Raw genomic sequence first — 144179 nt, forward strand, 5'->3', positions numbered from 1 at the left:
AAGACAGAGAGAAACATCGATGTGAGAGAAACACATCGATTGGTTGCCTCCTGTACTTGTCCTGACCAGGGCCAGAGCTGGGGAGGAGCCTGCAACTGAGGTACGTGTCCTTGACCCAAATCAAACCTGGGACCCTTTGGTCCCAGGCCGATGCTCTATCCACTGAGCCAAACCAGCTAGGGCACTAATTCTTGGGAGACTGAGAACATTGTAGGAAGGAGGTGAATACGAGCTCAGAGTTAAAAACTGCAGAGGAGAGAGCTAGGCAGATAGGGGGTGGGGGTGAGGTGGGGCGGCTGGTTCACCAGGAGGGTCAATAGGCCAGGTATATAGCAAGTAGGCCAGTGTGGCTAGACCTGAAGGACGGAGAAGATTACCTGGAAATGAGGCTGGCCAGGTAGCTGGTGTCATTTGTAAAGGCATAATATCATGGCACAAGATTAGGCTTTCACCTGTACGGAATGGGGACTTTTAAGCAAGGGAGTGGTATGATCATGTCTGCATTTTAGAAATATCACTTCTGTATTATAGAAAAGACAGCCAGTTAAACCTGTGGAAAGTGGAGTAGAAACAGGATAAGCTAGTGGAAGAGGTGTCTATGAGGGGCATTTAGAATAGTTCAGTTAAGAATGCTGTGGTCTTGGTCCTGATGAAGTAGTGACATGAGGAAGAAACAAAGGAGATGGAGGCGAGGAGGAAGGGGGTCATGAATGACTCCAGCGTTCCGCACTTGGACAGTCTGGAAGATGATGAGGAAGCATCCACCAGAATTACACTAAATAACACAAGCAACCAGTTGGTACCAAACAGTATGTGATTTTGTGGGTTGTGTTTTCTTTTAGGAGTGGGGTGCTTGTTTTCCTTTTAAGTAGAAGGAAATAAATAATGGAACTGCAACATTGATTAACTTGCATAGTTTCCTTATCCTGATTCTCTCTAGAGAAAGCACAGTTGTTCCCAAATAACTTTTCAATGCTAATTCAGTAATTAGAGATGAAGAGAGACATTATCTTTAGAAGAAGATAGGATATAAAAAAGAACTAATGAAGAATTAAACCATTTTCTAATTTGAAGGGTTTTATAATGTTTCATTTTCATTTTGCTAAATTTATATACTTAAGTTATACTCCCAGAGTCCTATGCATTTGATGTCCCTTTTATTCATAAGGAAAATGTCGGCAATTTGCGACTATGTAATTGCTTTAAAAAGTAATCTAGATTTACATTTGCACTTCAGATGTTTTTGTGTGTCTAATTTTTTGTGTCTGATTTTTTCTTTGATCATCTTTAAAGCTAAACACTCCCTGCTTTAGGGGCAGGCATCCCTTTCTTTTCTTCCCAGTAACCATCTTCCTTCTCATCAATAATCTGTCCCAGACAGTTGGTTCTGTTTCAGTTTATAACTACATTCTAGTCCTGCTTTCTTGAGATTATTTCAAAGTTACCTTGGTTAGACTTGGGTGTGAAATAGTGAATCACACCATAATTTTGATACTTAGCTTAGTTCTCAAGGGACAATTTCTTTTCCCTCATTTGTAAGTTCTTGAAGGTCATCTCTCACTGTTGTCTCTCTGAAACATCTCTCGATTCATGAAGATTCCTTGTGTTGGCCAACTGTAGTTCATGCACAGATTATAGCATATAGAGTTGAATCATTTTCACTTAGTATAAAAAGGAATGTTCCAGCAGTTAGAAAATATAAAAAGAGGGCGGGGGGGGGGGCAGCAAGAACTAAATGTAATTAATGCATGCCTAAGAGTGTTTGAATTATAGTTCCAGTTTGGTAAAATCACATGGTTTATTGCTATTAGATTTGTTGTTTCAGACTGCGTATGTATGTGTTGTATTTTCAGGAAGTTGCAGCTGATCCTACTGCCACACTCACAGCAGCAGAAGAGCGAAAGGAGAAGGTCCCAAGCCCACACCTAAGTCACCTAGTGGTTTTGACCTCCGGGGATACATTATATGGATTGGCTGAAAGAGTGGTAGCCACAGAATCCTTGTAAGTTGTTAAAAACAGTTACTTTGCCATTGAATATTTAAGAAAGGTTATTAAAGTAAGCCTTGTATAATTAGACTTCTAGCTGTATATATCTTCCACTTCAAAATATCAATGTGTATTTTTGAGAAGTATACCCTAAAATAGATTACCAATGGATTTTTAAAACTGCATGTTTGGTTTTCGGTTACATAAATGGGAGGAGGGAAATCTTTTAAGTTTCAATCTTTAGCAACATGATCCTTGCTTTAAGTAAAACTTTAAAAAATGTTCTCATGTACTTTCTATTTCCTATTGAATCATGGTTCTGGAGAAACCAGTTACATTGTCAGTTCAGTGTTAAATGTAGTCGACCCTTGACATCAACAAGAGTGCATCCTGACCTTTATAAATCCCCCAGGTTTTAACACAACTGAAGCATATAACTTCTCCCATGAAATGTAGTCAATTCCAACTGAAGGATTTTTGTGTACATAACAAAAAATAGAGAAAAACGGTGAGGCTGCCAGCTGTCTTCCAGCCGGGTGTCTCCAACTCCTACACCCCAGCCTCCGGACCTGAAGCTCACATGTGTGTCTCAGTCGAGTTCGTTTGTTACATGTTGTGAATGTTGGGTAACTTCTGATAAGTGTCAGATGTTAAATCTGTGAATTCAGAGGTCTGTTGTATGTAATTAAATGGGATCTTTAAAAGAAATCCTTTCAAATCTTTCTCCAATGTTTTGTGTTATCTGTGCTCATATCTTAACATGCAAAGCAGCATAACTACACCTTTGTGTCCAAATCAGCTCCCTTGAAGTCACTGTTCTTCCACCTCAATTCACATTCAGTGATAAGTTGAGCTTTCATTTTTATGTAGAATGTAAATGAGCATGTCAAGAGGTAGTTCACTAAAGTGGAAAATAATTTTAATTGTTAAAGTTTTGCTTAGAGATCTTGAAGACTACTTTTTACAAAAACACTGGCAGTTCTCTCACTCCTGTGCTGTGTTCACAAGGCGGGTTATTTGTTCCCTTTAGGGTGTTCTTGGCTGAACAATTTGAGTTCCTTCAGCCGCATCTGGATGCTGTGATGCCTGCAGTCAAAAAACCCTTCCTTCAGCAATTTTATTCTCAGGTCAGAGATGGGCTGTCTCGTGTGTCATTTCAACTGGGAGCCAGAGAGGACTGTCACACATTAGTTAGGAGTTTGGTTTTGTTTCCTTTTTTACTAGTGATCAATCTCCAAATCCCAGGAAAGCTGGATTAGAATATTAGTTTATTCACCCCTGAATCACTGTATTAAATATTTATTGGGCAACTCATATAACTTTTAGTCCAGTGAGAAAGAAAGCCAGTTATTTAAAATATAAAAGAGGAAAAGAATCAGCGGCAGGGTACTTAACCTTGACTGCGGGAGGAAAGGGGTGTGGTTGGAAGCAGGTTGTCTGGAAAGGCTGTTTGGAGGAAGTGATGTTTAAACCTGACCAGCTAGGCGAGTGGGGAGTATATTCCCAATTAAGGGATGGCTTAACCAAGGGCAGCAGGGGAGGGAGAGCATGATGCACGTGAGCAGCTGAGACACTCCAGCTGCCAGGGCAGGGAAGCGGGCTTGTGACAAGAAAGATGGCGCAGTGATAAGCAGGAGCCACAGGAGGTACAGGGCTCTCAGCCAGAAGTGGGACTTTATTCCAAGGGTACTGGGAAGCTACGGGAGGATTTGACCCAGGTGAGTGGCATGGTCAGAGGTGTGTTTTAGAAAGTGTACTTGGGAGACAATGTGAAGAATGGACGTGAGATGACAAGCCTAGAGGCATGGAGACCGGCTGGAGGGCAGTTACAGCAATGCAGTCAGATGGAATTGTGAGGTGGGAAGAGTGGGAGTCGAGATGGGAAGAAGTGAAAGAACTTGAGAAGTATTTGCTATCTCCAAGAAAATCTGTAGCTCTTTTAGAAACTACTGTCTATAGCCTCAGGTTTACTTAATGTCTCAAAATTATGTTTTGAGTGAGACCTTTGCCCTGGAATTAAATTATTTTCATAATATAAAACTCCAAATGAATAATGACTTATTTTCAGATATGATGTGTCCTATAAATAGGAGCAAAATGTCCTTTATACATTTGATACTTTAGAAAACATTTGTTTTCATTTCTGTGTAATTTATTTCAGACAGTCTCAACTGCCAGTGAACTACGCAAACCAATTTACTGGATCGTAGCTGGTAAAGCCATTGATTATGAACAGATGCTGCTCCTGATGGCTAATGTGAAATGGGATGTAAAGGAAATTATGTCACAGCACAACATATATGTAGATGCACTGTTAAAGGCAAGTACTCTGGGAAACATCTTTGTTAAAGATGATTCTGCTAAGAGAACTGTTCTTACAATTGCAATCGCTCTAAAATAGTGAGTTATAGTTACAGTATTACCACATTTCTAGCATCGTGATATTAAAGTCCCTGAATTAGATTAGGCTTATTTTCTGAATTTTGTGTTCTTTTAGACCCAAGAATACTTTGTAGATCTTTTGTTTTGCTCACTAATTTTCCACTGGACTTAGAGTTTGATTGGCATGACTTGGCTGATTCTCATGTTATGAAACCTCAATAGCCATGGCTGTGGAGACAAAAAGGTATTTCTACAGTTGTATGTATATTAGCAAGAGGCCATACACCTGATTATTCTAAGTTGTGTTTTACAGAAATCACATTACCTTTGCAATGTGTCTTGCAAATACCTTTGCATTTAATGATTTATGTTTATAAGTTTTCTGGAAAGAATTGTAGTCGTTTTTAAAAAAATTATGCATCATGAGATATTTATAGATCACCTGACATGTGGCAAGCACTGCTCTAGATGCTGGCAATGTAGTTGTGAATTAAGGAATTTACATTGCCAGTGAGGGACGGTAGAAAAGAGATAAATTAAAATATGATGTGTCAGGTGAGGAACAGTCCTGTGAAAAAATAAATGGTCAGCAGAAGAGGGATAGAGAGGGGCAGAGGGTGGGTGGGGAGGAATACCATTTACTTGTGGTTAGAGGGCTCCAATAATGGTGAGAATTGAGGAGGCACCTGAAGGAAGTGAGAACATGAGCCATGTGGATGTCTGAGGTGAGGAAAGAGCATCCTGGAAAATGAAAACAAGCTTTCAGAAAAATTTTGTTTTTCCTGGTTGTCTGTGAAAAGAAAATTGGTCCTTAAGCTCCTGACTTTTATCTCATTTACTTACACAAACATTTTTATCTGCTTCCAAGGCAATACATAATAGCCTGGGACAGGGGTCCTCAAACTACGGCCCTCATGAGCCATGTGGATGTCTGAGATGAGGAAAGAGCATCCTGGAAAATGAAAACAAGCTTTCAGAAAAATTTTGTTTTTCGGAATTTGTTCGTAGTTTTTTTTTAAACTATAGTCCGGCCCTCCAACGGTCTGAGGGACAGTGAACTGACCCCCTGTTTAAAAAGTTTGAGGACCCCTGGCCTGGGACATTGAGAACCAGTCAGCAAAGCCAATGATCAAAGCAGAGATAGCAGTGGACTACCTCTAGTGCTCCAGTGCCCAGCAGGGTATGGTCCCTTCTCCAGGGCTGGGGCATCAGTACTATATGTAAGAAAGAACCAGTGCTATTCACATTATTAACCTGAACCCAGTTTTTATCAGCTTAAAAGTTTTCATAAACTTTTATGATACATTTTGTTCTATTATTTTTTCCAAGTCTAAACTTTTAGAGGTAAAAAGCACTCTTCATTGTTGCTTCAAAAGAATCCTCAGTAAAAGAAATGGTTCTACTATTTATCAACAGCACTCTTGCACATGAATTTAGCAATGAATAGAATGACATTTATACAGTAAGCATATAATTTTAACTTTAAAGTATTAATGAAAACTCTTGAAATTCAAAGCACAGTTTACTGTAAAGAAGCATTAAACACAATAGCAAATACTACTGCTCTACTAGATTCATGAAATGAAAAATTGAAGAGCAATTACTTATTTAACTCTTATTTTCAAAAGTAAGCTTAGTAGGTTAAAGATGCACTTTTTTCATAAATAATTAAAAGCAGTTAACTGTCAAAATGAATCCTCAAAAAATTGTGATTTAGGAAGTAGCAAAGAATAACGTAATAGTAATGATGTGGTAGCTTGACTGGTGATGATCACATTAGATTTTTTTCTCCCTGTGTGTCATTAGAAAATTTGAACACATGTCCATCTTGACTTGTTAAGCATTGTGTAACTTCTCTATTGCAGAAAAATGCCATTTTAAGCCTCCTTAAATTTATTTGAAATATATTGTCAAGGAAGGGTCAACAGCATTTACTTTTGTAAATGAACATATTTAGGCAATAATAGTCCAAAGAAACCAGAAATACATTTATTAAAGGGTGAACCATCTGCTGCTTTCATGTAGCTGGAATTGTCTAAATTGGTTACACATATTTTTATTTTTAGTAGAGTGGTATTATAAAAGTTACTAATAAGTAACAAAAATTTTCAGTTTTCTATAACTAAAAATATTTTGTTTTATTTTGTCCATCTTACTAAAAACTTGCAGCTATTACATGACTTTCAAATCATTTGTTATATAATTATTTGCTTTAAAAATATTTAAGGAGAATAATTTATCAGATTGTTCTCTAAGGAATATAGATAGCCACAAATTACAAATAGTTTACTCTGAATTTAAAGCTTCTTAAAACATTTTTTAAAAACTGGGCCTTTTAAAGGATTTTAAAAACATAGATTATCAAACTCTTTTTATCCATACTGACAGTCATAAAAAAATTGAGATGTGAGAACATTTGAACATGGTTAGCATTGTTTAATCAGTTGATGACACTTATTTCCTTGGAGATGAAATGTATTGTACATACTCTGTATTACAACATAATTTAAACACTATTAAGGTTTTTTTCTAAGTGTAACAAATTGAATAAATTAGGCATTATCTCTTGGTTTTACTTGGTTTGATTCCAAGTCCTCCTAAATCTTTTTTGCCACTGAGATGGGAAAACAATGCAGCATTATAATTACATTCACATACAACTGGGATTTTTGTCTTCTTAGGAATTTGAACAGTTTAACAGGAGGTTAAATGAGGTTTCTAAGAGAGTTCGGATACCCTTGCCCGTGTCTAATATACTTTGGGAACATTGTATACGACTGGCTAACAGAACTATTGTGGAAGGGTAAGTTTTTCGTGAAAGCATTATCTGATTCCTCAATGATAAATCAATGTATATATAATGTTATAATTAACACTAATGGATGGAGAGATAGGTAGAGATAGTGATAAATAGCAGATAATCCCATAATAATTTAGGTTTGACTTTAGAATGTAATTAGAAGAAACTTTAAGCCTCACTGTACCACCTCTGTCTATGGATACTTTCCTGGCTGGTGACCTAGAACCAGCTCATAGAAGAGGGAGCAATGCAGCAGCTAATGGTTCTCTGAAAGTTAAACTAGAAGTCATTATTATTATTACCTAATAATATAATTATTGTGATGATGATTCATAACACTTATTGAGCACTTTGTCATTTATTGAACCAGGACTTCACAGGGTTATATCGTCAAATCCTAACCACTCTTAGATAGTACTGTTCTATGTCAGTGAGAAAACCCAGCTTCAAAATTGAGGCTTAAAGAGGTTCAATAACTTGTCCAAGTTCACAGTTTTTATTTTATTTATTTATTTATTTATTTATTTATTTATTTATTATTTTATTCCCTTTTTTTTCAGTGATAGTTGACAGTCAATATCATGTTAGTCTCAGGTATACAGAATAGTGGTTAGACTTTTATATAATTTACAAAGTGATCCCCCTGTCAAGTTCAGTTTTTAAACACAGAGAAGGCTATGCACGCCTGATTTTCTGATGGCAAGTCGGTCCCCATGGCCACACTATCACTGCTAATAAGATCATTATTATGTCACTGTAAACCGAATAATGCTTTCATGTGTTGACTTTAAAGATCTCTCAATAGTAATGTTCCCCTTGCTCAGAAACCACGCTCACAGTGCTCATAACACCCAGAACACAAATAAGAGTCGGTGGTACATTTAAAGTGTCCCTGAAAGCAAACTGCCGTTTCAGAGCGCGTGCAGTGATCTAGAATTGCACATCAATTCAATTTGCACACTGTCATTTATCTAATTTCTCTTCAGTTCTTATTAGTTCTAAGAAAGAATGTATCAGAAAGTGAGAAGGTGAGGATGACAAGCTGATGACATTCTTGGCACTCTGCTCTGAAGCCAGCCGTGCTATGCATCACACACTGGCTCCGTGTCCACTGAAACAATTTGAAATAAATTTTTTTAATAAAGTAGAAAATGGAATAATAAATGTTATAGTTCTGTGTAAACACTTTCAATTAAAAAGAAACAACGAAACACTTGGTCACTTTAAACAATGAAAGCTTTGATTTTCTTGCACATTTCCTTAGGGGAGGTACCTCATTCCCTAGGGTTGGAATCTCCACATTTTGTATGATTGAAAGAATGAGACACTGACTTATGAGTAATAAAATGTATGTGAGAATTAATCTATTAATCTTATTACTATTCAACCTTAAAACACACAGGTTTTCAGTAACGTGAGGTTTCAGAATAAGTCTATTAAGTGTTTTATTATCAAAAATATATACTTTCTGGGCTTATATGTGTGCACATTTTCAGGTTTGCTGAATGTCCATTGGAAACCTATTTCATTTGTTTTCCCTGTATCCAGTAGCTACAATATTGAAACTACTTTAATGAAACAAAGATCACTTTGGAGTATCCGTAGCTTTAGTTTAGAAATAATTATTGGGACAACCAACTTGGCGGCATAGGTAAACACCTGAACTTGCTGCCACGCACAACCACATTCAAACTACAACTAAAAGACAAAACGAATATCATCCAGAACCATGGGAAGGCTGGCTGAGTGGAAATTCTACAACTAGAAAGAAAGAGTCATGTAGGAGGTACAGAGGTGTGGAAGTGTAGAGGTACAGAGGTGTGCAAGAAAGGGGCTGGCAACTGGGTACATGTTGTCTTTTTCAATCGGGACGGAGATACAAGCTCCCGACTGCTCTGAATTCCAGTTCTGGGTGAGAATCTGGGAACCCAGACTCATAAGGAGAGAAACTAGACTGTCTGGCATCGGCCGGAACATGAGGGCGGCTTTCTCTCAGAGGTGCGCGCAGCGATCATTGTTCCTGCATGGGCCGCAGGACACAGACCCCAGGACCTCTCCAAGGCAAAGCAGACTGGCAGCCATTGTGGTTTGCTCTGCCCTGGTGATTCCCTGAGACCCCGCCCCACCCAAGCTGTGTGCAGAGGCTTTTGCATACGAATGGCCTAGCCTTTCTCCACCTAAAAACCTGTCAAACTGTAGCTGGGTCAGAGAACCCCAGAGCTTCCAAAAGAAGGCCTAAGGTCGTCAGCAGCCTGCATTGCTTCATAGCTGTGCCTCATCTGGGCATCTCCAAACCCCAAACAAAGAGGAGGAATCTGCAGACCTCTCTGTAGCTCCTGCTGGGTGGCCTCAGGCAGTGGCTGACTTTGCACCTCCTTGGAGATCCAAGAGCCAGTGTATCCAGTGGTCAGAGTAAGACCATACCAGATTCCAACTCTTCACATCCATAAGAGACACACTCAGGGGGCAGACTTAGTGAGTGCCAAAGCCCCACTGAAGCAAGTCCTGCCCCATAAGGATGTCTCCAGCACAGCCGTTCTCCCACTGTAGACACAACTGGTCCTCACAGCCAATTGGCCTGGAGGTCAATTCCTCCCAGTGATACCAACAGCAATCAAGGCTTAACTACAACAAGACTGTGCACACAGCCCACAAAGGGGTGCACCAAGAGTGTCCACCTCAGGTAATTAGGGAGGCTGAGCCACTAGGCCCTATAGGACACCTAGCACAGAAAGCCACTCTATCAACAGGGAAGCAGCCAAAATGTGGAGACAAAGAAACAGGTCACAAATGAAAAATGGAGGAAAGCAAACTACTGGATATAGAGTTCAAAACTATGGTTATAAGGTTACTCAAGAATCTTCTAGAAACCTCTGAGAAATATAGTGAGACCCTCAAGGATATGAAAAAGGACCAATTAGAAATTAAGCATACACTGACTGAAATAAAGAATAATATACAGAGATCCAACAGCAGACTAGAGAATCCCAAGAATCAAGTCAAAGATTTGAAATACAAAGAAGCAAAAAACACCCAACCGGAAAAGCAAAAGAAAAAAAGAATACAAAACTATGAATATAGTGCAAGGAGCCTCTGGGACAACTTCAAGTGTACCAACATTCGAATTATAGGGGTGCCAGAAGAAGAGAGAGAGCAAGATATTGAAAACCTATTTGAAGAAATAATGACAGAAAACTTCCCCTACCTGGTGAAAGAAATAGACTTACAAGTCCAGGAAGCGCAAAGAACCCCAAACAAAAGGAATCCAAAGAGGAACGCACCAAGACACATCATAATTAAAATGCCAAGGGTAAAAGACAAAGAGAAAATATTAAAAGCAGCAAGAGAAAAACAGTTAGTTACCTACAAGGGAGTACCCATACCATTGTCAGCTAATTTCTCAACAGAAACTCTGCAGGCCAGAAGGGAGTGGCAAGAAATATTTAAAGTGATAAATAGCAAGAACCTACAAGATTACTCTACCCAGCAAAGCTATCATTTAGAATTGAAGGTCAGATAAAGAGCTTCACAGACAAGAAAAAGCTAAAGGAGTTCATCACCACCAAACCAGTATTATATGAAATGTTGAAGGGTATTCTTTAAGAAGAAGAGGAAGAAGAAGAAAAAGATAAAGGTAAAAATTATGAACAACAAAGTGACAACAAATACATATCTATCAACAACTGAATCTAAAAATCAAGTGAATAAAAAATCCAACAAACAGAATAAACTGGTGAATAGAATAGAATCGGGGGCATAGAAAGGGAGTGGATTGACAATTCTCGGGGGGAAGGGAATGTGGGGGGTGCGGGAAGAAACTGGACAAAAATCGTAAACCTATGGACGTGGACAATGGAAGGGGGGGTAAGGGCAGGGGGTGGGGTGGGAACTGGGTGGAGGGGAGCTATGGGGGGGAAAAGAGGAACAACTGTAATAATCTGAACAATAAAGATTTATTAAAAAATAATTATTGGCAGCAAGATTAGCTGGAATACCAGTTTAACTTTCTTGTAGGTGATCATGTTAACTGAACATGGAGAACAGCTTGTAGAGCAGCAAAGAACCTTTGATGCTCTCAGGTCTCTGCTTTGCAAATTTGGACCCTGAGGCCCAGATAGGTACAAGGGCTGCTGAGTGACAGTGCTGGAACACAGTCCGGTCCTCCCGACTTCATGTTCCTGGGCTTTTCCCCCTGTAAATGGAGAATTTGTCCATTGTGGGATTAGAGAATAGTTTAAGTACCTAAAGGTTTCTTTTTCTAGTCATCCCATCATTTATGTGTTTTTATTATTGTGTATCTTAGATATGCCAATGTCAAGAAGTGTAGTAATGAGGGTCGTGCCTTGATGCAATTGGACTTTCAACAGTTTTTAATGAAGCTTGAAAAACTAACAGATATTAGACCCATTCCTGATAAAGAATTCGTGGAAACCTACATTAAAGCCTACTACCTGACTGAGAATGACATGGAGCGCTGGATCAAGGAGCACAGGGTGAGAGCTGGAAAATGGATAATTAAGTTTTTATTCCTTTCCCTTGCATCTGTTTTAGTCTGGTATATTATATAATTCAGTCATGAGAACGAAACATAAAGAGACATTTGCTTTTTTAGTGTGGACTACTTAGGCCATTTCTTTACCATGTTCACACAGTGTCTGTGCAATGCCCTTTGCCTAATCAAATCTTGAGACCTTTGTGCACTGTAACAGTAATTATCTAGAAAGAGAGCCACAGTCTGAACGTTAGCTATATTTATCCTCCCGCTGTTGTAGGAAAAGGCTGAAGTGGGTTAACATCAAGACAAATTGAATACAGCCACACTGAAATGAGTCACTAGCTCAAGTCTTAAACAACTCCTTGCAGCCCTCAACAATGAATGAATGAGTGACGTCCTCTGAACGCACTGACATGTAGTAGTGATGATTGAATGCGGTAATATTAAATGGCTAAGTGTAACTTCATCCTCCATTAGATTTTACCTTAAGTGTAGATGAGATTATTTTTCTTTTGTGTGGCTTCATAGATAAGTAGAGAAAAAAATACAATTTATGAAGTGTTATGTAGGATGCTGATTTTTTGACACAGTTCAAATCAAGATATCACTAGAGCATGCTTATTACGGGAGCTTTTCTGTGTGATTGTCGTAGCGTTTGTCTAGGTAGGCAGTATGTGAAGACAAATTTAATGAAAGTGTGGGAAGTGTTAAAATTGCACCGAATCTCATTTCTTCGATGATTCTAGCATTCGCATTTATTTGTGCTATAAACATCATCAGTAAAGACCAGGGAAACACCTCATTTGACTGGGTAAGGACACAGGAGTTACTTATATGTACTTTATGAGGCTCATCCTTTCTGGTTTCAGTATTCGAGATAAATGAAATGACCATTAGCCTGAGTTTTCTGTGCATGTGCCCATTTGTAGGTCAGTTTCACATCTCTGGGAGCAAAGCAGAAATGTACATGCTATTTTCAAAGATTTCAGAATTGAGAAAAATGCCACCATTTTTAGTCCCACTGTCCTCTGACATTTGTGAACCATAATGCTAACCCAGGTGCAGATGGATGCTGAGTGTTGCCAGGATCCATTTAGTAAAGTAAGCTGTAAACACTTGGGGACTGGTACTGAGGAGGAAGCTTGGGGAAAGGTTACAAGTAGCTGAGGACAGAAAGCATAGCTCTTAGATATCCATTCTTTGCTGCAAGAATGGTGCCCTTTTACATTTTCCTCTTTTAGTGTAGTGGACTGACATTTTTAGCTTAGTTTTTTGGAAGAACTCAGACTAACTGATATTTGTAATTTGGTGAAAATTTCCTAGCAACAGGGCCTGCCCTGTCTTAAGAGAACCCCAGTTCTGCGGTGTCTGGTCCAGTGCTTGATGACAGTTGTGTCCGCTAAGTATTGACTGATTACTTAAGAGAATTTGCCAGGTCTTTACAGATGCTCTGAGTAGTTTGCTGAGTTTTTAAAATGAACTCTTTCTCATATTTTGAAATTGCACTGTCTTCAGTGGTTACCTCCAGTGAAGACATGTTCCAGGTAGATGATAGACACAACCCTCTCTCCTGGCCTGAACTCTAGCTATTCAACCCCCAAGACCTGTCAGTATATAAAACTTTCTGATGAGGTCCATTCTTTCTCATTCTAGCAACTTGTAATCTCAAATTCAGAAACCAAATACTTGTACAACAGAAAATACTTAATGGTTTTACTTTTTTTTACCTAACTAGCTACCAGTTACAATATGAGGGTTTAAAAACCAGTAACTTTCTGATCTATGTTACCTTATCATTTATTCTATTTGGGAAAAGTTGTTCTGTGATTGGAGATCTTTGTTTTTTATATACAATGTTTACAAAATGTGGAGTGCTGGAAAATGCTTATTCAGTAGCATTTTAAAAATTTGAAATGTCAGGGTTATTTGATAACTTAATAACAAAGACTGTCACAGAAACAGGCATAAAGTGTGTGCTCTTAAAAATATTAAAAAGCATAGGCATGTCAGACTGTCTGCCATATTAAAGAGATCCTAGTCCTTCCTATTTCAAATGAATGCTGTGGTACCTTATTTCCGATTATCACAGCTTGTAAACGCTTTGTCTTTCATGTCTGAACTATACTTTCACTGCTTTCCTCTGGGTTGTAGTGCTCGGTAACTGTCTGCTGAGACCTGAGTGTCCGCCCGTCCTTCCATTGATCAATGTACTAAATTTGATCTTCTTTTTTTGAGCAGGAGTATTCAACGAAGCAGCTGACCAATCTGGTTAATGTTTGCCTGGGATCCCATATCAATAAAAAAGCAAGACAGAAACTTCTAGCAGCTATAGATGACATAGACAGACCCAAAAGATAATGAACACAATTCTCTTTCCTCAATGCCATTGATCTTCTCTCAACATCTATGGAATGGAAGCCAATTTTTCATGCCTCCTGACAGCAGGCTGCTAAGAATACTTCGTGCATGTTCTTTCCAACTGGAAAGTGGAAAACACTGAAGTCCGTGTGGTGTTCTGAAATGACCTTCATATGCTCTGATCTCTCCTCTTCAACTTTTAGTCTCATTTGTTGTATTCCTTTCCTGAAATACCGTTGCCTTGTCATAACTATTGTTATATGATTACCATTATGCATTTTACAGAAGAATGGACTGTAAGTATATAATTATAGGGAACTGTGATGATATGTCCATGGGCAGTTTTTGGAGAATGAATTTATGTTGATATTTTTCTACCCTCTGACTTGGTTCTTAATTAATTAGCATAATATTAGAGGGTTAATGTACAGTATCTCCTAATTATGAGCACTGCATGAGCGCTGAGAGTACATGTAAGCAAAATGGTTGAAAAATCAGTATGTTCTCTGTGTTTTCTAATGTGGAAAGTTGTCGGTTTTAAATTGGGTTATGATACAGTGATCATACATGATAAAATTTAATAAATGTTACACTCCAACATGACCAGCCTATATGAGACTGTGTTTTGATATCTTTTCCACAGCAGGTGGATTTCATAAAAGTACAATGGATTTTCTTTGCATGTTTTAATATTAGTCATCTTAAATCCTGAAACCAATGGTGAAAAGTAATTTCATTAGTTACACCTTTTCAGTACCTGAATGGCACACAGAATGGTGATTGTGGGATTTTAAAAAAGTGAGATTTTTGATATCAGCTTTGTTCTCTTTGAATTCAACTTTTGTCTTAGGACAGCACAACCTGGCTTAGCTGACTCATGGAAAGAACTCTCTGTTAGTCAGACATAAGTTTAGGGTCATGTGTTCACTTTCTTAAATATCTGCTCTGTAGGACAGATGTAAAATAATGTGAGTTTAGCCAATGATAAACTTTGGAACTCAGCAACTGTGTACTGTTCTTTTAAACTTTGCTTTGAAGTCAGGCATTTTCTACCAACATACAGAAAACCAACAGAGGCTTAATGGAGATATAACCCTACCATTTATCAATGTCTTAAGGTTGTCGGGAGAATAGTATCAGTTCTTTTCATAGAATTCTTTGTAGTTTATAAACTTATAAATACAAAGACCCAATATTTTCCTCTCCTGGCCCATATGTTTACACATCTCCTTGCACCCCCAGCTTCATTGACTAAACAAAAGCACTGCCTAGTATCTGTTTCTTTAGATAATGGGGTGGCTATTTTAAAATTTATTTGGGCTGAGGTCTATCAGTTACCTCTTCTGAGTCATTAATCTTTGAGACAGGACTTGTAGCAAGCAAACTAACTGCAGTTTTGTCCCTGAGATTTAAGTGTGTGTCAGTAATAAAATTCTAAATGAGATGATAATTAGCACACACGCAGGGACTGAGATTTGGCTGTACCTGATACACATTTTTCAGTAAGTATTTTGTCTTAATCTTTAGAAGCTCACTTGTTGGAAGCTGTCTTAAATGCTTTTCTAACCATCTTGTAGAGGAAAGGCAAGATGATCTTTACAATTTAAGTTCCATTGGTCTTGTTGAGTATAGTAGGGTAGTTTTCAACATTTTGGCAATTTGAAATGTTGTTTGACCTGGTGTTTGACCATTATCATAAGAACTTAGCTCTTGTTTCAGGCATCTTGGTTTTGTTGTTGTTACGTTTTTTTGTTGTTTTTCTAAGCCAAAATAGTTTTTTATCTTCTTGTTAAAGGTCAAACTCTTCCTCTTTTTCTTTTGGCTATTCTTTTTGCTCTCTCAGCTCTTAGATTTCATCTTCCGGAGAATATGAAGAGGTAATTTGGGAAGAGATGATGATTTAATAAAAATGATGATGGCATGGAGGACTGCCAGGGGTTGTGGTGGGCAGATATTGATCAGTTGATGCCATGAGCTGCTGTTTGCAAAGTTTCAGGGGCAGTATGTAAATAGCATAATTGTAGTATTTGAAATGGGAAGACAGCAATGACAGCCTCACACTAGAATTGCCCATCTGGCAAGGCAAAGTTGGAGGGTAAAAGTTTTAGTAAAAATGGGTAACAAAGAAGATGAGCATTTGTCTCTTCCCACAGTGACTCTCTGCTTGTAGGCAGGGGAGTGACAAGTAGGCAGGGAGTGTCAGGAGCCTTGTGAACCCAAAGTTCATCGGGATCAGTGAATCTGCTGGGGAGGAGCATATGGGCCCGGCAGCAGGGATCTCATAGTGTGGATGTAGCCTAGGGGACAACATGACAAGGTGCTAATAAGAAGCTTCCAGAGTAAAATCTAGTAGTTTTGAAGCTGGTAGGAAACTTAGAGGTCACCTAGTGCAAGCTTCCGGTAGGTAAGTTACGGATGCCTGTAATCTCTGGGCATCCACAAGGCAGGAGATCCTTTATAGCATTCCCACCTGGTCAGCTACTTCCTGAGAATTTCCAGCCACAGGAAACTCAACTTCCTCACAGGTTCTGATCATCAGAGATCTTCCTGGACCTGAAACTGCATTCCATAGGGCCTGCATTTCTTGCCCTGTTTTGCTCTCGGATCAGGGGAAATGCGGACACCTATCTTGACTCATTTTGAGCTTGTAGTCAAGTGAAGCTCTTAAGCTCATTCAGTGCTGTTAAAAATCTATCCTCTTCAGCATTGGTATAGTTTTGAGTGTCAAGTCAAGATCTTACATAATTTTCATCTAACTATTGTTTTACTTTGGGCCTTGTTGCAGCCTGTCTAGAATTTGTTGGTTCCAGATTCTGTCATTTAAGAATATGAAACCTGTGCTACTTTGCTCCCCTCATGATAAGGATGTGTGCCTTGTATATCCTCACTCATGGGTAAAAATGTAAGTGGCACAGAACCAAGGAAAGAGCTCGTGGGCCCAGCACCAGGCAACTCCAGTAATCAGAACTCTGAATAGGTGCATAAGAGCCGTGATGCACTACACTTTCTCACTTTCCCCATGTTTTTCTAATTTGACTATAAAGATAATATGAAATTTTGTGAAATTCTTTGGTGGGAATAAAATTCTAGTAACACCCTCAAAATGGAAAGTGGATACAATTTGGTTTTCTTTTCTGACTTGAATCTGTGCTGGCTTTTGATAATGACCATTTATTTTTATGTGTTCACCAGCTATTTTTTTAACATTTTATTCTTGAAATCTGCCGAGTCCATGGGTAGCTCACCCAGATGATTGTGCGGTAAGCCTAATTCCTCTCAAATTAATTCTAGCTTCAGACACCTCTCCTCCATTCATACCGTTGTACAGGGATTTCTGCTGTTCTTGCTTCCTTTATAACCACAGGAAGAAGATGTATACTCCTGTGAAGGTGTGTGTTTACTTTCTGGAGTGTTATCTCTCTCTCTGACTTTCATTTATCTTAATAGTGTTTGTTTTTCTAATTGTAATGAGCATTCTTTTCGGGAAACCTAATTACTATTACTCCACAAGCCTCAAGCAGTGAGTGATGTGTTTTCCTCCTTCCTTCTTGGAACACATATGTAAAAACCCTAGAGTTGTCCTGAGGCAATTTTTAAAATTTTATCTTTATTGTTGAAAGTATAGATGTTCTCCCCTCTCCTCTGCCCCATTGACCCCCTCTACCCTGCTCCTTCCCTCTCCCGAGGCCTTCACTGCACTATTGTCTGTTCATGGGTTATGCATGATGTATGCAAATAAGTTATTTGGTTAATCTCTTCTGCTTTTATGTCTCTGGATCTATTTTGTTCATCAGTTTATTTTGTTCATTAGATTATACATTTAAGTGAGATCATGTGATATTTGTCTTTCTCTGACTGGCTTATTTTGCTTAGCATATTCTGCAGGTCCCTCCATGCTGTCTCAAAGGGTAAGAGATCCTTCTTTTTTGCAGCTGGATAGTATTTCATTGGGCAAATATACCATATCTTTTTTTATCCACTCACCTACTGATAGGCACTTGGGCCTTTTCCAGATCTTAGCTATTGTAAATAACGCTGCTATGAACATAGGGGTGCATATATCCTTTCTGATTGGTTTTCAGGATTCTTAGGATATAGTCCTAGAAGTAGGATCACTGCATCAAATGGAAGTTTCATGACCAAGTGGGGTTTTTCCCAGGAATGCAAGGCTGATACAATATTTACAAATCGATAAATGTGATACATCACATAAGCAAAATCATATGATCATATCAATAGGTGCAGAAAAAGCATTTGACAAAATCCAGCACCCATCTATAATAATAAAAGGATAATATGCTAATTAGACCGGACAGCCGAACAACCTTCTGGACAACCTTCCGGATGGACAAAGCCAGGGCTGCGAGGGCCAAGGCAAGCAACTGCAGCTGCAAGAGCCGAGGCAAGCCTCCGCGGCTGGGAGGGCCAAGCCCCTTGCATGAATTTCGTGTATCAGGCCTCTAGTTTTTTATAAAAACCTCTCAACAAAGTGGGAATAGAGGCTGCAACACAGTAAAGACCATTTATGACAAACTTACAGCCAACATCATACTCAATGGGCAAAAACTAAAAGTGTTACCCTTAAGAACAGGAACAAGACAGGGATATCCCCTTTCACTACTTTATTCCACATAGTACTGGAAGTCTTAGCCAAAGGGGTCAGACAAGAAGAAAACAAAAGGCATCCAAACTAGAATGGAGGAAGTGAGACTGTCATTATTTGCAGATGACATGATATTGTGTATAGAAAACCCTAAAGATTCCACACAAAAAAACCAGAGTTAATAAATTAATTTGGCAAAGTAGCAGGAATCAAAATTAATGTCCAGAAATCAAAGGCATTTTTATACACCGATAATGAGTAGTTTTCTTTTTGCAAAGTTTTGATATCAGGGTAATAACGTCATAGAATGAATTAGGAAATATTTTCTCCTCTTTTACTTTCTGAAAAAGATTGTTTAGAATTGGTGTTAATTCTTTAGTGAAGCAATCAGGGCCGGGACATTTCTTTTGGGGGAGATTTTAATAGATATAGGGCTATTCAAATGATCTATTTCATAGTGAGTTGTGACAGTAGGCGTTTTTTCCCCCAGTATTTATTTTGTTTCATGTAAGCTGTTATTTGTATAGAATGCTTTGTAATATTCTTTTATTATCCCTTTGGTGTCTGCAGGGTCTGTAGGGAAACCCACTGTTTTCATTCTTGCTATTGATAATTTTTGTCTTATCTTTTTTCACTTTTAAGTCTTGATAGAGGTTTGTCCATCTTATTGATCTTTGCAAAGAGCCAGCTTTTTATTTCATTGACTTTCTCTATTATTTTTCTGTTTTCAGTTTCATTGATTTTGCCCTCATTTTATTTCTTCTTCCTGCTTGTTTGGGGTTCTTTTGATCTCCTTTTGTGGTGGGCACTTAGATTATTGATTTGGAACTTCTTCTCTTTTCTAATGTAAGCAGTGAGTGCTGTAACTCCTTCTCAGCACTGAGTTAGCTTTTCCCCACAAGTTTTGACATTATGTATTTTCATTCAGTTTGATTTATCTTTTCATTTTCCTTGAGGCTTCCTCTTTGACCTACAGATTATTTAGAAGTGTGTTGATTTAGAACTGCATTTCCAAATGTTTGGAGATTTCCCTCTTTCTTATTGATTCCGGTGGAGTCAGTTCAATGGAGAAAAAATAATGCAGAAAAGGCATTTAAAAAAAATTCATCACCCATTCATGATAAAAGTGCTCGGAGAAAGGAATAGAGAATTTACTCAGCTTGATAAAGAGTATGTACAAAAATGCTACAAATAACATTATAGTTAACAGCTACAGACTGAATTCTTTCTCCCTAGGACTGGGAACAAAGCAAGGATGTCTGCTCTCAAGTCTTTTTCACTTTTACTCCAAGCTTATTATAAAGCTACAGTAATCAAGATGGTTTGGTAGTGCTGTCAAGATAGACAGAGACAATGGAACATAATGGAAATTCTAGAAATAAACACACATATATGTAGTTCTATGATTTTCAGCAAAGCACAAAGGCAATTTATTGGAGAAAGATACTCTTTTCCACAAATGGTGCTAGACTCATTAGATATCTATGTGCAAATCAAATCATAAAGAATTTATAGTTTGCATCATATATAAAACTGAACTCAAAATGGATCCTTGATCTATATGTAAAACCTAAATCTTAAAACTTCTAAAAAGAAAACTTCTAAAAGAAACATGAAAATGTTTGTGACTTTGGATCAGGAAAAGATTTCTTAAATTCAAAACCAAAAGCATGAAACATAAAAGAAATTTGTATATAGGATTGCATAAAAATTAAGAACTTACACTTTTTGAAAAACATTGTTAAGAGGCGAAAAAGAGACAAGCTAAGGACTGAAAGAAAATATTTGCATATCACATATACTATGACTAAGGAATCTAGAATATCTAAAGAACGCTCAACACTAAAATTAGGGGCCAAACACCCAATTTAAAAAATGAACAAAATAGAGGAACATATACTTCACCAAAAAACGATATGTAGGTAGCCAATATGCACATGGAAGGATGCTTAACTTTATTGGCTATCAGGGAATTGCAAATGCGGTTTATTGTATGTCAATTTTAAATGTTTATGTGGCCACTTGTCAGGATATGAAGAAGTTCAATTTCAGTTCTGTTTCAGGCCAGATGAAAGGCCATATAAAAATCACAGGGCCTTTCATGGCTCCTGGAAAGTGGGTGAGGGCCAGGTGGCCATTGCCACTGCGGATGCTGCAGCAGTCCACTCCTTCCCATGTTCTTGGGTCCTCATACTTGGGTTCACCCAGAGAAAACCTACTCACTATTCTTTTTTACAAATCAAAGACTCAGACCCAGAGACCTCCACAGCATCTGGTCTCTGTAGCCACCCTCCACCAGCATCTTGCCCTCCTATTTCCGGCAGGTTGAGCACAGAGGATGGGACCTGGCGAAACTGTAAGAGTGTCTTCATTAGAATACAGTGACGTCTGTTTATTTATAGTTGCCTATTTGTGCTTTCAGAGATGTGGAAGGTATATTTAGAGGGGCCACGATAAAATAGGACCTCATAGTGTGCCACGTTACAAATGTGGATACCTGCTGTTCAGTTTGCCCTGCCTTCTTTCTCTCTCCTTTTGGGAATTGTCTCTCTCATCTTTGTTGTGTAAGTTAGAGTTGGGGTTGTTCCATGTTGCCAGAGGGTCCTGACTACGTTTGATAGACATCTGTAGGTTTTGCTTGCCCAGCAGCAGTCTCTGCTATTTCCAGTAGCAGTACTTTGGTTTTCCTCTGGGGAACCACACCTCCTTTTGGTCCTTGTAGATGGGGTCACACAGACCTTTCGGTCGCAAGCACGAAATCATAACCCGGGCATGGCCAGTGAGACTTATTGTCTGGGTTTTGATTGGAACTAGCAGGAAAGAGAAGCGGGAAATGCCAGGGAAAGGGCCTGTCAGTGCAAAAAGCTAACACAGAGGAGAGTGGAACTCAGAGGAGAAAGGGAGACTGAATCCAAATACCTGAACTTCTGTACCTTCCTATGCCCAAACCCAGTTCAGCCTTGGCTTTTTCAGCTATATGAACCAATGCTGCCCTCCCTCTCCCCGCCCCCCATATTGGTTTGTGGTGGCTTTTTATAACTTGCAACTAAGATCACTGGTGAATGGCACGTCTGAAATCGGCCTTACGTTAATACGCATTAGGTTATTGAGAAGGGAAGCCCCAAAGTACCTTTATCCCATACACAAATTTAGGAATTTTCTTAAGCTGGTTAGGTCTTAAATCAAGATGAGTAACCGAAAGGTGGAAGCACAGATTTAAATAGATTATAATCTATCAACAGGGAATATTATTAATTGCATTTTTCAGAAATATTTTGAAACTTCCTTGGAAAGAGTGACAATAATATGCCACTTAAAATCAGATTGTGTTATTTACACCATCCGTGGGAAGGATAAACTAATTGCCGCCTATGTCTTTTGTGTCAAAGGCACAGCCGTTCTATCACCTTCTATTCAGTTCTTTCCTAGGAGGATTGATGTTAATTCATTTTAATTGTACTTGATGTACCATTGGAATGAGCAGAATATTCTAAAATCTTTTAGGTGAAAAATGAATCAATGCTTCATTTATGAGAAATCAATCAGTGTTGCTCTTTGGCAAGAACTGGATAGTCTTGTGATTTGTTTTTGTTTTTTGTTAAGAGGAGAAATAATTCCTGTCAGGTCCATTTAGACAGACATTTGTCTGATATAATCTCTCATTTATGAATAAAATTTCTGTTCTCATTCACTAAGTATTATGTTCAGTATCCAAAAGGCACAACTTATCCAAAATTAAGGCCCAGCAATTACAATTTTTCTTGGTCACATCACGGATTCTTGTTTTTGATCGTTCTTTTTGTGGTTACAAGACTTTTCTTAATGAAAGTATGTTTCCTTACTTTTGGCAAAACATTTGCTCTTGGGTGGACTGACATTGCCCTGACTTCCTCTGCTGCCTGGATGGATAAGAAAGTATTTATTTATTTGCTTGTTTGCTTGTGTTTTTCTTGTTGTTATTGTGTTTTTTTTTGCTAGAACCAATGAAGCTTTTTTCATATTTACTATGGCATCTGGAATGTTTCCTTATTCTTAAAGAAATCACTAAGACCAAATCCCTCTTGAGCTCATTATAGTCTTTGAAAAATTATTTATTTTTATTTTATTTTTTGATTTTTAGAAAGAGAGGAAAGGAGAGGGAGAAACATTAGTCGGCTGCCTCCTGCATGCCCCCTACTGGGGACAGAGCCGCAACCTGAGCATGTGCCCTGACAGGGAATTGAACTGGCAAATTTTTGGTGCACAGAACAATGCCCAACCCATTGAGCCACACTGGCCAGGGCTGAAAAATTATTTTTATTGATTACTTCACAATGCCAAAAATTCTAAAATTATATGACTTCATAATTCAAATAGGAATAGAATAATCACTCTTAGCTCTGGTACACTTAAGAACATGCAACATGCTTCCCCTGAGAACGAAATTAAAGACTGTAAATTGCAAAGCACTTTGTTATTTTGATGCTGTCAAAGCAAAAGGTTACTTCTAATGCCTTTTCATCCTGTTTTTAAAAAGCAATCTGCAGAAATTTATGTAAATAGATTTAGCTTGGCACTCTCTAAATAAGACCATTTTAAAACAATTTTCCTAAAAGATTTCAGTTTTTTAAAAGCACTTTTTAATTTTCACTTATGCAAAATAATGGTCATGTTCAGATTAAAAAATGCTTTTTAAAAATCGAACATTTAAGAATTAAGATGATTGAAATGATACCAATATTAATAACTGAAGCTAGTCCATCCAGAGCAATCTTTTCACAAATAATTTTTGAACTAGAAGGAAAAACTCAGGGAGCAGAAATGTAATTGAAGTTATTAGTAGACCTAAAATTACATTCAAATCTTAAATGGGAGGTGGATTTTAACGACTTATTAAAAAGCATAGCCCAAGGAATTCTATCATAATTTTGGGAGGCAGTATGTTCCTCTAGTTCTCCTCTGGTGAGTAATGTATTCAGTCCTGACCATCTCATTTCAGGAGAAATGTGGGCAAAATGAAAAGAGTTCAGAGATAAGTAGCAGACATGACCAAAGGCCTTGAAAATCTAATTCACAGGGGAAGATACATTGAAAGGCTGACAGCCTGCTTGAAAAGGCTGGACAAGCTGTTTGAGCAGACACTTGGGGGCTAATCAGGGTCACAGGAGGCAGCAGCACGCTCCAGGAAACAACGGCGGGAGAGCCAGCTCTGTCTCAGGATGGGAACTCACTGGGATTGTGGAAAGCACAAGACGGAGCCATTAAAATTGCATAAATGAACTCGCGCGCACGTGTCCAGGATTGCTAAAGGATAAACTGAGGCATACTGAAAAATGTATGAATTTATTTGAACACAAATCAATTCCAATCAGGCGGCTCCCAAACCACACATGGTTAGGGGCGCTTCCTGGACGGAGTCAGGAAAGACACCAGGGGAAAGTGAGGCAGCAGAGAGAGGAAATTATTTGATTGGCCGCAGTTTAAAGCCTAGTTGGCTGTTTGCGATTGGTTGCCCTTCACAGGTTGATTTTGTAACTTTGAGGCATTTACAAGCTTAGATTTTTGGTTTCTTCGTTTAGAATCCCATTTCTTGATCTGGCCCATTGTTCAGAAATTGGTAAGCTATGTGTGTAAATATATGCATTGCCATTTATTATCCCTTTGTAGTTAAGGAATTTGCACATGTTCTTTCCCCTGGAGCAGTTGTGTGATGCAGCATTGCATTTAAATGACCTGGTCTTGTGCTTCGGCTTCTCACCTTGCTAAAGTATTACCCTCACATTCTCCCAGAGCCGCATTCCCACCATACTGACGCCTACTTTTCTGAACACTGAAGGGAGTTCTCCAACCCAGCAGGGACAGCAGGGTCAGTGGAATGCAGAGCCCAGGGAGGCAGGAATAAGGAAGATACAGCGGTCAGACTGGAGGGTGGTAGGGTTATGTTCTAAGACAAAGGAAACCTGAGCACTCCAAGGACTTACAGGAGACTTTGAATGCTTCCTTTGAATTCTGGTCTGTCCTCAATTCATGGTCAAGAACAATTCCCCCTCCTCCTTTTCCAGTCTGCATGCCAGAGACGTCTGTTCCATGGAGAAAGAGTTGCTTTTCATTGATGGGCTGTCCAGTTCTGCTGAGATATGTACCTTTGCCAAAACATTTAACCATTTCCTATTGGCAGCTGAAATCCAAATAGGATCAACAACCCAATAACCGTATTGGCTTTCATTAATTCATTAAAACTGCTAAAATATATTTGTCAGGCTTTCCTTTGAAAGCAGTAGGAAATTTGAAGATAACTTTATTTGTTTGTTTATTTTTAATTTTTATTAATCCCCACCTGAGGATATTTTCCCATTGGTTTTTAGAGAGAGTGGAAGGAAGGGGGAGAGACAGCGAGAGAGAAACATTGATGTGAGACACATTGATTGGTTGCTTCCACATGCACCTCGAACAGAGCTGGGGATCAAGCCTGCAACCGAGGTACATGCCCTTGACCTGAACCAAACTTGGGACCCTTCCATCGCAGGATGATACTGTATCCACTGAGCCAAAACCGCTAGGGCTTGAAGGTAACTTTTTGCTGAGAAATTGCTGAGACAGGATCATAAAGGTAAATGTAAGGAGGTGGTCCCGTCCAGTAGCCCAAAGAGTTTCCATTATAATGATCCAGCTACTTAGAAGTATCCACATTAATGCAACTGTGACATCTTTTCAGATTTTGCCATCAAAGTGCACACGGCTAAACCCTAGCACCAATGGGAGCAAATAGGGAATCCACCAAGACATTAAACACCAAGTTCTTTCCTTAGAGATCTTTCTTCCTACATTTGCTGATTTCTTTTAATCAGCACAGAAATAGAGACTATTTGTACTTAACTTTTAAGTTTCTATTCAAATGTGTATGTTTTTTGTAATGTAGGAAACATTTTTATTTTTAATTTCAGTAATATCCAGAATTGACATGGGACAGTAGAGAAGTCCGAGTAAATCTTAAATTTGGTTATAGTCATTGCAAAGGAGAATGGTTTTTACCTAGAGCAGGGATGGGGAACATCCCGCCCACGGGCCACATAAGGCCCATGAAATCATTTGGTCTGGGCCTGCCTAAGAATTAGGGGTGAGTTAATTATATGTTTGACCAAATATAGCTGGCTAATTTTTAAATTGATAATTTTCTATGGGTGGTTAATGATGTTATAAATACCCAAATGGCCCTTGGTAGAAAAAAGGTTCCCCACCCCTGACCTAAAGGCTCATTTTGGTGGCATTGGAAAACCACAAAGATGAGAGGACTGAATTAAAGATATTTTAACTAGATACCTCAATAACAATGGTCTCAGATTAAAAGATGTTTTCCAAATCAAATATTTGGTAACTTCAGGTTCATTTAACATAAAATCAAATCTATGGTCAAATATGTATAATTGGAAAATATCCACTTTCTATCAGTTTGTAGGTATATGAAGATAATTAAAATTAAGTTTCCAACCTCACTATTTGGTAGCTCTCTCATGTGTCATGCAAACCACCAGTTCCCAACACAATTGCCCCCAAGAAGTGACCCACCACCTGTGCAGGGTGAGGCTGCTCTCTCAGCACCGATCCCCTCACCTTGCCTTCTGGTCATCAGGCTGGCTTTGTAGACAGCTCTTGCATTTGGCCATGTCCTTATGGGGGATCCTCCTGGATGTTGTCTTATAAAACAGCCCCAAGTATCACCACCTCCAATTGCTAAAAGGACAAAACCCTAAGGTAGGTAACTGTGCCATGTTGTCTTTAATCCTCATTGTACCTGGGCCACACTGTGGTCTGTATGGGGTTGGTTTTCTTCCGATTTTGAGCCTCACTTTGGACCTGAACCTGAGCATTGCTTTTTGTGCTCTGAGTTTCAAAAAGTCACTTGTGAAAATAGTTCTTGATTTTCTACTTGAAAACCACCTCCTCTTAGAGACTAAAAGACTGGCTGGTACAGGACTAGACGCATTTCCCTTTCAGCCCTCTCCTGGTTTCCAGGAAATAAATCAATTCCCACAATTAGACCCTGGAGTATTGCCCCAGAAATAGCACTCCATTCTACACACGCTGAAAGGACTGCATTTCTTTTAAGGCCAGCCAGGACCACTCATGACCCACAGAAAAAACCAACTCTATTGTACAGACAGAAAAGCCATTAAACTCTGCAGAATTCATACATCAACAATTGTTTCCAGACAGACCTAGAATCTTTGAGATTGTCCCCGCCCCTCCTCACTCCAAACAACTCCACTTTGACTTGAAGTTATTCAAGTGGGGAAAGACACGCATATTCTTAGTTCTCTATAAATTGGTCCAGAGAACTACGGGAGAGAGAGGACAATAGAGTTTTTCTCTCTCTAGGAGATTTCAGAAAATAACTTCATTCATCAGGCGTATATATCAACTAATAGAGTCTGGGCTTGATGCAATTTCTTTTTACTTATTGATGATGGGATCTGTTAGAAAATGCTCAAAATGTAGTCCATTCTTTTCCTTACTTAGAGAGAAATTGCATCTGTCTGGCATATATCACTTTAGTGACAATGTCATGTCACAACTAAAAGTTGACTATATGGATAGAAAACTTAGAGCTGTTTTCTGAGAAAGAATTAGTCCAATTTACCTAACCACTACTAATAGGAATAGGAATTCCAGCTGTGCATATTTCTTCACATTATGCTGTATTCTTGCTTAGAGAGCTTCATGGATTCCAGGCTGGTTTCTCTAGATGCTCTACGCTCTTCTCTCATCAGGTCCACTATTGATTTTATAGGCAAATCAATGATTTTTCCATACACTCTCAGTATACTATGCTAGTCTTCCACTTCTTGAATACCTAAGCTTTAAATATATATCCCGACTGGCTTGGCTCAGTGGTTGAGCGTTGACCTATGAACCAGGAGGTCACAGTTTGATTCCTGGTCGGGGCACGTGCCCGGGTTTTGGGCTTGATCCCCAATAGGGGGCATGCAGGAGGCAGCTGATCCATGATTCTCATCGTTGATGTTTCTATCTCTCCCTCTCCCTTCCTCTCTGGAATCAATACAAATATATATTTATGGGGCACGGCTACAGTGTTTTGGCCAGGTTCAAACCTCGGACTAATGAAAGGACAGGGTCCTCTCATTGCCACGTGCAAGTCCCAGCTGGAGGTCAGGGCCCTCCCAGCACAATCATAGCCAACGGCTGTGGTTGTAAGCTTGAACCTATGGTCCAAACACGTAACCCCACGTGCCTTGTGGTAGAGTTCAGGTGCATGTAGTTGAGTAGGGTTGAAACTCACGAGAATGTTGCAAACAATGTGATCACGCCCCTACTTTGCCTCGTGGCATCTGCTATAAAATAAAGACACGGCTTGTGGGCGCTGGCGTTGTCTCCTCTTCAGGGAGCAGCATCCCACTGAGACCCAGCTTTCATTCTCTTATCTGTCTTTCCTAAATCCTTTCACCCGCCGGTCCTCCCCCCCCCCCCCCCGCCACTCAGGCTCAGTTTACCTTTGGCCCGCAACATATATTTAAAAAAATAAATTAAAAACCTATATAAGGTGTCAGCTCTCTGTACTGCTGTTGTCTTTCCAGATTTCTGTAACATCCCCCGTGCCAGTACTTCTCTATTTGGGTTAAGATATCTGATTCACTGTTACTCTCACACCTCTTCACTTGGTTATATAATCTTTGTAGGATATGATTACTTTCTGTCTTTCTTCCCAGATTAACTTCCCATGAAACATATCCTATTCTCCTATGGTTCTACTTTATTAGTCACGCGGAGGTCCTCCAGAGGTTTTGGAACTGTATATGGGTACTATTATCCCCCTCTTCCTCATTTTTCAGTTCAAAGATTTCTTGATTTTACCAGTACGTTTTCTCCGGGATAGAATCCTCTCATCCTCTAGGATGGGCAGACAAGTCTTCAGGAGGGGCTTAATGTACGGTTGTAATGAGATTCAGAAGACCAAATTCTATTTTTCACTGATATCCTCGGATTGAGCACTTCTCATTCTATTTTCCTTCTCTGACAAAACTACTACCTTTATTTGGAAGAAGAGATGAAAACCATCTGTGCTTCCATGACCCTCAGCTCTTTTACCTAAAACCCTCTGACAGGGAACATTTTTTATGACACTGCTATTTATTCCATTGGGAGTAAGAAGAATGTGTCTGGTGCATTTAATGAGCCTTGGCAAGTTTTTGCTCAAGGCTTAGACATATACCCTAAGAAGCCAATTATCCTAGTCAGGGCATATTGTAATATTAGGACAGAAATCCATTGAAATTTTTTCAAGAAAAGAGGGATTAATTGTAAGAATATATGATAATATTACAGAATCCAATTGTTGGAAATACAGACAGGTCTCGAGAGATGGAAAGTAATCAGGCAGCTAATTTCTCTCCCTCTCCCTCTCATCGTCTCTTGTCTCTATTCTCTTCGCGTGTCTATTTTGTTCTCCTGATTCCCTGTCACATTTATCAGTGTATATATGGCTAAAAACGGCTGCAAACTCAGAATCTTTGTGGACTTATATCTTCAAAGTTTATCACCATATAATTAATAATTTCTATGTCTCTTTAGTTAAAATTTCTGAGAGAGACTGGCAAAGACAGTGGGGTCATCTGGTCTAAACAGAGGGGACAGATTCTCTTAGATGGTAGTGTGGATGGAGATGTTGCAATTGGTGTATCAGTGCATCAACACACTCACTGTTGAAGAGAGATTTACCCACTTTATAATTGTGTGAAGTGCCTTCTTTGGTTCAATTATTTCAACACATATGCTAAGTGCAGTGTAGGCAGGTTATTTCCTGTGATTAATGGACTTTCAGATTGCTGAGGTTTTTGGCTGTAATTGTTGTTGATGACATGCTTCAATTTCAGCTTCCCTGACCACATAACTGCCACGCATGTGTTTTTCTAGTCATTAAGTTCCAAACATGGGCTCTGCTTCCTTTCTGAACTTTCAGAATATTTTCTTCGATTCTTTCTAGTCTTCCAGTAAACTGGGGAAGGGTTGCTTTGCCCCAAATAAACATACCTGTTTGTTCTTAAAATACATATTACTCTGTGAAACTTTTGAACCAGACAAACCTACTACCCATTTTGCAGATTCCCCTCTCTCACAAGATGAGGCACAGATGTTAGTGGTTCTCCCTGGAAATAGCCTTGTTCTCATGTCTAATAGCAGCCTTATTGTTCTAGTAAACACTTATCTGCTAACTAGTAAGTCTGTGTGTATCTTCATATGCCTTCCAACCTTTGAATGACCTCTTCTATAACCTGCCTGTGCACATCTGATGCCACTGTTTCTCGTTGATTCGCTGGAGTTCTTTTTGGGTTCAGTTCTGTTAATTCACTGTCAGTTTTAATTTCCATTTTTATCATTTGTCAATTAAAGATATCTCTTTAGACATGGAAGCATGGAACAGAGTGCAGAATCTCAGAGAGAAGATGGGGGAGAGTCGGTGGGTGGGAGGTAATCATATATGCATAACCCATGGACACAGACAATAGGGTGCTGAAGGCCTGGAGTAGGGGTAGCAGGGGGAGGGGGCTGGAGGGGATCACTAGGGGAAATAAGGGGACATATGTAATACTTTCAAAAAAAGAATTATTAAAAAGAGATATCTCTTTAATAAGTTATCCCTATTTTAATGTAAATGAATTCATATTTTCTTTGTCTTTTAGTTTATACAATTTATTTAAGAAATATTTCCTCTGATCCAGTTTTATTTTTATCCATGTTTTGAGTCAATTTTACCAACACCATCTCTTAAACAACTTATCATTCTTCCCCAATTTGTGGTACCACCTTTGTTATATATTGTGGAAAATCTTGTATACCAGGGTATATCTGGAAAATATTCTAAGGTATGAATTAACTATTCGTCAATAAATTTGATAGAACTTACGTATAGTAACATATAAGACTGTGGTTTATGACTAATTAGTTAATTCAAGTTCTCTATTTTTTGGGGGGCCAATTTGTCCATTTTACACACTGCATATTTTTTCTAGAAATTTAGTTTTTTTCATTTAAGCTTTCAAATTTATTAGTGAATAATTGTACATATAACATATAAATATGGACATCATAATAATCTTATTTTTTAAATCTCCTTCACCATTTTATTACATTTTTTAAAGCATCTGTCTCTTTTTTCCTTGATCAGTCTTACTAGAGGAGTTTTTCTTTAAAATTTTTTTTGAAGAACCAAATATTTAATTTTGTTGGTCTTTTAAAAATATATATTTGTATTGATTTCAGAGAGGTAGGGAGAGGGAGAGAGGGATGTAAACATCAATGATGAGAGAGAATCATTAATTGACTGCATCTTGCATGCCCCCCACTGGGGACTGATCCTACAACCCACATGTGCCCTGACCAGGAACTGAATTGTGACCTCCTGGTTCATAGGTTGACATTCAACCACTGAACCACACTGGCCGAGCGGTCTTTTCTATTCAGGACTCAATTATTGAAAACCAGTGTGTGGAACTCTTACTATAAACAGTGCTAAGAAAAGCCCTCATAACTCTCACCCAGCTCCTCATCAAGCCTTGAGTTAGGGCAGGTGTGTCCATGGAGTGACCATGAAATGTTTTCCAAAACGTGTTTTGTCTCCCGAATATCTGCCTGAGGACCCCCTTGGAATTGGAGAAGCTGCAAAGCAACCCTGTGTGTGAAGAACTCCATGGCTTTGAAAAGAAATCATTACTATAGGAAGAAAGATTTCATCTGGAGACCCCTCGTAGTTGAAGGAACCCATGGGTCATGAATTGACTTAATTTGGGACTGAAAATTATACATATTGCAAACAACCCCTGTCCTCTCAACTATGAGGAGACAACTATCTGGTATCCTTAGAGTGAAGAGGGGGACAGTTTTGTTTTGAGAGGCAGAATAGTAGAGTAGGGCCAATTTAAAAGGATGGCAATTTAAAAAGCAGAGACCTTAGGGCCCTGCTGGTGGGGGTAGAAAGGGGACACCTTGACTCCCCCCTCGGGTCTTTCCCCCTTATCTTGGGGGCAAGGAGGCCCCAGAAGAACCTTGGGATGGACGCAGAGGTAGTGCAGCAGCCCACAGGGCCTTCCCGCCCCCCCCCCCCCCCCCGGGAGAAATTTCTCATAAACTGGGGAGGGGGGGAGGGCCCCCCCGGTGGGGGCAAGCCCTTTTTTCTGATCCAGGGGGCCTGCCCAAAACTGTTCTTGGTTTTGCCATCTCGGGCCTGCAGGGGAGACTGAGCACCCCCCCCCCCACCCGGGGCCAGAACTGCCCCAACTGGGAGCAGAACCCACCAGTATCCCTGTGAGCCCCTGGCAGGGGAGCGACCCCGCGCTGAAGTCCGTGTGCAATGAATGTGTTCTGGGAACTTGGCGACGTGGTTCCCGACTACATGCTGGACTGGCACCCCTGCGCCCTGTTCCTCAGCCGCTGCTCCCACCGCAACCTCCCCGAGTGTCTGCAGGGCCCTGGGAAGGGCTCCACCCGCGGCCCTGCCCCTCCCCGTGGACGCAAAGGACCCTCAGCAGCTCGAGGAGATGCGCCCCAGCGGTACCTGGAGGCCTAGACCTGCGAGCGGAAGCGGCAGATCTGATGGCGAAGGGGGAGCCAGACTTGGTGTGCCAGGTGACTGAATGTCTTATTACCATGAAGTCAGTCAACAACACGGAGAGTCAGACCCCTCTGAGCTCTCGGGGTCGCTGGGACCGCTCACGGCTGCCTGGGGGAGACCCGGCCTTGTGCCCGGGCCTGGGGTGCAGAAGACCCGCAGGCTGTTGCATGTCCTACAGGAACCCTTCTTGCAAGTGCCCCCATGGCCTCAGGTACCCAGGAGGCCCTCTTGTAAGTATAAAGCACTTCCCGGTTGTTTTGTGTGTTGTTTGTTTTTGTGTTGTTGTTTTTTTTTTTAAAAAGCAGTGGTTGTTTCAAATCCTAGCTCAGCCACTTACTGTGTGACTGGTGGGTGCATTATACCTTTTCTCTTACACTTAGTTTTCTTGTCACTAAAATGGGGATAAAACTAGCTTGGGTTGCTATAATGAGTAAGTAAGCTAATGTCTCTAGGTCTGTATTGACTGCAGTGTTTCAATGATTGCTGTCCCTTTGTTGTTGTCCTCAAATTATCTCTATTTAAGGGATGTTCCCTATAACTCTAAGCCCCATAATATCCCTCTTGGGAATGACAACGTACAGAAGCTGAAATGCCTGGGTGCATTGGAGGATTGCTCGGTCTAGGGAAAGGCTTGCTGCCCTAAAGGCTAACCTCCCACCCTCCCACCCTGCGGTGCAGAGGCTTCGAGAGTTTGCCACTGGGGGTAAGTTTAGGTGGAGGCCTCTGTGTGAGAGACTGGTGTGCTCGCTTTGATCAGCCAGTCTGGCATGGTTACACAGAGACAGATTTCCTGATCTATTTTGAATGTTGGCGTGTTGTTTGGTTTTTTGTGGGTTTTTTTTTTTTTGGTGTTTTTATTTTCATTAAAGACATCTCAATTTTGGAGGCAATTTCTCCAAATTAAAATAAGGTAATAAGTCTCTTAGGTAAAGGAGACAGCGGTGACATGCAGTGGCATTGCTGGTCAGTCGCAGAAGAGCGAGGACACAGTTTGAATCTCAGTGGGAGGGTTTCTGGGACAGGTAGGTAGAAGGCATTGAGTTGCTGTAAGAGTAAAATGAACACTGATCAGTGACCTGAGACTGGCTGGTCAATGCGTAAGGTAAGGGGAAAACCTCTGAAACCTTTCAGAGATGCCTGGTCATCCCCATGGAGGAAGATACCAGAGTAAGAAAATCGTCTTGACCTAAGTTAGTTTCCAGTGTCAATGGCTGTGTTTTCTTTTCTTCAGTGTTTCATATTATTCTGATATTAAAGAGATTACGTCTGTGTCCAGAGGAATAAAAATCATCAGAAATATAGTTAGTTCTTTTCAAATGTGGCCTTTCTACCTTCTTTTGTCCTCGCACGCACATATCATCCCTTTTCTTTCTGCTTTCACGTCTTGTTTCCCCAACCTCCACACTCTGCACAGGTAAAACCAATTTTACTACCAGTAAGCTTATGTTGGGAGGGAGACAGCTTGCCTCCATGCTCAAAATAACCAATGAAGTTTGCTTCTGAGTTTACCTGATTGCTTTTCTAAATGTGGCTTCTGATCCCCCCTCCATGAATACTCTTATTTCAAACTTCGAATGTTAACTCCTTTGAATAGTAGTTGAGCTGTAATGTAGCCCATGAAAGAATCACTGTTTTAAACCTCGTTGTCAAGAAAATGAGCCCTTGCTAAGCCTTTGTGCAGAGGTCTGTTCTGAGGATGTTTCCTACACCTTGAAGCTGTCCCACCCGGCACTAGCGAGGAGGAAAGATCACATCCAACCACACGCGTTGCTTTGTTTTTCCACCCTCCAAAATGTGAGCGGTTATGGTTTGAGGATAATGGTTCACTTAACAGATTTTGATTTTTACCACTGACTTGGTAGAGAAGCAGTTATCACTGCGAAGAAAGTTTGCCATGATAACTACTATGAATAAGTATTTTTTGTATAGCTGAATGAAAGGTACATGAAACATCGATGACAATGAATGAAGAAACGAATGAGACAAGTTGGAGCTCCATGATGATGGCATTTCTGCCATGTCTTTGTTAACATCTTTCCTATCTCAGGACCCCATGGTACCTATGTGCACCCAAAGGCCTTTTTTAGATCACGTTATAGTTGGGATCAAGCAGGTGGACAGCGGACCATCTGAGTTCAAGCTACCCTCTTGAAGAGTCCGATTTTACGGTCTGATGGGAAATTACTTTTGTTCTTCAAGATCACAAGGGTGTGTTACCCACTAAAACATAAGGGGAAAGACATTGCCCTTATGTTTTTTGGGTTTTTTTGAAAAAGTCCTCCAGATCTCATGAGATCAATTTTGGATGCTATTGCATGTGAAGAAGTACAAATTGTGCCTGTTTCCTTTTGTCAGTCCAGCACAGTTCTCAGTGTCCTCAGTTTTTCATGTAATGCTTTCCAGATCTGAACATCTTTCCAATAGTGGCCTTTATGCATTTTAATGATATTTAATGAGTTGCCTTTTATCCAGCCTTAGTCTCAAACTATATTAAAAATCAATGATTATAACAATTCTAATCATCTGATGTGATGTTGGACAGTTCAGGACTAGTCCCAGAATAATGAAAACCAACAACAAAACAACCAAGAACAATGAAAGGCTATGATACTTTCTTGCCCTAGATTTCTTTGCTGTGCTTCCCAAACTTATATAATATAGATTGATGGTTGTATGTGGTGTTTGTATTGTGGTCAAGGTTATGAGAACTATGCCACAGAGTTTATAGTCATATTGCAGGCCGAAGATGGTTAAACTGACAAAGATAATAACCTGAATGGTTTTGCACATGGTTTTCTAACTTCTGCTGTAGTGTTAACCAGATGGGATGTTAGCAGCCCATGACTGAAATGAAAAAGAACATGGAATGAGCAGGAGATGAATGAATGACAAGATAAATAATATATTTCATTAGAAAAATATGCAAATACACACCTTTTTGCTTATCACATATGATGTATTGATTTATACATATAGACAGCATAAGCATTTCACAATTTTGGCACAATGTTCAATTCTATAATAAGCTATTTTGTTCGTCAGCCCCTACTGTATTAGCTAAATAACATCTAGAATATTTTAGCAAAATATTATCACAGTTGTACTAGAGCTGCCTGAAATACACTGCTTTCCATGTCTGTAAACAAAAATAGACTACTACATAAACACTGTGATTGAAAAAATACCCTCTTTATAACTTCTCCCTTACCTTCAGCAAAGGAGACTTAGCTACTTTAGTATCCAAAATATTTTTCTGAAAGAATATACTTTCTGGGGGGTGGGAATGGGGGTGCACTATATATGTAACCAAAACAAATTAATTTTTTTGTCTTACCACAACTAAATCACTTCTAGGCAGTAGCATAAGATATCATAGATTAGACGAAATTTGCAGGGTTTCGATGTATCTCCTCACTTAGCATACCAATTGAATAATGATCACTCTGATTACTGTGGCAAATTCACATATTAATTTCAGGTGCCATTAATGATACTGATTTATTCAGGGATTTTTGAAGGTTTTATACTGAGGATGTAAAGAGAGATATGGGAATATAATTTTGGGCTTCAATGAGAAACTACTTTTATTTTAAATAAATTTGTATATGGTTAAACTTGTAGTGGTTACATATTTTTTTCCTCCTCCGGTTTGGCTAATCATTGCAAACAGAGGTCAACCAGAAACTGATTTCTAATCAGCCGTATTGAGTCTTCCTGGGAAAGACTGGGATCTTATTAAGCTGTGAAGCTGAGTGGATGGCAGTTAATAGACTTTTAGATGAGTTATCAATTCGAATTATCTTTTACTGCTAGATAGCACCCAAGGGTGAGGTAATTGGCTTTATAAAATTTGGAATGGTTTTCTTTACAAATCTTAGAATTTAGGAAAGTAGAGCACTCTCTTTAAAGAGAATATTCTCTTCCATTAGGAATTACATTTTTGGCAGTTTTGTGAAAAATTTAGCAAAGGGTTCTTTGTGACCTCCCAATTTGTAAATGTCAGCAACTAAAGCATATTCAACATGAAGGCCAATTCCTTACAAAAGTGAGGGCTGCCCAGTGGACAGGATTATCCAAAACCAGGCTGAGCATACAATGTGAACAAACCAATTCACAAATCGGCCCATTTAATGTTTCGAGCAAATTGACTCAAAGAAAATTTTTTTTTTCATTCAAAGCATTACGTCTTCCTGCCAAGTACAGATCTTTCCCCTACATTCTTGGTCATCTCTATATTCGAAAGCCGCTTTGTCTTGTGGAGGTCCTGCTGTAATTTGTGTGGTTTACATGGTGTGGATGGTAAAACATTTGAGTAACAACGGAATTGATTGAAATAAATAGATTAGAAGTTTAGATCCATAGCCAAATACAGAAATATTCTAATTCAAATTTTAGAGTTAAAAGTGAAAATATTGACAGTGATTTTGATTTTTGAAGGTATAAATGGCTCAAGATTTTACAATGAGCACCCTGGATCTGAACTCGGTCAATTTAATTGTTTTCCTTGAATACCTTGCTTGCATTACACCTGCATTTCAGTCCTAGATGAAAGATGGAATTTACAAGTGTTGGCAGTGGGAGACTCCATTCCTTAGACTGTCTCCCATAGCAATAGTACCAAGAAGAACATTCTTCAGATTCACTATGGATAAAATCACTTAACAATTCTTCACAAATGATGTATCTGACTCCTGGGAGGATGGTGATCACTTTAAACGCATGGGTGGACTTGCTCCCAGGATGTGAAGTCTCAGAGATCGCGATGCTGTATTTGCTTTACATTTAAGCGCACGACTCCTGCTCTAAGATTTCCAGTGGGATGATCTCGTGAATCTCCTCGCCCAGGTTGACTTCGGCTTCGTATGGGGCGTCATTGTTGTTCCCCTCCAGGTTGTTGGCAGCCGCGTGGTTCCTCGGGTCTCGGTGGCAGATGCACACGGGGATATCGCCAGGATCGGCATTGGTTGCAGCCGCAGCTGCAGCCAGAGCTGCCAGCATAATATTGTATTTCTGCCGGCGGTTGGCGTATCCGTTGCGCTGCTCCCAGCGGATTTTGCACAGTTGCAGACGGCGCGTCAGGGCCTCTTGGACCTGGAAGAGAAAAAGTCTTGTCATCATATAATTGTCAGAAATGACCCAAGCCAACTTTAGGAGCACAATTCTTGGAACTTATCAGAGGTTCAAAGCGGTTGGTTGAATTGTAAATCTGATCTGAAGAACTGTATGGTATATACTCTGGCTGTGCAGAGAAGAAGAATTTGCAAATTGGAGCACTTGTTACTTGTCTCAGCTATCATGGGCAAGGTGACTTACTACTATGCAAAGGTTTCTTCTTTCGCTCTTAAGTCCAATGAGTGAAATTTGATTTGGTTTCACACTCAATAAATGGCATACACATCACATTAGGGAGAAGGAGGTGGAAAACATTTTATCTGCTACCGTCTCTGACAAGGCAGAAGCTTTCATCTGAACCTCTACATTATTGGTCATGAAAATATATATGCAAATCATAGCACAGTTCTGGGTTTTATAATTTTGTTGATTTTCCTTAATCTGATATGGCCAGAGAGAACTCTGGTTAGCGGAGTGACAATCTTTTCAGGATAAAATTATCTCTTTCTATGGATAGACTTCTAATACATAAACAATTCTCTTTAGGATTTAGATTTTTTTTTTACAATGTATTTTCCTGTTCGAACTAGCCAAGAATTGGCATGACTTTACTTGGGTTGTTCTTTCCTTTAAACATGGGTCCTTAAAAATCAGGTTTATAATCTAGGAGCCACCAAATGCGCTGTTGAGGACCTAGGAAACATTTTGTTTCAGCATATTTTTGGAGAAGCAACGTCCCCAGACAAAGGTAACTGATAATTTCCACCCATTCAGCATTTCTCAAATACCAACACTGTCCTTATAAATAAAACTTAAACAGATAATCAGAAGTATCCAAGGTAGACAGTAGTCAGTATAGATGAGTTTGTAAAAGTACCCAGCGGAAATAAAACAGGAAGTCTTTGCTTCTTCTCACCTGCCCTTTTCAAATAATCCCCATTGCAGTGCCATGCATATTAATTAAGTACCCAGCTCAGCACGAGGCCAAGGGTTTGAAGCCTAATTTTTTAAAATTATTACTACAGAAGTGTTCATAGCCCTCTATCATTGTATTCCAAAATTATAACCTATCCTTTTGTGTGGAGATGACAATCTGCGTTAATTTGTAAACCACACATATTAGAATGGGGCCTTAAGCGGCTAGGTTTCAATAATTACACTTTAATAAGGGCAATTATTTTCTACAATACCGCAGATTGAGTCTGATGCTGCTTTGATCCAAGAATAAGGACATTAAATCTGAAAAAAAAAACACCCCCCAAAAACAAAAAACAACAACAAGGAGACTTTCGTTGCTCCTGAAGCATCAAGGGGGCAATCCAAGCAAATCAGGACTTAGCTGCCCGTCTGAATACTAGCTGCAATTGTGCCCCACGAGCATAGAAAAGACTCAGTGGTAGAAAAACACAACTTGGCTAGTCATGTAACCCTGTAAGGAAAACTGTAGAAGTGGGGCCACATGAAAAGAGGCCCTTTGGAAACTGTGAAGTATTGGCTTTCCATAAATGAGTGGCGGTATCACGTGAAAGGCATGCTTACGGTGGTGTTGTAGAAGCAGTAAATCATCGAAACGAAGAATCCCTGTAAAGAGGAGGAAGGGTAGAGCTGGAGTTACTTTTGTGTGCATTACACTGTTTAGCCATCAATATAATTAGTCGCTCTGGAGAGGAACATTTTACTGTTGCGATAGCAAGTCAAGGCTCGATGAAAAGCAGTTACTACCACTCATATTCGGTGCTTCCCTACCAGAGTATGCCATGTATTTTTCTTGTTAGAAGAATTCTGTCCTTTAGTTAAAAGGATAGCTCTGGTCAGTACGGTTCATTTGCTGCTGCCTTTAACATGAAGATTTATAGCAGAAGATGCTGATGAGAGCGGATTTGAAAAGAATGTTTTGTACTTAATTTAAAAAACTGAGACCTTGTAGAGTTTAGTAAAGAAAACTTTTGCAGGCACGAGTGTCACAGTGCCTGGCTGTGGGCCTGACTGCGCCCTTGTCTTCACGGTGAACTAGTGCAGTTCGTACCCACAGCCAAGTTCGTCTCTCAAAGAAGGGCACAGACTAAGTGACCTCTGAGATCCTGGCCACTTCTCAGAAGTTCCCTTACATTTAAGCTTTAATTATCAATAGAAATGGCCAAAGCAATTATTAAAACAATCCCTAAACTTTATTTTTAGCCCTATTAATTTTGACCTCCAGTAGTAGCAAGTATAATTACTTTGAAATTTATAATCAAGACAGCAAAACTCTGGCCTAAGAGCCCGTGGCAGACTCACCTCTGCCTGAGGACCCTCCATGCCCCAACCTGCTTTCAAAATACCTAGTACTATGTCTTCAGTGGGTCTGTGGACCTGGGGCAGAGTGAATGGAAACAGCCGTTCTCCATTTTTGTGTGGCAGACCTGGGGAAGCTCCTGAGAGCCCAACTCTGTTCTCTCCCACAAGAGGACAGACCTGAATGCACTTCCCTTTACAGTCACTGAACGTGACCGATGGATTCCTGACACCCCTGTGACCAACGGAGGGTGACAGAGCAGAAGCCATGAATGGCTCTGTGCAGTTCATTACACCTCATCGCAAAACTGATTCAGTGTTTACTGATGAAAAGAGGTTCTGCAAATTACCAAGTGGGAGAATATGCCCATTCTCTGGAGTCTGCCTACCATTGCAGGAATGGCTGACCTTATAGATATTCTATAGGGTCCTGACCTCTCTAATCATGGTCAAGGTAATCAAATGAAATAACTGAAAAAACTGGATTCTAGTTTAAGAGGGATACAGCTTCCAGCTCGGGGTCCAGCGGAAGATTTCATCCAGATACAACATCTGCTTCTCTGCTCTGTGTTTTCAAGGTGTGAGCGACTATGTTGATGGTAACCTAGCTGAGCAGGTATGGAATAGACACACTCGTGGCTTCCTTACCTGGAAATGACTCAGAAAGTGCATCACGTAGTCATAGACTCGGGCAGGAATCTTGGTGTGAGGCCTCCAGGGTAAGATCACAAACTGGATTCCCAGCAGGGGCACCAGGAACAGAGTGGCCTTCACTGCCTTCAGATACCGTCTGCCGTCATGCTGACGGTCATTCTTAATCTTCTTCACGAGCACACGGAGGATGTTGAGCAGAAAGAAGAAGTTGACCTGCAAAGATATGATGTTATGAATGAGCAGACCATCCAGATCAGTACCACTGAAGGACACCCACTTTCCTTCATTCTTTATTCAATGTGGGGAGCAGAGATGACCTACACAGGACGTGAGACTGCCTCAAAGGGCATATTCTTACTAGTCATGTGATTTTGGGTGAGTTTACTTGAGTCTTTGGATCTAGCTTTCCTAATGAGTAAAATATCCTGGTGATGAATCTCCTTTGAAGGGCTGCTATTAGAAACAGCATGGGAATGCATGTGAAGTGCATGAAATACTTTAAGTGCATGATCATTGGTAGGTAGGGTGATGGCTCATGTATCAAAGATAAAGTGAAAGATAGTTTTGCTGGGCAGAGCCCAGGGGAAAAAGTGCAGGGGGACTTTGCTGTCCCTCACTTTCTTAACAGCAACATCTTCAACACTCCTCAGCCCTTGCTCTTTACCTTTAAGAGAATTTGGTTGTAGTATTGTTTTTTTAAAAAAACTTAATCTTTGGTGTAGGGTGTATAGAAACGAGCTTATGCACCCCCTCCCATTTTATTAAATACAACATTTTTTTTTCAACTGAAGACTCTCAAATCAAATTGTTATTATAGATCATCATTTAATTAGCTTCATTTAAAAATTTTAATATATATGCTATATAGAACCATCTTCAAAGAAATCCTAGATAACATTGTTAGCAATAGACTTAAAAAGCAGTTCTCACCGTCAGTGCTGCCATGATAGGGCCGTGGATGATGTAAACCAGATAGGTTTCCACACTCATCCAGCAGCTGAAAAAAAGGGTGGGAGAGAATATATCAGTATCGATGCATTTTACTTACATGTATTTATTTAACTAAAAACTGCCACAATACCTGTCATTGAAGTGCTTCAGCCTAGCAAGAGCATGGGTTATAGTTGGCACCACCGGGAACCCTAAAAATGTAAAAAAGTGTATATTACACCTGGTTTTCTGGTCATAAGTTACAACTACAATTGAATGGAAAATGGTAGTTTACTTTAAAAAATAGTGGCAAATTTAACATCTCTGTCAAGATATTTCCCTGATGTGTTTGCACAAATTATCTTTGGTCAAACCAGGTAAATATGTTCTTGGTTAGAATACCATGTGCTTTCAGGGAGTTTGGTTAAGAGCACCCAAATAATTATGGTAGGTATAGTCTACTCTTCCTAGGACTGCTCTACCATTGTTTTGTCTTGATGATGGTGATGATGATGACTTAGACCTGAAAGCCTTTCATTGTGTGTGAACTGGGCTCTCTCATGGGGAGAAGCTGGTCCCCTGGAGGGATGTGACCTGGGACAGCATGTGGAAGTGGTCGTGTGATTGCTCTGAAAGCCTTGTTAGTGTTTGCAGTATTCCTTCTCGGCCGTTTGTGTTCCTGTTTGTGTCATGTGCATCGATCCTGTTCTCTTTCAATAAGAACACTTCAGAAGAGCCAGTGTAAGTTCTGGCTGCAGAACCTTTGTGAAGGCAGCGTAGTATTGACTTCTCTGCCTACACCTGAAGTGCTAATGGAAACAATTTTGAATTTATAAACAGAATGATGGAGATAGTTACTGGCAATGCATCCTACCAGGTTGCATCTTTTTAAAAATAAATGTTCATTCTCTGCAGGATGTCTAGAATACAGTTGTGATTTTCGTAAGAAAAATATATCTGTTTTTCTCAGATGTACCCATGTACAACAGAGTATGACTTAATTTGGTTTGAAAAATCTGTTGAATGAGTTTTTAAATAATTATCAGGCTAAGAAATGTGTCTCAGAAGTATATTAGACTTACACACTTTGATTTTCTGAGAATTATATGCAAAAAGAGAGTGCCTGAAAATATTGAGTTTTCACCAGAGAACCACCTCACCTTCTAAACCCATGAAGCATATAATTTAATAGGAACATCGATTAAATGTTTGACCTGAAAGAATTTTGAGTTTGACTATTTATACAAGACATAATTGCGTTGTATCCACAGCAGTTCTAACATACTGTTTTCCCACTTGGGTTTAGAGATATCCATTCCCTGGATTTATTCTGAAATACATACTTTTAATTAGACAACAAGAGAGGCATATGGAGATTTCACTCTCATCTCATCATTTTGTAGAAAGGAAAATGTGTTTCTTACATATTACATAGAGGAGTATAGGCCACAAATCTGCTAATTCCTATGGCTCTTTGCCTTCCTCTAGACAGGATACCTCTTTTTCTGCACTTAAAAAAAATCCTCACTCAAGAATATGTTTATTGACTTTAGAGAGAGGAAGGGTGAGAGAGAGAAAGAGAGAAACATCGATGTGAGAGAGAAACATCGATCGGTTGCTTTCTATGTATACCCCAACCAACCTAGGTATGTGCCCTGACTGGGAATCGAACCTGCAATCTTTTGCTGTCTGGAACGATGCTCCAATCAACTGAGCCACCTGGCCAGAGCTCATTACGTTCTTTTTGATACAGTTGAACAACTTGTTCCTTTTCTCCTCTGAATTGTTTATGCATGTTAAGCATATGTCTTCATTGATCTGTCTATGATGATGATGATGATGCTGAAAGCTTTTATAACTCATTCACAATGTAACAGTATGGAAAGAGCAGTATAAATTGTTCCTTCCAGGGTGCCCTCATCCTTGCGAATGTCACAGGCAAGAATAAATGTACATCCTTTTTCTTCCATGAAAAATTGTTGAGTATGGAAGATGGGTGTTCTTAAATAGTCAAAACTGGTACAAGAAGTATGCCATACATTTATTTCAAAAGAAGTAAGTAAAATAGATCAGACAGAAATGGTGTCTCTCTGTGTGGGGGTGTATGGGGCAGGCCTGGTTGAGATGTTATTTTCAGGTCTTCAATTGAAAGGCATCTGACCAGCACCAATCATTACTCTTGTGATGATCAGAATTGCTATTGGGAGGCTTAAATTATATCCAGTTGATTCTTGGCATGACCAGCTTTTGGAAGATTAGAAATTCTTGAAAGGGTGTGTTTGAGACTGAGAAGGGCAGGGAAGGAAAGATCAACCTCTTATGCAAGGCTGGAGCTAAAAAAAACCCAAAAAACAATAAAAGCCCATTTTGATCTTTGTATTCTGAGTTGGTTTGAGGACAGAGAAGAACAGGAGAACCTAGCACCTGTGGTGGGGCCAGTAGATTAGTCAGAAACCTGATTTCTAATTTCACTGGATGGTTAAGGAAATGGGATTCTGGGCTGCTGCTGCTACTCCCCAGGGTGGCGTGGCCCACAAGGTGAGCCGTCCAGTTCACAATCTATACCAGAGCTGTCCCTAGGCAATACTTGTTTGATCTGCTTCTATGACTTCCCAGACACCTTCTATACAATTGGTAACAATGTCTGTTGGGCAGGGATTTAAATATTAAGGTTGATGTTCTTAGAAAGCTTTTGGATTATCCTCCATCCTCAGTAAATACTTTCTCTCTTATCCATATTTTTAGGAGCTTCCCAAAATGTGGCATTAAAGGGCAGGTTTAGATGAAAATACTCCACAGCCTCTGCTCCGAGTCACAGTCATCTTATCAATGGAGAGCAGAGGCAGCCTTGGCCCTCCAGTAAGAATCCTCCTCTGGTAAGGGAGTTTCATGGGATTTTTTTTTAAAATAAAGCAGCATGTGCTTTTGTCCCAGAGCCTTTTCCCACTCACTACCTCATTCTCTACCTGCTCCATTGTAACCAGGGTGAGCTAGGCTGTTAGCAGCCCCGAGGGAAGGGGAACAATTCTAAAGAGTCCTCATGGACCATAGCACCTGCCTTAGTCAATCTACAGAAGCGGTCACAGCTGAAGCAACCCAGGGATAGGATTTTAAAGCCATTACCATGTGCAATGATGTCAGATGGGCTCTATTTGGAGGCCTATGTTGTTACATCTATTGCTCATCTAAACTCCACTTCTTGACCTGTCAGTGGAGGAATCCTGCTGTTGGATTGATAGGAAGGAATGTTCTTGAGGAAGGGATGTGGGTGAGGGTGAAGGACATACAGAATTCAAAATGTGGAATTCTCCTTTGCTCTACAAACAGATGAAAAATAAAGCTGAAAGGGGGCCTACTCAGATCTTCTCTCAACCAGAATATGGTTCTGCCTCTCCATTAGCTGGGTTACCTGAATACGTTCATAATCATATCCCATTTCCGCACTGACCCCTATGTTCATCACAGTCTGTATAAACTTGTTAAAGGGCTTCTACCAAGTTCTCTTGGAGACTGAACTCTTTCCAGCATCTCAAAGGACCAGGGCCCCTGATTGGTCTCTCAGACCAAGATTCCAAGAACATTATAAATATACAGATAGAGGTGAGACTGGCTCGAAACTCAGTTGGAGGAAATACATACCCCAGCCCAAGAGATAATACAACTTCATGTTTTGTTCCCCATTGAACACGTTCACCACAAGGAGTTTGTGCAGATAGATCCCTTCACAGAGCATCCAGAAATAATTGCATAACATCAAGTAATGGTTGATACAATTCAGAATCTTGCAGCTCAGCTGTCAGAAAGAAATGGAGATACTCAGTGGAAGATACAGGCAAGGATTTGACAGTAAACAGAGGGTAAATGTGACAATGAGTCAAAGTATCTGCATTCAGCCCATATTCAGCATCCCCGAGCATCTGTTAACACATGCCACCCTCTGTATCCACAAATCAGAGTCATGGTGCATAGGTCATTTGTACTACATATAAACAGCCATCTAGGGGAATGGAAGCCTAGTCCCTAAAATGTTCTTTTTCTATTATACTTTGATGACTTGCATGGATTAGACAAATTTATTTTTCTTCAATGAGTCTGAGACCCATCATTTTCTAGAACCGCCAAGGATCTGTCACATGACTTTTAAAGCACCTTTTCTATGGCCAATGAAGTGAATAACTCAGAAATGGTTAATGCTGCTCCTGAAGTTCATTGATACGTTGGTGATATCTCTTCAGGCACAAAGAGGAGATAACCAGGGGATGCATTTGTCATATATGATCCAGGAGCTATGCTGAACCCAACTGATGACTTCTGCTCTAGTTACTTGCTGGCCTTTTAGTGCTGATAATCTTAACCATCCAAGAGCATAAGCTCCCTGTTCCAGCAGAGTCACAATGCAATGGGACCTTCCTGATTTTGATCCATATATACACTAAAACCTCAGGAGGAGGAACTATAGAACTTCCTATCAAGATGTTAGTGCAGTCGGTAAACTAAGGGGCAAAAAGGTTCGGTCAACTTGAAAACTGTCAATGTGTACATTCTCTAAAGCTAGCTGAGTGAAGGAGGAAAATCCCCCACCCAGAAAGTCAGCATTAACTGACTTTGTAGGGAAGTACTGAAGTGTCTCCAGAGGAACCTAAAGGTATAACATTTTTAATTAAATGTGACTGTGTCATGCAATCCTGAGCTGATTTCTGATAAAGCCTTAGAGAAAATGAATTGAGTCTGTGGAACTATAGACATGATTCGGTGTGTTTGGGCGAAGGGGGAAGCACTGGAGAAAAAAAGTCCCATCTGAGATAAGTACATTGGAAGATGATCCAGGAAGTGGCCAAGGAAGCATTCTGGAAATGTTCAGCAAACCAAAATACAGTCAACAGAAAAGCAGGATACACAGTGGAAAAGAAAGTCTGCTGGCAATGCAGCAGGGGAATAAGAATTAACGGCTTGCTACGCTCAAGAGTCTTTCTCTATATCAGCGGTTCTCAACCTGTGGGTCAGGACCCCGTTGGGGGTCAAACGACCCTTTCACAGGGGTCGCCTAAGACCATCGGAAAACACATATATAATTACAGATTGTTTTTGTGATTAATCACTATGCTTTAATTATGTTCAATTTGTAACAATGAAAATACATCCTGCATATCAGTTATTTACATTACGATCATAACAGTAGCAAAATTACAGTTATGAAGTAGCAATGAAAATAATTTTATGGTTGGGGGTCACCACAACATGAGGAACTGTATTAAAGGGTCGCGGCATTAGGAAGGTTGAGAACCACTGCTCTATATGATGTAACGAGCATATTCTATCACTCTTCTCTGGGGATTCTCAGGCCATGACTGATCTAGTTTTATATTCTCAGACCACAGTCCTTTTGATTATTTGTGATTTACAAAACTCTGAGTATTCCCTGCATTCTGCTTTTACACTTAGGCCCTTTTGGATTGAAGCAGAATTTAACAAATGCTCTGAGTTTCCACATCTCCTATGCTGTGTATCACAGAAATGAAAGTGGGTGTCACAGAAAATGACAAGGGCTTAAGGCCTAATGACAATGGTAACAACTATAATATAAATAATATACCAGGCAACAACTGAGAGTTGCTATGTGCCAGACCCTGTTGGGGGTTTTAGGTGTATTGGTTTATTTAATCCTCACAAACAGCTCTATGAGGAAGGGGCTATCATTGCCTCCACTTTACACATTAGGAAAGTGGGGCACAATGAGGGTCAGTAACTTGCTCAAGATTACAGAATGAACTGGAAGGGAGTAGAAGAGCTGGGATCTGAGATTCTATAGTTCAGCAACAACAGTGCTACAGTATTTGGAGCAAGCCGGCGAAGCACAGCAAATACCAGATTGACTGTTGCTCTGTAGCTGTGTTCTACCAATAAACCAACATACCCCAAAGGAGTGTACGAAACTCCTTGTACTTCAACGGGAATGAAAGCAAATCTATGAGAAGTTCTGCACTAAATTCACGATAGCTTTTTAAAAGCAGTGGAAATGCAAATGTTGAGATGAGGGCTCGCCACATAAACCATGACACAAGAGACCACTTGTAAGCTCTGCTTATCTGTAGAGGCACCAGCCAGATAGACCAGATAAGAGAAACTGGAAATTGGGTTGATGCCTGTGGCCCTTTTAGGAATAACTTCTTAAAATCCATAATAAGTTCTTCAAATCCAATTTTAAGTAATTCAATTTAAAGAGAATAAAGAAGCCCTCTCTATTTTTCCACATCATCTGATCTTTAATGAAATACCATTTATTGATTTTGACATGGGAGTAATATGAAGTAGCATCAATGACCAGAGTGGGATACTATATCCCATGTTCACATTTTGGCATAGTCTCTCTGCACTGTCCCTCAAATCCATTACAGTTTTTCATCCCCAATCTCATTGCTTCCAGAGCCTACAAAATGGATAACTCCAATGTAATTTTATCTGCCACTGATCTCTCATCTCAAACACTCTGCTGTCCCTGTCCCCTCCCTCACATTTCTATACTATTCCTTGCAGCAGCTGCCTCTGGGTTAGCCAGGAGGAGTCCGTTCTCCTCCCTGGGTTTCATCGGTCTCTCCTGCCTCAGCCCTGAGCATCCATTCTGAGTAGATGATCTTATGACTAGGATGAAGTTCCAACAGAGTTTGGTGGCTCAAATGTCCTGAACAAATGAGAAGAAATTCACTTTGTTTTTCAGAACTTGGGACTCATTTGATTTTCCTTATACAGGAGGCTACAGAAAATGTGACTTGATTGTTTTGGCTTTTGAGGTGCAAAAAACTCGGGTTCCCAGTAAAAACTAATAATCTCCCTGTATTGTTGCTTTCAGATCCAGAGAAAAAGTTCAGAGACACGTTTCTTTCCAGAAAGTGACAAGGATGCCACTTCCTTTGGATGCAGCAAGAACAATACTTTTAATTCTGTCTCCTGACTCTCCACATGATGAAATAAGCAGAGAGAGCAATAAATGAAATTTTAAATATTATGGAAATGAAATGCTCCAATGACATGGATGACAATGGGCAATTTTCACATCACTCAGTAAACTGAGGATCTATTCAGCCCTTATTTATGCCATGAGTTCTTATGAGTTTAACTTAAAAAAATGCGAAGGAATAGAATTTTCACGCTTGGTTTTACAGGAGAGAACCTGCTTAACCTAAAAACTCCCAAGGAAAGAAACTGACTACTCTGATGGGAGAGGGACCATGAACCCATGGGGACTCCTCATTGAGGAGTGAGACACTGTTTTATTTTGCCCCCAATAAAATGTACTCTAACAGAAGTAGTGCAACAACAGTTGGAATGATGCAGCCACATTTTACAAGAAATAACTTTCTTTTTCAAGTATATCCCCCTGGGCACTGGGAAGGAATATCTTTTTGCCTCTTAACTGCTGACTCTGTGACCTGAGAATTGGGTCAAAATGAAAAAATAATCCATAACTCTGTCTTTAATTTGCTTAGGAGAGAAATTGTCTTTAAAATGATATATTGTTTTTTCAAAGTAGACATATGCCTGAATCACAGATAGATGAACTGACTGTGGATGTGCTTTTCCTTAATTAGGATTGCGGTTAAATTTTTCATGTTAGTTGCAATTTCAATTAATATTTGAAGATTGAAAATGTCCAACAACTTCCCCTTTTAAAAAAGTTTTGCGCTTTTTTTTTTGGTCCTTTCTTGGGTTTTTATTTGCTGTCTCTACTCTTCTTGGCTATGGAGAACCTTAATCTAATGTTTTCTAGAATGTCAGTTTTTGAAGAATAATGCAATATTTCAAATCATTTAGTTTTACAAACAATGACACCATGTTAACTATTTACAAATGCTACACCTTTAAAAATAGAATTAGAAACAAATAAGGCAGTGCTCACCGGATCCGAGTTCACGTACTCAATTTTGGGGACCACTTGGGTTAGGTGGACGAGGACACCAATAGAATTCAGAATGTAAGTCAGAAACATGTGCTTATGCATGGTAACCCGTTGGCAGGCAAGATTCCTAGAAGTAAAAGTAACAGCATTAACCAGTGCTAAAATGTTGAAATACTTGGGGGGGAATATTTTGGCAGTATTTTTAATATTCCCTTTAGCAATCGTTGAGAGACTGTATTGAAACAAGTGAGGTTGGTCCCATCTCTAAGACCTCTTACTCCTGAGTTTTTTGTTTTTGTTTTTTTTTTTTTTAAATATATTTTATTGATTTTTTACAGAGAGGAAGGGAGAGAGATAGAGAGTTAGAAACATCGATGAGAGAGAGACATCGATCAGCTGCCTCCTGCACATCTCCTACTGGGGATGTGCCCGCAACCCAGGTACATGCCCTCGACCGGAATCGAACCTGGGACCTTTCAGTCCGCAGGCCGACGCTCTATCCACTGAGCCAAACCGGTTCCGGCTACTCCTGAGTTTTAAAAACAGTTTTCCCACAGCTTTCAGTTCTCAGGTGACTTTGCCCAACAAGTGAAAGAGTGGGTGATAAAATCACTTTTAATTAGAATAAATGTCACAAAATTAATTGAGAGAAGAACTCTTATAGGAGAAACCGTTACAGTTTGGCATGTGCTTCAGATGAAAAGTCAACTATTTATTGATGTAACCAGGCAGAAACTTGTGGCAAGTGGGATAAGAGAGCACGAAGTAAGAAGGAAGGTGGCCTGTGACAAAGCATTGGATCCATGTCCTTGACCCTTACATACACAGCTTTATGAAGTTTCCCCTCATCTTCTCTTTTGACATTTGCTCTGAAGTCTTTTTATCTCTCATAATCCAACTGGAATCAACTTTGTAGTTCCTACTTTCCACAACCTCCTGATGGTGGAGCTCAGGCACAGGCAAAGAATTTTAAATAGGCTCAAATTTGACCTCATTATGAGGCACCCTGTGGTTTGGATCTGTCGATACCTATCCTCGTTGCATAGCCATGTCCCACCTTTTGGGTGCTAAGCAATTTGTTGGATTTTTAAAAGTTCCTTCCTAAGCTTTTAATATGTATTTGTGTGAATGTTCATATGAATAAGCATGATTAAATATCCTATTTCACTTTCTGATGCAAATGAAGAGAGCCTATGGAATGGCTATAACAAAAGTGGAATGATTATCTTAGATAAATGTAAATCTTGTATTTACCATATTTGATTCAGTTAAAAAATGTGTAGCATCATGTGAAAACCTAATGCATTAAGTTAATGATGCTAAAGATTAATAATAATAACTACCCCTAAAAATTATTCATAGAATAAAGTTAGAATCCCAAGAATTTTTATGAAAGATAAAATATGAGGGTAGTCTAGTTTTACTTACAATGCTTTTCCTGTATTTCTAACTCAATTATCTGTAGCAAAAAGTAAGTTTAAGTAATGAGGTCATGTGTTAGAGCACAGTTTGATTATTGTAGCTACATTTTTCAAGTTTTCAGGAAGCACAAGCATCAGTAAATAATACAGAATATTTTAAAATTTGGCACTTGTTGATCAGGAGTGGAATGCAGAATGGGGTTTAGAGAACTGTCTCTCTCTCTCTCTCTCTCTCTCTCTCTCTCTCTCTCTCTCTCACACACACACACACACACACACTATCATGTACTACTTTAGCAGCAGAAAAGTCTGTTAAATAAACCAAACCTAATTGATTTTATAATAGTGCTATAAAAGTAGGTTGTAAATTTAAGGATTTAAAAAGAAAAAAATGCTTTATATGAAACATCATACCCATTTACACTGCATAAACTCTTCCCTACTGCACTGTTAAACCTGTGACTTGCCATTTCCCTTACAGTCATAATGGCATTTTATAATTCTTCTCACTGGGAGGCAAATACCTCTGGTCTCATTATTGGATTCGGCATGGCACAAACCAATGACAGTTGGCATCATCCAGCACGAGGAGTGTGGATGAAGGCATCACACAGTGCTAAGCTCAGGCCTGGTTTTCTGTTAGTCAGGTAGAGTTCAACGATCTGGTGACGTACAACACTGACTTAAAGGACTGGTTAATGTTCAATGTCCTGTGAGAACTGGAACCACCCTGAATAATTTGAATATAATTTCTGCTATTTGTTAAAAGTTTTCTTGCATTTCCTTGATGACGTTTACACTGAACTTTTTGAAATGAGTTAAAGATACTTTAAAAATTTATTAAAATTCATTCAATAATCCAACATACATTACTGTGTACCTGCTATAATTTAGACCTTCTGGTAGATTCTAGGTATATATAGATGAACAAAACAGATAGCTTTGGCCTTCAGGGACCTTATATACTATGTAATTGCTTATTTACTCTTAGTGTGATAATTAATATACTTTTTCTTGCTACTTCATGACTCCCATATATCTCTTATGATTTGCAGAAGATCCCCCTCCCCCGCCCAACTTTTACAGAGTTTTCCATTTATTTCAGTATCTTAAAGAAGAAAGAAAAAGCAGATGCTATGAGGGTGCTTACCTGAAACGCAGGAAAACCCCCAGCGAACTTGTCAAGGTGAGAAGAGAAACAGAGTGTCCCACAACGGCCAAGTAGAACATCATGTATGCATGCTGGAATAACAATAGCAGCAACAACAAAAACAGTTACAAACACAAATGCTGTGAGTGAATAAATGATGATAAAAGGGGGAAGTAGTTTCTATTTTTAACTATCAGTGTAAATCAACAACTGTTTCCCTCCTTTAAAATAACCTACTAAAATTAGAACAAGTATTTCAAAGAATTAAATTATATTGAATTATAATAAACTGGATGAATAGATTGAATATTATGAGATTAAGAATATGCATGACATTGTGGGAAGAGCACAAGACTGGATTTATCTGAGCTGTTCTTCACTCAGAGTATTATTATTAAGTCTTTGTGTACTTTCATAAAGTCAGTCACTTCACCTCTCTAAACCTCAGTAGTCCTGACCTATAAAATAATTTGGTTGGACTAGATGATTTTTAAAGGGATTACATGCTGCTTATAAGAAACAACATTAAATACTGGGATACCGAAATATTGAATGTAAAAGAATGGGAAAAGATGACTCAGATTAACCCTAGTCATAAGAAAACTGGTGTAATATCATATAGGTGCAGATATTAAGTCAGAAAGATATAATAATTTTAAATTTCTATGCACCTAATAATATAAACTCAAACCATATAAACATAAAGCAAAAATTGATATCTCCTAGTAACCAATAAAACACACAGACAAAAATCAAGCTGTAAAGATTTGAATAACATGATCAATAAAATTTACTAATTCACATAATAAACACTGCACCCAACATCTGCAGAATACCATTCTTTTCAGGTGCTGACTCAATATTCAGAGAATATTTATCCAAAATGCCATACACTAATCAGTAAAGCACATTTTAACATATTTCCAATAATTGAGATCTTAAAGACAATCTTCACTGACCAGAATAGTTTAAAAATCATTAATAAAAAGATAACTTTAAAAACACTATCATATTGTTGAGAATTAAGCATACATTTCTAAATGACCATTGGATTAAAGAACTCATAATGACATACCAAGACTTTTTAGATGCAGGTGAAGCTGTACATAGAGGGAAATTTAAAGACTAAAAGGCATATGTGAAAATGAAGAAGGTTGAAAATTAATGATCTAAAGTTCCAACTACAGGAGTTATAGAAGAATTAAACTCAAAGAATGTAAAAGAAATTGTACTGATAAAGAGAACGTGAATATACAATTGAGTGGAATAGCAAAGAAAATTTGGTTCTTAAAAGAGAAACTAATTTTAAATCCCCCTGGAAAGAGTGATCAAGGAAAGAAGCCCCAAGATAAATGAAAATATATGTCAACACAAAGGTTTGCAGCAGCATTATTCCTAACAGCCAAACACTGGGAACAACTCCAGTGTCCATCACCTGGTGAATGTAGTTTACCCACAGAATGGGATACAGATACATGCTAAACATCAACATGGGGAAAAAAGGAAATTGGTGCTTAAGTATCCACTTTAAAAAACACTAAAATGAATGTTCTAAATGGAAAAGAATTAAATATATGTTATTATCTGATTCTATAATATAAGTTAGTTTGGTAGCAGATACTTTGCAGTTATGTATTCATACATATGTGTGTGTGTATATATATACATATACATATATATATATGCATTATCACCAAATACTGAAATTTGAAGTAGAACCTACCTTCATTTTTTCATCAGAGAAAGCGTAACACATACTGTAGTTAGTCAGGGTTTCGTTCATGTCGGCAGTTAGTTCCCAAGTTCCATTTATTTCACAGTGTTTTACAGCCACCTCTGTTAATGAGACATAAGTTATTACTTACCATTTCAAAACAACAAGAAGGAAAAATAATAAATTAAGGCTTAAAATCATTTCAAAGTGTTAATCATTTAATAGAATTTGAATATGAGTATCAGTAAATGGAGACGACCATGAACTTATTAGATTTTGGGATGTTTTATACAAAATGTTTTAATATACGGTGTCTCATTTTAGCTTTGGCAGAGCGCTGTAAAACAGATACTGCTACCTCCATTTTACAAACAGCACAGAGACAGAGAGGTTATGGAATTTTAAAAGTCAGTAGATAGTGGGTGAGCTAGGATTGAATACCAGGTCTTTCAGACTCCAAAGTGTTACCTACACTTTATGTCCTGTTTTTTATTTTTTAACAGACATTAAACTTATGATTTTTGATAGAACTGTGAGAAGAGCAAGACATACTTTTCTTCATTTATATGCAATATTTATTGACTTATGAAACTGCAGTTTTTGTTGGTCAAATGATCAAATATTGGCAATTTCATATGACTAAATTCAACAGAACAAAGAAACCCAAAACTAGGGGATGTATCAAGAAGTCATTTTGATGCCCCTCAAAATAATTTTACTGAAATCATCTCTCTTTGTCCCACATAGAATATATTAGGGATTCATAGATTTAGCTTTCACTATTGACTTTTTACATCATCACCTATGTGATAGTGAAATTTGCTGCTTCAGCTGACATATGAGAGATCTATATATACCTTTGCAATGGGCAGGTTCTGTGCTAACAAGCACTTTGCAGAATTATCTTCTAAATGTTAATGACCATTGAAAGGGGGTATTAGCCTTCCCATTGTACATCTGAGGCCAGGGATCAAATCCAGATCTACTTAATTCCAAAGCTATGGCAGGGCTAGTAAGCTCTGCATTTAACCTTCTAGTCCTGTCCTGTGGAAAGGTTATGTATACTCCATTCCGCTGACCCAAAGAATCATAAATAATTTTGTTGACTACAAGATAGTTTTTAAATTCCAACCTAATTAGCTACACAATTGGAAGAAAAAGTATTCTGAATAAAATAAAATAAATGAACAAGTAAACATTAAAATGAATGCACTTGTCAAATTTAATCTGAGTTATTCAGATTTTCTTTAGTTCTCCAAAGTACCTCTGCAATGTATTTATTGCCTGAGGGATTATATAACAACCATTAATTGGTATAATATGCAAAGAGATTTTAACAGTGTATTTGGAACTCTGGACAAGTTTTGATTTCTGATAATTTCTTAGGGAAAATATTTTTAAAGCATTTTTCTTCATTGACAAAGGCAAAGATCTGTCCCATATATAGATAACTCTATTATACTGTCTTTTTGGGTTTTTGTTTGTTTGTTAGCAGAGAGATGTGGAAGTCAGAATCATATGCTAATATTTGGAGGACACTGACATTGTTTGAAAGGCTAAGGAAACAACTCATGTTAAAAAATTTCACTGAAATCTGATAATATTTAAATAGTTTCTATCAGTAGTTTTGGTAAGTCAATACATATGCTGAAAGTTAGTATAAAAATCTTCTCATCTTTGGCATTTTTTAGATGAAATTTATCATTTTTCTTTGTATTACTGAAATAGTTACTACCAGACTAAACACAAGATTTAATCTGTAAATTGCAGATTTGTTTCTGTGTCTACTCTAACAATTATTTAGACTTTCAATCAAAGTTGTTTTCAAGCAACCCATTAGAATCATCATTGCTTAACGTAAATCTGTTACAAAGTTAAATAGAAAATTTTTGAATTGTGTGCTGAGAAAGCCACTGGAACAAAACTATGTAAAGAAGTGAACACCAACAATGTCTGAAAAAGGGTTAGTACTAACCAGCACAGAGAAATTGACACTGGAAATTGGTCAATGGTTTTGTTAATACTATTTGTCAATGATGACCATTCCAAGCTTACTTGTAATTTTAAAAAGTGGTTTGTAACGTAGCATTTTATTGTCAGCAAGTAGTTTTTTGCTTTATTAAAACAACCATACTTTGGTTTTAACCAAGTTATGTAGCTATGCATGGCAAAATACATTATATGGAGGAGAGTTATCTGTTTTGAAGACCTTCCAATCATGGACAGGACTGTAGGAAATATCATTGCTTTATTTTGATTTAACTAAAGTCTGGATATAGGCATTTCCTGTTCTAACTGTTGCAGCTGTCAACAATTTGTCCTCCTCCACCTGGCAAGTTTTTAATATCTGAAGAAAGAATATGTCTATCCCTTTCTAACCAAACATCCCCATTTACTCACACCACACAGCTTGCTGTCCCCTCACTTGTGTGTGTGTGTGTGTGCGTGTGTGTGCGCGCGTGCGTGCGCGCATATATTGGTATTTCCCTTTAAAATATTCTAAGTTTGGACTGCCCTCACTCTAGATCATTGGTTCTCAACCTTCCTAATGCCACGACCCTTTAATACAATTCCTCAGTTGTGGTGACCCCCAACCATAAAATTATTTTCGTTGCTACTTCATAACTGTAATTTTGCTACTGTTATGAATCGTCATGTAAATATCTGATATGCAGGATGTATTTTCATTGTTACAAATTGAACATAATTAAAGCATAGTGATTAATCACAAAAACAATATGTAATTATATATGTGTTTTCTGATGGTCTTAGGCGACCCCTGGGAAAGGGTCATTCGACCTCCAAAGGGGTCGTGACCCACAGGTTGAGAACCGCTGCTCTAGATTCACAGGGATGAGCTGTTTACAGATTTTTAGGCCCAATCCCCAGAGATTCAAATTTGATTGGTCTAGAGAGGTACCTGGCATCCACATAAAAAAAACACACCTCATTAATTCCAAGGGTATCAGGGTTGAAAATCATTATCCAAAGGCATCTTAGCTCTATGCCATTAATGTTAAGTGTTTGACTCCAAGGACAGGGTCTTAAATATCTTTGTTAAATTTGTTTTTCACTAACATATTCCTTCAGACTATTAACATCTTTTGAATTTCAATACTGTTATCCACTCTTTCATGATCTACCTGTCTTTTACCAAGCACTTCGTCTAAAATGAAATCTGTCATTTTATTAAACTGTTTTGTATATGATCAAGACATAGTTTTGGGTTAATCGTACAATCCTAAAGAATGTAAGTTTGTTGAATTATAGGTATTTTTAAGATGTGCTTTTCTTTTGAAGTGGGTTTGTCCCCCACCTGAGGTAGTTCTATCCAAAAACCAGGCTGAAAAGATGGATCTATGCCTGGAAATCTCTGTTCTGCTGACCAAAAACTTGTCTTTTAGTCAATAATTATAGCCACTTTGGCAGGAGCTCATTGCTGCTTTGGAGCGGGCATTGTAGCCTCAACTGCAGAACAGCTTTTTGTGCCAATCAAGTTACCACTAATGTAGTTGTCGAACAAGATTAATGAAGCATCATTTATCTGGAGGAGTCAGTACAGACCTGGAGGATTACCATCAAATGGCATTTAGTTAGAATTTGCAGGAATGTAATGATTAGTGGGGCACAGGATTAAGCCCTTTCTGTCTTCACATCCCAACTTTTCCATCAAAATGAGAATTCCCAGAAATGGCTGACCTGAACTGGTTTTAAAAATGCCCCTTCCCCTCTAATTTACGTTATTTATGTCTTACTGGAGTAGAATTTAGGACCTCATCTTTGAAGAAAGCACAAACAGCATCTCCCAAACATTGTCTTGAGGTTAGATGAATTTCTCTACTTTAATCTGGATTCCAGAAACTTTCCTGCTTACAGTTATCATCTGACTGTTGTTTTCTGTCTTAACTGATGTCCTCACTGTCAGTCAATAGGCAGTAACTTCTTGCCATTCATGGTCAATGAGTGAGACTAACTAGATGAGCTTGTTGACCCTGAAATGTGGTAGAAACTCTGGCCAAACAACTCAAGTCAAAGTTGATTTTCCATAGCCTCTTAAGTATGACTATTAAGTGAGTTAAAGGGTGAGTATGGTATATAGAGTGGATACACTGGACAACGAGATAATTAATTTCCTGGGCAGGACAGAATAGTGCTGCACAATTGAAAACTTATGAATTGTTTATTTCTGGAATTTTCCATTTAATAGTTTCAGACTAAGGATAACCACGGTTAACTGAAAACACGAAAGCAAACATGCGGATGAGGGGGGATTACTGTAATATATAAGAAAATGTTTTGAAAAGGAAAAAAATGATATTCAATGAAAAGTGTTCCTATGTTACTTTTATAACTAAAGTGAATTTGGTGTCACTATTTTACTAAACATACATTTGTTGACTCTTCATATTGTGCAGGACACAGAGCTGGGTGTTAGTACAATTCATTGTAACAGTATTTGTTTTATTATCTGAGCATATTTTAATAATCTGCTGGAACAAAAATCTGGTATCTATAGTTAACACCTTCTGACTTATTTGCCCTTATATATCATGGTTTTATATAATTTTTATCATTATATAAAATTTCTGTTGGGCATGTTATACCAGCCTGGTATTCACAAACGCTAGATCAAGCATTTGCATAAGTCACTAAAATGTGAGACAATTGAAAACATTTTTAGAAACCATACATTTTAAGAATGGATCACAGTTTTAGAAAAAGTAACTGAATTTTTATTTCAAACTTAATATTTATTATTTAAATTATATAAAAATGAATTTTTATTCAAAATGTAATGGAATTTATGACCAGTGTGCACAGTTGACCAGTAACGTGACTTAAAGTAAGGACAGGTTGTTGCTGGCTGGTGTGGCTTAGTTGACTGGGCATCATCCCGTGCACAGAAAGGTTGCCAGTTCGATTCCTGGTCAGGACACTGCCCAATTGTGGGCTCAATCCCCAGTAGGGGCATGCAGGAGGTAGCAGATTGGTGTTTCACTCGCATACCAATTTCTCTCTCTCTCTCTCTCTCTCTCTCTCTCTCTCTCTCTGTCCCTTTCCCTTCCTCTCTCTAAAAATAAAAAAATTCAAATAAATATATAAAATAAGGACAGCTTGTTAGATTTGTGCAACCAGGTAGTATTTCATTTATGGAAATGTTTCAGAACATGCTAAACTGTGTAGAGTATGACTAGGTATGTATATTTTATATTTGATTTTCTTTTGAGGACCATGAAAACTCTAAAAGCTTCATAGCAAAATATAATATAAAGATAAATATTCTACCTGTTGTATCGAAGTCGGGAAAATAATCTGGGCATTGCTTAGTGACTGTTTTCCCAGCCGGTGTGTCATCCCAGCACAGCCATCCATCCCACATGCGATCACAATACAGACCTGGCCATTTAGAAAGAAATTAGCATTGCCATTGTCAAAAATTGCCTTAGTGGGGTTTAATAGTGCATAGACAATTCCTCTGGGGCTTTTCACTTTGGAACGATATTAAAAAAACAACAGTTGCAGCAGTAGCCACAAAATAATGGTATTAACTTTACTGACCACTAATGGAATTTACATTTTTGTAGTGTTTTCTCCATTTGTTCATCAAAAGGCACACGTCTTCTGTATGGAATCTTTCATCCAAACTCTCTCCTTTAAAGCATCTTTGGAAGTGCTATAAGAAAACTTTTGTGAACGTATATGCACAATCACCCTTGGATAAGCTTACCTTGAAAAAAACGATATGGCTTTGGAACATATGAATCTTACTAACCACTAATCTTCAAAGTGGTTTCCTTGGATGGTTCTATTCCTAATTCAAGGGTGATGAAATGGTTCAAAATTCCAACTGAAGATGCATTTGCATCCAGTTGGATCACATAGAAACAGTCTTATTACTTTAGAGTAACACTTTACTAATGGCTAAAATAATGCTCAGTTTGATCACTTTCTGTATTCATCAATGTTGCCTCCAAGTGGTTTCTCACTGCTTTCAAAAATTAAATCTATCCAAAATATGAAGATTTATCTCTACACAGATATTCAAAAGAATGAGTATTGTGTGAGTATAAAAGGCAGTTCTAAAATAAAAAGTTTTAAATAATAATCAATAGCACAAGCCTGAGGTAACTACTAGTAAGATAGAAGTGAAGGTGACTGCACTCACTTGGTCTCTGAAAATACCATCTTTGTGTTTCTATTGTCTCATTTACTTCAGAGAAATGGTTTCTTTTTGGTGGTGAGTTGCATCTAATGCCTTTTCAGGTTCTTAAAAATACTGAAACTACTTCAGACAGAAAAACCGACCTGGTTTATTGTTTAAACAAATTAAAATTTTAGCTATCTGAAGAAAAACCATGTCTAGTCATAGAGTATATTTAACATCCTCCCCCCCACGAGTGTTCTCTTAGAATATACAAGGGTGTCCAAGATCTTGTTGGCTTTTTTCAAATGATTTAGGGGACGAGGGAGACAATTTAAATGGACGTAGCCATGCTTGGCCATCTACATTCTCCCTTTTGTTTTCCCGTGGGCTCTCTATAGCTAATCACATATGCTTGGCCCTGAGAATATTTGGGCAATCACATACAGCGTTTAGAGAAGGTGCTAGATAAACAATTCTGCCTAGGAGATGTCTTTTTCCAGTTCATCTGGGAACTGGAGGTAGAAAGGGAGAAGGACTAGCATGAGTTATGAACTGACAGGTAAAGACACTGCCTAATTAACCCAAATAAGACCAGGTTTTATCAGGTTCCACCTCAGGCAAATTTTCTGCCCACCGTTTTCCAATTCCCTTCTTGTCATTTTCCAATTCCTTTCCTTCACTTAGTCCTGTATTGTTCCTGCTTGCTAGGTGTGAATACTGTTATTGTAGTAATTGTGTCCTAAATGCAGATGTTAGCCAGAGAGTCTTCGGAGGAACTTGAGCAAAGAAATTAGGCATGTCTGCTGCATATAATGCACAAAAATACTATGGTATGAAAACCACTGTTAAAACTGCTGGCATATTAAATTAAAATTAGTCAATATATATTTACTCACGGAAGAAAATAAACCTTCAATGATATTTGAAACACATATTTACATACATCCTTCTCTTTACCTTGTCCTTGGTATGGGGGTAGTTTTTCCATTCGGTGTAGGCATTTGGCCTCTGCAACCCGCATTTTCCATTTTCCTAATCTGACCAGAAATGAGTCCTCTGCTTTTGGAGCAGCGATTTTGGATTCAACAGAGGAAAGAAGGGTTGGAAACTGTATTTAAAAAAAAGTCAGTTAATTATAGAGAGTATGAATGGGTGTTTACATAAATAAATGAAACAATAAAAAATTTGAAAACATTTATTTTTTCTCCTATAAACAATTATACATAATCTCCATGTGGAATATTTTCACTTTATAACATTCATTCCATTCACTATTGAAAATGTATAGCAGCCATACAAACTCATGCACATCTTTATCATACAGAATTTTAAAAATTATATTACTACTGTAAGTTTAGATGTATACAAATAAAATAACCTAATTTCCAAAAAATATGAATATTAAATCAACTTTGTTGTCTTTGGAACTCTTAAGAATCATTAATCATATTATTTAAACTAGATATACATATTAGTGCACTAAATAAGCTTTTTTATTGGATTTCTTCAGCTGGTTTTTATTTGTGCTTATATTGTGCACACTGCCACAAATTTATTCTATTTATTACATAGAACAAACAAATCTGTTCTGAGATGTTCTGCTTTGAATAACTGGCCTTAATCCCTTTAATTGGTTTAATCAACAGATCACCTATACCGAGTCATTCATTTGCATGGGTGAAAATCAATGTAAATCTTGATTATTACTTTTAGATACTTTGCATTTTTGGTACAGTCTGACATTTGTTTTGTCAGTCTCAATTAATTCTTATCACCATCCTAGGTATTGTTTATCAAAATATTTGTGTGTGTGTGTGTGTGTGTGTGTGTGTGTGTAAAGATCACTGTCTAATTGTGTTCCTAGAGTAGCCAATTTCTTTTGTGGCTATGACATTTTAGTGGTGTTTGAATCTGTGATTTTTTACATCCAGGTTCTGCATGGAGATTTTTTTAAAGAAGACTTGCAAACTTCAGCCTGCACTGCCTTTTCTTCTTCAGAAGTTAGGAACACTCTTTGCCTCTCTATCTGTTGAAACATACTTTTATTTGACTTTTCTCTGTCTCATTAAGCTAACATTGAAGTTTTCCAAAATGTATTGATAGTAAGAAATGGAGTAAAAAAAATTAGATACTAAAGAACCTGGCTAAAACAAATACAAAGTGGTGGGACATGAGAGGCTCGATGCATTTTAGCGAATGTTATTGCAATTATAATGAATTAAAGTTATTTTGTAGCCTTTTGATCAGTGAAGGTTGTGAGTGGAGAGTGTTGGTAAAATTCTTGTGGGAGGCTTCAGAAGTCCAATTGATTAGTTGGGAGAGACCAATCAGGAAGCTGAAGGTATGGGTTAGATCATCTCATAATGGAACAAGAGAGAGCAACTCACAGCATTTTCTCAAAGAATAAAAACATGAAGGCATATTTGAATATAAGAAATGGAGAATAGTATTAGTCAAATAGCCCAGATATTTTAGCTTATATTACTAGAAAAATCTGGTAGGGATCTGAGAAAGGGGACAAGTTGGGAAAGAAAAACCTTACTACCGGGAAGAAGGTAGTTCCCTCTTAGAATTGTTTTGGCAGTGCTAGCAAGCCATCTGAACAGAAACTGTTTGCAAACAGAGAAATTGTTTGCAATAATGTATGTGTAAGAATTATTGGCAATTTTCAGTTACTTATACTTTTCTAAGTAACAAAGGATAAAATAGAACTTTGTAAAGTATTAGTCCTGGTTCTTTGAGGTGGGATCAGATGCCTGGTTAATAGCCTATGTACTTTCCTCTTAAACTGCTGCATATATAATAAATTCAAAGCAAACAGGGGGATCAGCTAAGGAAACATCATCAAAATGCTTCTCATCATTGTTGTTGTCATTATGATCATCACTAGCATTTTTTTGAGCACTCACTATGTGCTCAGCACTGTCCTAAGCCTATTGCATGACTGCAGATAAGGGAGAGGAAGTGAGTGGGTGGTTTTGATGGATGTAGATGAGGCTAATGGAATGTTGTGACTCAAACTGATACTTTAAGGTCCATTTGGAAGCAGTTTGGTAGAATTCAATAAATATACAGGCAGTTTTTTTTTCACAATAATGTGAAGTATTTTGGAGTAATTAAAATCAATGTCATTTTGTTTAAAAAATTTACTTTTCTCTAAGGAGTATCAATGTGGAACATAATGAGTGTTGTGAAAGGAAATTGATGGGTAAAAAAGGTTTTATGGACAAGTCCTTCAAATAAAATATATAATTCAAATTCAGATAGAGAAGGAAATTTCTGTATGCAAAGAGAGCACAAAACCACTGAAGTGGCCTGTGCAGTTATGTTTTGCTAGTGAAAAGATGCCCACAAACCATAGGACATTTCTGTCCATGGCTCATGCAAATGTAAGAAATTCTTACAATCTTTGAATTTTATAATATATCGGGTAAAAGTTTTGAATAAAAGTGCCCTGCTTCAGTTTTTTAACACACCAAAAATTATCTGTAGCCTTCATAATAAAAAAGGTGATGGGATAATACTCAAACTTCCTTGTTATTATCTAGTAGTTACTTTAGCTTTCTTTGTATCATTGCCTAATATAATCATATACTTTATGAAATGAAATTATTTAGAAATATTCACATATAGTGGATCAGATAGGATTTCACTCAATCTATGAAAAATAACAATATCAATATATGAATAGAATATACCTATATTTCTGCATCTATAGAATAGCAATAAGACTCAGACATTTACAGATGAAATAAAATATTCTGATTGTTTCTACAATGTTAAATATTTTTTATTGTATTTCCAATGATATCAAAGTACCTGCATTTCTAAATACTGGATTATACTGTACTTTATCTAAAGATTAAGATAATATGATAGTCTTACATAAAATAAACTATACTCATTATCCAAATAGGTACAAAAAGGGCTATTTTAAGTTATCCCCATAAATCATTTATTTGATGTATAACATTACAAAATAAAAATTCCCTTTAAAAAGTAAATTCACATTTGTAGAATATTAGTAATATTTTCCTTGAGTAATGTGAAATTTATGCAAATCTGTAAGCCAGTGACTACACATTAAAGGACAATGGAAATCATGAAACCCTATGCAAACAGTATCAGATACTAAGTGATATTTGCTGTCAACTATAATTAATTGGCCATTGTTGTTCTGATGTGGACCAAGACAACTCCAAATTTATTTATATAAAATTTACTCATCTCCCTTTTGTGTGCTATTAAAATTATGTGATGGTGGGTTAACAAAGTTGAGAAAAAATAGGCATTGATAGGGTTTTCTAAGACAATTATAGTTCTGATTACTTGCTAAATAATTTAGGAATAAAACAATATAAATTACATAAAATGGACATGATTTAAAAGGCTGGAGAGTTATAGAATGACAGTCGTATGTCAAGACTTAAAACTCTTAGTGAGTTTTTGGTAAGAAATACATTTGGGAATCAATAAACAGACTGAAAGAATTCAGATATTTTAAAAAGAAAGCAGCCCAGATACTATAACTCAAAGTCACATATCTAACATTAAAAACATTTAATCCAAAAACATCATTAATCTTCAATATTAATATCCAAGATAATAAAGAGGTATCTCTAATTAATGCTACGTTTTATAAACCAACAATGCTCACATTTCTGGGTAAACCTAACACTAAACTAAATCAGTGTAAGTTCTGAGGGGAGATTTCTTAGCAAAATTTCAAGAAAATGACAGTTTTGAGGAACTTAATTTGGCTTCTGGAGGGCAATGTTTATTTTGACTAATGTCCATTCACTCATACCAAAAACATTCTTCCATATTTTGGCATTCTTGATTAAGATAGCTTAGAACAATTTTGTGTTACTTACATTCATGAAGATGAAGAATATTAAGCACCAGCGAGTGCTATATGGGATCCGCATGGTTACTTTTGAAGTCGATTTTTTATTTCCTAGAAAAGTATAAAAAGAAAAAAAGACATTTAAATTAATATAGCTATACTACTGAGTATAGTCTTTCTTTCTCTTGTCTTTCTATTTGACTAGAAGAGGATCAATGTCCCAAAACACCCCAAGTAAGAACAGTATGCTTGTAGCTGCATGTACCATTGCCCTTCCTGTCAGCCAGAAAAGATTGTCTGAAGTCCCCCTTAAGGCATTCCGGAGCCACCTGTACATATCAAGACCAAAACAAAGAATTCAGAGAAATCAAGAGCAATCAATGTGGACTTCAATTAACAAGTGGCATCAATAGAACTGCTGAAAATTTCAATGGAAACATCCATAAAGAAGTCAGCTCGTTGGGCATGGACAAATAAAATCTGTGGCTTGTAAAGGATTAAGAGTCATGCCTTCTAGGTAATTAAAGGGCCAACTTTTACTTAAGGAGTCTTATTTAGAGCCTTGAGTATTTTTCTTTCCTATGGTTTTTTCTTTAAGTTTCAAGTTGCTTTTCTCTTTTTTTCTTCAAGTTGCTATTAAGAAAAAAATTTCTTCCACAACAATGAGTGATTGTGTCACCTAAGAAGTCACCATTCTTAATTCAAGACCATGAAAGTCAGAAACAGACATAACAGGTTTTCATGACTGCAGTTGGTTTTACATAAGATAATAAAGGAGTAAAAATGAAAAACATACATGTTTCTTTTCATCAATGGGATTTGTGTTTAAACAATATTTCAACTAGGGGTGAGTAGTTATAATGACATCTAAAACTATATTTATTGTTAGGTATGAGTTAGTATCTACACAGTGTGCCTAAAAGAGTAAGTTGTATTGATTTATGTATCAGTAAGTCTAACATAAAATTGAGAAATGTAAGGTATAATTTTCACAAAACCTTGCTCTATGGAGAACTGGGGAACCTCCAGAGTGTTAATTGGGAGAATGACAGGATTCTTTTTGGAGAAAGGGTTAGAGAAGAGCAATCCTAAAGTCAGGGACAGTCAAGGAGCTGGAGCCTAGGGAATTGGGGAAGACTTCATGGAGGAGGTGACCTGGAGCCAAGAACAGAGATAAGTGTAAAAATATGCAAGGTGAATAAAAGGATGTATGTATATTGCTTAGGGCAGTGATGGCGAACTTTTTGAGCTCGGCGTGTCAGCATTTTGAAAAACCCTAACATAACTCTGGTGCCGTGTCACATATAGAAATTTTTTGATATTTGCAACCATAGTAAAACAAAGACATATTTTTGATATTTATTTTATATATTTAAATGCCATTTAACAAAGAAAAATCAACCAAACACCTCTGACACGTGTGTCATAGGTTCGCCATCACTGGCTTAGGGTCATAAACAGATGTAATCTTAAAAATCATGGAGATAATAACTAGAAATTTTAGAATAACAATATTGTTGCTGAGTGGGAAGGGAAGGGAATGGAGTGAGTGTGGGGAAGGATTTGTAGGCTACGATTAACATTCTTCTTAAACTTAAATTAGTTGGAGACATGGAATGGCCAGGCGTCGTGTTATTTACCTTCCCAACAACCCTCTGTGGTAAATGGCATCTCAGTTTCTTCCTCTTGAGGAAGAAACTGCACCTCAGAGAGAGTAAGAGACTTATTCAAAGTCCTCTATTTAGTAAGGAGGCAGCAACTAAATTCAAACCCAAGTGTTTCTGACTCTACAGCCCATGTTTTCATTTTCCCAGTAACTAACAACGGCTTCTCATTTTAGAAAAGCACTTCTTCTGTTTTATACCAGAATTTGTAAAAACAAAAACAAAAAAAGTTATTCAGAACCTTAAAAACATACATAACACAGGACTTTTAAAATTTAGATGAAATCAACGACCATTTGGTGAGTATAAACGGGGGGAAGGGGGAAGCCTTCTGCTTAACTTCTGCTTAATGAAATCCAGCTGGAGACCCTAAACTATTTAAGATAATTGTGTTTTTGATAGTATGCATTACTATGGCTCACACAGACCACCTAAAAAGTCTAATTAAAAAGCAGCTCTCGTTCAGAGAAAGAGGCTCTTCGATGGACCTGGATGAGCTGCATGTGGTCTGGCGGCATCTGCCCCTTTACACCAGCAACAGTACTGGACCGTTCCCTGGGAAATTACCTGGTTCTAAAGAGCACTCATCAAATTATTTTTCCTCCCTAAATGGAAACACTGACATATTTACGAAAACCACTTTCCTTCCAATGTAGGATTACTGTCCTTAGGGACCAGCATCAAATTAATAGGCAGTAGAGACTGCTATGTAAGAAACAAAATATTTAAGGCAAACCAAAGGCCCCATGAAGGCCAGGAGTGACCATTAACACTCGCTGAATACATGTTCATTTCTAAATCCAGACACACAGCTGCTGCAAGAGACAGATGCTCCCCCATAATGGAAAGTCAGAGATGGGGCCTTCACCTGCTGGTGAATCTTGACTCCCCCTCCTGACACTGAGCTTCTAGGATGGTCTCAAGCTAATGCTGACTTCCAAGAAAACTGGGATATGAGTAGTCCCCAATTGGAAGTCTCGAATGTGCCACAGAAGGTGTGAAATAATTTTCAAGGAAGATCAAGTTAAATCAATGTTAGAATGAAAAAAACAATCTTACTAACAACATCTCCTCAGAGTAAAAGTATATATGTATTTATTTGTTAAGACATTCTGTTGAATACAATATAGTAGAACCACTGGATTCTCAGAGAATAGCTGGTTAAAAAATATATTTCTTTTGCTTTTATATTCCATTCATGTGAGTTGTTCTCATGTTTTATTCTTGAAATTTCTATATATGTTTTAAAAGGTAGTATTTCCTAAAATATTGTGTGTTTTTTTTATTTTTTAGTAAAACTTCTTCAACTTTCCACACGGCGTCGTGATGTGACCAAGGTAGGTGTGAGTTCCTGCTATGGCATTTATGAGCTTCATGACCTTGGGGAAGTCAACCCATTTCTCTGAGGCTCCATTTTCTCATTTGAAAAATAGGGATCATAATGCCTGTCTCGAAGTGTTAATGTGAACTTCAAGGAGGTTGGATTCATAAAGCATTGGACATGCAATAAGCATTCAGTATTCAGACACCTGTTTTATTGTGAGCTGGGCATGTTCTATTTTTCCTTGAGGATAAACTAGAATTTAAGACTGTGGTCTCTAGAAAGCCTAATAGGTCTGGGAAAGGACCCAGATACAGTCAGGAAAGTAGAAAGTCCTTAGAAAGCTTACAGAATTAAGATAATAACCTTGATCTCTTTGTGCAATAAGATTATTAGAAGAGATTCACATTTATGGGATAGTTTTTATGTGTTCTTAGTAAGTTTTTTCCTTTCCTGATTATAATTTTTACACATCACCCTCTGTTCATACACAAATGATCAATCTTTTATACTATCTTCTGTCATAATTATAAAGGGGAATATTCAATGGGATCTTAAAATTATCCAGATTTTAAACTAACCTTTTAAAATACTCTCACATGATAGACTGAGGTTATTTGGTCGGTTTTCCATGTGCCCCGTAAATATCCATATCACCTTAAAAAGTGGTATCTCATCAACATTGAAGAAAAAATTTGCAAATAACAATAATAACAATGGTGATATCTAATATTATTACATTGACTGTGTATTAGCAATGTTCAAAGTGCTTTATATATGTTGCCTCATTTAATCTTCACCCTCATTTTACAGTCTCTCTCTCTAATGTCTTCAATTTGTTACCCAACCATTATTTGAGTAAATGTTTCATGTCTTCAACTAGACTGGGAGCTCTTTGGGACTTATTCTATTGGTCTTGGTAAGCCTCAATTAGTGCTTAGTAGAGTGCCTTGAATAAAACAGCACTTCAAAATTACTAGCAAATGAGCACAACATTCCCTTTAATTTCTTTTTTAAACCTAGAGATCATTCTGCATTTTTAAGTTTAAGCCAGAATAGTAAAATAAAATTTAGGTTAATATAAAGAAGTTTCCAATAAGTAGATATTAAAAATCCAATATCTAGTTCTAATATATAAAACTTGATAATTAGGTAGGTTTCCTTTTGACATAGTAAGTTTCTAGGATCTCAAATCTAACAAATATGCATATTACTCCCTAAATTTTTTTTTAAAATAACGGATGCCCATAATTTATAGAAATTTATTCTAGATAATATAATTATAACTCCAAGACTCTGATTACGGCACTCTGTAATTATGTTTCCTATTTCCATACTTCAATATTTTTCATCATAGAGGTAATAACCACTCAAATAAAATGAAAAGTATATGTAGAAGGAAGAAGAACATTGGCTATAGTCCCACGACCCCAACACAACCACCTCTAATATTTTGGTCTATTTTTCCCAACATTTTGTACATATATCTATAATTTCTGCTTTCAAGTTATAATCAAATTACAAACTTGTATCTCATGTATTTTATTTGTTTATTTATTTTATTTCTGCTCAAGGAGAAGAATGCTTTTCTAGCCCAAAGTAAATAGATTTAATTTCAAGTTGTCCCATAAACTTATTGATCATGTTACTTATATTCTCCTTTCACAAGAAGCTCACATATGCAATTGATTTCACAGAATTATCAAAACATTAGATTTAGATAAAATAAAAATTGTGTATGTTCATAATTTTTATAAATATCTGTATCTTTAAACCCTTTGCCTCTAAGTAGATAGTGAGACCTACAACCTTTTCAGAAAATTCATTCCAGATACACTCATACTAAAGCCTGCTGTAAAGTGTCGTTTGTGTCCTTATTGGTTTCTACTATAAAACCGAAATGTTTAGGGTATGTGACTTCTGCAAGTGTCAGTCTCCTCATCTTTAAAAATAAAAGAGTAATATAAGTATTTACCTTATAAGGTTGTTTGGAGAATTAAAGCAACATAGAGAAGTGCCTGCACACACACAAAGTGCTTTATAAACGTCCATTATAATTACTATGACTGGGAAAATCTTGAGGCTGAAATTGTTTTTTGCAATACTAATCTGTTAGAAGTCACTTAAACAATCCTATCTTTCCTCTGTTCTACATATTCCTATCTTCTCATTTGACCAATTCAAAATATATGTTAAGAAATGACCTTTTAGCAGTGACTCCCTGCTGTAATTTTCTCCAGGGATTTGAATTTTTTACAAATCTGGACTTAGTATCATAGAAGTTGCTAGGCTACTAGGGACTTGCAGGCTATCCCAGAAGCTACCTGTTTGGATTTCTCAGAACTATTTTCAAACTAATAAGTGAAATAAATGTCCCATCAAAGCCAGAGAGGCTTTTACATTAAGGTTGAGAACGGAAGATGAGGTAGAGCAGGTCATAGTGTGTATGATAAATGCAAAGCAAAAGGAGCCATGAGCCAAGAACTCAATTTGGGTCTGCTTTGTCAGGTTGTAATCTATCCCTTCTGGATATCAGCACCATCGTACAGTATACTCATTGAGATCAAGGCTGGAGATTTTAGTCTAGGGATTTAAGTCATATTTATATTCAAATTTTATATCTAAATATTGTCTTTTTCTCTAGTTAAAGGGTGTCCTCAAAATCTTCATATAGTTTTAAACTTTAATCAGTTCCAAACTATAAACCCTATATGCTTATAAAATAGAATTTGAAAATTTAATTATTTAAATTTGTTTTATACTTATTTCCTTTTGTAATTTTTTAATAATAAAGTGATTATTTAAATTTTTTATACCCTATGATTAATAATGACAAACAACTGAAATAGGTATCTTCAAAAAGTGACTGGATGGTTTCAAAAGAAAGTATCCAAAACAAACTTTGCTCACTTCAAAATATTGTCTAGGAAGAGCTTTGCAGATAAGCTTCTGAGACAAAACAATGGCCCATAGCTATTATAAAAGAGAAGTATAAAAAAGAGAAGCACTTCCCTAAATAGAAGCCCATTTCTTGAGGGCAGAATTCTGTGCTACTTCATATAGGTTTGATGTAGTGGGAGAAGAAATGCTATCTTCAGGGTTAAAACAATTAAAACTGAAGCATTTTTGGAGAAAACAGACCTGCTCAGTTTTCATTACAGAGATGAAGTGTTTGCTATTCATTGTCTCAAAGTGTGAACATTTAAATTTTAATTTAGTAAGCTTATTAAAGAAGCATATTCATCTAATGGCTTATTTTAGGTTCTAGAATATACGATACGATTGTCCATTGCTCTGAAATATTAGTCTTTTTACATCAGAGTCAAAAACTGCTCAATAAATGCTCTGATACTGATTAGTCCAAAAGTTAAGCCTGTGTTTAAATAAATCCTGTACCCTAATAACAAAGATGAACACTAACCTCAACTCTTTCAGGTCGACCTCTAGACTACCCATTTCTGCACCACCAGAGATTTGCACAGTATTTGGTCTAAAGTACACCTTCAATAATTGCTATGAAATTCAAATTTTTATGATATAATATAGATAAGCTCTAAAATATTATTCTCTACTTAAATATATCAAAAGTGATTATTTTATTTAAAATATAATACAAATTTTAAAGTCTTTAAATTATTAGAAATATATCTTATTCATATTTTGCTTTTAAAGAACACATTAAACACAAAGGAGAAGCCACAGTGAAATTTCCTACGGTCCAAGTTCCATAATACTAATGTTCTATTTTGTCCCAAAATACTTGAAAAAGGCTTCTGATTTACCATCACTCAAGTTCTTAATTTAGCCTGAAACTTATATATGTATACTATTTAACCAATTTTATTGGAGATTTTGTGAAAGAGGAATGTTTGGCTTTATTTCTGTAGGAAACCTTGGTCTTTAATTTTTCTTGGAGTAATGCTGTGTTCTATAGCTGTAAGCACTGTCCTGAAATATGATTACTGCAAAATTAATTTATTTTCATGCCTGTGACATGCATGGATGAATCGATTAGTGACTGAAATTTGACAAGTGAACATATGATAGAGATATAAGTATGTATTTCATATAGTTTAAAAGTAAAGCAACATTTTGAAGAACCAGAAAGCCTGCATATTTGATACTTTGATTTTCATCTATTTTTAAATCACATATCCCATAAATGCCAGGCATCTTTTCACTTGTTGTTTTTATTTCTTTTAATTTCATGTCTGCATGTCTTGTAGCTGAGACTTACATGACTTTTATTAAAATGTAGGGTCAAGGAGCAGTACCAGCCACAGTTCAAATAGAACACTAGGCATTAGTGTTCATTGAATGAATGAATGAATGAATGAATGAATGAATAGGAAATGACTAAGGTTTGAGCAAAGTCAGTGATTACTAATCTAAAATATAGTAGTTACTGAAAAGGTAAGTACAATAAAATTAATGTTAATATATGTGAAGGCAAAATTGTCCTCTGCATTTAGATTACCACTTTAATTTATACTTCTCCCCTTATAATAACCAAAAGCCTCACACATGTCACTATTGCTACATTTCTATACGTAAAACAGAGTTCTTTCTTTTTCCCTGCTCTCGATTAGGACTCATGTTGGATACCTGTGAACTCTCAGGTACATTGGCTAACCAAATATACTAATGAGTGCTTGGACCATATTTGGTATTTCAGAAAGTTAAGTTATTAAAAGAGCTCTTTTCCATTAATAGTGTTCTCATGTAATGATGGGGCCAGGTCCACATAATTGCCCCTTATTATGGAACTGAGAAATACAGTGAGAGATTAAGTGGTCCTCATAGGAAGTCAGTGGCAGAAAGAGGTTGTCTATTCATAAATGAAAATATTCAGGTTTTTGCTTGGCCTAAGCTATGGCTAATTCTGTTAATTTTTAAGAACGGGAGATATATATGTGTGCTCCTGACAGTGGAGAATAATCTTTAGTCCTTTCCTGACAAGTAGACCTATTTGGGGGCTCAGCTGGTGGCCCAGTTTTTTCCTTCTTCATTTTAGAAGCTATATAGATTATGTAACTACAGACTTTATTTCCATCTTTTAATTCGACTTTAATGCCACATCACACAAAAGGGTTGGCTCAATTTCATTTATTTGGAATGAAATATATTAGACAGGAGGCCCATAATTTCCTTTACATAAAAGTGCTCAAAATCATCTATAAGTGGAACATTTTAAAATTCATTAAAGACCTTTGACATGCTCTCCTATTAGCAAGGTTCCAGAGAGCACAGATGGCAATTAGTCACACAGGTGCTGATGTGATTAACTTCTTTGACTAAGGAGAGCAGCACCATCTATGAAAAGAATCTGAATTTCCAGGAATAAACTGTAAGATTAGATGATATTCAAAGTATCTCTCTATCAAAACTCTAGCGTTCTTAGATCCTTATGTAAATTCTTTGCTCATTGATCAACACACGGTACACCTTAAACTTACATATGTTATAGGCCCATTATATCTAAATAAAGCAGGGGAGAAAAATTCTTTGCTCATTTTAGAGCTTTCAAAACGGCCCCTTGATGGGAAATCCAATCCTAGCAGGATAGATGGTCCTCGAAGCCAGTGGTTCTCCAAGTGTAGTCCCTGGACTAGCAGCATTGGCAACTTGGGAGCTTGTTAGAAATGCAAACCCTTCGGTCTCACCCCAGACCTGGTGAGCCGGAATCTCTGGTGGTGACCCCAGGAATCAGTGTTCTAACAAACAACCCAGAGGATTCCCATGAAAGCTAAAATTTGAGAACTTTGGCTGTAAGCTACCTGGAGGTGCCTGGATAAAAGGCTCTCTAGAGAGAACACAGTGGAATATAAAAGTTAAAAGCATTATTATACCCAAATTATAAATTATGTTATGGACAAAATATTCAATTCTTATCTTTAATTTCTTTACTTTGAGTTTATTAGAATTAGTGCATTTGAATTAATAACTCAATCAATAACTATATCAATGCCAAATGTGACTTCACTCTATGAAGAAAAATTGGCTTTAGGCAATGGTGGAATGAAAATTATGAAGTATGGGAACTTAGGCTGAGTTGCTGTGAAAGTCTTTGCATACTGGCAAATCTAAATTGTCACCTTTGGTGTTCCACGTGTCCAACTTGCATGCCCTATGACTTCAGGAATATCTCCTTCAATCATACATTGCTTTTACATATCACAAAATAGAGTTGAAAGTCACAAACCATCTTGCAAGATGGAGAAATTAGCAAATGACCAATCTAGGGAGAGAATTTGAAAAATATTCATTTTTATTGATTTTGTTTATTCTTCAAAGCGTTTTAAGACTTTCATGGAAACACGACTACATGTGGTCATACAATTATATAAATACATGTTGAATCCTTATTTCTTTCATTTTGGTCATTCTTTACACTGGTTTCCACGTCAAGAGTGACGTTAGCAGTGAAAGCCGCTGCTAATAGAAGCTTTAGAGTAATTGAAACAACCCAAAGATTTGGTGGCCAAAGTTTTCATCAAAATTCAATGTGTGGCTAAAATTATAATACCATGAACTTGTCATCAAGGACTTATCACAGAAGTTGTTTGTAAATGATAGCTGAAGACTGTTTAGTATACTGAATACATAAATCAACAAAGCTCCCAATGCGGTTAACATTCATACTAAGTTATATTCAGTATTGGGAGGAGGGTTTGGCTCCAAGAGTGAGATGGTGCACACTTGCCCCCACTATGGACTAGTCACTAATCTATCTTTATTAGCCCTTCTGTTGTATGTGCTGTTTGCTGCATCCCTTTTACCTGAGGCAGAGTAGAATCAGATGCAAGAGGCTACATTGAAAAAAGATCCCCGAGCAGCCGAGAATGCAGTTTATTGACAGGACTTTACAGATGGATGATGATAGTAATGAAAAAGCTATATAATTGCTCCTAGTGGCGGGCCAAAACTTCAGTCAATGGCTGATTCACATGCAACAAAATTATTAAGGCACTTCATTTCAGAACTGAAATGGTTCCCAAATTAGAACAGACCCGTGAACAGTCCATCTGGCTAGGATATGGAATAGTGGGCAGATTGTGGCCTATGGATGCAATTCTTTAGCATAAAAATGGCAGGGGTGCTTTTTTGCCAAAAGGCCCAGAGGACTCTACAGGAATTCAATACATATCTACATCAGAAAGCCTTGATCGCTCATGTCCAAAGCAGAAAAATATCAAAAAAGATGTGAGTATGCAATGTCTTTCATGTGAAAGATAACTTCTTATTTCCTGGTCAAGGCAGAAATGTTTGGCACACTAGATGTAGTATCAACTTATTTGGTTAATATGTTTTACAGAAGATTACCGTACTGCCAAACCAGTAGGGAAAATAGTGATCTAGCTTTCCTTCATATGTCTCTGGTATACACAGGAGCCACAGAGAACCAAGACATGTTTGAATTATGGTTATAGTTAGGGCTGGCCTTAAATTTAAAAAGAATGTGATCATAGGTTCCAGCTGGCTAACTATCCACTCTCTTAGTTCATTTTGCCAATTTTGAATACTACTTTTCTGCTCAAAAAAAGATGGTGGGATAAAGGCCTTCAAAGGAATAACAGTTGTAGATTTAGAGAGATACACTATCAACATTTTAGAGCCTTCGTCCTTTGCCCATTAAATTCAGAAAGTACTCAGGATTTTTCTGCCATGAACGTTATTTCTCTGAGAAATAGATCTGGAGGTCATTGCTCAAGAGTTCAGTAGTAGTTTGCTCTTACCTCCCTGAAGTGTTTTTTTTTCTTTTTTTTTTTTAGCAGTTTGTGTACTGTTATCACCCTAGAGAGCAGCTCTCTACCCCACGTTTTCAAAGTGGAAGACAAATCAAGCACCACTGGTTAACAAAAGATCCCCTTATCTAACAGAAGGATGATTTTGAAGATGCCACTTTAAAAAGCATGATTTAAAGGAGGAATCTAAGAACATTTTTGTCAGTGTCATAAAGTTCTGGATCAAAGTAGCTAAATATATGACTAAGAAACATAATTTACTACATACCTATCAAATGTTTGGCAAGTATTGCATATAATCTCTAATATATACAACAGCCCTAAGGGCAGGTATTGGTAATTCCTGTTGGAAAAGTACAACATAAAGCTGAGCAAGATTAAGAAGCATGACCCAAACCACACAGGGAGTAAATGGAGAAGCTGGAATGTGTAAACTAGGAGAAGCTGCCTTCACAGCCCATTCACTTCCCACTATACCATGCCGCCTCCTAAGATGTGCTTTCTGGTCACAGGCCCACACATTTGCTCAGAGGCTGCAAAGCTGACTCATTCAAAAATAGTTTCCATTTTTTTGAATAAAATGTAAATGTAGGTAGATATTATTTCTGTTTCTGCCACTGTTAGCATCCCTTCCAACAAAGTTCCAAAGTCTTACTAATGACGGTGTCAAAAGAAACTATTCTTGGGAAGATAGTGATAATGATTATTAGACTCACATGTAACGCTGGTTGAGGACAAAGTTTTTGTGAAACTTTCATTACATTTTCCATTTCTCCATTTTGCAGTAAAAATCATTGTATCACAAGGCTTTACTGAAGAGAGACACAGATGCTATAAGAAATATTTACGCAGACACAAATCTAGAGAGCCTACAGTGTTCAGAAATATATAAAAACCCATACAGAACTATTCAAGTATTCATGCAAAAGACATTTACTGAGTGACACTAGGTATTTTATGTATAAGGTCTCAACCTATATAAAAACCAAGAGACTGATTACTACCTTCACCTAATACAAGAGAAAATGAAGACTCAGAGAATTAAAAACTTGCCCTGTGTATCGCTAAAATAGTCAGTGATAGATGCTAATCTTCCTAACTCAGTAAACTGTATTGCCTCTCAACATTATTTACTGATTATTTTATGGATATTCTTAGCCATTCTCCCACAATTCCTCATGAAAAACACAAAAGTGAGCGTAAGCTGCACTGTCATTGAATCGTGTTGACCTGTGATTTTCAATTCTATGTTTATGCTATATGTATTCAAATGCAATCAGCATTTCTTCTAATCATAAGACATGGCTTCTAGGCGACCCCGGTAATCACACAACTGAAATCTATTGGATAATTTATAACAAAGAAGCTGAAATTCAAATTTTATTCTTTATATTAAAAAAAAACAACCCACCTAGCTGGGCAATTCACCATGCAAGCCTAAATTTCTAAGGTGTATAGGCCTGTCTTATTCAACATTTTATTCTCCTTAGCACTTAAGTAGTTTCATGTAAAATGGACACATTGAGAACCTCTATCTTACATAAGTAGGTATGAGGATTATATGACATGTTTAATACAGTCTTTCTTAAGTTTTTCATTATAATACTAGAGGCCCGGTGCACAAAATTCATGCACGGGTAGGGTTCCTAGGCCTGGCTGGCAATCAGGGTCAATTGGGGCCTTCCTTCCCTGGCTGCCGGCTGGGGCCTTCCTTCATTCCACGCTGCCCCTTGGTGGTTAGCGCTTGTCATAGCCAGCAATCGAACTCAGGGTCTCCCGGTCGAATTCCTGAGGGGACACTTTGCATATTAGCCTGTTATATATATAGATAGATAGTGATTATTATTGTGCTGCTGCTTCTATCAATAAATTCACAGTTTTTGAATGTGTGAATGAATGAATGCTCTCAGAGACTTAGTAGTTTTTAGTTGAGATATATAGAAAATTGCCAAATAATTTCAAAATGAAAAGGATTCCATACTGAAAACCGGAAGTATAGTCTTGGCTTGTTTTCTCAGGGCTGTATATGCTCCTGGTCTAAGAAGCAGGTTGATCATTCTTTTTCTTCTGACTTAATTATTAAGTTAGAAGCAGACTGAACCACAGTGTGTGATTCCCAGAACTATCAGACCAGACGGAACGGTGTCAGCTAACATGTGATATTTAAAGTTCTGTGGTTAGAAACAGAATTTAAATGTTTTTAACTTTGACATACTAGTAGTTATCTGTGTCCTCTCAAATCTCTCAAGGTCCTTCGTAAACTCTGTTGTATTGAGTTATTTCACCTATTTATTTAATATCACATGTGTTTTTGTGCATGTACCAAGATAGGAAATCTATTCAGGTTAATATTTTGCTATTCTCTCCCAGAAGAAGGGATTGTTAACCAGTGAGGCTCTCGAAAAGTTATTTCGCGCTCCTAGTCACTGATTTGAAACTGAGAGTGCGTGGAGGAAGTAAAGAGCAGTTTTAAAATGCAAAGTAAATCCCGGTAGCTATTCTCTTTGCTAAATGCTTTTTTGCCCCCAGACCGGCATATGCTGTTTCATTGAAGTAAATGGCACACTTTGTCACCAATCCCGGGCATTAATTTTGTTCCAGCTCTACTGATCAGCTTAAAGGATCTGTCTTACTGTGCCAGCTACTTCTATTTAAGAAATGTTAATGTTTCTGTTAACTGCTTTTCAAAAGAAAAACTAGAGACCTTGCAGAAAACTGAGCGCTTCTCACATTATGGAAAAAATGAAATCTCTAAACATTATAGAGAATAGCAGAGAGCATGGTCTTTTATTTTTTTCCCCTCAAGAGGAAAGCTTTTGTTTCTTTTATATGTTTAGTGATATTAATTTTCTTGTATTTTTTTATGAAGTTTCTTTTGGGTCATACTGGATATAAGAAATTAGTGATGGAATTTAACTATGAACTGTGGATTAAATAATAGTGTTGTATCCCTGTTTAATGTCTTGAATTTGAGAACTCAGTTGTGGTTATGCAAGAGGATATACTTATTCTTAGAAAATACACACTGAAGTAGTTCAGGGTAAAGAGTCACAGTGTTCCAACTCACTCTTAAATGGCCCCAAAATTATGAAAAATGATAAAGCAAATTAATTGGTATAACTGGGAATTCCTTTCACTATTCTTTGTGACTTTTTCTGTAAGTATAAAATTCTCTGAAAATAAGTAAAAGAAAACTAATATTAAGAAAAAAGTTGTAAGATAATTTTATTAATTTTAATTGAATACTCTTAAAATGTTTATTAAAGTGTGAAGCAACCAAAAGTGCTAATAAAAGGACTTTTTCTTTCTCAAACTCTGTTCCAAGTTCCTCCGTATTAGCAACCTCAAAGATTATAAACTTTTCATTAGGTGTTTCCACATAACCACAGAAACAGATCATGCAACAGCAATACAATTTGCTTACAGTACCTTCCCAATGGAATTCTGGGAACTAGCAGACAACATAAATGTCTGAAACTGGCCTGATTTAAGTGTGGAGTGCAGGGTGTTGCCTACCTAATATATTAAATTTTAAAAAATTTTTAAAAAGATTAATTAATCTATCAGTCAAACAGATTTGGTGCCTGCAGCCAAATCTGGTGTGTAGATGACTAATTATTTACTTATGCTCCACACCTCTTGGGGGGAGTGATCTCATTTTATTTGATGGCTAAACTCTAGTCCATCTTCTCAGTATCTTCAGGGATACTGGCCTCCCTTCAATCCTTCAAATGTGCCATGGAGCTGCTGCACCTTCTGATTCCTTTCTTGGATTAGAATCCTGACTCCTTTTCCTTCAGAGATATGATTTGAAATAAGTGGCCTTCTCTGACCATCCTGAGTTCCCCCTATTATTCTTTATTCTATTGCTTTCCTCTATCATATTAAACATAATATAAACCTATTTATCATAGATTATAAGCTCCATGAAGACAGGGACCAGTGTTCATTCAATATCCGGTTTTGCATGTGACTGCTGCTCCTATCTGCTGAGTGAATGAATGAATGAATGAATGACCTAAGAATTAAGGGAAGGTCTCCTGGAAGAAAAGACTTTTAAGTTGAATACCTAATTTAAGCACAGGTATGCTGGCTGTGTAAAGGGGGGAGCATTCCATGGCAAAGGCTGTGATGGGAAGAAAGCATGTTGTGCTCCGGGAACTGAAGAAAGCCCTCTGACAAAATTCTAGAGAGTAAGAAGAGGCCGTTCATGTCTTTGCATGTCCTGAACTAGAGGACTCATGTCAAAGAAGGGTCTGTGGGGCAGTTTACCTCTGACATGGATGGCATAGGCCTGCAAGGGAATGAAGTCAATAATCAGGGAGCAGCAGAGAGAACAGCTAGAAAGAAAGTACTGCCAGGCTTCTTGCAGACTTTCAATGTCTAGTTCCATTCCCTAGAGGGGGTAGAGAGTAGCTGCCTTCCGCTTCTGTAAGCTGCCCTAGGAGCCATCCAACAAAACACGGGTTGCTAAGGCAACTACAAATTAGTTTCTGTTGTGTGCAATCAAAAACACTGATTAATTCAGCAGGATTTGAGGGGCAGGTAGTTCCGTGTTGAACTTGGTGAGTGTTCCGTAGGTGTGAAAGAGCTGCATGAGTACGCTGAGTAGGAGGACAGAGTTGATTGTTAGGATTCGGTTCTCTTGTGTGGAGGGCAGGCAAATAAAATACACTGTCCACTTGCGTGCAGTCACCCTACCTTCCGTAAAACTGTGTGGGAAGGATTTATTGCTGCTGCTCAACATGATTGTATATAAAATGGAGCCATGGGATAAGATGTCATGTGCATGAGATCCAGTAAAAACTATCTTTGCTGACACATTTCCTAGCTATTTTAATCTTTATGCGACTCAATGTTTCTTTATTTGCATTAACTTATAGAAAAATTGGAGGCAAATTTAGTGCCCAGGAGTAATCAATTTATTTTAAATGTGTGGTAAACTCGGCTTCTTCTTGTTCCTGTTAAACAGTTTGTATTGTTTTATTCTTTTATTCCCAATTGTCCTATTTTTAAAGTATGCTCGAACTTTAAGACACCTCTAAAGAAAGGATATACGTCTTCATGACATTTAAGTGGTATAATAGAGACTGGGAATATGTAAACATTAGCATTGCTCTATAAATCAACTTAATTCAACCCTTCTCATCCCCCATTTACAATCAATTGGGAAGGAGTTCATAGAAAATAGTTGATGACAAAATTTCAATTTGATTAAGCAAAATGACAAATGATTTGGCATTACAACTCAAGGAGTCCTTATAAAGAGGGCAACATTGCCGTTGCGTTTTGAGTTTATAATTTGTAACCTGTGATGGCCCTGCAAATTCCCTCCACTGTGCTGAACAGTAGATACAAACTGGATTATAAACTCTAACGTAACAAAATCATAGGCTTTGTAAATGAAACTGAGTACTGACTTCTTTTTTTAGATAAAGAGCAACAGAAAAGAAATTAAGTGATAGAAACTAGGGGAAAAGGCATTTGCTGTTGCATTCCCATTAAGTCTTGACTTCAGAACAATGCATCAAAGACTTTTCTAATTAAAAAATCAGCTGCTGAAGTGTTGTGTTCTTTTGCTAAATGTCAGACAATGTATGGCCTCGAGGGCATCTCAAGGTTGTGACTTGTATGTTAACATGAAAACAGTTTGGCAGAGTCCAAGTCAAGTTCCATTCCCCTCATTTGTCCATTGATGGATATGGAGCTCGTGTGGGTGGAACTAGCCATCCTTCTTAAAGGGCTTGGCCTGTGACCATCCACTGCAAACTCGGTTTTTGGATCTGTGAATAATCCCTGTAATCTGCTACAGGCATTAGGAGAGTTTGATAAACTCTACTGTAGTTAAGATTTCTTATTATTTGTATATTTTTTCTGTAATGGTCTGTTTATAATTATTATGATTAGTAATTATATTTATATGTGAGAATAATTTCTATAGGACTTCCACATTTTAAATTTAAGTAGAAATTAAAAGTAAGCAATGCATCGACTCCATAAAAAATGCAGAATGAAGGAAAACTAGAAAATTTACAGCAAAACTTAAGATCAATCATGCCAATATGACAATAAACATAGTTGGAATATATTTTCCATTAAAAGACTTTTAACTTGGTTAAAAATCCAGCTGTATCCTGCTTACATTGATAAGACACCAACAAAATGGTGCAAAAAATGAATAAGTAAAATATATGTAAATAAAATTTGGGCTGTACTAAACTGAAATCAGATGGTGTCCCCTTTCTACATCCTAGCTAAGACTGAATGTGACATTCTTAAAAACGTTTTCAAGTTTCATAGGTAAACACAGTATATTTGTTACATTAATTTACACATATCTCATTATTAGTGAATTTGAATACTTTTCATGTATTTTATGACCCCTCCTTTGAGGATTTGCTTCCCATTTTCTTTGCATATTTTCATATCAATTAAACTCACTTTTTAAAAGAATTAAAACATTTCATATAGTTGTATTGCTAATACTTTGCCATATAGATTACAGTTTTGCCTTTATCTGTCTTTGTAAACATTATGCGTGTTTTTAAAATTTAACACATGGAAGATTTTAAGTGTCCGTGGTCAAACATACCTACCAGTTTTGCGCGTTACGATTTTTTTCTTTTACTCTTTTCCTTAGAATGGCCTGAGATACATATGCACCCCTATCTTTCTCTAATTCTTCTCTATGGGTCCTTTAATGGGGAGCTGAGATGAGCCTCCTCATGCTCCCTGGCAACAGTATGGCCTAAACGAGCATTTCTTTATAAAGGCAGACTTGGCCGGGAGGAGCCTGAGGCCAGTCTTCCCACAGCCCTCCTCCAACTGCTGCCCAGCAGATATTTATGTCACTGCGAGTCTCTACACCTGTGGTCGGAGATTTCATGCTGCTCATGGCTCATTTCATGCCGAGCAGCAGGAAAGGCCGCTGCGCAGCTTTCCCAGGCTGACCATGAACTCATCTTTTCGAGAGCGGCCCCACCCTATCCCGGGGCTGAAAACACGCTGCACGCTGCTCCGGCCTGGGCTTTCTGCTTAGGCTGCTTCGTGCCCGAGATTGGACCTGCTGAGTGTTAAATTGGTGGAACGGAAAGAATTCAATACCCATGAAGTAATGTATCTTGGCTTACTCTGCAGAGTGGGAGGCCCTCGACCAGTGGTTCTCAACCTTCTGGCCCTTTAAATACAGTTCCTCGTGTTGTGACCCAACCATAAAATTATTTTCGTGGCTACTTCATGACTGTAATGTTGCCACTGTTATGAATCGTCATGTAAATATCCGATATGCAGGATGGTCTTAGGTGACCCCTGTGAAAGGGTCGTTCGACCGCCAAAGGGGTCGCGACCCACAGGTTGAGAACCGCTGCCCTAGACAAATGCTATTCCTGTTGATATTCTTATCAGGGGGGAAAAAGGAACCTATTAGACACTTCAGTACATTGTGACTTCCATGTGTGCCATTGCTTTTCATGCCACGTACATTAAAAATCTTGTCCTTCCGCCAAGTGTGGAGTGCTGGTTTTGCTAAATTTAGATTTGGAAAGGCAAGATAATTTTGATGGTAAATATTAAAAGAATCTGAACTTTGCCATGGAAATGTTGCTTCTAGATGCAGAGGCTCAAAGGAAGCCAATGTTGGCTGAGACGTTGCACTTAATAGAAAGTTAATGCGCTGCCTCCCAGTCCTGGGATTGTACTGAACTGGGAGATGCAGGTCAGAAGACCTTGCCTGCTGGGCTTCGATGACGTGTTGCCAGAGAAATGATGGAAGCCCCATCTCTGGGGCAGCTGATGTGAGGCTGGCCAGGACCCTGAGAACATGTTTTTAAAAGACCCTCTGCTGGCAAGAGGTATAGAGATGACTTCATGGGACTTCTGAGGCTGGAATTTCTTTGCTTCTATTACCAATTACTTTTGGTGGATTTTTGACACAGTGCTTTTCATTTTTAAAAAAAATCTAAATAAAAGTAGCTGTCAGCTTCCTGAAGTTAAACTTTAGTCCCGCTGCGACTGTGGGACTGACCTCATGTCACCCTGCTTTCATCATCAGAGGGGGTGGGACTGGAATGCACACAAGGAGCCTCCTTGCTACACTCCATACTGGTGTTTCCCTTGCATAAAAGGGCTAAATGAGTGAAACATCTGAACACCCTTGCCTTCCCCCTTATTAAAAAAAAAACCTGCCACAAATTTACAAACTCTGAAAACACTAACATGAAGGAGAATGGCATATTTTCAGAAAAATGTTGAGCAGAAACCCTCAGGAAATATTAAGAGGATATTAATAACTCGTTCTAACAAGGTGCCAGGCGGCACACTAGGCATGCTGCTCTCTCCATCTCCAGCGTACAATGAGACAAGACCACACACCATGTGGGCACGTGATTTGCCTGGAGGTTTATGTCAGTGTTACAGATGAAATGATCATAAAGCACTCTTAGGCATCCTGATTTTTTTTTTTTAATATTGAAGGGCAATAACATTTTTCAGGTGATTCTCAAAATTCTCAATTATGCCCTTTTAACTAGGAAAGTGGAGAGGGAGAAGGGGAAATCTGGTAGAATGGATAGAACGAGGTCTTCTCAGCTATGGAATTTCCCAGCTTGTTTCCCGAGCATCCTCAGATTGTGGACCACCTGAAACACCCAGCTTAGGGGGCTGACATTAGAGAATATAAAAGCAATTACTCTGGAGGCTGAAGGTATTCATTTTTCTTAGAAAGGTTCCCAGGAAAATAATTTTAGGTTAAGATTTGTGGATAGGGTATCAAGATGAAAAGATTAACGTATTAAAAAAAAGAAGAGGTTGGCCTTAGAATTCATTCAGACCATCTGACCTCTGCAGACTGAAGGTTTGCCAAAGACCTTATTAAGTAGAGGGATGCGAAGCGAATGCAGTTCTGTATCTTAGTAACTCACCTGAGACGTAAAGATAACAAGCAGTGTTTAAATATTGTTACAATGGCAAGTACATTCAAGAGGGGCTATCCAGGAGCTTATCTATCCCCAACTACCAGGTGTGCTGATGGAGCAGTGCTTTAAACAGTGCAATGAGGCAATTCAGTGTAAATCACTGAAAATCTTATCTTCTGGAGAGTTCAGACTGGCAACATAATGAAATGCAATGATTTGCTTCACAACACAGTGACAGAGTTCATCATTTATTGCACTTTATTTAAATACAACAATATGTCAAAATGTGAGGTGGAATCTTTCTTTTTTTTTATTTTCCCCAGTACAGAACACTTAAGCAGCTTTGCTTCTCAAAATAATGACTTGGTGAGACAGCATTTACTATGTAGTGTGCGAGGTGGTTTTATTTTCCCCTTAAAGAGAAATTAGTGGAGACATTTGTCAATTTGATCAAAGTTGGCAGATTTTAGTATCTTTATAATTTAACTTATTGTAACCAAGAATTTCCATCAGGTGAAACACACACACACACACACACACACACACACACACACACGAGAGAGAGAGAAAAATGACACCACGGGGAAACTGGGACAATTGGAAAAGGGTATTAGGCAACTACAATATCTGCAACTACAATATCTGGATAGATTAAAGATGACAAAACACCTACTTGATGTATTCAAATAACTGGAATGCATTGATGCTTTGCCTGAATTATCTGCATAATTTGTAGATATGTCCTTCCTGTTTCTTGCTCAGCCACTACTAAGTTCAGTTGCAAAGTATCAGCTTCCAGCAATTCCTAAATCATTAATTCGATTCTACAAATTTTCACTTTCAAGAAGCTTTCCAATAAATATTTGTAATTCTGAAAAGTCCACTTTCAATCTGTATCTGCTTCTACTTATTTCTAAGAAAAAAAATTAGAAGTGTCTCATAGAAATATTTGAAGGAAGAAGGCGTAATGAATGTGTATAAAGTTAACAAACCCCAAATGAGATATAAAAGCTCAACAATTATTTAATCTCAACATATATTTCTAAAAATGAAATATGCTGCATGTGTGTTTTAACACTGCCCATATAAAGCAAGTCCTTCAGGTTCTTTTCCAACCAAGTTTAAGAAAATTCCTCGTAACAGGAAAAGCCATTAACAGAGTGTTAACACTCTGCCACCTACTGGACAACTCATCAACTACCGAGAAATGCGCTCAAGAGCTTGAAAAGTGTTTTCAACAGCGAGGCTTCTAAGAGCCTTTGGTAGTTTGAATAAGGCTCTGGGATATATACAGGCAAACTTTTCCAACTTACTTGACAACAAGCTATTTCCCCATTTATTATGGAAGGCTTTTTGCTAACATGATTCATAGGCTGAGAATCAATCCTATAATGTTCAAACAATAACACAACACCAGCAACAATGTCCTTCAGTGTTTTGTTTTGTTTTTAGTGCCAGGTAGTTTAGAGTCCATTTTCACATATGAAATAACAACTTTATTGCAGGCACTAGGCCAAAAGGGACAGCAAAAATGAAAAGGGTGCAGGTACTCCTATCCCCCTACCCTTTGGGAAAACCATCCTGTGAGTGGCATCCGCCAGATGGAAGGGACACGAGGTGCTGGCACCTCTACTTTTAGCAGAGGACACCTGTAGCTGTAGACGGCAGGAGTCAGATTCTGTGATATTTAACTTTATTTTACATATATATCGAATCTAAAATTAAATCACAGTGATATGGTACGTTAAGCCAACGCAAGTTGAGGTTTCATTACTCAGTAAATCTGACTGAGATAAATCTTTGATATGGATAACACACATTGAGAAAAAGGTCTGCCAGCAGTCAGTGAAATGGATAATGGATGCTACTACTACTAATACTACTAATAATAGAACGGGACAATGAATTTACATATTTACACTGACTTCAGAGAATGTAAAAGTTACAAAGGTAAAGAGCATGTAGACCTCACTTCTACAAAGAAGTAAAGTAAGACCCGGGGGTTACGTGATGGAAATGGTTTAAAGCAGAGTAAAGTTTGTGTCAAACCCCTGCTTTGTCATTTACTAGCCGAGTGATCTTGGCCATTGTTAATTAGCCTCTTAGAATTTTAACGTCCTCGTCTGTATTATATAACTTGAAAAGTGGTGATGGGGTTTAAATAAGACAAAATACTCAGCTTGGTTTCTCAGAGTCTAACAGGTGCTCAATAAATATTCTGATCTTCCTCAAAGTCACAAGACCTGTTGGCACAGCTGGGCGTGGCACCCTGGTGTCAGGCTGTGGATGTGATGGGCTTTCTAAGGCGGCGTTGTTTCAGGGCTTGCATTTAAGTAATTTTAAAACTACGATTCCGCTCCATGGGTATGCATGCACATGAATGGGCATATGCGTATGACTTCAACTACACCAAAGTCAAGGCCTGACCTTGGTGAATCAATTGATTGGCCATATTTTATTCAATCAATCTTTAGAAAGTCAGTTCTGTGGCCTGAAGTATGGGTGAATCAGGTTTGATATTAAACCTTTATATGCAACCATATCTCTGTAATAATCTCTCTTTGGCCCATTTCCATCCTCTCTGGAGGACATAACTAGATTCTTTTTAAAAATTCATCTTTGGTAATTAGCATTATCTTCATACATGAAGAACAGAACATTAATAGATTGTTATCTGTGAATCTCAAACAACAAGCAATTGAGGGTCTTCATAAGAAGAGGGTCAGGTAGAGCTCCCTCCCTCCCTCTGGAGCACCCCCACCACTAAAATCAGTGATTACTGTGTCCAGCTGCACCTGGTGGACCACAGTCAGTGGAGTATGTCTGACAAGCTTTGGGAAGTTCTTACCCATTGAGTAGGCTAAACAGAGAATCTGTTTCTATGGTAATGGCAAAAGTAGCCATCTTTTTTAGCTGCTGAAGAGAAATGTAAACCCTAACAACCTTCTTCTCATTTTGAAGTGTATAGTGTTGGGTTTAGATTATACATTAAAAGCCATCTTATAAATGCAAACTTTCCTCAAAGAAAGGACATCTACATGCAAAGAGATAAAGGAGACAGAAGTTAGCACAAGTGACCTAAATTATTAAAGATGACCCTGTTATAACTTCTTTCCCCAAAGGGCTGATATTCCTCATCAACCCTTTTTAATAACAAGATAGTGAAACCTAGGGGAATAAGGGAGGTGAGAGAACTGTGAGGATACAGAGTTCAGCAACAGTTCATTGGGAAGCACAGAAAGTTTAAGACCAAGTAGCTGGAGGTTGTTTTTAGTCTGAGCTAAACACTGTTCCAAAGGGGAGCCTCAGCTGCAGGGAGCGGACACGTGCAGGATTCTAAAGGCAGAGATAGCGAACCATCCCATTGCCAGGCTACATAGAATAGAACAGATCATGAAATAGAATAATAGAATAGAATAGTATATGCCATTTTATATTTTACAAAATATCATTAATATTTGAGCAGTTATTCTGCACCCGGCACTGTGCCAAGAGACTTACACAGTAACTCTGAAAGGTAGCAACTAATCTTTATTGACACACTAACTCTGAGAGGTAGCAACTAATATCCGTTTTGAATGAATAAGAAAACAGAGGCGTAGGGAGATTAAATTGTTTGCCCCAGGCCAAGTTGCCAGTAACTGGCAAAGTCAAGATCATCTTAGGATCTCTGACTTCGGAGTGTGTAGTTAACTATCTACTGAGGGTACTTGTGGTGCTGGGTAACTGTCAGATGCCATCTCCCAGGGCTCAATGGCCAGTGGGGACTCCTAGGTAGGCAAATGACAGAGAACATCAAACAGAGCTAATACTCAGGTGTCAATATGCTGCATGGGGTGGAGAAACTTCCGGGTGAATAGAAGATTGGGAGCGTGATAGAGGGGGTTTTGATCGGATCATGTCCAGGGGTACCCCATCCGTGCTCCAAAGCAGTGCAGGCTCAGTTAACTCTGAGCCTTAGGACGGAGGGTGGGCTGGAGGAAGACTGCCTCGTTATCCTCAAACTGGCTGTGAAAATGGCAGGTCTGCATGCTCCTGGGGTCATTTGGAACATCCGATGGGACCAGAGCTGATAACCCCAAGTAAACTGGATAATGATTTAAACCGCAAAAAGTCACTGGTGGGGCAGATTAAATGCAAGCGTTTACAATGCTGCCTCCCTTCAAGTTGTTTTGAAGGGACAGACATTTATCAAAGGGGAGACATTGAATTCCAAACTTGTTAATAGGTTATTGATGCAGGTTAATGACTATATCTAAATGGCTCAGATTAAGCACAGCAATGAGCTGATCAAAGGTTTATTAAAACAGGTGAAAACATCAAACTAACACCTAACCTGAAACCATACCTTTAAAAACAGGTCTTGATAATCAAAAACTTGACAGCAAAGAGATAAGACTAGAAGCTGATTGGTAGGCAGATGAGGTTTATCTCATTTATGAATGAACAAGTATTTTTGCTCAATCTTTAATCATATTAAAGTGTCCTATATCCACCGAGGTCCTTTTCACCAACTATGTGAAAATATTTAAATTAACCTGTAATACAGAGGTAAGACAGATGGCCAAATGAATGGAGCAGATATTTCACACTGCATGGCTTAACTTACCAAATACTATGTCCTGCAGTTCAAAAATGAACATGGGTATGTGATCCCTCCTGAATCCAGTAAGGTTGTCCAAGACTTGTGGGGATACTAGAATTTGTTTTTCCAGGGCAAGGTCTTGCTTTAAAATGGCAGAGCAGCAATGGGGGATGAAAACAGAAGTGGGATTTGGATGGCGTTTATTGTCAATGGACTGGGAAAGTATAAAAGCAGATCTGGGCACTCATGGGCATTGATATCCCTCAGTCAGATATAAATGGGAAGTATTTTTCTTGTGTTCAGAGATCCTAGTCAAGAAAAAACAGTCCAAGCTGTTTTATTTGAGATGTTTTTGATCTTTACTTTTTTAATTAAAATTTATTTTAAAAATATTTCCCATTGCATTTTTTCTTGTTGCCTTTAACAAAATACATATTTTTTATTATAAAATCTAAACGGGTGAGAATTTTATAATTTATTTTATAAACAATTATATATTAAAATTATTCCTCATATCCATCTTCTTCAATATAACTGCTCAGAAATAGAAACCATTACCAATGAGGCTTACCAGTTTCTATATTTTTCTGTGCACATAGTTGTGTATAGAATGTATAATTTTACCAAACAGGACCTATTCAGATAGCTAGATATATTCAACTTTATATATGAAACTTTCTTTTTCTTAATATGTGATGAACATTTTTCCATGTAGTACATATACTTCATTCCTTTTTCCTGGCTGTATAGTACTTCACAATGTGGATATGCCATAATACATTTAAATATTCCCCTGTTGATTGGTGTTTAGGGGATGTCCATCTCTCAAGTATTACAAATAATACTGCAAGTACAAAAACACCCTCATTTCTTTAGGGTAGATAATAAATAGAAATGCTGTGCCAAAGCATATGAGCATTTGTAATTTTGACAAGTAATATGAAATTTATTTGTACTTTTTAAAAGGACATATTTACATTGTCATTTGTTTCAGGAAGAAAAAATAGCTATATCTTGGGATTTTCACCTTCAGTGAGCTAGAAGAATCCCATTTGAAATAAAGAGAGCTATGGTAGGGATGGGGAAGGGAGTGTGTTGGAAGGTATTTTTGAGCTTCATAATTGACCAAAAGCATTAGGACCATCTTGGAACTTACTAAAAATGCAATTTTGGAGCTCCACCATAGACTGAATCAGAAACTCTGGGAGGGGGAGGCAGCAATGTGTTTTGACAAGCCCTCCAAGTAATCCCATTGCTGGCTGAGGTTTGAGAACTGCTTCATTGCAGTAAGGAGAGGAGGTGGGAGGTTAAAAAATCTGACATCTGATAAAACCATTGTCCCTATCAACTTCCATGTCACAAGGACAGAAGAGAAGTTGAGAAAATATTGAAAGACTAGAAACTTTAAAAAGTGGTAGGTAAGTTTCTGCTTCTTTTTTAGCAACATGCACACACACACACACACACACACACACACACACACAGTCCACAGGGCAGTCCTGCTTAACTGGATACTAGTAAGCAAAGACTTTTTTGATCTCTACCCTCAGTCCCCATGACTGCTGTCCAGCAAAACTGGGCTGATCTGGTTTTCTATAGCTCGCCTATTAAGAAGTGCCTTCCATATACAGCATGGTGACTATAGTGAATAATACTGCATTGTACACTTGAAATTTGCTAAGTGGAACTTCAGCATTCTCACTACAGAAAACAATGGTTTAAAATAAGTGATGAGCATAGGATCAATCAAAGAAAGGAGTAGCTTCCACACTCTCATGAGTTATGTAGCGAGGCCTTTGCCCTTTTGTGGCTTAGCAAAATGATTTATAAGTATTATAAGTCCAGTTGATTATTTCACCTAATATTACCATTACCTGAAATAAATCCAAAGCTAAATGCTGTGACTCTCTCCCCGCCTCACTTTTAGGAGTGGCGGTGAGTTGCTGCCAAGACACTTAGGTACTTGACAAAAACTATTTTGAAAAGTTCTACTCACTATTTTTCATGGGTCAAAGTTAATCTTTGAAGAAATATGTTGGTTTTTGGACATAAATATTTTTCAGGCCATTTTTACAAATTGCAAGTGAGATTCTCAAACAGTATCTCCCGCTCTTGAGTACTCCCACCGTTGTCCCTGCCTAACTATTAATGTGTATAAGTTACCTTCCTAACTCTTAACCTCCCTCGGGAGGCCCTGCCTTGTTACCTTCGTCTGGTGGCTGACACACCATGTAACAAGCTCTTGCATCCTAAGTCATAAGAAGATAGGAAACTTAACTGTTAAGTTCTTGAAGTTCAAGATAATCATTCTCACAGCACAGCGAACACTGAGTATACACTTGTCTCTGAATACGTTATAAGTAGCTATTTAAGCTCCAGATCTCTGATGAACTCAAAAGATGGAGCTCTAAATTAGAGTGCTCCATCTAGAGAAAACCCCTCTGGAAGAAAAGAAATTGGCTTTCCTTCCTCATTTGCTCGCTGTAAGGACTAATATAGTCATACTTCTCTTTTCTCTTTAAAAAGACAGAAACTTCTTATTCTTCAGGATAATGATGAAAATAAAGCTTTGGCTAAGGATTCAGTGATATACCCACTTTTTCTAATCTTCCACTTATAATCCTCCATCCTAAGGAGATGAAGTCACTATTCAAGAAATTTAAATAAAAAAACAAAACAAAGAAGAAACTATCAGTGTCTTTAATTTAGGTAAATATATCTGCTAGCATGCACTAGTCACTCAACCAGGTCTCTTTAATAGATATGAAAATTATGGGTCCACTTTCAACTTTTATCTTCTCATTAAACTGAGGATCTTAAGCTACTGACCCCTTAATACACTGAAGAATCTTACTTTCCATATCATCTGGTGATCTTTACAACTTCCATTCCTATTTTTATTTGCTTTAATGTTATTTTGACTGGACTGATATATATACAAAATAAATTATTTAAAACCCCATCTAATTTTCCTACAGAGAAATTTAAGTGCTGTGCTCATATGGCCAGCATCATCTAAAACACACATCTACAGAATGATGGAGGCACATTTAAATCAATGGGATTGCTCAGGTGTTTACCTTTACTGAACCTGTAGTATGGACAGTGAAAAGGAAGTCTGGGATTCACACAGAATTGTGGGTGATGAGGCAGCCAAAAGAAGCTTTGAGTATGACAGAGTGGGGTTCAAGCCCCAACTCCATCACTTAACTAGATGAGCTACTTTAGCTCATGATTTAATCTGAGTTACAGTTTTATGAGCTGTAAAATGAGGATTATACTCATTATTATAACAGATAGCAGTTATCGACTGCTATCTGCCTTGTACCATGCTCAGCACTTCTCTTCCTTTATTTAAAACAGACTCATAGATACAGAGAACAGCCTGATGGTTGCCGGGGGGAGGAGTTTGGGAGGAGGCTGCATGAGAAAGGTGAAGGGATTAAGAAGTACAGATTGGCAGTTACAAGCAGGGATATAAAGTCCGTAATATTGTGATAACTATGTATGTGCCAGATGGGAACTAGAAATATCAGGGGAAGGACTGTGTAAAGGACATGATTGCCTAACCACAATGCTGGACACCTGGAACTAACACAATATAATACTGAATGTAAACTGTAATTGAAAAATAAAATTTAAAAAATATTTTAAATTAGAGTAATTCCTTCCTTAAAGGAAACTGAAGCCAAGAGTGGTCACACAATACTAATGAGTGGTATATCCTGTTGTGCACTTGAAAGGCAACCCCCTTCCGGCCACAGCAGCAGGGCATCAGGGAGTATGGGGTGCAGGTCACATGAAATACTAGAAGTGGAAGAACTTTCTAGACTGTGTGCCCATAGGCTACAAAGCGTAGGTGTTTTGTGAATGGAGAATGCTGCTCTGTAAAAATATATTTATACACTGATAACTTTTTCTTTCAAATTTAATCTGCTTCCTTGCAGATTTTTTAAAAACTACAAAGTGGTACTTGCTGGCATAAAGGTTAATCTTGGGCAAATTTGCCGAGTTTGCCCTGTGTACCACCCCTCATTCCCTAAAAGCATTCTTCTCTCTCTCGCTCTCTCTTTTTTTTAAAGAGCGCAGATGTTTTTAACTTTATGAATAAATACAATTCTTCTTTCATTCTCCCCAATGTGAGGTAGGGGGCATAGGGTTGATATATTTATAAGTTTTAAATATTTAAGAATACAAAGTGCAATCTTTTCAATGGAACACGCCTTTAAATTAGGGGCAGGAGAACCTGCTGACATTGTCTTTGATCTTTGTGGACAGACAGGGCAACTCCATTTAACCGTGCCTCCATCCTTCTCTATATGTGCGTTTTAGAGGACGATGTCTATTGTGTATCAACATGGGTCATCAGACCGAATTTGAGAACTACTACTTTAAATTCATGGGGGACCCTGGAAAATCATGAACTGAGCAGCAAACAGACCAGGGTGAGAATGCATGCTCTGCTCTTAGTAGTACAGGGCAGCAATTCACACCATGGGCTCTGTAGTTAGGCTGTTTCCATTTCAATCCTGCCTCTGCTGTTCGTTATATCATCTTCCTTTAAGTCTCTAAGCCTCACCATTCCTTGGGGCTAAAATGGGTATAGAAATAATGTCCGTGCTTATTATGAGAATTAAATGAAATATTTTGTCCAAGAACCAACATAAGCCCTCAAAAATGTTAGTTTGTAAATTAACAAAACATACTAATAACTATAATTATTTTATCCCTATTTCTTCTTCTTTTTAATTTATTTAGCTTTGATTTTCAGTTTTCCCATCTGTAAAATGAAGATAAAAATAGCCAACTTTCGGGGTTGTTTTGGAGCATAAGTGAAATAATGCATGTTTGTACATAATTTGGCATATATAAGCCCAATTAAAAATAGTCATCATTATTTTTGTGTGACACTTCCCATCCCCGCTCCCCTCGTGCATTCACAGTTGTCAGGTGCTCTTGGTTTCCCCAAACCGGAAAAGGAAGAAAATAATCTCATTTGATGCCCGACTTCGAACTCAGTTCCAGGCTCCAGCCAATCCCTCTTTCATGGTCCTGAAAACTTACCTGTCCCGTGTAAATGCATCTGAAGGCAATTCCATCAACACGTTACCTTGAGAAAGTTTTATATGTTATTTCATCAAGCACACTGAGAAATCTTAAAAGCAAAACACATGCATGTTTACCACTTAAAAACTCAGCAATATCTATTTTGGAGCTTTGCTTAAAAGTATTGTGAAGAGGAAAGAAAAAAAAGAATGTATGCATTAAGCAGTGGAGAAAGGTAAAAGGTTGTTCTAGAAGATTTACAAGTGACTGAGAGGAGAGGGAACATGATAGGGAGATGCTACATTCTTTTGAAATTCCTCAAATATATAAGCAGATCATGGACTAACATAAACTAATATTAGGACTTAAGAACCTGAATGAAGGCTGGGAGTGGATATGCATATGTAAAACTGATGGTGAGGGGTAACTTTTGTTGACAAAACCTGGTGTATTAAAACTAGGGGTTTTATCCTGAATCATTCAGGTGGGGATTTATAATAAATATGAAGAGGAGCTTAAATGTGTGTTTCTTGTTACTCTAAGAGGTGGTACCTATCAAATAACAAAAGACTGCTTAAAAAATTCCTGCCTCTTAAATGAAAAAGAAGTATCAAAGACAGTAGGCTCTAACATCTTTCAACATGTTATCCCAGAGGCAGACTGCTTACAGTCATATCCCTCCAAAGTTAGTAAAGCATTGTTCTTTGGCTTTCTGGCAGAGAAAAATGTAGATAGGGTCTCAATGAATTGGATAACACAATGTTTTTAAAACTTTGGGCTTCTGCTAAATTGATTTGACTAATTTACCTATTTAATAGTTACCTAAACTGAATAGAATGACTGTTGCTCCTCTTCGGTTAATAACACTGATTAATCTTTAAAAAAAAGCATTCAAGATGAGTTTCTGTTAAAGTTCAAGTGCTTTTTTTTCTGTCCTAAATGAATATTTTGCATTACCGAGGGTAATATAGTTATTATTCTGTAATATCTTCAGACTGACAAAGGGCAGAGATTATCCTGAACTACTTTATTCTTGAGTACTTAGAATATGCATCATGCCAGGTGGACAGAAGAAATGGTAAGAGTAGATTTTCTTTTCCAGCTAGATTGAAATAAAAGTTTTTCCTTGCATGGTATACACATTTTTTCCTCCATTCTTTTTATCCATGAATTTGATTAAACTTTCATACAACTTTGGAGGATAAAATCCTTTCACTTTATGATGCATCCACTTCCTTGTCTCTAAAATGATAACCTGCAGCTGGAAACATCACCTGATTCACAGAGAAATTGGAGAATCTACTGTAAAACAGCCAGGTTCTAGGTCAATAGTCTATGAAATGTCCATTATTTTTTGCATTATTCATAAAGTGAGCTATAATGGTGGAGGGGAAAAATGAAGGCTTTAGTTTAAGACATCCTATATAATAAAAGCCTAGGTGGTGTCGTGCGACATCATCACAAGATGGCCGCCGTGGCATTGCCACAAGATGGCCGCCCTCACATCATCACAAGATGGCCACCATAAAGATGGCCGCCATAAGATGGTCACCACAAGATGGCCAGCAGGGGAGGGCAGTTGTGGGCAACCAGGTCTGCAGGGGAGAGCAGTTAGGGGTGACCAGGCCTGCAGGGGAGGTCAGTTGGGGGTGACCAGAACTGCAGGGCAGGGCAGTTGGGTGCGATCAGGCCAGCAGGGGAGAGCAGTTAGGGGTGATCAGGCTGGCAGGGGAGGGCAGCTGTGGGCAATTGGGCTGGCAGAGGAGGGCAGTTGGGGATGACCAGGCCAGCAGGGGAGCAGTTAGACATCAATCAGGCCTGCAGGGGAGCAGTTAGGGGGTGATCAGGCTGGCAGGCAGAAGTGGTTAGGGGCAATCAGGCAGGCAGGCAGGTGAGTGGTTAGGAGTCCGCTGTCCCAGATTGTGAGAGGGATGGACATCCCCTAAGGGGTCCCAGATTGGAGAGGGTGCAGGCCAGGCTGAGGGACACCCCCTCCCCCTGTACACAAATTTCGTGCGCCGGGCCTCTAGTATAATATAATACAATGCATGAAAAATTTAAAACAGTAACAAAAGATCTAAAATTAACATCAGAAAAGAACCATAGAAATAGTAAATAAATTAAAAATGTACCAGAGATGGTAAATAAAAATCACTTGCAAAAAAAGGCTGAGGCGCTTGAATGTGGAAGTACATACAGACTTTCCTTGGGGTATGTGAGCAGGTCCCTCCGGTGCACAGTACACAGAGTACTGACCGAGTCACCACACAGGGAAATGAGACCATTTAGAATCCATGGAAAAGAGTTGCCACGCTCCAAAATAGATCTTGGAAAGTTTATCATCTCCAAGTGAGTAAATAGGAAACTTGACCATTTTTAGCCTAATTAAAATTCAATGTATTTGTACTTGCCATTTTTAGACCACTTTTTTTTTCTTTCTTGTCATTAAAACCATGTATATCATGGGTTTCTGACTAATTTGCATGTAAATATTCAAAATATAGTTTTAAAATTTAATTAAAACCATGTTTCGAAAAGCACCGTGTTTTGCTTTTTTTTTTTAGGTAGAAGGTGCAACCTTTAAAATAATGAAACAGGTTAAGATTTTGTATTTGACTCTGCTTTTTATGAATGGGGTGTCAGCTTGGTGGAGCACAATTTCCGCTTCTGGTAAACCACAGAGCAGAGTGGAATACTATTAGCACGGGTGCATCCCATGACAGCTGTAGAGATTAACATTTAGAACAATAAGGAAAACTGCTGGTTAATTCCTCTTATTTTCTAAGAAAAAGAGAGAAATCTGTGGATCTGCTGTTGAGAGACCTGCAAAAATGCAAAACTGAAAAATATTTTACATCATCATAAATGCTGTTGGAATTTGAACATAAATGTATAATAAGTACATTTCCCTTTTAGAATTTACTCACTCTTTGGAGCCAGACCTTCTTGGTTTCATTCCCGAATCCGCTGTGGATTAGCTGTGTGCTCTTCCGTAGGTCACTTACCTCTCTGTGCTTCCGTTTCCTCCTTGTGTAAAGTGGATAATAATAGCACCTACCTGAGAAGGTCGCTGTGAGGATTAAATATATTAAAATCTATACAAGGCTTAGGACATTACTGGTTCATGGTAAGTTCTATGTAAGTGTTTGCAACTATTACCATTGTTACCATTATCATCATTATTGAAATACTTCAATGAATCTGTTTTATATTCAAGTTTCCTTAAAAGTTTTGAAAACATACTTTTCTTAAAAACTGGACATGACACTTTGCTGGAGAACAGCTATTGATCCAAGTTTCACAATGGGCTCTATTTTGATTAGGGTCCCGTCACTCCCAACATTGCAACTTAATTTCTAGGGACCTACTATGTACCAGTTGGTTGTAAGGATGGGGTGTGTTTCTTATTTCAGTTAGTTTTGCATATTGCAACTTGACATACCTATTAAAAAGTCCCATGAGCAAAGTAGTTTGTGGAAAGTTCTTTAGCATTTATCTTAGAAATGCCCGCCTCCATGAATAGATAATAAGGCAACTGAGTGACGACTGTGGTTGGTAAACATCGCAGATTCAACAGAGGCCATGAGCAGTGGATACAGTTATCCACTTTTAATTAGATTTTTTTAAAAACCCATATCCTTCAAGGATGATAAGGATGTTGTAAACTTGGGTGCAGTTTTGCCTTAGCAGGTACTAGACCTATTTAGACTCGTGGATATGACACCAGAAGGTCAATCCCACCGTGAACTTACATCTCAGGGAATATTTCAATTTATCAGCAAGGCACGCTTGCATCAGCACTTAAAATTCCTGTTGTTACTTAACTTTATTTCAGAAAAGGCCTATTTCCCAAAGATTTTCAGTAGGATAGTAAGAGTTGGGGTAGCATAAAAGGGTCTTATGGTCACATGCACTGAGAAGCGCTGTGGTTAGGACAAGATTAAATGACAGAGGGAAGAGCTCTGTGAGGGTGTGAGGTGGTGTGTTTCAGTGAATGGAGCCTCATTAGTGTGGTGGAGTGAGTGGCATAGGTAGTTGAATTACCTCCTGAATCACTGATAATGCAAACATTTTTTCCCTGGTGGGAATAAGGGCTCATCCCCCTACCACATTATTTGCAGACAGCAGGGTTTGTAGCAATAGAGTTGGAAAAACAAACAAACAAAAAACCCAGTTGATTTTGGTGGGCAAAGGGAGTTGGGGTGGAGATTATGGAAAGACTCAAGCAAAGGGGCTTTTCCCCAGGAAAGCAGGGTTCTGGAATACATGGGAATACTGTGAGTGGCAGGGAAGCTAAGAGAAAAGAAGAGGCACTGGAGATAGGCCCCGCCTCTTATGCAATGTAGTTCAGGGCCACTCTGATTTACGTGTTTCACTCTCCTCAGGGTCATCTGCAAGTACATTCATGCAGGCCTTTCTCTGCAAATGCTCATGATTCCCTGCGACTCTGCCGTCTTAGGGGAGAGCACTGGACGTGGAGTCAGAAGGCTGGGATTCTTAGGGCAGCACTGTCACCTGCTGGTAGCGACATATGTTGTCTGTGCTTCAATCTCTTCAATGAAAGCACAGGGCTCCTGATCAATAATCAGGGTAAAATATTAGAAAATGTCTGGCACCATCTCAAATACTAGGAAGGCCTCTTTAACAAGTTAAAGTGCAGCTCCATGAGACTATAACTTCTAGTTTGATATCTGCCGACTCCAAGCTGTTACTTCCCAAATTTGCCCAGATTATTAAAATTTTAGTAGCTAGAAAATAAAATCCAATTTTCTCATTAACTTTCTATTCACTAAATTAATATATCTCATTTCAAGGATATATATTTTATCATTGGAGACAATAAAATTATTGTCATTTTGAGTGGGAAACAAAGCAACTCAGTTAATGCTTGTTTTTTCCTGAATTGGCCCCCGAGCAACAACTATCGCTCTCCACTTTGCTGGGGTTTTGCCTGATGCCACCTTTAAAGGTCTATATGATGTTAGAAATGAAAAAGTGTTCTAATATTGTCTTGACCTTTTAGCCCTGTGGTGGGTTCAAGGAACGAGGTGCTAAAGCAATTTGCATTATTGCACTCTCTGTGCCAGGAACGTCTTTGAATCTTGGGCTAAAGAGATTCGATCCATATCAATGTCTGTAGACACCGAGATTTCCTACAATATGCCTTCATGCTTGTAATAATTCTGTCTGTAAGACGGAAGGCTGGAAACAAATAATTATGCCAAAGCCTGGGTTAATTAATGTATGAGCCAAGTCAATTTGAAATTTAAATTTGGCTTTAGTGCACTTTGCCTTTCTTTTTCCCCTGTTGCCCAAGTTGACTCGTGAATACCCTGCAAGAGAGGAAATTTCCTCAAATGGCAGAGCTTTCCTTGGAAAATTATTGTTATAAAATAGAGATTTTTTTTATTTCATCCTATAGTCCTGGGATAAGTGCTGTTACTTTTAGGTCCCAGGAAAGAATAAATATAGTTTTCATATTAGGCTGACCCCAAATTCATATCTGTTTATAATAAATACATTTTATATTGATTTAATAAAAATAGGTTTGGGTCAGATGTGAAAGCCTAGAACTCTATCACATTTTACCTCTGTATTGCTGTGCAGAAAGTTCCTGCTTTGTACATAGCTACCTAGAATGTCGATTTGACATATAGCTGAGTTGAAAAGCTGAGCTTAAAGCCTCCAGAAATATCAATGCAAAGGGGCTCCTAATTCCATCTGTGAATAAAGGCTCAAATCATTCAAGACAATATGTATTAATTACAATAAAAATTTCTCTAAGTCACTACCGAAATGTCACTTGACGGCAGTGGTGGTATGAGCATAGCCCTTTGGCATCAGAAAAAATTAGATTTGAGTTCTAGCTCATTGCTTCAGAGACAGTGTGCACCCTGGAGAGTGACATAAACTTTCTGAGCCTCTGTTTCTTCATCTGTGGAATGGGCTTGATAACAGTCCACAGGAGTGTCATGAGAAGTGACTAAGCATTGTTGTATCCAGGACAGAGTAGGGGCTCAATGAACTGTAGCTGTTTGTATGTATCTGTGTACATATATAGATACCAAATCTTCACCAGAGGACATGTTTATTATTTTTATAGAGAGGAACAGTGATGTGAGAGAAAAACATCCATCAGTTGCCTCCCGTATGCACCCCCCGACTAGGGAGCAAACCTGCAACCTAGGTATGTGCCCTGACTAGAAATCAAACCCACAACCTTTTGGTGTGTGGGAAAACACGCCAACCAACTGAACCACCTGGCCAGGGCAAATTGTAGTGGTTTTTGTTATTATTTTCGTTACATTCCTAAAGTCTAGGAAGTATTAACTTGCTGATTATTGTTAATTCAAACAATTTAGGATTAACTGCTTTCAGGGCTCTGGTCCATATTGAGGATATGAGAAGGAATATCCTGTTTGTTTGTTTTTTTTCCTGCCTATAAATTCCACTAGGAAGCTTCAGCCTCGTGCAAGAGGCAGGGGGGAGAAGGAGAGGTCTATACTTTGTGATTAAGAAAGTGTCAAGGGGCTGATGGAATCGTTCTGCGTGCTTAAACTGAGCGCTATGTTCTGAATATGTAAGCTATGTTTTAAATGCTTGCTAAAGAAAACAGAGTTGGCTCCTCAAGCCAACACCGACTCAAACTGGAAATAAGAAATGTGAATGAATTATTGATTTAGAGGAAGTAGCAGAGAGGAGGGGCTGAAATCTCTGGGGCCACGGCTAGTTGATATCTTAAAAGAGGGAAAATGTAAGCCGGAATGTGACAAAAATAATTTAAGGAAAATAAAAGCGTCATATGTATGGCCACATTTAAGGAAGTTTAACTCATTTCACTAAGCAGGTCTCTTGTGTGTGATGGGGAATACGGAATAAAAGGATAACTTTGTCCTTTTTATTCTAGCAGGGAAATAAAAATTAACAGATATCCACAACAAAAAGGGGAGATAGTGTCATAAGATAAGTAGACAATGGCATAACTTATGACCCCAAACTGGCATGTTTCCCTGCAATTCAGCCGTGCAACTTTTGAGTGCACAAACATTTTGAGAAATATTTGGATGCTGTAATACAATGATTTCTAGATTGCAATCCTTGAAGGTAGGGGTTTATAAAACACATATTTCCCCCCAATCCATATTATTATTAAAGAGATTAAGAATCTAATTCAATGAACAATAAAAGGGACGAATGCTTTATACACACACAGGTGTGCACGCATGGATTTCTGAAAGCTCTAAGGAAAGAGGTATCAGGATGTGGTATTACCTCTTGCTCGGGGGGTCATTGGCTATGCAGGTAAAGCTAAAAGACGGACGCAGCATGTTCGTTAAACTTGAGTGGATTGTATGATTTCAAAAAGAGGACATAATATAAGGGGTGCCTGTCAAAGAGATTTAAATGATTGTGTACATTCAGTGTCTCTATTTCTTCACTTATTTATTCCTTAATCCACACCTAACCCACTACTGGAATTGTTTATTCCTTATCCTACTTTATTTACTTGTAATGTCCTTTTTAGTTGCCTACTTTCTTCTCCATAAAACTGCTTTCTCTTGTGTTTCTTCCTTTCATCTAGCTTTTCATCACTGCCTTTTTTGCAGGCTTGTTTTCTAATTGTCCCTTTTAAAAAAAATTGGTGTTTTTCTTTTCTTTTTAATATTCTGCCTTTGTTTTCTTTTCTTTTTTTTATTTCTTCAAAGGTGAAATCCTCCATTCCTACACACTTACGTCTCCCAAATCTGTATCTCTGGTACAGAATTCTTTCTCTGAGCCATACCTTTTCTGTATCAACTTCTTCCGGGCATCCTCACATAAATAAGTCAAATGCATCATGTTACAAATTTAAATTCTTTATCTTCCTTCCCTAAAATATTCCTTGTCTGGATTATCTGAATGGTACCCATCTCTCCTATTATCTGTAAAAGAAACCTGGAATTGGTCACAGCATCAGCCATTTCCCAACAATAATGTTTTCTTCTTTTTCCATCTCCAACAAGGTGATCCTAATTATTTCCCCCCGTTACTGCAAAAGGTTCCAGGCTTCCAATTCATTTGTATCTATCCTTTTTTCAGACTATGATTTCCCCCAATTTTCCTTCAGTGATCTACCAGGATGGCAGACCTGACTGCATCAGTCCCGTCTTTTAACTCCTTCTAGGACCGCTGTTGTCTTCTTGATAACATGCAAACCCTTCAACCCTGCAGGCACGAAAACCCCATTGTAATGTGTGCCTTGTAGACCCCGGGACTAACTAAAATATCTGTTATTTCCCTAAATCAGTCTGTTGTTTCAAGCCCCCAGGGCTTCTGATAGACTGGTATCCGGTCTGAACACACGTCATCTCTTCCCCTCCTCTTTCTGTCTTGTGGTGCAATGCTGAGTCACGTTCCGTTCAGGGTCACCTTCACTGAAAAGCTCCCCCCATGCCCGGCTAGGTGCTGTTCCTGCTTCCAGAGCATTCGTGGTGTTTCTCTACTGCAGTACTTACCACACGGGTGTGTAATTGTCTGTGGTCTGTCTTCTCCTCCCGTCCTCATAAAGCCAGGAGCTGTCATTCGTCACATTACCCCCTGACTAGGACATGATCGGCATTTAGTAAATACTGAGTTTTAAAATATGAGCAAAACTCTCAGAATGGATATGTGTTGGATGTGTTATGGGTGAATGATGAATACATTTTGAGGGATAAAGGAAGGCAAGATTTGAAATGCTGAATTCTGAACTCCCAGACATATAAGAGGGAGGGGCTGGGATTAGGGTTTCGGGAAGAAACCGATGCTAAGCCCTCTCCCCTGTCACTCAGACCTCCATTTTGAGGCAATAGAACACAAACTGAGGCTGACAGGCAAGGGCATAAGGGTTAAAAGTGAAGGATGGACTCCGAACCTGGAGTCCATTTTAGTGGCTTCACTGAGGCTGCAGAACTGGAATTAGGTAGCTGTTGAAGTCTGTCATTGACTTAGATAAGAAAGATAACATGGGAATTATATCATGAGGCATCTTTAATGCCAGGCTGAGGAGTGGCTTTCGTCTTCTGTTCCCCAGGAATCACCGAGGAATGGTGAACAAAATGGGAGCTTGGTAAACAAGTCTGACCATGTTATGTAACACTCAATGCAGCACAGGGAGTCTGAAGGTGACCGAATATTTGGAGAATACTTAAGTATTTTTTTTTGAGGGGTGGCAATGGGAGGATGAGGAAGAAAAATGCAGCATCCTTGGGAAAAATTGGGAGTAGCCTTGAGACTTGCTAAGAGAAAAGAGAGACATCCATTTGCAAACAGAAATTTTAAGGAAATAAAATGGTTAAATATTGATTACAAAACCAGAACCTATTTCACCGAGCCAAGTACTTTATTTCTTTGAAAACACAGCTCCATAGGTTTAGAGTGTCTGTGTTATTCTTTGACAAAGGATAGCAATTCCTCTGCTATTTTTAATAATGAGAGGCTTTCATTTGAACAAAGACAGAATCTTGTACCTCAGGTGTCACAGGTACCCTGGAGGTCTGATGCAATGCCGGGCAGCAGCTCAGCTCGGGGAAGAAGCGTAGCCAGCTCCTATGAGATGGAGTTTTGCCGAGCCAGTCTTGAATAGAGACCTTTAATTGTACTCCTTGATGGGCACTTCTTACCCTAAAATTATTTTGCTTTTTATTTTACAAAAATATGTTGTAGACAATACTCTTTTCGAAAAACAATTCAAGAAAATTGCATTTGGGAATAGATTCCGATGACATTTTCTACCAATTCTCTTCCCCCTCCCCTAAATTCTTCACCCTGAAAATACCATTTTAAAGACCTGAAACCTTTTCATATTATCAGTTTTCTAAACCCATAAAGTAAAGCCTGAAATATATTTGAATGTTATTATGTGTGTATTGATAATAGAATTGAAAACAAGTTAATGCCATTGTGACAACATGTTATTATCATTGGTTTTATAATCCTCATTTTATGGACCTCTGTAAGATCATATTAGTATTGAAGAGCACACAGTTGTCACACAAAATAATGCTTTTAATTAAAATTAAAATGGAAGAAAATAATCATTCCTGAGTGGAATGACTTTTTATGTATTGGTCATTCTTTATTAGACTCAAAATCCTTGAAGGTTGGGACATGTCTTATTTTTTTATGTAACATCAGGCATGATGCAATTCTTGGCATATAATAAACAATCAAAAATATTTCTGAATAAATGACATTTAAAAAAATATAACACTTACATAGAACCTACTATGCACCAGGCACCTACCCAAAGTGACTCACAAATATTAACTCATATAATTCTCATTAGAAAAATTCTTTTTGCAAAGGAAATGAAGGCATGAAAAGGTTAAATTATTTGCCCAAAATCCCACAGCTTCTTAGAAAGTGATGGAGCCGGGCATAAAACCCAAGCAGAGCCATGTCAGAATCTGTGCTCTTAACCAAAACTGCTTTTTTTTTCCTGTCCTTAAATTTAAATATATAAATTATGTATGTAAATATATATTTTATTACAGTATTGAACTCAGAACAAGAACTGGGTTCAAACACATATTAAATTTACTTGGTTTGTGGCTTTGAGCAAATCTATTAACCGAATGGGTCCTTAATTTCCTCATACATAAATCAGAATAATAGCTGGTACCTCATAAAGCTATTGTAAGCTTTAAATAAATAATTTATGTGAACATTCTAGAACATACGCAGCACCCGGGATCTGTTAGTTGGTATGCCAAGGAGAATAGTATTGTTTTTCTCCTCCTCCCCTTTCAAAAGGGTACATATTTACACATTACATACCATGACCTTAGCAAAATGAGGTCAGGTTCTATGTTTCATAAAGCATTAATTCCAATATCTGCTATAGGTAGACTTAATTTACTAAAGCATTTTCTAGACAAATAAGATTCAAACTCAATAGATTGTTTTCTGGAGAAAAAAACAAATTTTTCCCCAGAAGCTATTATGGTTTAAATATCTACCAAAAAAAGGAAAAGAAAAAAAACTCTTTCTTCTAATTGGGAAATCAAGTTGTACATTTTTTTTTAAAGAAGAAAAGATTAGACCGGCAATAGAACATATTGCATTTATTTTCTCTAAGACCCTCCGACATTAACAGATTCAAATCCCATAGGAACCATATTAGCCAGTGGTTCCCAATCATGGCTGCACATTACAATCATATTTTCAAAAATATCAAAATATAGACCCCTTCCTCAGATATTCTGATTTAATTGGTATCAGGTAGGGTCTGGGCACCTTTTTTTTTTTTTTTGAGTTCTTCATTGATTCCAATTTGCAGCCTGAGTTGAGAACCCTGGTTTAGGCTATCATTTAAAATATCACCGGTCTCCTATTTCCATTTTGTTTTTCCTCTGATAAAAACCAACAATAGATAATATCTTCATTCATGTCAACATTGAAAAGAGTCTGAGACATTCACCAAGAACTGAGTTGCCCCGGCACTCCGATGCTAAGTCATACCTCCATTTCTGTAACCGACTGCAGCAAATTCTGTCTTTATCTACCCATCACTATTCATTATCTAGAGTTCCAAAAAACACAGGAAAATGGGAAACAGAAGTCAAATTTATATAGGCTAATTTTCTTCAACTCTAGTTATCATAAAACAATACAACTCTGAGATTATTTATGTGTTCTTATGAGTAAATTATAATAAGGGTCTCATGTTTACTATGCTCAGTATGCTGGTGTGGTCAATAAATAATCTTAGAACATTTTACAATGTGACTCAGTATTATTCTTGCAGCCAGAGTTCCTAAAATTAACAGTAGATTAGAGGCATAGAACTCAAGCAAATCCAGGCTAATGGATGTTTTGAGCCATGTTAAAATATTGAGTAGGAATGAGTGCCCCCCGAGAGCACTGAAACTGCAAAGATGTTTTGCAAATCTAATCACCTTGGTTCCTCTCATAAGGCCAGGGAAGAAAACCAGCAATTTTGAATTTTTAAAGCTGAGTTCTTTAGCCAAGCACATAGTAGGCTAGCAAAATGCTATTCAAATTATACTTTATAAATTCCACACCACTAATTGCATTCAGTCCTACTTTGTCTTTACTGGTAAGCCAAAGTGGTCCAAGTACATAAAATATTTGCTTACTCTTATCACCTAAGACAGACTCAAACTCGGACATTCGGCTATTTAAAGATTAGTTTCAGGCACTACAAGGTCACACTTGGGTTTATTTTGAACATTTTACTTTCAATCACCCAATAAATTCAAGAAATAGCCTTGCATAGATGACTTGGTTCAGGTTAACAACAGCCATGATATCGTGAGGGTCTCCTGAAGATCCATTGTGGACCCCTGCCTTCCCTATACCGCATAATATCAGGTTAAAGCTTTCACATGGGACTTAGTAGATTTTCAAAATAAAGCCCGAGTAACAGGCTAAAATTGAATGGCATTGTTGATTTTTGACTCTGATTGGATTTTCTTAGACTTCAAGCAAAATGTATATTTTTGGAAGAATTAATTTGTTAGAGCTTTTCTTGATGTCTCTCACCCCAGCTTGGAAAGAGCATCATGAAGAGAGAGAGAGAAAAAAAAGAGTACCCTTTTGGAAACTATGCACACAACATATTTTTCCTAATAGGTGTGAAGAATGGCTGCTATGCATAAATGATTGTTGGAAAATAATTCTCTGTAAAACATGACTTAACAAGCAACTCCATTCACCACCGTACTCATTCCCAATATCCAGAACAACCATGACACATCACATCGATGCCGACACTGTCTGTTAGTTCATAAACACCATCACTTTCAGCTTCAAAATGTTCATACCCAATAAATTGGAGATCAAAACTTTTGAGGAAAATCTCCTATTCACCACATAATAGAAGTCACAAACCATCCATAGGAAACCGTAAGTTTCCCAGGACCACCATCTTTTCTTTAACCAAGGTGAAGAAGTGACGCAGATGAAAACCAAGCTGACCCTACATCATCAGAACCTCAAACACCACCATCCAACAGCAGTTTTGCAGCAAAAAAACAAAACAAGGTATCTCGGACCCCACCGCTGTTAACCGTCCCTGGGAACATCCCCAAGCCCCTTCCCAGACCCTCCTTACCTTTCATGCTTTCGCTGGGCAGCTGGACTCAGCTGGGCAGAAGGGCAGGGGATTCTCAGGTAGTGCCTCCAGACTCTGGAACTCCAGCGCTCAGCGGCTGCCGGGGAGGCCAGGTGCTGGGCGAGGCGCAGACGGTGCGCACCTCTCCAACCCAGGCAGGTCCGCCGGCCCAGCGGCGCAGCCCACCCAGAATGTGGGGGGCTGCCTGTCCTAGTTGGAGATGAAAGCAAACTGCGTTAGTCTCCGGCCCTTCTCCTGGCCCCCTCTCGATTCCCTGACACGTTAATTCTACCTTAAGGGATACTTTACCCCGAGTCCCAGCTGGTCTTAGAAGCTAAAAGGCAACTGCTTTCCCCCTGTGCTGTCTTTCTATCTCCCCAAAGTCCTGAAGGCTCACCTTCCAGGCGCCTAGCTCTCCTGGCTCCGCTGTGAGCAGTGCGCAAAGTTCTCCAGACTTAGGAGTCTTTAAATCCTCGCCCGCACTCTTGCCCCACCCCTCCCGCCTCCTCCCTCCACCCCCTTCCCCCCCCTTGCTGCAGAGGAGGTGGATGCGGAATTGATGAGCGCCAGCCCCCCCCACCCCCCAGCCCCTCCGCCCCCGTCAGCCCTTTCCGGTCCCAGGAGAGGGAGGGGCGAGTAGGAGAGCTCTGTGCGCCTCCGCGCCAGCCCCTCCCCCCCCCCGACCCGCGAGTGGGGCTGCACCCACGGCTGTCTCGCTCCAGTCCGGGCTGGGACTCACCCTACCAGTCCGGGAGACCCAAAGGCAGCGAAAACACAGGAAGCAGGAGAGGGACCCGAGTTAGAGCTTGGGTAAGAGCGCGAAGGGTGGGCGGGGGTCTGGGAGATTCGTACCGTCCCCGGAAACAGCTTTGTGGGAGCCCTGTCCCCTCTCCGGAGGACGCCAATTCCAGAGGGAGGGGAGTTTCCAAAAGAACCCACCCCGGGAGACCGAGCCACCTTGGCTCCTTCAGTCACTACTCCGGGGACGGCACCACCTGGGAGCCTCTGAAGAGCGGGCAAGGTAGAGAAAGTGGGATGGGCATGGGTGGGAGCGCGCTTGGCTAGGAGCTGGGTGCTGAGAGGAGGCAAGAAAGGGATCCCGGAGGCTGGAGGTAAGAAGAGCGGCCACGGTGGTCCAGCAAGCCCTGGGCGAGTGTCCGGAGTTAAGCAAGCTGTCCCGAGCTGGGGGCGCAGGCTGGATTTGGGGGGAACGGCGCGCGCTCCACATAGGGGGTCTGGTGGTGGGCACGGGAGCTTAGGGTGGGCGATTGCAGTGCGGGCGGCTGGGAAGATGGGGGTCTGGGGTGCCAGAATTGTGTTGGGGACCGAGACATCTCCCTGTTTCCTCCTAAATTCCGTGGATGCCTGGTGCATCCCGGACGATCCGAATCCGGACCAGGTGCAGCCCGGGCTAGCGGCACCTTGGGAGGGGGGCACGTTGGTTCCAAGGACCCGCAGCCCTTAGCATCCTGAAGCCCACCGCTGGGTAGAGCAAGGCAGCCGTGGGCACTTTTCCCCTAACTCTGTACCAGAGCTGTTGGGCTAAGATTGCAGCATCCCGCGCGTCCCGGGACTGCCAGGTGGCTATCCACCGTCCAGATGATCAAAACTGCTGTTTGATTGATGGTGTGCGGGTTAAGAGAACTAATAATAACAATATAATAGGGAGAGAAGAAAGGCAGACGGCAGCACAGCACACTTCCCCGGGCAGGCTGAGTGTCTCCTAGGCACTCAGGAGACAGAGGTGCCCGGTGAATGGGACTGCAACTTGCACCCATCAGGTCTCTGCTGCTTTCCTGGAGGGATACATTACTGGTAGAGGCAAAAGGTGCATGTGTGTCTTCCCAAAGGGGAGTTCCCCACTCCCCACCCCAGGGGGATCTCAGGGACCCCCTAATTTGTGTGATTGGGGGCTTTCAGGAGACCCAATAGAGGACAGACAAGGGGCAAAGCAGGGGTTTTGTTTTTCAGGCTCTGTCTCCCCTCCATAGCCCCTGCCCCTTCCCTGCCACCTGCAGTCTGGTGACTTACAGGGCTGCATTGGCTCACCCTGCATTCAACCCCTACAGCATTACCCCACTGCAGGGGAATATTCTCCAGCCCCGTTATTCCCGGGAATGTAGTTATTAGCAGCAAAAAATGGGACGAGGAAAGGAATCTGGGCAAGGAGGAAAGGGGTCTTGCAAAGGCACACACACACACAATCTATAGGAGAAACCTCTAGGAGCATCTAAGATTTAGATATGAATATTCACTCGGCTTTGACATCCGTCCCGGGTTCGATAGCTCCCGGCTTCTCAGCTGCTGCTGACCAGCCGACACCTGACCATGCTCTCTTTTAAGAATTCTCTTTCAGAACATTAATTACCCTTTTGGGGGCTAAACAAGCAGAGAATTATTAAAGTCCTTTGAGTACCTCCCTAGGGTCAATTGCTGGGGGTCAAACATCGAGAATTTCCCGGTTGTAGCCCCAAATCATGGACATAACATTGAGCCGGGAGATTTTTGCCGGGTGGAGGTTGCTGCTGTGCTCTGCACCGTGTGGTAGAACTAGCACCGGGGGAGATTTTTTGGTTGGAGGTTAATCCTAGGGCACCCTACATCCCCGACCGGCCAGCAGTTACCTGAGAGCAGGATGGACTTGGTTCCATAAAGCTACTAAAGGTGTGTGAGGACGCAGCCCTTGACCTTAACGTAGACAAAGTTTCAAAATCAGGGAGCACACAGGCATGGGGGTATGATAACCCTTAAATGTGTGTGTATAAGCAGGAGAGACCCAGGCTGATGAAAGTGCTAATTGTGTGAGAGACATCGGAGGGAAATCTCTGGAGGCAAAAGGCTTCGGGGAAGGTGACATCCTGGCCCTGGGATGGAGGACCGGCTCCCTGGTCTCTCGATGAACTTTGTCAGCAGCCGAGGTTTATTGCACACGAAAGAGGTTTGCACCTGTTAGAAGCACTTGGCGTTTGCAGACATTTAACTCTTGCTGTCTGAACATGGTCAAAATAGTGTCTATGTAGAAACGGCCTTGCAGGTGGCTCCCGGGAGCGTGGGCAGTGACCTCGGGGATGGTCTGGGAAGAGGAATCGGCAGCGTGTTTGGAAACGCAGAAGACCCAGCCGTGGGCTCTGCAATCAATTCGGTGGATACGGGTTACGCTTACAAAAAAAAAAAAAGTGAAGTGGAGTAGAATAGAAAATAGCAAAGTTCATTTTTTGTGACAGTTGTGAGCCCGGTTTCTTGGAACTTGTGTTTCTGCGGTGTAGGTATAGATGTGCACCGAGATGAACAGTACAGTATATTTCTTTCTGTGACTCAATCAAAAGTATCTCGACACAGCTCGGTTATAACAAGCCACGCTTCCAATAAAATACCTTGTATTTGCAAATAAATCTTTGAATGAAATTAGTTGGTCAAAGGGGTCCTTAGAAAATAAGCATCTTAACATGTGGCAATCACACATTTGTGTTATTTTCAGGTTTCTTGTGAGACTGAAAAAATTCCCCGTCTTTAGGAGACTATGCCCCTTTTCATCTTTAAAAATGTTGCCTTGGGGCAGATATTAGTTTAGAGAGAATTGTATATCTTGTCTTCCACATTTGGCTACTAAAACACAGCCTTCTGATGCAAACTCCACTGCGACGCTCAAACCCCTTCCCGTGGCCGAGGAAGAGAATGTGAAGTTCTGCCACTAACAATGGGAAGGTTGAGTGACCTCCCAGCCCCGACTCTCCAGAGCAAGGTTTACATCTGCAAAACCAGGATTTAGACCATCTCACTTTAGCGCCATTTATGATGCTAGAATCCAGTGACTTTTTGAATTGCAGTGAGTGGAAGGAAAATTGTCTGCTATTAAAAATGAACTCTGCTAAAACTTGTGCTTGTTATATATGATAATATAAAAGAAGGTCACCTTTTGGAGGGACTTAAAAAAGTCATTTAATTCTATTTAGAAACAATATCATTTATCAGGTTTAATGAGTTACCTTGCTTTCCTTGGAAAGCAATTTTAGAGAAAAGCCAATATCCACCTTTAAGTTAACTCCCCGATCAGCAAAGTTTCCCTTACATTGAAATTCAGCTCAGTCCTTCGTACGTATCTGTTAGCAATTTAATGCATATTTAACATTGCGTTATGTCACCCTGAGCTGTCCTAGCCCCACAAAGGGGACTCAAACATTTAAAATGCAGCCCCTACCCGCAAGAAGCCCACCATCTATTTGAGGACATTAGTTTTTTTCCTATTGTAACCTCCTTCCAAATAGACAACAGCTGGTGATTATCCTGTATATAATTACCCTTCACAGATTTACAGACCTCATCATGACAGAGAGAATAATAATCCACCGTGGTGAAAAATGAATATTTTCATCTTGAAACAATTTGAACTTCCACCTGATAGATCAAGCTCTCCTGAGGGTAGTCTCCGGCTTCTCCTTTCCACCTCTTTTACAGAAATAGGGGCCGGTGCACTTGTAGGTCTCTCTTCTCTCATCATCTTTCAAAGCGTGTAACACAGTTGTGTTTCTCTACAGAATATCTCCTAGCAGGGGAAAAAAAACCAAACTCCACTTAAACTAGCAAGCAAGTGTCCTTCCAGATTATACGTCCATACACGACACTTGGGTTAACTGCTAACTTTATAAATAAAATAACTCCGGGCAGGGGGCGATAGCAGAGGCATACGCCGGTAAGTAGCAGTGGAAACTAATTGCTCCCTCTCTGATAAAATTGGGAAATATCCAGATATTTTCCTGAGCTCCTAGAGAGAATTCTAGGTGAAAATCCAGGAGCCGGGAGAAAAACGCAGGAGCAAATTGATGCATGCATTCATTTATTAATTCATGAAATAAATAACGACTGAGTTTTCAAAGTTTGCATTCTACTGGGAGGATGGAAACAGATAATATAATAAGAAAATAAGGTGTTAATCTCGGATAATGACAATGACATGCAACCATGGACAGAGGACGGAGAGGCAGGCATGGGTAGTGCCGTGCTAGGATGCTCGGGGAAGGTCCCCCTGGAGCTGAGATGGGAATGAGAAGGAGCCAGCCGTTCTGAGCTCCCTCATAAAAATCTCCTACCGGGCCACTTCACCCACCGTTAAATGAAAACAAATGTCACTTGGCTCAGGTACCTACTCTTTTTTGTGATTGTGTGTATTTGTGCAAGGCTTTCTGCACTTTAGTCTGTGCTCAGGAATCAGGGAGAGGGGAGGTATTTGGTTTGCAGTAAGCGAGACAGGTAGTGGTAATTGTAAGGACTCTGGTCCATGTGCAGTTAAATTAGGAGAGAACGCTCACATCGCATTAGCTTTTCGGCTTGGGTTATCTCGGACTATGATGGCAGAGTGCTGAAATGCAAGACAATTTACAGCATTACTCAGAACTAATGTAAAACTTGTCTTTAATACCTTAGGACTCTCAGTTTTCCCTTTTCTGATGAAAAATCAATGCCTTTATTGAACTCCGATCACCTACTCTATGTTATGCATTATACTAGGCACTTTAATGTATTATCTCATTTTAAGTCTATGAAGTAGGTACAGTTATTATTGCAAAGAGGCAGCGACTGGTGCTCAATGAGTTAAATGACCAGAAAAGAAGCCCAGATTATTAGACTGCCTCTTAGAATCTCGGTGTGTATAAATATATAAAGAACCTTGATTCAGGAATTACTCAGCACAAATATGTATATGTATATATGTATTATAGACAAAAAATAGTGAGGCGTAAGATTATTTTCATTGGCACTTCTGTACAGTTTCACGGATGTTTAAATGACAGCCAAAGAAATCTTTCAAAAAATAATTTCTGTTTCAGCCAACCAAAAACTGAACTCCTCGTCATCCGAATTGCAGTGAATTTTTACCTGCCAGGCATAGAATAGTCTAATGGAGGAGTCAAACCATTTAAACAATTAATAACAATTCAAAGAACTACAGCAGAAGTGTGTTACAGTGCCCTGGGAGCTCAGAAGAGAGGGGATTAATTCTGCCTGGGAAGAGATTTGTTTTTACTAGTTATCGTCTCTCTGAAATCTAATACTTTGGCACTAACAGACTCTGGTGTGGGTGGGCGAGTGTTACAAACGTGGAGCTTTACGTGCCCCAGAAATAGAATTATCCTTTTTTAGCATAAAATAAGAGGTGACATTTTCAATTACATGGTAAATATACCATGAATGAAATCGTATAACAGTAGAATATATTGTCCACACAACTTTCCTTTGGATATTGTGTTTTAAACACTTTATAACATTGTTTCCAGTTCATAGTTTAAGCAAAAAGAAAAAAAATGATTTGGATGGTAATGTTTCATGGGCAGGGCCTTTAAAGGATGGGAAATAAAATGGAATAAGTAGAAAACACAAAGAAAAAAAAACACATTTGAAAGGCAAAATAAAAACAGGAAGAGAAGCAATTGACCCCAACGCTAAAACCGAGGACTTACACATATGAAAATGTTTTTGTAGCCTTTGGAATCAACCAGCACTAATCTTGGCTGTCGGGAGGAGACAGAAGGAGCGAGCAGAGACTCCAGTTTACACGGACTGCTCTCAAGGTAGGCTTCTCCAATTCCTTAACATCCTGCGAGTCTCCGTGACACGGCAGGCCCGTGGTGGGCATCTGTCAGTACTTCAGAAATTGATTTTAATTGCGTATGTTCATCAAAGAGGAAGGTGATGATGCACATGTGTTTCTAAGGGGACACTGACAAGGGACAGGAGACTCCCTGCATACAGGGAAAGAGCATGAGTAGGGGTGAGGATTGAAAGAGGGCAAGGGGCTAGGAGGGACCGGTGTTTCCTCCCTGGGGTGATGCTTAAATTACTCTTGTCACTGTGGTTCTTCAAAATTGACTGCAGAGGACTAAATTGATTACAGATTACTATATGAAGGGGAGGGGCTGAAAACACATCTTTAGAACTTCATTAACAGCCTCTGCCACTTAGCGTCAGCTTTTACCAGCTTTCCCCTCTCTACCTCAAAGGGGGGCAGCACTTTTCCATGTCCTCTTTATTCCTGTTCTATTTAAAGAATGTTTTCACTCTGTTATTGTTTCTTTCAAATGTCTGTTCATATTCCACCTCATTTTTAACCCTTTTTCTGACATTCTTTTCCCATCTACGCAGCATTGCTCCCCCTACCATTGCAGCCTGCTTTCTGCTTTCTCGGAAAGAATACCTGTTTTTGTTTCCGTGGCTCAGTGATGAACCTGCTAGATTCTTAGCTTTCTGAAAACAGCTCCATACTATTATTTAACAGGAAATGTTGTTTCTTATGCGTCGGAGTCGAGCTCTTCAAAAAAAAGAAGTAGACAAACAAACACCCACTGCGTTTATGCAGAATGATAGATTTGATGAAAGGATTTAAGGCATTGCTTCTCACATTTTAAAGTGCTGCAGATCACCTGAATATCAAATTTAAATGCAGATTCTGATGGATCAGATCAGGGGCAAGGCCTGGGACTCTGCATTTCCAACAAGTTCCTTTTTGAGCATGATTTTGCAGAATCATTTCTTCAAATATGTACTTCATCTTATAAAGGTTATTCTTTTAAAATTTAGAAATAGTCTTTATCTATAAACTGCATTACTGCATGGCCAGGGGAAAGACCACGAATTCTGGTCCTTTTGATCTCAACAGTATCTTAGCAATTGTCCGTGGTGGAGATATTGAGGACAGTGGTCCTGGGAGGGGAATTGTTGTTGATGGGGACGTGAAGACATGCCCCTTGCGTAGCAGGAAGTTGGGAAAGAATTTTATTCTTGGATTTTATGCACATCAGTTATTTTTCCTGGAAGGATAGTTGGTTAAAGAAAACTAGTCTTCCTTTGAGGCCAAAGGGAGTGTCGGTGGTGGAAATGCTTGTTGTTAGGGGTGATGCTGGTGACGGTAGTGTTGGTATCTGGGTGATTTGGTGGTGGTGCTAATTATGACAGTGATGATAGTGTCAGAGGAGGTAGGTGTGGTAGTCAGAACAGTGAGGGTGGTTGCACTAGTTGTTCTGGTGGCACCGTGGTGGTGGTCGACATGTGGATAAAGGTGGCAGTAACGGTAGTTTTAGCAATTTGTGCTGCCAAGATTGATTTTCGATCCTGGTTCAAGCCATTTAACCTCTCTGTGTACTTGGGCAGATTCCTTAATGTCTCTGAGTCTCAGTTTTCTCATTTGAAAAATGGGATAATAAAATACTTAGCGATGAGTATGCTGTGAGGGTTAATTGAAATACAGTATGTGAAGCCCTTAGCACAGTGTAAGGCACACAGCTGCTGTTTAATAAATGTGTTTGAGTATTTATTGGTAAAACTGATTTTAATTCATTCCTTTTTTTAGAGGTAAAATTATATTTCACTGTTAAAGCTTTTTTATTGTCTTTACATTTTTAGAGCATTTTCAGATTCAAAATTGAGAGGAAGGTTCAGAGATTTCCCATATACTCCCTGTCTGCACACATACATAGCCTCCTCCATCAGCAACGTCCCTCACCAGGATGTCAATTCATTCTTAACTTGAAAGTGTGCAGCTAAGTTGAATGCAGACTTTTTAATTTAGTTTATGTTTTCTTTCTTTCTGTCTTTCTTTCCTGAACTCATCCTTATTTGCTCAGAATGAGAAGCCATAGATTTGACATTAAACTTTGGATGGTAAGTGAATAAAGTCAGTTCAATCATATCCTACTTAAAAATTCCTCTCTATAATTTTAACTTTTTAGAAATTGAACTTCTAGAATATAGCAATATATCTTTCCATACAGTATATCTTTAACAATCCTATAAACTGGGAGGTCAGAGCCAGTGTTCTAATAAATGGATATGTTATTTTCTATACATTTTCTTATATTTTAATCCAGGATCTTCCTTCAGTACCATCCTCCTCCTGTCCACCAAGGGAGTGATCAGAAAATGTGAACAAGTTGAATATTGGCTGTAGACATACAAAATTCCCTCTTTGAAAACTTTAAGTAAAAAAAAAAAATCCAAACTTCCTGGCCAAATATTCAAGATCTTCCCAACTTGTAACTACCTTTGTAGCCAATTATTGTCCAGTTATCACCTGAGCATGACATGTTTGTGTCAAACTAGGCTATTCTTCCATTGGTAGTAATAGCTTCGATGTATTAGGGACTCACCACGTGCCAGACAGTGTGCAGCCTTTTACATGCACTATCTTATTTAATCTCACTTTAACCCCGAAAGGAGCATGTTATTATTCTTAATTATCACTGTCACAAAATAAATAAATGTTTCAACTCTTGTATTTATATTCAAAGACCTGCTCTTTGCAGGATCATGTGTAGCCTCCCTCAAACTCTCTTGCTCAGCTGCTTCTCTGCTTTTGTTCTTGGTGAGTTTCCATTCTGGAAAGTTATCTTTTTGAAAATTGTTATTTCTTATAAAATCCTAAAAATCTTTCAAGGCTCTACCCAAATGGTATTGACTGGGGAGTGCCTGAATTTGAGTCCTAGTCTTGTGACGTTAGGCAGTTCACTTTCTTTCTCTGTACTTCAGTTCCTTAGCTGAAAAATGGGAGTGATCATAATTGTATTCTCAGGATTATGTGAGGATTAACTATATGTATGCCTTTATTCTCTCTCTCTCTCTCTCTCTCTCTCTCTCTCTCTCTCTCTCACACACACACACACACACACACACACACAATCTTTATCTTTTGTGGCCACGAAGACGTTAAATCAGTTCCTACACAAAACACTATATCAGTATTTGTCGTAAAAGCAGAAGTTACCTTAGCGATCATCTGGGAAAATCCTCCTAATTGGAAAAATGATGAAATCTGAAACTCATAAGGCTTTGTAACTCTGTCCTGTGTCACATAGTTGCTGGGACAGCCAGCTCTAGAATTCAGGATTTTCACTTCCTTTACATTTTTACATTGGAATACTCTGCCCTGTAAAACCTTTCTTAACTTGCTTCTGAACTTCCTTGTACGTTGTTCTTCTTAGACAAGGAACATTGCATTGTAACTCTCTGGGTATGTCTTTTCCCTCCAACTCAATTGTGATGTCTTTGGGTGCTGGGCGGCTTCCGCATTCATCTTTGTTTCCCACACAGCACTGATGCTCACCGTGTGCACTCACATAGCATTTCATGAATTGATTGAACATCTGCTATTACAATGATAGGAATTGATTATTCATCTGCAAGAAATTGAAATCCAGGTGCTTTCCCATCAATTTTCAGTCCTCTCAGCAGCTCTGTGGGATGGGTACAGTTACACAGAGGAGGAGATAGAGGTTCAATGGCTCAGGGAAGAGACTAAAAGGTTAATTGCACAGGTGATCTAAAACCAACCAAAGTGAAATTGAATAGTGTGTTATTTGTGTTTTGGGCAGCTAAATCTTCACTGTCTTCTTTTAATTTAAACAAATGAGAACTGTTGATCTATTATTTGCTTTTAATGTCTGTGCCGTGTTGATTTTCCTCATATTTTCCATTCTCTGTGTTTTCTTTATTTAATAGAGATTTTTGGGAACTCGAATTATATGTTTTTCAGTTTCCAAAAGTAAAGTTTGTTGTAGAATATTTAGAAATCAAAAAGGAAGAAATAAATCACCTATGACTTCACCAGTCAGAGATAAGTAACATTAACATTCTGGTTCTTTTCTTCCCCAGTTTTGCCGTGTTAGAAATATTAATTGTATCTTCTTATCTTTCTCTTATTTTAAATTACATTTAAATTGAGATTATCATTTTCTTTGCAACCTACCTCTGTCAGTCATCATCTAGAACCTAGAAAAGGTAAGTTGCACATACACTTAGGGGGGCATATGATAAGAATTTCGAAGTTTAGGTTGCATGATTTTCATGCATCAGGAAAACTCTTTGCAGCTTTTACCCAGTAAACATCATTACATAAAAGGGTACGGTCTTTTTTTTTTAGTTTTATTCATTTCAAACTGGCCGGATCCGGCCCGCGGGCCGTAGTTTGCCCACGGCTGATCTAGAACCTAGAAAAGGTAAGTTGCATATACACTTAGGGGGGCACATGATAAGAATTTCGAAGTATAGGTTGCATGATTTTCATGCATCAGGAAAACTCTTTGCAGCTTTTACCCAGCCTGGAATCTGTTTTCTTCCAGGCACAACTACAACAGCACAAATGACACCAACCACCGGCACAGCGGTGCCTGTGTAGAAACCATGCTTGTCAGTGCAGTAAAGATAGTTCGTTAGCCAGAGTAAGAGGCACATCGCAGCCAACATGGCTCAGTGGTTGAGTGTCGACCAGGTTGCGGGCTCAGTCCCCGTGTGGGGCGTGCAGGAGGCAGCCAATCAGTATTTCTCTCTGATCACTGATGTTTCTATCTCCCTCTCCCTTCCTCTCTGAAATCAATAAAAATATATATATATTTTTAAAAAACAGGCACAAATATTTAGAACAAAGCACATTGAAATTTTTAGCATTTGCATGCACCTGCTTTGGCATTAGTATAAATCAAAATTAGGTAAATGAAAGGGATAAAGTGTATGTACAGCATTTTAAGTCTATGCTTTGAACAATTGTAGAGAGGCAATTGCTACTTCTTGACATACTGTATAACTTCCTAATGTAGGTGTGTAAAGATGATCCTCCCCCAGCAGGTTCCATGATGAAGAGAAGTGAGCAATGCGGAATCTGAATGAGGAAGGAGGAGACTCTGTTGGACAAGACTATTGATGCTAGGTGGGCCTGAGGGTTTTGCCTATTGCTTCCTGAGTAGGCCTGCAAGTTATATTAGTAGGAATTAAGTATGGCTGCAAGAACCCTAACAACCGTGGATTCATAATATTAAACTTTAGGTCTCTAGTCAAGAAATAGATAGAGATGGGCATTTGAGGAATAATATGGCTAATAGGATATGTTCCTACTAAGTCCCTAAAGACCTGGGCTCCTTCCATCTTGTTGCTCTTCCGTTCCTAGAATGAGGCTCATGTGAGCTAAGACAGAGTTCCAGTGACTGCAACCACATTTCAAACAACAGGATGCAGGAAGCAAGAATAAAGCATGAAAGGATTGATGCCAGCTTTCTTTTAAGGAAAGTTCACAGAAGCTGCCAAGTGACCAGTGTGCTTATAGCTCATTGGCACAATGAGTATGTGAAAATATTATGGGAAAATCAATATTTATTCCAGCCTGGCATGTGCTAAAAATTGTATCAATATAAAAGAAGGGGAGGATGGATGGACAATTTTGATCTTTTCTAGAAAAGTTATTTAGAAGAACCACAATGAGTTTTTTATAGCTTATTCTATATATAATTGTGTTTCAGGTAATTCTTTAATAAAATAAAGAGTTCAGTCTAGACTGTGTAGTACAGGGTTCAGCAAACAACAACCTGTGGGCCAAATCTGGTATGCCGTCTGTATTTGTCAATAAAGTTATATGGGAATACAGCCGTGCTCACTCATCTGTATATTGTGGATGGCCACTTTTGCACTACAAAAGCAGAGTTGAATAGTTACAAATATTTACTATCTTGCCTTTTCTAAAAATTTGCCAATTTCTGCTCTAGGTTTTAAAGTCTGGTTTCACAAATTTTAATGAATCCTTTATTTTGTAATTGTCAAGTCCCTAGGTAAAGGAAACCCTTTATATTATTAGTAATATTTAGGTGCGCCCATAAATCAGATCTACTACTTTTTGTATTATCATTTAGATGAGAGAGAGGGAGGAAAGATGGAAGTGAGACTTAGGAAATATTGATATAGTTTTATTTCTTTAAAAAATCCAGAACTAAATTGTGACAAATATTCACACTTGTCAAATCCGGGTGATGGGTATATGGAAGGCTGTTAAGTCATCTTCTGTATTTCTCTGGTATGTTTAAAATATTCGATAATTAATTCATTGAAAAATATTTTTAAAGGGAAACAATTACAGCCCTCCCTTTGAGCAAGTTGTACTTGAGTTTTGGTGTGATTCCAATTTGGATGTCCAAGAGGAGCCCTGAGGGAGCGGTACCAGGAGCAGTGTGACTCCCATCGGTGGAGTGTGATAGTTTTTGTGATTGAAACTCCAGAGTCGTATCCGCAGTTCCAGAGCTGGTGCACATCTGTAAAATGTGTCTGCTTCTGCTGCTGTTCTCCAAAAATAGCACCTGCATCCAAAACAGAGAGGAGGGCCAATGTCTCCTAGAACGAGAACATGCTGGGTTGGCATTGGTCCACTTTTAGGATGAGCATGTCTGATGTAATCAGGGCTCTGCATTGTTTTGTTGGCACCAAATGCAGATCATTTACTCTTGTAGGATACATTATTTAGGAAGACCAAAAACCATGCTATAGACTCTTCTAATATTTATTTCTTTTAAAAAGAGGTCTTTTTAATCTGTAAGCATGTAGACATGTAAAGGAAAAAAATAACTCTCTAAATTATTCAAGATTTACCCCTTTGGAGGCAATAGATTGAGTCTCGTTGTTTTTTTGGGAGAGCCTTCTGATATTAAAGAAGTGATGTTGCCATGTATTTTAATAGGGAGAGAAATTTGAAAACTTCTACTGCTCTAAAAATCAGATCTAGTCAGCCTTTAACACATATACATACACATAGACAAAGCTGCTTCTCTGCCAAGATTGGATAGCTTTACCAAATGCAAATTTAATTAACTGAAAGAGAGAGTTAAACTTTAATAAACAATCAGGGTGATTATTAAGCACTATGGTGCACTTACAATGTGCTGTGTACATGCAATAGAGTACCAGTACCTCCCTGGTTTGATTCCCCGAACATTACAAGTCATTACCTTTTGAGAATAAAACTAAAGTAATGGATAATTTTTTTTTCAGGGAGAAAGATGAATGTATAAAACAAAAACAACCTTTATTTGGGTAACATGATAGTACATTTTATATCAATTCAGAAAAACCAAACACTTACTATGTACAAGATAGGGTGTTATATATTAAGGATAGAAAAATGGATAAATAACCCTGGCAGGTGTGGCTCAGTTGGTTGGAGTGTCATCCCATACACCAAAAAGGTGGTGGGTTTGATTTGCAGTCAGGGCACATACTGAGATTGTGGCTTTAAACCCAGGTCAGTGGCATGCGGAAGGCAATGTTTCTCTCTCTCTCCCCCTCCCTTCCTCTCTCGATAAGATCAATGGGGGGAAGAAAGACAGAGAATTGATTAAAATATTTTTTAAAAAATGGATAAATTATCATCTCTCTTCTCAAAGAACTCAAAAGCCTAGTGGTGGGAAGGGAAGTAAAAAAATTAAGTACCACACAAAATATAATTGCTTTAATAGAAGTGTGTACTAAATGTTTTAAGAGCACAAAGAAGAGAGAACAATTTATTTTGACAGGGAAGCACAAAGAAGGTGCCAGCGATGTACACATACAGGTGACATGCACAGGCAGAGAAGGAAGGTAAAGAGGGCATCCCAGGCGGAGGAAAGAGCACCAGGCAAGGCATACAGGCCCCAAGTGCCTGTCATGTTCGAAGAAAGGTGAATTGCTTCATGTCACTGGAGTCTAAGGTCAAGGGAAATGAATGACAGGAGGTGAAACTGTAAAGGTGGTTAGGCTTTTAAGGAGAGCGTAAGTATCCTCAGAGATGAATTTTAGAAAATAAATCATCTTCAATTAAAGGGGAAAGGGACAGGAAGGGTGGAGACCACTTGGAAGGATGTCCAGTGGTCCTAGTGAAAGATGTGGGTACTCGTAGCTAGTTTAGATCATTAGCAGAGAAAACAAGGAGGAGATAAATAAAAGGAAACTTGCAGAGTAAGTCCTTTTGGGGATGAGAGAGTGTAGGTAAAAATGGGTAGTAAAGGAAATGGTATTAACCAAGGCGGAGAACATGTGAGTTGGGGGCAAGGCAGGGAAAAATAGTTATTTTTCGTTTTCAATGTCTTTGGGTGACTGATGACTATTTGATGTCCATATGAGAATGACAGTATTCAGACCTGGAATTCAGGACAGAAGTGAGACCTGAGATAAACATTGGGGATTCATCTGTAAATAAGCAATGATGGGGGTCTTGCGGCGAGAGAAATTACTATGGAATAAGATGTAAAACGAGATAAAATGAGGGTGGAAGTGACACTTTCTGATGAGTGTGAAACTTTCCATGGACCTGTTCCTTTTGAAGAAAGGAGGCTGCTTGTGCAGTTCCCATCTTCACTCCCCGACAGAAACTGGGCTTGATTGTCTACATCCTCTCTCTCATTAATTATTATTTTTTCATTCTCCCAGTTAACAAGAAAAGTGTTAAAGTATGTATGGTGTCCCCCTCAGTATTATTCTGTGGTCTTCTTTTCCCTCTTCTCCTGCCTTCTGAAAGTACCCTATCCTGTGATCAGTACCTCCTGATGTCTTCTCTCAGTCTGGAATTAGGCTGATTAAAGTGAAGAACTCTAAAAAGATGATGAACCAGAAAAATCATAGCCAATTTTAGTGAAAAATTGGGAAGAGAGTTTAGCAAGCATATTTATGACTCTTCCAATCTGCTATATTTTTTACTATTAATGTAATGTACATAGGACTATCATTAACTTATATTTAAGAATTATATTACCTTTTAAAATAGCACATTTTCTTCAACAATATAATTTAATGGAAAAGTATAGATACTTAAGGGAATATTGGAGATTAACATGAATTCCTGCATTTCTGTTGATTTGATAATTTTCCTTTTATCAGAAGAACATTAATTATTTATAGAAATAGCCCAAACACTTTATTGTCCTTGTTGCTTATGCTCTGTGTGTGAAATACTGGAAATGTGGAAGAAATTAAAGGTGATTTTTTTCTATTATTAACTTTGAGTCATTTCTCTTAGGTCAGCTTTAAGATAATTATATTTAATGCTCATGGGCCAAACTCAGCTACAAACTCCATTAAGTTTCAAATTACTGGAATTATTTACATATCATTTACTTTAAGATAATCTAACATTTAACAACAACCTAAATCTAATTAGTACTATATTGGTTAGGATCAGATTTGGCCATATAAAATGGGAAAATCCAAAGTCATAGGAGGTTAAAATATAAGGAAAGTCTTAACTCATTAAGGAGTCTAGAGATAGCTATTGTGATGACTCTAGGATTATCAAGGATCCAGCCCCCCTTTATCTTGCTTCTCTGCCATCCCTAGAGTCTTCAGTCAAACTACACTTTTTTAGAAGTCTCACACGTCTTCTGCTTAGCATCTCATTGATTTGAGCTATACCTTTTCACAAAAAATGTGTAAAATGTCATTTTTTTAGTTAGTAACATTGTCACCCAAATAAAATTGGATTCTGATACTAAGGGTAAGTGAACAGAAGGAGTTTTGAGGAAGAAAATTAGCAATGACTATGGATAAGTAGATTAATTTCTCGCCCCTAGATTTTTTTTAATTTGGAAAATGAAACTGAGTTGCTGAGAGAATTAACCAAGATATCACAAGTAACTGTAATGTTCAGTACTTCCCTATCCCAATCATTGCTGTGATTACCTTCAGAGCAGGTACAATGTCTTATTTAATGACATATATAAGACAATGTCCTCTATGAAGTCAAGAAGACTTCCTGGTAATTGAGTAGGCTCTTCATGAATGGCTACTGTATGAAGGAAACTTATTTCTTCACATATCCTTTTGTACATGGCCATGCTGGTACTTAGGGGCATATCTGGTTAGTGGATCAAGACATGACACTGGCATTAAGAAATCACGATTGAAATGTGAGTCCTGCAACTTGCAGCCTGTATGACCTTAGGCAAGTCATTACATCTATATCAATCTCAACTGGAATGATAACACTTGACTTCAAGTTTTTCTGGGAGAAGATATATGCAAGAATAACTTTACATTTTACTATTCTGAGGTAGTGCTCTGAAAAAATGTACTTCTTTTTGACAAAATAAAAATATTAGCTTTATCTTTGACTATTTTGAAACTTTGTATGTTGAGTTGATGCTTAATGATAATGATGATGATGATGAGGATGAGGATAATAATCTGCTAGGCATTGTGTCAATAACTCAACATATTTCAATTAATATATATAATTTTATTATATATTGAATTAATAAATAATGCTTCCAAATGCTCTTAATTGCTGGAAGTCTGTTAGATGTTTCTTGCATTCTTTTACCTTAAATCTTCCTTAAAAACCCCAGGATTTACACAGTAATAACAGAGTGAAATTTCAGTTTTATTTTTACTGAGAGATAACAGGGGATACATCAGTTTTGTTGCTGCTTCTTGGTTCACCTAATGGCACTGTTGAAAATAGGTTACATGCAAGACTAGGAATGCTAGCTCAACTCTGTAGAGATGCCCTTGCCAGCTCCATAGTCACCACAGTATCAAGCAAACAGAATAATTGATACTGTTTCCCAAAGCAGGCTGGCCGGGTCCCAAAGTGCTTCCAGTCCCAGACTCACTCACTGGACTATAACCAGCCCTTGTTTGTTGCCGGTAAACATGAGGCTCCCTGTCAACAAACCGAACTGCACTTTCCCACTTGGTTCATTCCTTGTGGGACCTTAGGAGTTCACTCCTGAAGGTGGACCTGAGAGACAGCACCTCAGGCTGTTCTGCCAGGTTTCCTTAATTTAGATTATTGGAGAGCAGAGGTTAGATTCTCACTCAGGTTCTTTCATTTCTTCTGTTTATTGTTTATTTTTTGCATTGGTGAGTTTTGTATACCAGGGACGTCAGAAAAGACAGCCTAGATTGATTAAAAAAAATTTATTTTACACCTTTTCCACAGAAACTTGCCCTGCAAATATATGCCTAATTATAACCTTTTGTTTGCATAACAAAGGTTTGTTCTAGTGGCTTCTTTCAGAACCAAGATCTTATCATGATCATATCAATGCTGCCAGTTTAATTACACATGGCCTCAACTGGCATAATATGTATGCTTTTTTTGACACACAAATACATTGATAATCTATAAAAATAAAAGCATAATATGCTAATTAGACCGGATGTCCTTTCGGACAAAGCTGGCACTGTGAGGGAAGCCCAGGTCCCGGGTGCCAGAAGGAAGCCGGTGCTGGCAGCCAGGGGAAGGAAGGCCTACTCTTGCATGAATTTCATGCATCGGGCCTCTAGCAGTATTATAATTTTTTATACTATTTTTATAGAGTAACGAAATTGGAAGTTTTACTAAACATAAAAATTATAATTTATACAGAATTGTTATGCTTTTCCGTTAATCATAAATAAAATACATAACAGTATTGTCACACACTATTTGATCCCAAGCTTGAACATGTGTTTGTAAAATGGACACTTGAATAGGTTATAATATACTGGCCATCCTGTGGCTGACTGATGATGAGTTTCTGACATGTCCAGATGCTAGAATAACACACTCTGTTTCGCGCGGCTTCATAGTTTATATGGGTATGTCCTGAGGGTTGGTTAGTGGACCAGCCAGAGGATATTCTCATGAGGAACCAAGGAGCCCAGTGGAGATAAAACAAGTGCCCACTCTGGGGGCTGACAGCCAGCCCCAATCAGCGCTCCCTGATTCTCAGAAGGCCTGGGAAATATTTTCACACCATTTTTTATGACATGAGGAAAGCACCCTTTCATTTCGTCATGGTGAAGTGATACTCAGATGGTCTAGCTAGCTCCCTCAGGCTCAATGCCAGAGTTCCAAAGTAAGAAGAGATTATGTAGATCAGCAGTTCTCAACCTGTGGGTCGCGACCCCTTTGGGGGTCGAACGACCCTTTCATAGGGGTCGCCTAAGACCATCGGAACACACATATATAATTACATATTGTTTTTGTGATTAATCACTGTGCTTTAATTATGTTCAATTTGTAACAATGAAAATACATCCTGCATATCAGATATTTACATTACGATTCATAACAGTAGCAAAATTACAGTTATGAAGTAGCAACGAAAATAATTTTATGGTTGGGGGTCACCACAACATGAGGAACTGTATTAAAGGGTTGCGGCATTAGGAAGGTTGAGAACCACTGATGTAGATGGTCAAACAGCAGATGTCGCTGATATTCCTGTACAAAACCGAGGGCTTGGAACAATATTATCTTGCGAATTCAGTTCCAGGACAGTTGAAGTGAATAGGAAAATCATCTGTTCAGTGATGCAGGTAGGAGTAGAGCATTTCAGAATAGCTTCATTGGGCAACTACGATGGGTGCAGCATATAGAGTTTCTCTAGGATGCTCGGAGCTGTTGGAGCAATGAACACTGGGTCTCAGTACTGTGTTTTGAATGTGAAGAAGGTAGCAGTTTTGAACTACAAAATGAATCTCTCCTGTATACTCAGCTTTGAATTAGAGAGAAAGAACGGAAGTTCTCATGATCCACAATGTTAAAATAAGAGACAAACAGACAGACTATAATATTACCAGGCTGGTAGCCAGGAAAAGACAGTAAGTAAATATTCTTCATTTCTCTCCCTTGTAGCCATCAGGTCTAAAGAATTTGCTGGTGGCACTTAATAATACTTCATTATTCTCAGGATTCTTTTCTGTTAGAAATACTATAGTGAGGTGGTTGGGATTGAACGTTCTGGTGTTAGCCTACCTACATTTGCCTCCTCACGTTTTTTTTGTGATCATCACCAACACATTTAAATTCTTTAAGCCTCTGTTTTCTTATCTGTAAAATAGGAATGATAATAGTACTGCCCTCACAGGCATTTTTAATGAAAATTAAATGAGATAATCATATAATTAATTTGGCATATAGCAGACACTCAATGCATAATTTTAATATATAATATTCACTTCTCTAGCCTGACTAGAGTTTTTGCTTTTTAAAGTTCTTTTCACACCAAACAGAAGATTTTGTTAAGCTGTCACAACAGTGATAACTCTTGGGTCTTTTTTTTATTCTTCCTTCTCCAAGTGGTTAAATTATTTCACAGCTTATCAGCTGTGATCCAGTTCCACAGTTCATACTCAGACAAAACTGCTTCCTGAAATAATGGGAGTTGGGTACAGAAACTACAAAACCAGGACAAAGGATGTTAAATTGCTATTTCCAATGTGCCTTACTGTGAACTTGACACTATGGAATTTTGCTTGCTATGACAGTGCTCGATTCCTGCTCGGAGTAATTCTGCATTTCCTCACATCCCTCAGAACGTTCTCCTGACAATTTGACAATCAGATAGGCTGATGTCATTGTATTCCTTTTTTAACTTGATCCCCCAATTAATGCAAGCCAACAATTCCCACATTTTCCTTAATAATTGTATATTAATTTTTTTAAAAAAAATCAGTGGTCAATTAAACCAACTAACATCTGAACCCTACTCCTGCCTTCTTTCTTGAAAGCCTCAAAGACATATGCATGAAGAAGCACAAAGAAGGCAAAGTGTTGTTTCATTCTTAGCTGGGGCTTTTACTGTGGAAGGCAATGGAAAAAGCTCCTTTTCCCTATATATAGTAGGCTATTTCCCCTCAAGACCTCGTCAGAATCTAGTATTTTACCTCTGATGGCAACACCTGTGCTAGTTTCCAGGTATTGGAAGGAGAAGAGAGGGAGGAGAGAAAAAGAGAAAGCTAGCATTTTTGTTTTTTGTTTTGAGGGACACTAAGTTCTGGGCTTCTCTCATCCTTCTGGATAGAAGAGAAAAAGAATGGAAAGAATGAGTGAAGTGTGTGTGTGGCCTTACTCTGTCACCTAGGTGTCATGGAATCCTCTAGTCTAAATGGAGCCACAACTCTGTGTGCCAGATGTGTTAACCAGTGGCTCCTTCCCCCAAAATTCAGTGTAGCAAATGCTCTTTCTTGCTGGTAGTTTTCACCTGATTCTTATCTATCCTTGAGGCATAGTAAGGAGGAGAGGGGTTGAGGAGAAGTTTTCATTTCTTTCTTTGTATTAGTTCTTTTGTTAACCCCCTGGAGTTAAAGGTCAGGTCTATGATCAGCTGAGGGTGAGGGGGAAAGGACAGCAAACATCAGTAACCCCACCTGCATCACTAAGGTGATTTTTCCGAGCACTTTCCAGACTCTGTTTTGTGCATCTGGGATTAATGATAGAGGAGGTAGTTCGGCTCCTCTGAACTCTCTTGTATAGCAAACTACTTCAAAATTTAGCACCACGAATCAACAAACTTTTATCATCTCAGAGTTTCTGAGAAGTCGGAATCTGGGAATGGCTAAACTGGATGGTTCTGGTTCAGAGTTTCTCCCAGGGTTGCACTCAAAGTATCAGGTGGGGCTATAGTTATTTGAAGGCTTGCTGGGGGCTGGGAGAATCTGCTTCCATGATGGTCACTCACATAGTTGTTGGCTGAATGCTCAATTCTCATCCGTTGGACCTTTCTATAGAGCTCCTGATTGTCCTTATGACATGAAACTTCCTTCAAGTGTGTGATCCAAGAGGAAGCCAAATTGCCTTTTATGTCCTGCTCTTGTACATCACAAAGACACACACTGTCAGAAGTGAGTCGCTAAATTCAGACCATACTCAAGAAGAGGGAAATGAAACTCTGCCACTTGAAGGAAGTGCTATTGAAGAATTTGTAGACATATTCTAAAACCACTATACCCTCAATGCCTTGATAATCCCTCCAGAAGTTTCTGCAATCAGTCAAAATACAATGCTATGTGACTCTAAGGTCCCATCAAGTCAAGAATTTGCCATCTCTTTTATTTCCTATCTTGACTAATTTCTTGTTGTTCAGTCACACTCACCAGACAGTGTTATACATTGTGATATGGATAATATAAGTCTAATAATGCAATCAGTTTCCTTAATGGTCAAGAAAAATGCTTATTTCCACAGAGAAGGGCAAATTAACTTTCTTTTTTTCTGCTAAGGTGAAATTATTTGCTCACCAATGGATTGTGTTTTTTCTTACAACAGAATGATAATTCAAAGGTCTACCATTTAACATTTCTTCTTATTCTTTTTGGCCCTGCCTAAAGGAGTCTCTCTCACTCAAGTGAATGAGTGTGTGTTTGTGCCCATACTATGGGTTTAGCCCAAGTCATTTTGCACAGAACTACTAATATGCTTTCTTTCCTAAAGAGGGATTATTCTTCAGACAAAGGAGGTGTATTGTTATGTTGATGGTCCCCGATGAGTCATGCCTCTTAACCAGTCACTCCCTTGTGTGCTCCTCTCCATATTGATTCTGGGGTTGTCTTTGGGACTTACTTTGTCCATTAAGTACCAGCATATGCACTTCAAGCAGAGATTTGAGGAGCATTTGTGCATTGGGCCATAACATCTTAAAACCTAGCCCCTGGGTGAGAACATCTGAATTAGACACAAGAAAAGGTCATGTGTGAAGGAATTGAGGAGCCTCTACTGGAAGCCCGGGCCAACCGCTGTACACGTGAGTGAGGCCAGCTGGGACCACCTAGATCTTGGCCCACCTGCTAACTGGCTACAAACACATGAATGAGCCCCGCTGTCATTGCATGGAATAGAAACAAGCTGTCTGCCCCAGAGAGCCCTGCCTAGACTGCCAAACCAGAGTCATGAGCAAATAGAAGTTGTTTGGGGTTTGTTGGTTGTGCAGCAATAGTTAACTAATGTGACCAGTTTCTCATATATTCTTTTTGAGGTTCCAGAATGTCAACACAACACGAGACTATAGTGTTGGAATAATACTTATGGGACTATAAATAAAAATACTGCCAGAATCCAATAAGGCCCCCAAATCTAAAAGGAGCAACTTAGACTAAAAATACTGACTCTCTTAGACAATAATAATTCCCAAACAAAGCAATTTCTCCGAATAATTTCTTATTAAAATCTAGGTCCAGATGAAGTTGCTAGCTAATGAGCATTAGCATTATTTGAGGAAACAAGTAGACAGGGGAAATACAGAGGGAAAAATATATATAGAGGGAGATGAAGTCTCATGGTTTCAGCTTTTCCAGATGATCACTCAATCTTCTAAATGTGAAGAGACATATGAGAGAAATCTCACAAGAAGAGGTTAATTGTGCGGTAGTCTTCCATTCCCTACTATCTTTTGGAACCCTAACGGAGCTTGTCAAGTGCCCGCTGCCAGAAGAGGTGCTTGCTGATGCTGCCCTCAGGAGACTGGCTCCTCAGGAGCAAATAAGAAGCATTGTATCCTCTGCCCAGGTCTCATGCTGTAACGCTACTCCTTCGCATCTCCTAAGCTCCTACCTTCTCATTTCCTGGCTGTGAATGAACTTTACTACTTTAGCACATACTAGGTGCTCAATAAATATTTATTGAGTAAATAAAAAGCCGTTTTTATTAGAACACAATATTATTTTTCTACTACATCTTTTTTTTCCTTCTAATTGGAACACAGCCTGACTTCCCACGCATAGATATGAAAGTTCTCACTACTGATTTGGTTTAAAAATACCAATAAATAGGGACAGTCGATGGCCATGTCTCTATTTAGGATTGAGGCTTCCTTGGTCATAGAAACAAATTCCAGCCTTTGATACCCACTGAGGGTTTAGCAAGAGCTCTGCTGACTCCTTGTGAGATTCAGGCCATAAGAAAGACCGTCTTTCCCTTTGGTCTGAGGCCTAAGAATACGTCTTCTCTATTCACCCAAACAAATCTTAGTTCTGGCCATGGCCAGATGCCTGTTCCCTTCAGGGGACTCTCATTCAGCAGGTTTCTAAATAGTATTATATCGATTATCCAGAATTTTCTGGATCCCTGGTGCCATTAATAGCAAAGTGCACTTTCATTTTGAGGTTTTAAAGGAAGAGCCCGCATTTGATACAGGACTCTGTCCACATTGTAACTTGTTCTCCAAATGTCCATTCCTAAGCCTTTACTTGCTGGCTTGCTGAACCGATGTCAGATGCATAATGGTCAGGCTAAATGCAAAACATAGTATTTTTAGTTCAAATACCCCTAGTCTGCATTTGGCTCCCAAAGAAATCCATGCACAAAGGAGACAAACTAGGTAATGCAATATTTTATATCAACTGGGTTTTTGTCTCAAAAATCCAAGAATTCTGGGTGTGCTGTGTGAAAGAGTCCTTTTTCTTAATTCTTTTGGCCATATAGCTTCAACCTAAAGCAGGCTAAGGGTCCTATTTTAGTCATTTCCTCCATCTTCCCAAAATTTACCACTCCGGTGTGCTGAATGGCCACTCTTACTGCCTCTAAAAAAGACAAATTGGGTAAAGTAGAATTTTATTTTTTTAAAATATATTTTTATTGCTTTCAGTGAGGAAAGGAGGGGCAGAGAGATAGAAACATCAATGAAGAGAGAGAATCATTGATTGGCTGCCTTCTGCATGCCCACTACTGAGGATCGAGCCTGTAACCTGGGCATGTGCCATGACCGGGAATCAAACCCTGACCTCCTGGTTCATAGGTCCATGCTCAAATACTGAGCCACACCTGCTGGACAAAATAAGGCTTTAGAATTTACTCTAATACCTACTGACTTGGACTTTCCTAGGTTCTAACAGGCCTTCTTAGAGTTCACGTGAAAGTGTCTGAATAGAGCTGCTCACCATGAATCATTTGTGGCAAATGGCACATGGATATTAATGCCTCCTGCCCTCTCAGTGGATGCCTTTACATGATACTAGGAAAATGACCAAAACTTATACAATTAAAAACAGCCATTTTAACAAGTAGCAAACTCAGGTATCCTATCAAGCTTATATCATAAATATTTGCTAATGATTAAAGGCAAAGTTTTGCAGTTGGGAGGTTTTTAATTCTAATTTTTGCTCTGGCATTCAAAGATTAATAATATAGACCTGTAGTATTTGGAACCAAGTCACACATGACTTGAAATGTCTATATGAGAAATGATGCAGGGGCTCTTTTAAGACTAAAGCAATTAAGTTTGTTTTCAATATCCAGTTAACTCTATGACTCTCAATATTACTATTGGGAAGATCTAACTTCAGCAATAATTGCTAATGCTATCTTTAACTAAAGATTGCCTATTTTATGCTAAAAAGGAAATTAATGGTGCCTCTATAAGCGCGCGCACGCACGCACGCACACACACACACATACACACACGACCATGGATATAAATTTAAAGTATAAATTCACATCAAATACATATTTTTATTATCCAGATTAATTTTACTTATGTCTTTGTTTCTAGAAGCAGTAATTATACATCTAAAAATCCCAATATTACTATAATAACAAGTAGCTTTTATTCAAATGTATAAAAAAAATTTGGATGTGAAAGGATATAAGATAAAGAGCAAGTTACTTGTTGAATGAGTAATTATTTAAAATGTGCTTTGGGTTGATTTGAACAAATTATAGCCTATTTAAATATAAAAATTTAATTGCAAGTCAACCATAATTCTGAGATAATCTACTAAAATAGTTTTAAAAAAACACAGCAAAATTATCTGTTTGTTTTTGCATCTTGCTGAGAGAGGAGGGTACATTCATATAGGGATATCGCTATACATGCCTTCTTTTTCATACTTTTCTATTTTATGTCCAAGTGAACATAAAACGTTGTGCAACAAAATGTCCTAGTGTTCGCATAGCTATTTTCAGTTCATTATAATGTTAAGGTGTATCAAAATGTATTTGTTTGGAATGACTGAGCATTTTCCTATTAAATGCAGTGTAGTTTGTATTATTGAATTTTCTTATCTCCTGGTCTTTCTTCTCTCCACATTAAGCCTACTAGGAAGACACTCTCTTTTTTATTTAATGTGGGTGCATTAAACCTTTGGGGATCCAAAGCTTTCTCTTTAATATGCACCAACACTTCAATAGCACAAATAAGATAATGTGGTCTAAAAAGTGATCCTTTTACTCTCTTTTTACTAGAATATAGTCCATAGTCAGGTAATGCGTAATGCCAGATAATGGACATAGTGAGTAACTCATCCTACTGAACCCTTTTGCTGACCCTACAAATAATACCTTTTCTCAGAAAAAATGTATTACATGTGGGAAAATCTTTTAGTCATGCTGTTTTGTTGCCTTCTCTTTAGGAAAAGAAGGAAAACATGGTTGTGTATGGTTTTTTTTGGAGGGCTTCAAGGGGCATAAAACTTTAATTTTAACAAAAAAGAACATATACATTTTGTAAAACATAATAAGAATACACACACACACACACACACACACACAGGAAGCTTGCCTGGGATCTTGTGGTATAAGAATACAGTGGAACATTAGAAAAGAAGCAAAGGCAAATTCAAATGAAATAAATGTTAAATAATTTTCAACACTAGGAAAATGCTTCAGGTACTATTTTTGTCATATCAAAAAGATAGTACTAAGTATGTTCTGATAGGCTTATATAACCATGAGATCATTTTGTGTGGTTCCTGTCTGCATCAGCTAACTATTGTAACACCCATCCTGTTTGACACTCGTGTTGACAGCACAATGTTGATAATCATGTCACAATATCAGGTTCATATTGGCATTTTACAGCCCCTAAGATGCCACATGTTCTTTTGATCCTTCTACATCTAATGTATAACTTTATCTCTGGGCGAAATAAAGGGGGACTGCACGGTGAATTCAAGCACAAGTACTATGGCGTTTCCACTGTGTTGTGCGGTTCTGGACTTTTGCCATCAAGCTTCAGAGATTCTTTAAAGGCATTGAGCTAGACCAGTCCTTGTACCTGAAACAGATTCCTACCCTCTTGGCTTTGTAGGTTATCTCAGAGAAGAGTGCTTTTTTATTTTAGAGAACTCATCATCTCTAGGATAGAGCCCCTTTTCTTGACTTCTTCCCATTTGTAACAAAGGTCTAGACAATCTTTTGAGATCTTTACAGTAGTATTTCCCAAACTGAAAAACACAAACGATAGAAGGATTGTGGTATCAATTTTGTAGATCTCTAGACAAGCAATAACAATAAAAACATACTACATAGCAGCTTAAGAGTGACTCAGCTACAACAGAATAGAGACTATTAGCTTTCGCTGTATAGTAAGGATCTTTGTTTCTATGACATATGTATGCAAGCATATAAATGTGTTTTCCAGATCATGGTGAAAAATGGTTTTTTACTGACGTGTGGTGAAAAAAGTCTTGAAAAACAGTGATCTGTGAAAATATGTTTCTTAAATGTTATACTTTAGAAAGGTTTTATGATTCAACCAACTCAAGAAAATTGTCATCTTAACTGGATAGACACACACCTAAGTCACAAGATAGTTGTAAATATTAGTTTCCTGTTTGTAAAGAGTTTGGTTCACAAAAGGATGCTATAAAAGTTAACAGGAAGGGAAGAAAAGGAAATACACCGTTATTTCAGAATATAGTCTTCTACAGGCCTATTACATACAGTATGGGTTTCTTGGGATCTCACAAAGAGAAATTATTTTTTAGACAAAACACATCCTCTCCTTGTAGGTGTCTAGAGAGTTATGGGGAGTGATGGAAGGTCAAATAAGAAATTGTGGTTACTTTCTAAAACAAGGATTTAAACTGCTTGAGGATTCACAGAGTGACCATTTTCATTTCTTATTCATTTTCGATTTGCAATTTCATGACTTGGTTTTATATAATGTAAAGCTTAAACAATTCTTTAGATTCTTTCTATTTTGAGCACACAAGATAAAACTTAGGGCATTTACTCTTTTGAAATAACTTCAAAATATATCTTGTTCTTCCACAGTCACCCTGTATTTCCCATTTTGAGCTGTGGGTAGTTTATTGGATTACTAAGCATCCTACACACTGTTCAGAGGGCATTAATGAGTCCTTTTCATTGTGGGAGGCCCTTTGCACAGTTGAAGACTTCACCAAATTCTCTATTGCCAGCAAAAACCAAAACCAGTTTTCACTTGTAACTCATCTCTAAGTAAATCCCATTATCTGACAGAGAAATGACTACTGATGGGACATGAATTCATTTGGTGTATGCATTCCATACAAAATAAAATATTTTTAACATAAATTTAGAGAACTAGAAATGGTGACCATTATTCCATGTTAGTAATTACAAAACATTTTTCTACATTCCAATCAGTCAGGGGGCTTATTATCTTAAAATTTCTTCACTGTTTTGTTTTTTCTTTTTGGCAAGAGAATGAGGATGATATCTTTCACTGTACCTTTTATAAAAAAATACATACATGCTTTCATTATTATTCCTACATTTTCCTATAATTTCTATAATATTCCTATAGAATTTCTATAGGAATTCCTATAATTTCTGCTGGCAACCCCTATCTTCAGATTGTATAATAATGCGGTAGGCATAGATATAGATGGACTAATTTATGGCCAATGTTCTTCTTAGTGATTACATTCTGATTGGTCAGAGCCCAAGCTGTGTTGCTTATCATACATTTTCATTATCCTCCTTTACTATGCTCTCATTCTCACTACAAACTTTTTGAAAAATAAGTTGATTCACGTAAGGCACATTTACAATATCTTCTACAAGAGCTCTAGAACCACTTTTAGAAAACCATCACCAAATTATGTTCCTAAACGGTTCTGCACTCAGGAAGGTTTTCAGGAAACAGAGAAAAAATAAGACCTCTCAATATAATGTAAATAAAAAGTAAATTTAATGACATAGGAAAGCAAAATTTCTGTGTTTTATATCCAATCTCCATACTTATCTCTTCTTTGAATGTCATATATCATAAATTAGAAAACGAAATTATCATCTGATGTGTAATATCGAAAGTGACTTTTGCTTCCTCAGAAAGAAGTTTCCTCTCAATAGAGGACATTTCTAGTTGGACAGACTTAAAAATTATGAGGTAAGTCATGAAGTAGTTGGTTAAAAATTATCTTTCTTCTGCCAGCCATGTTACTTTGTCTCAGAGATTTAATTTTGTTTTGATTGGAGGAAAATCTGTCCTGGACCTGCCAGACCTAATGTTCCCACTTTCCTGTATCAGTGAAATGTGCTGTCTTTATTGTATATTGATGATTATTTCTATGGTGATGCGGAGACTTGTAATATCCATCTAGTCATACAAAACACAGTGCTGAATATGTTGATGTAATTTGGCAACACTAACATTAAAGCAATGTTCCCCATCTTTTTCCCCCCTCTTTTCTTGGTTAAGTCAAGAATTCTATATGAAATTTGAAGTGATGGGCAAACTTAGTAACTCTCTAAAAGTGCACAAAATCATAGCCCAATGTGTGAGATTTACAAATTCAAAAAGGTGACTGAGAGAAAATATAATTACTTTCATTTGAATTGAGCAAGGCACTGGGATTAGCAATGTCAATCTCAAAGAAAGCGATGAAATCTGTAATAACCACAGAAAGTCTGGGTCTTCACTTCACATTTCATTTGAAAGATACTCTACCAGTAGTGATGGAAATGAATGGGATTATTAGCAGTTTAACACACTTATTTCCTCAATATAACACATTTTCAGATATCAAGCATGGTGTGGGACCTGGAGAATTTTAATAACTAGTTATATTGGTTAGCAGAAAGGTAGCAAAAAACAAGAGATGGATTTCACCATTGTCTGTTGCTTCCCAAATACAATGCTGAGAACTTCTCCTTTTCTAACTATCACTGCCTCTACAGGTATCAATAATGCACCCTTGGTTATAGCAAATGGGTATTCTCATGGGGAGTTCAGAAGAGGCTCCACAGAGTTTCAGGCATTGCTTCTTCTATAGGCAAAGCGAAGGCAGCTGTGGATTAAGGGCCCTACAACTTAGTGGTATGAATCAATAATGTGGCCAATCATATGGGAAATGGAGTGAGTGCTAGAATGCTCAACATCTATAGGTGTAGAATCAGGAGCATTCTAGGTAGAATGGCAGAGATTAGTGCCACTTTAAAAAACTAAAGAATGCAGATATTGCATCTGCATATGCCATCTGGCAAAAACCAGATGGACTATGGTGGATATGGGTACTCTTCCAAAAACTTAACAAAGTGGTAGCCCCAATTGCAGCTGCTATGCCAGATGTGATATATTTATTATACAGATCAATAAAATTTCCAGCACATATGAGACTGTTAATCTGACAAGAGCGTTCCTTTCAAACCCAATCAAGAAAGATAATCAGAAAATTTCACATTCACTTGGGATGAATGAAAATAGACATTTATAACCTTGCACCAGGAGTGTGCTGTCAGATTACATACAATCATACACCACTTAATAATGAAGATACGTTCTGAGAAATGTGTCTTTAGGTGATTTTGTCATTGTGTGAACTTACACAAACCTAGATGGCATAGCCTACCACACACTTAGGCTATATAATAAAGCCTATGGCTCTTAGGTTACAAATCTGTACAGCACTGTGCTGAATGCTGTAGGCAGCTGTAATACAATGGTATGTATTTGTGTTCCTCAATATATCTAAATATAGAAAAAGTGGTTAAACATACAGCATAAAAGATAAAAAATGGTATACGCGTATAAAGCACTTACCAAGAATGGAGCCTACAGGACTGGAAAGTTGCTCTGGTGGGCCAGTGATTGAGTGGTGAGTGAATGTGAAAGCCTAGGACATTACTGCACACTTTATAAACACTGTATATAGTTAAGGAAATGGAATATTAGAGAGGTTAAAGAACTTGGCCAAGGCCAGATAGCTAGAGAGTATATATGAAAAAACACTAGAGTCTGCACTAAACCCCAAATCCATTATCCTATTTGTATTTAACACAATTCAGTGAGATGAGCAAAACATATAGTTTTAAGATTTTTTTAATCAGATGAAGAAACTAATTTGAAAAGAAAGTAACTTATCTAAACTAACATACCTAGAGGCAGTGCCAAGACTAGAGCTGGGTCTTCTAGGTCCTAGTTTAGCTCTTTTTCTATTGTACCATATCATATAGGTCTATACTTAAGTGAAAATTGTTATTCTATACTTCAACAATATCCTTGATCTTTTCTCAAATACTTTTGAGGTTGAATCACAATTGCCTGAAATTCTTTTTAAAATAGAAAATATCAAGAATGTAATTTTTGAATTTTTTTGAGCTCAAGATTATTAGAAAATTCTAAGTTGGAATTGCTTATCTATATTTAGCTACTCTCAAATACAGTTAAATCCAGTGGATGTGTAAGTTAAAAATCAAGAATAAGGTGGATAATGTTAATCACATTAAGAAGCAATATATCAATGATTAAACCCACAGACTCTGGAGCCAGAGTATCTATATCATTGGATTGTTGTGAACATCAGTAAAGTTTAAATATGTGAGAAATAATTAAACTAGTATTTAATATTATATTCTGTTTTGTTTCCCATCTGGTTGAACTTTCCATTCCTCATAAATGGGGAAGAAGATGCCAAGAAAGTATTTCAGTGACCAACTCTTAGGATTATATCTTGTCTGAATAATTTTGATGGGGTAGTTTCTTCAGCTGTATGATTTTTAAGGCTGGCATAGCATAGAGTTATAGAGGAACTTGGTCAAAATCTAAATAGGATGTCAAATGCAGGGCCAGGAAAAATAGGACACCATTGGATGGGTAGATGTTAACCAATGGTGAAACCTGTGCTGGGTAAGCTTCATTAATGGGAATATATTTTCTCTAAGTAAAAACAAGATTGGAAACAGAGATAATTAAGTGATGTACTCATAAACTTTGAGCAGAATGACACAAAGATATCAGATGGAATATAAGTTCCTTACATTTCTGCTATAAGAGCCTGAAATGCTCACACTTTTATAACTACTTAAAATTAATGTGGACAAAGACTGAAGGATAGCATAAATGAAAAAGTCAAAGATTGCTGGTGGGAGTATGGAAGATTATTTTTGTTCTTTTGAGGTTTCTAATGTGCTATAATGGGATATGTGTAATTCAAATAGTCAAGACCACAAAGTGCATTAAAAACAAAATAAGACTTAATGATAAGTTTAATTGATTTACTTTAAGGAAGGATGCACATTAAACCAATCTGATGTAAATGATCACAGAGTAACCAATTCCTCACTCTGCCTCCAAGTAAAAAAAATGAAAAATTAAATATTCACAAAAATATGTGGGTAGTACTTACTTAAAGAAAATCTTTAATGTCACCCTAAGACCATAATCATTAAGCCTTACAGTAATAGAAGAGATAGTATTATGCATTTATATGAGTACTAATACAAAGTTCATGCATCAGAGAATTTATTAGGTCAGTTTTTAAAAAATTTACTTTCAAGTATGCCCAATATCATTTTACATTTCCAAAAGTTCTTAAATAAAACATTGAAACTTGTTTTAAAATTTAAGCAAATTTGTTTAAATTTAAATATTGAAAAGTTTATTAATACTATATTTGGTAAATTAGAGAAAGAATTAATCAAAAGATTAAAAAGGTGCTTTAAAAAGATCCTCAAATAGTTATCGTAAATGCATGCAGAAGTTTTGAAGTTAGAAATCGGTGTTTTTTTTAAAAAAATAATTTGACAAGTTAATTGTTTTGTCTTAATAACATATCATGGGTAACCACTAATTGTATTTGTGAAGTTTAATAAGCATGAATGGAAAAGATGAATGGAAAAGATTTCTTTTGACAGGCACTGATTAGCAAAGTCAGCTTATGAAAGATTTAAGGAGAAAAAAAGAAACACAATGAGGTTAACCTCTGATATTCAGAAAGTTATTCATTACATATATGTAGAATCTAATGTCGTGTTTGGTAGAGCTTATGGATAGATCTTATGCATTTTTTGTATGTGCCCTGACTGGGGATCAAACCCACAACCTTGGGGTTTTGGGATGATGCTCTAATCGACAGAGCTACCCAGCCAGGTGCATAGATCTTAAAGAGTGATCTTTTATAAAACAAATACTGTATTTTAAAATTACCATACCAGAAGACAAAAATCCATACAGATTCTGAAAATGAAGTGGACAATGACTGCAACATGGCATCAATGAAGAAGTCAAGGACTACTGATGAGATTGGGGAAGACACGGGTTTTGAGTTTTTTCCCCTTTCAGGGTCTCCACACGGGTGGGGAGTGATTTATGGCGAGATTGTGTCCCAGCCTCTCCAACCCACTTCAATGTGGACCTTCTCTTGTTTGGCAGATGCTGGAAGTGGCTCAGCTAGTTTTAGGTTTTCTTAGAGGAATGTATTCTCTATGTACCTAGAGATTTTATGTGTTTGTGGGAGGAGGGGGAAGTTAGAATCCTCTTATGTCACCATCTTGAACTAGAAGCTCATAGATCTCTTAATTGAAGGCATTCATTCTACCTGAAAACTGATCATACTAGTATACTGATGACAATTATAATGCTAATCTTTGTTTCTTGTGAATCTATGACAGAAGAGTATTTATTTCTAAAGCAAATAGGGGAAGGGAAAAAATGTGACAAATTGTGAGGAAAAGTTCATCAGATTATGGATTCCATGTCCTAACTTTCTTCATGACCAGGACTCATAATAATATGATTGTATTATTAAAGGAGTCTATCTATGAATCTTTACTTGGAGAGATAAGTTTCATAAATAAAACCAATAAGCTGATGAGAGTATGGCTACATGCTTAACATATTTTTGCAATTTTTCGCAATTAACATTTGTGGGTATTATTTAAGAGATCTGTTGTTATCTCTTAGCCTCCAATATGTGGACTCAAGAAGGTGAAGGGGAAATTTTGCAAGCAGTAGGACCACCTTGAGAGAGCATGCCATTGAACATTTGTTAAAACAAAGCCCAGCATCTGTCAAAATAGTTCTCCTCTCTTGGCTTCTGGGAATCTTGATGATAAACATGACATTGAGCGCCAAACATTATGGTATATTTAGATGCTAGAGGCAAAGTGCCTTGAGATTACCGAGTATCAATTACAGTCTTTCAGTAGTTTGACATACAAGATAGAAGTCAGCTTTGTAAATTAGTGATTGGCAACACATTTGAAAATTTTTTCCTCAAAGCGTTTCTCATAAAAATGGTCTTCATAAACCATGTGTCCTTCAAGATTAAATGATAGTTTTGTTTGTTTGTTTTACTGGATTATGCTTTAAATTTGCCAAATGACTAACAGGAAAGATTTTTCTTATTATCAGAATAGATTTAAGTCTATTCTGGAATCAGTCAATATCCAGTACAACTATACATGACATGGATTTCCAAAGAATATTAAGAGTGTTTGTATCATGTGGTGGGGGAGGGAAAGAGGGAGCCTCATGGAGTAATTTTATGCAAATTTAGCCATTGCACCATTTCTCCTGAAGATCAAAACATTTTTCTTTCGCTCTAAAACTGCGCTTTTCAAATTGAGTCTGTTTCCTTGGTGACATATGGCAGGATTCCTGTAGTACCCATAGCTGTTTGATAAACAGTGTACATCTTCTTGTAATGTCTGTTACTAAAGTGTTTGGAGTAAACCTTTTAATAACAACACAACAATATCACTATGGATAAGTGCTAATGGGAATGCAAAATTCTCATGCCTAAGGTCAGCCACTCTGGGCTGGACCATTCGTGTATATATTCATATTCTTTGCCATTTGTGTTTTCCCATTGAAATGCTTTTGAAATGACATTCTAAGAAAAATAGGAATTTGATGAAGAATTGAGTAGTTTCATTCCTATGATTGCCAGGGCTAATATTTAAAAATTTTTCGATATCCTAAATACAAAGTATCAACAAAAAAGAACCCAAGTGAATGGCTATCTATTCACTCTCTAATAATAATAGACTTCTTAGTAACTGTCTCTGCAACTTTATTTCTCCTGAATATGGGTCCATTCTGCATCTGAGGGTTTTAAGATCTATGCCATCTTATGAAGGAAGAGATATCAGGAATACAGATCTATGCCTGGGGCACAAAAGATCAAATCAGTGTTTTTGTCAGTTCTGATTTGACCCTGGCTCCTTAGTTCCAGTACCTGGCCTTCTGCTTTGTTCTTAGACTTTAAACAAATTCTTGTTTTATTTTTAATTGCCTGAGTCCTTTATTTAAAGTTTTCCCAGCTCTGAAAAGATAAGGTCCATGTTTTAATTTCCAGTTACACATCTCCAGGCTCTCTCTGTACTGTTTCATCCCCTCTTTCTTTGTTTCCATGAAATTTTGTTCATTCCAATGTAACAGAACCTATCACTATCTTATGCCAGGAATATATTGCACTAATTTTATATTCCTGATGCTGACATAGATCCTGGCATATTTATATATCAGGTTTTCAATAAACTTTTGCAAATGAATGTGTCGTCCTAGATCTATGCTCCCTTATAGAAGACGAGGGTAGTCAAATTCATAATAAAACCACCTTACTCTTAGATAAATATATGCACAGGATCCTGAAGAATGTCTAGTCTTCTTCCTTAAGTTCAAATGTCATATTCCAACACAGTCAGACTCCACTGGGTGATGGAGAGGGTTTTCAGATCTTGAAAGTACAGGGAGGAGGAGCAGAAGCCTCCATGATGGCATTGTGTTACAGTGGGGAATCTGAAAGGCTGTTATTCCTTTGTTATTGGAAATAAGGCTTGTCATTACTTTCTTTATTATGTTTATGAAAGAGCTGATGCTATAGCATTAACAAGATAGCTTCTCTTAGGGAGCTCTTCTCCGAAGTCTTTGTATGTTAAAAGAGTGTCTTTAGTTAAAAGAATGTCTTCTAGTCCGCACTGGGTTCCATTGCAAAAAGCCCCTTCTATAACCAACTTTTATAACCTTGATCTCTGTACTATAGGTTTCCCTCTATTACTTAATTTTTAAAAAATTTTAAGAGATCTTTATTGTTGGAAGTATTACATAGGTTTTCCTTTTTTTCCTCTATTACTTTAGCCTGGTGGCTCAGACTATAGGACTGGAATAGGTTTTTGGATTTGTTCAGTTTTATTGAAGGCAACTGCTTATCTAAGCACAACTTTTTACCTATTAACATATTTCCCAAATCCTATGCTTTGCTTGGCTGGGCTTCCCTTCCCTATAACTAGGTTCCAATTTTTCCCAGTCCTGCTATTAGTTTTAGCCCTGTCCTACAGGTTGCATATATTTTCCTCAGTAATGATTCTTTGGGGACTTCTATATAACATTTAGTCTTTTGGGTCAAGATACGTTCTCAAAATAAGAGAATGAGAACCATAAAAATAACCGTGATTTAGGCATCTACTGCACGCAAATAAGGAACCAAAACTTGTTTCCTTATAATCAAAGCTTGGTATCTTTGGTGACTGTAGTGGATAGCACATGTCTGCAATCTCTTCTGTTGATAAAACTTTTCCTTCTTGTTGGAGACTTCCTTTGTGTGAATAAGTGAGCCTAGCTCTCCTCTTTCTGGTCACTGAGGAACAGGGAACATGGCATAGGCCAGATAAGTTAGGGTAACCTATCTCACTGGTCACTGTGATTGTTCATTGATGAGCATGTGACCTAGTCATGGCTAACCAGAGCCTCTAGGGCAGCGGTTCTCAACCTGTGGGTCGCGAACAATGAAAATACATCCTGCATATCAGACATTTACATTACGATTCAAAACAGTAGCAAAATTACAGTTATGAATAGCAATGAAAATAATTTTATGGTTGGGGGTCACCACAACATGAGGAACTGTATTAAAGGGTCGCGGCATTAGGAAGGTTGAGAACCATTGCTCTAGGGATATTTCAGCCAGAGATGTCAGGGAAGGTTCTAAAAACAAAACCAACCAACCAAACAAATGAACCCTGAAAACATATGGCCAAAGAGACAGTATCTTCTGTCTAGCCCTCCGTGAAACCTCAGGACATAGCAACATTTTCAAATTTCCCAGTGGTATGAATTAACGCATAAACTCATTTTCTTCCCAAGCTTGAGTGGGTCTTCCCAAGCTAAGGAGTCAAATTTGACATTGTAAACAAAAACTGAAACATTTATAATGTTATTTTCTATCTGAGACCAAGGAGTTGTCTTGCTTCAGATAAAGGAATAATATAGGAGACATGAATTAATATCTGAACTGGCTAAGACAAATAAATCAACATAGCAAGAGGTGAATAAAGCAACACTTCTTTAATATGGGAAGGCTCTCCCAAAGAAACAATGAGACTCAATCTATTGCCTCCAAAGGGGTAAATTTTTTTTTCAAGATCTTTGAACTACAATCACAAAAATTTTTATTTTTATATTTATTATCCTAGTGATTTTACTTATTACATTGCCTGGGAAATGAAATAACTAACCTAATTTACTGGGCCCAATGGGTTAGAGTCAGAATTGTTCTACAACTAAATATTCAGACTTAAATGGGAAGGGATGTAGAGATGTACAAGGAAGAGGGAATATGGAACCAATTGGGTATTGGTAAGAAATTCCAGTCAGTTAAGTAGAAACAAATAACCATTTTTTATTGACTACTATTATGATTTTCAATGTCTTTTATGTGCTATGGCCACAACATACCTTATCTTTATTCCTTGCAACCAGTCTTCAAGTATTAATATCTCTATTTTATAAGACGGAAACCGACACTTAGAAAGGCCACAGAGTTAAAGAATAGGGATAGAGTTTGAACTCATACCTTTATTTTATTTTTTTCTCTTTCATTAAAAATTTTTTTAATTAGAGTGATGGAGGTAACATTGGTTATAATGTCATATAAGTTTCAGGTCTACAACTTTACAATACGACCTGCATTCTATTGTGTGCTTA

The 144179-nt window shown here is 38.2% G+C and overlaps 2 protein-coding genes across 9 annotated transcripts in view; one reads left to right on the forward strand and one right to left on the reverse strand.

Annotated features, from left to right (window-relative positions):
• VPS50 (VPS50, EARP/GARPII complex subunit) overlaps positions 1 to 14633 on the forward strand; it is a 125666-nt gene extending 111033 nt beyond the window's left edge. For 3 of the 8 annotated variants that reach the window (XM_006084955.3, XM_023750715.1, XM_023750718.1), the window contains 6 exons: positions 1854 to 2002; positions 3018 to 3114; positions 4149 to 4307; positions 7051 to 7172; positions 11473 to 11662; positions 13903 to 14633. In XM_006084955.3, coding sequence (XP_006085017.1) covers positions 1854 to 2002; positions 3018 to 3114; positions 4149 to 4307; positions 7051 to 7172; positions 11473 to 11662; positions 13903 to 14022 — 837 coding nt within the window. In that variant the 3' untranslated portion in view covers positions 14023 to 14633. Of the gene's footprint in view, positions 1 to 1853; positions 2003 to 2995; positions 3115 to 4148; positions 4308 to 7050; positions 7173 to 8155; positions 8300 to 11472; positions 11663 to 13902 lie in introns of those variants that run through there. The other 5 variants (XR_002828278.1, XM_023750716.1, XM_023750717.1 and 2 more) reach the window with 5 other exon arrangements.
• A 22377-nt stretch (positions 14634 to 37010) lies between these two features.
• On the reverse strand, positions 37011 to 108111 carry CALCR (calcitonin receptor). Its single transcript, XM_023750788.1, has 14 exons — positions 107590 to 108111; positions 64634 to 64697; positions 64397 to 64479; positions 60480 to 60630; positions 58664 to 58774; positions 53387 to 53499; positions 51664 to 51755; positions 49093 to 49219; positions 44838 to 44991; positions 41350 to 41410; positions 41199 to 41265; positions 40263 to 40481; positions 38880 to 38921; positions 37011 to 37319 (listed from the first exon to the last, which is right to left on the reverse strand). The coding sequence occupies exons 1-14, from the start codon at positions 108109 to 108111 to the stop codon at positions 37011 to 37013; spliced, it is 2115 nt and encodes a 704-aa protein (XP_023606556.1).
• Positions 108112 to 144179: the final 36068 nt, after the last annotated feature.

The sequence above is a fragment of the Myotis lucifugus genome, unplaced genomic scaffold, assembly GCF_000147115.1.
Source record: "Myotis lucifugus unplaced genomic scaffold, Myoluc2.0 scaffold_15, whole genome shotgun sequence".
NCBI classification, from domain to species: Eukaryota; Metazoa; Chordata; class Mammalia; order Chiroptera; family Vespertilionidae; genus Myotis; species Myotis lucifugus.

Coding starts and splice junctions, on each gene's coding strand:
- CALCR (XM_023750788.1), bottom strand. CDS start 108,111: ATGCACCAGGCATCCACGGAATTTAGGAGGAAACAGGGAGATGTCTCG. Junction 44,992..49,092: donor AGTACGTGAACTCGGATCCG/GTGAGCACTGCC, acceptor TCTTTCTGACAG/CTGAGCTGCAAGATTCTGAA. Junction 37,320..38,879: donor ACTGCTTCTACAACACCACC/GTAAGCATGCCT, acceptor TTTCTCTTCCAG/GTCCAAGAGGCCCTGACGCG.